This window comes from Drosophila guanche, unplaced genomic scaffold (genome assembly GCF_900245975.1).
Source record: "Drosophila guanche unplaced genomic scaffold, DGUA_6, whole genome shotgun sequence".
Lineage (NCBI taxonomy): Eukaryota > Metazoa > Arthropoda > Insecta > Diptera > Drosophilidae > Drosophila > Drosophila guanche.
Window position 1 is genome coordinate 1,594,435 of NW_022995745.1, and position 126,139 is coordinate 1,720,573.

The following is a 126,139-nucleotide window of genomic DNA, read 5'->3' on the forward strand; positions in this document are numbered from 1 at the left end:
GTGCATTTTTGTATAAATTATTTAATGCGCGCTGTTGCGCATGTTGCCCCGACCACAGACCGAACCAGACCTTCGAACCCCCTCCGACCCAGTGTAGTCTCTTTTTCTCTTCTCTTTGATTTGCTGATGACCCGTTACCCGGCTCTATTACAAGCTCCATCCTCACACACACACACACACACACACACACAAACAGCACACACAGAAATATTTAAGCGTTCGGCATTTTAGCACCTTGTTGTTTCTGTAGCTATAGCTGTTTCGGTTTCTGTTGCTGTTGCTGTTGGGGCAGGCCAGTCAGTCTCCCAGGTCTCTGAATGGAAATCAGAGTGATCATAATGAGGATGATTTGACGTGGTGTGTGCAAATACTTGGCCTGATCAATGGCCCATGCAATGGCCGGCTCCAGTCCAGTGCCGACGCTTGAGTCACCTTATGCAACAGCGATATTGGTTTACGATATGTCATAAAACACACAAATGTATGTACATATATTTAAATGTATAAATTTAAATGTTTTTTTTTTGACCGGAATTCCTAACGCTGATGATAAATCTGCACGTACATATGTATTTGTGCCACACAAATGTAAGCCAATCCGAATTCCAATCCAAATTTTAGCTTAGTGTTCATTCTCGAAAGGGTTTTTTCATAATTAATTGAATATTCTTGGAAAGGCGAAAGTTTGCCTAGGCCACAAATACCTACAATCTTACGCAAACTAATTCCACATATTATTAAACCTGTAGAGGGAAATGTTTCGACGCAAAGTTGGAAGCTACAAATATCTAGCAATAGAGTGCTAACAATACAGCTCAAGTCTTTAGCTTTCCAGTAGGTATGTAAATTATTTGTTTGACCAAATGGAAGTACAACGGAAACAGCGGGTTCGCACATGCTTCTTCCTATTCGTGACAAAAACAAGAACAAGTGCAAGAAAACAAGAAGCTGTCGTTGTCTTTCGTGTAACAAACCAATCGATCTAAATGGCTGCACTGGAGGACTGGAGGCTGGATTACTTTTGCGCTTGCAAGTCCTGTGGAAGCTCCCAAGCCAGTCTAGGTGCTTCTGCTGATCTCTTCCTATGGTGCGTTGCGTGCGGAATTCTTCTGCACTAAAGGACACAGAAATTCAAGCATTAGACATTAAAAGCATTGAAAATAAGAAGCCTCGCTTCTAATTTATGTAATTAATTAATCTAAAACTAATCTAAAATTAATCTAAAAATTAATGGCAAACTATGTCTGCCTTGACAAGAATTAATCGAATGTATTGTTGAATGTTGAATTGAAACACACATTTACGAATGTTAATTGATTCTGCTGGTGTCAAGTATCAAACTCGGCTTATTGATCATCATCAGCTAGTTCGACGTCACGGTTCGCCATACAGTAGGGACACTCGCGAAAGTCCATCAGGAACGCCTCCTATGGACACATGCGATGTTCGAAAAAAGCAACAGCAAGCAAACGCAGGCAATGACTCACCGCTGGATGCTTCTCGCATTTGGCGGCAATGCGTCCACGGAAGGACTGGTGGCAGCGGCCACACTCGAGGAGCTTCATTGGACGGTCGCATATGCATATCTTGACAATGGTTTTCTTGGTTTCCATATTCGGATTGATATTCTGCTGCTCGAATAACTCCACATTGTTGTTGACGTCCACCTCCACGTATTCCTTGACGGCATTCTTCAATCGCCTTTGAGCCAGGGACATGTTCTACGCCTTACGCACGTTGGTCACGTCACGCGGGGACGGTGAAGTTAGATTCCCGTAGCGAGCGTTCAGACGTGCGAAAATTGAATTCTGTTCAGTTCCCTCTGATTTTGGGATTGTAATTATATTATTATACACATTTCTCACGGCTCTCTTGTATGCAGAATTGTTTATTTACCCATTATGCTGTTGATTTACACGATTTTGTTGTTTTTAGTTGGTAAAACCGCGCCCAAGTGATAATTTATTGAAGTGCGTTCAGTTGCCACAATTATGCGCGGTGTACGCTTATTCAAAAGATGTCTAAATTGAAATATTAGCAAGAGCAATCCACAAATTGCGCCTTTGATTTTGTTTTACTTGTCCTGCCATTGTCATTTCAAGTAACGGTAATCACCAGTGCTGTGAAGCGCAGGATCCGTGAACGTATTAACTATCGAAAGCAATGTATCGCACTGAATAATTTGCAAAATTTAATAAAACTTCATTGAATTACACTTTTTTGTTCACAAGGGCACTGCAGCTGAATACAATTTAAACATGGTATTTGATATATCTAGAAATATTTTTAAATGCAAAAGGAACACAGGAATCGATTTCTGGACACCTGCAACACTAAAATGGTTTTTTGTTTGTTTTGCAAGCCTTCACACTATAGTCATCCCCTTCACACACGCGCTGCAAACATGGTACATGCACCGCAGAAGAGCACAGACATGGAGCCCAATGACTTAAAACCAATGAGAATGTGCGAAATGCACTACTCTTCTCACAACTGACACTATGGCGGAGTTCTCTGTTTTCTTTGCATCATGAAACACATGCTTATGTGTCTGTATATTTGCATGTACTTTCTGAAGCAGCAATTTCAACAATTTGTATGCACATGCTGCTTCATGGGTCAAACAAGGAGTTAAGTAAACATACTGTATTTGTAAGTATGTATGTAGGTATGTACATACATGTCCGTCTTGTTGAGCGCCTGGATCTCAGAGATCATAAAGGCTAGAGCCACAAAATGTTGCATTCAGAGTTAAGTTAAAAACCAATTTTTTCACTAGACAAATTATGAGGTTAATTGGAGTGATAAATTATTGTCATTCCTTTGGCCCTTGGATATGCGTAGGAGTTACTTCTGCCAAGCCTGGGAACATCTGTGAGTCAACATGCAAATTTCCGAATCGCCATTGTCCTAGCTAGAACCGTTCACGTAGCACATACATACATATATTTGTGCTTAAGCATTTTTAATGCATTGAAAAAAAGAGCATTACATATTTTTGTGGGCACTTATCAGGCTTTAAGCATATCAATATGTAAAATTATTTGTATACATTTTATGAACTTTGCCTGTCGAGTTGCCCGTGCAAATATATTCACCAATGGTTGTGTTTGTAGTTTTCGGCTAGCTACACATTCCATATATAGTCTCTATAGGAAAGTCACTCTTCTGTTGGAATGGGCCGGAATCTGGAAACGATTCGCAAGTGGACAGGCAAGTCCACTGAGCACGACGAGAATGTACCTCTTCCCGATCCCATATGGCCCGCAGGGCGTGTGGCCTACTGGCTCATTGTTTTCATCGTCGTTGGACTTTTGTATTATTGGTTTTATATTCTCCTCCATGCGGATTCTGGCGAGTGCAACGAGTACGACTTGCAGTGCGAACATTGAGGTGGTAAAAACTGTCTGATCGATACAATTTTAAACATTAAAACCATTAAACAAGAACGATGGGAGGGAGAGCTTGATCATACCGATGAGAACTTTATTATATAGCAAACAGATTTGGAGCAATTTTTGTGAGCTTTATAACAACATCTTAAAACCTTTGTTGAACTTTTGAAATTGGATAACTAAATGATATAATATGATTAAAGCATATATGCGGGTATCTGGTAATTGGAATAGACGCTGGAAAACTTGATGACCCAACCGACACCGTCGTAATTTACAGTCTTATGGAATCGGACGACAAGTTTGCTACTCTCGCTCTTGTAGACACGCGGGGCGTCATCGCCGCAGAATCGTCGCATCTCTCGTTCCTCGCCACTGCCCGCTTGCTTCTCCAGGATCTGCAGATAGTCTGTGTGGCAGGTGCTTCTCGAACCCAGGTCGAAGGCTGGCCAAAGTAAAGGGCAAACGATAAGTTCGGAGGTAAGCTCAAAGGCCAAAAGGAAAAAGCTTGACTTACTCTCAAATAATAGGAGCACGCGGTTGTTGCTGGGCACTTGGATTGTCCAGCGACAGTCGGAGTTGTTGCGCACATTCTCCGGATAGAAGGGGTTGGTGAAGATGCCCTCGGTATTGTAGAGCTGGCCGCCGCAACCGGGTCCCGCCTCGACGGGGCTGGCCAGGAAGGTCAGGTCCAGTGTGCTTAGGTACGAGCCCGTCTTAATGTGCAGCCGCAGCTCGTTCGTCTGGCTAAAGAGACTCTTGCCCGCATCCACGTAGGAGCAGATGCGCATCAGCGACTGGTTGTTCCTGTCGAACACCTGCATGTTCTCCTGATCGCAGTCAAATGATCCGAACACCAGCTCCGCCTGGTACAAGCTGAGCGTGTAGTTGGCTGGCGCCCGTATATAGACGTCGCAGTCCGACGTTTCCGATAGCCGCACTCGTCCCTGCAGCCCACTGTAGTGGCGCTGACAGTCCGAATCCATAAACACACGGATCTGGAAGCCGGGTCGTGTCACCGCACCATTTGTGCGGAACTTTACATACACCTCGTGCGCATTCGCATAGTACGTGTCCGGCTTTCCGGCACCGCAGTACACATGCTCCGTGGCATAATTCATCATGTTGCTGCGGGATGTTTGACCGTTGACGATAAGCTCACTGCCATAGCCCTGCTCCACCATGAGGGCATCCTGCAAGTCAGAAGAAGAGAGAGAGAAGACCAGAGAGTGACTAAATTTCAGTAGGCAAAGCTGCACACTGAAGGCCAAAACGGTTCTTGCTTCTCTGCTGCTGCAGCAGCCGAGCTTTTGTGCATGGGCCACCCCCACGAAGTTGCTGCGCTGCCGCTGCAGCAGCCGAGCTTTTGTGCATGGGCCACCCCCACGAAGTTGCTGCGCTGCCGCTGCAGCAACCGAGCTTTTGTGCATTGGCAACACGAAGTTGCTGCCCTAAAAATCTTTTTCTATGCCACGTGACCGGACAAGGACTTCTTTTTAAAGTCAAAGGAAATTAAAAGAACCAATTTATCGTATAGTTACCTCACTGTTGTAGATTTTCAGATAGTCGGCCACACAGCTCCCATTGGCATCGGGCCCCTCCAAATCGAAGCTGATGAACTGAAGATTCAGAGCCGCATCGCCAACAATCTTCCAGAAGCAAGCGACACCGTTGTCGTAGTTGCCGCCGGATTCCGTGGAGGGAGAGCTGAGTGTGGTCTGCTTGAGACCGGCGGACTCCAGCTTGATCTCCGGACTGCCGCACAGCCGCGGCTTGCTGCTGACGGTCAGCTCGAAGCCGGAGTCATTGATGGCGGAATTTGTGAAGAAGCGCAGGAAGAGTGTGTGACGGGATGTGGTGATGGTTGGCGGCTGATCCTGGCCGCAGAACTTGCCAATGAGCTCCGAAAAGGGTCCGGCCCCGTCGCGCAGCTCAACAAAGTCCTTGCCGCAGTCGTCGCCCTGCTCCACATGGAAGGTGGGGAACTCCAAGCTGAGCTGCTGATCGGCCGGCGCATTGAACACAATGTTGCAGTCCAGGTTGTGCTCGTAGCCCTCCTGGCTATGGAACTTGCTGAACACATACCTGCTGGAGCCGTTCATCCGGATATGCTCGTCGCAGTTGCGCAGCACGCGCACCAGCGCACGGAATCCTCGCGAGGGATCACGTTCATCGGAGAAGCTGTGGATCAGAGCACGTTGGCTGCCAATGCTGATCGTGGGCAAATCTTCGGTGATGCGCCCACAGAAGCGTCCCGCACGCATCCTCTCATTCGGCACCGCCCCAGCAAAGACTTCCACGCCGTCGTAGGCGCAGTTGGAGTTCGCCTCAAAGTCGATGAGCTCAAACCGGATGGTGAACTTGTGGCCCTCCGGCGCTGTCAGATTCCAGTAGCAGTCGCTGCTCGGCGGCAACATGTTGTCCGTGTGCTGCCGGGGCGAGGCCACCGCTCCCGTCTCGCTGATGACGCCACCGCATAGTCGGGTGCTGTACACCAGCCGGAAGCCGCGACCGTTGTAGCTGCTGTCCGTGCGCAGTGTCAGATCGATGGACTGCTTGGCCCGGTACTCGTGATTGTGCTTCACACCGCATATGGTGGCCTGCTGCACGTGATCGCCACCATCTCGGGTGACCACGGTGACGTTGTCGAATGGACAGACATTTATGGGAGCCTGCTCCAGATCGAACTGCAGGAAGCTGACCAGAACGCCAGCGGCGTGCGGATCCAGCGGCACGAATGTCCAGCTGCACTTGAGGTTATGCTCATAGCCCGGGTAGCCGGGGCTCGTCAGCTCCTGTTCGGCGTCTGTGGCATAGAGAGTGCCGCCACAGTTGCGATCGAATTTGGCCACGAATCCGTCGCCAACCACATCGCCATCGGAGCGAAAGATGAGCCGCATAAAGGGCGTTGTGGTGTTGATCTGCTGCGGCGGTGCACGGCCACATATCCTCTGCAGATCGGTCCAATTGCCAGCGGAATCGTTGCGCTGTTGCACCAGCAGATAGTCCTTGGTGCAGCCGGTGCTGTCCTCGATGTAGAAGCGCGACTGGAAGGAGAGTCCAATGTGATAGCCCGGCGAAGATTCCACCTCCCACACGCACTCCACATTGTTCTTGTACTGCTCGCTGAATTCGACATGCCGATACGGATAGCTGAGCTTCCCGCCGCATCCCGAGCCGTACTTGATGGACACATTGAAGGTGGAGTTGGCCTCGTACCGATCCGCATGGTACTCCAGGAACAACCCACGCTCCACCACCAGATTCACGGCCGATGCCTGGTCACAGTACGTGCCCAGCGATGGGGAGTTCTGGTCCGGTCCGTTGTACACCTTCAGGAACTGCTTATGACAGGCGCCTGCGCCTCCAGCTCCAGCTGCATTTGGTAGATTCACTGTGAGCGACACCTCCAGCTGAATGTCCGACACCTGAAGCGATGGTCCATCCTCTCCGCTCGCATCCATGTCTGGTCCAATGGCCCAGGCACAGTCGATGGCCCCGGCCACATTACGCATGCCAAAGGGCTCGCGGATGGTCAGATTATCGCCCGGCTCCAGGGGCCAAATGCCGCCACACGACTGCATGCTGTAGCCAAGACGCAGCTGCCTCAGCTCGTTGCGTACGCTGGCCGAGACGGTCATCTGAATGGGGAAGGGCACGCGAACTGTGGGCAGATTGTCACCCGGGGCAATGCTCTCGAATCCGCAGAGAATGTGCGACAGCAGCGGCTCAGACTGCTCCAGGCGGGACAGCTTAAGGGGCGATAGCAGACCGCAGATGTGCTGGTTCCTCATGATCACGGAGCTGGTGTTATACTTCAGCACCTGGATGAGCAGTGTGGAGTTGGGCGGTGGCGTCAGGTTGTAGCTGCAGTGCACCAGGCTGGTCAGGTTCGGCCGCTCAAAGTTGAGCGTTTCCCAGGGCCCGCCCTCGAGCAGATTCAGGTGCCGGCACTCGCTCACTCCGTGGGCGCTGAAGCGCAGCTTGAAGCCGCGATGACGGCTAAAGGGCAGCAGGAAGGCATCGATGCCCATTGTGTTGTCCGAGGAGATTATCTCGGCAGGTGGGTCATTGGTGTATCGACCCAGAATGGACTGCATTTTGTGATCATTGGCAAAGGTGAGGCGACCCCGAAAGACGGGCGAACCGCGAGCCGTTGTCCCTCCGCCCGTATCAAAGTCGAGTATCTCGACGCGTACGCGCCGTCCCTTGGGCACCTCCAGGCGCCACACACAGTGCATCGGATGGGTGACGCCATCTGGATAGCCCGGCGACTGCAGCACTCCCTGCATGGCCTCGATCTTCTCGCCGCATCGCGAACCGACCGCCTTGTAGCGGAAACGGAAGCCCTCATTGTCCTTCAGATTGCCATCGATCAGTCGCAGTCGCACCACAATCTTGTTGGTCTCCACCAGCAGTCGTCTGTCGTGTGTGCCGCACACCAGCAATGTGTCAATGATGCGCTCCTCACCCTCCAAGCCGTACGCCTCGATCTCCTCCAGCCGCACGTGCGTATGCTGAGAGCAATTGCCAGCCACCTGGGCCGGCAGCTGCAGCCGCTCGCTCTCCAGCTCAATGGTGTTGCCCTTCTCCACCTCGATGGTGTATACGCACTCCTCCAAGGTCATGCCCTGATCCGTGTGCAGCTGCAGCTGCTCCGGCGTCGGCGAACTGAACTCTCCCTCGGGACTGAAGTAGCTGCCGCCGCAGCGGGCAATGCTGAGGCGAGCCTGGAAGCCGTGCAGCGGCTCGGGCACCTCCGTGTAGTAGCGTATCCTTAGCTGGCTGCCCGAGGAGTATATCGTATTCGGTTTGCGATTGCCACAGAAACGTCCCAGCTCAGGCTTCAGCTCCGTGCTGCCATCGTTCATTTGGATGAACTCGCGATCGCATTGGGCAGCATCGCCCGCTGCCCCCGTGGCTGCCGTCAGATCGAAGTTGCCAAAGAACTGCACAGAGATCCTGTGCTGTGGCGGCGCAGAGATTAGCCACACGCACTCCGAGTGCGGATTGGGCAGATTGGGATAGTTGGGCGAGGTGATGACCTGCTGCTCGCCAGCGGCGGGACCCAGCACAATGCGGCCGGAGCAGGCATGGCCCAGCTCCTCGAAGCGGAAGGTGACCCTGAAGCGGGGATATCCCTGATAGCGGAACTTGACGTACGCCCTATTCGATGTGGTCTCCAGCACATCGGTGTTGCCGCTGTCGCAATACTTGCCCCTGCCCAGGAAGGGTGAGTCTGCCGCATCGCCGTTCCGCACCATCAGGAAGGTGCCGCACAGCTGTCCGCTGCCAAAGGTTGGAGCCGGGGACACACCATTCGCATTGTCCAGCTGAAACTCGGGAAAGTCGATGCGAATGCGACGACCCTGACGCACGCGCAGCTTCCATACGCACTCCTGTGGCCTCAGGGGGCTGCCACGGACCGAATCGGTGATGTTTATCACGCCCCTGGAGGCGGACAGCTCTGAGCCGCATTCCGTGCGCACCAAACCATTGAAGCCCGTCTGATTGACGCTCGCATCCGTGATGAACTCCACCTTGAGGTAGGGATTGCCATGGAAGATACGCGTCGCTGTGTTGTTAGGCTCCGCGCAGAGTTTCGCCTGCTCCGTCCAGGTCTGCATGTCGGAGCTCTGCGAGATCTGCAAATAGTCGGCGATGCACTCACCAGAGCCAAAGACCTCCAGGTCGAGCTTGGCCAGCTGGAAGATGGCGTGCATGGCCGTATTGACCGGCACCAGAGTCCATGCACACTGCAAGCCATTCTCATAGCCGCCGGGATAGCCGGGCGAATTCAATGTGAACATTGTCTGGTTGAGGCTGAGCAGCTGCTGGCCACAGTGTCGTGTCTGCTCCTCGGCCGTGCGATTTGAGCGCAGTGACTCCTTGGACAGCTGCTGCCAGTTGAGCTTGAAGGGACCCCGACTGGCCGTGAAGTAAACCGTATTCGTGCTGGATCTAATCGGTGCATCGCCCACTTCAGTCTCCAGTCGAGCACCAATGTCCGAGTAGCCATCGTAGAAGCTCAAATGCGGCTGATCCAAGTCCCTGAGATGCTCTATGGTGATCATGACCACATAGTTCTTGTCCACGGTAATGCGCCAGCTGTACGGATCGGACGTTTGGAATTGACTCGGATATTGCGGTGAAGTTATCACTCCAGCGGTGCCATTCAGCTCGTTGTGTCGCTCTGAAAAATGCGCAGAAAGTTAGCCAAAAGACGGGGAACAAAGCAAGAGTCATACCATAATTGTAGGAGGCCATGAACCCCTCGCCCACGTTGTCATCGTCGCTCTTGAACTTCATCCAGATGGTGCCGCGTGAGTGTATGACACCGGGCACCTGATTGCCACAATAGACACCGATGAGTGGGCCGCGCTCGAACTTCTCGCGCACCTCCAGATAGTCCCGATTGCAGCCATCGGACTGCTCCAGATCCATCGACTCGATGGTGAGGCTCAGGGAGTTGCCCTCGCTGGCGGCCAGCACCCACACGCAATCGATATTGGGCGGATAACTGTCCGGGTAGTACGGTGTGCTGAAGCGGCCAGATATGGACGTGTACACGCTGCCACAGGCCGTGTCCATGGTCATGAAATGTCCCTCAAACTCCTCCACCAGCAGCAGCGGCAGACTGATGGTCAACGACTGGCCATGCGATATTATCGCCGGCGGATGCGAGCGACAGAACTGAAGACGCGGCGTGCCCGTTGCCTCGGGCCCGTCGTACACCTTAACGCCAACGGGCATGCAGTCACCCTCCTGGGGGTACGTACTGTCTACCTCCGGGCGCAGCTTAATGCTGGTGGCCGTGAAAATGATGTGCTTGCCGGGATCAGAGGCCTGCAGCACCCAGAGACAGGTCTCGTTGCGTGGCGCCTGTCGCTCCAAACTGAGATACTCAAAATCGGTGTCATCGATGGTAATCTGTTGGCCGCACGACTCATGGAAGTGCAGCCGGAAACCTGGTCGCGAAATGGAATCATCACTCACAAACCTCACAATGGCCGTGTTCGAGGCGGACATTCGTTTTTGACTGGCGCCGGTGTCGCAGAGCTTAAAGATTCGCTGACCCTCGGCGTCTTCGTCGCCGCCTATCGTGTCGTACGCCTCGAGGTAGTCCCAGGAGCAATCGTATCCAGACTCGATGTCCATGTCCTGCACATCAAAGACAATGCGATGATGCGGTGACACCTCCACCAGCCATTCGCAATGACTCTGCTCCGGATATGGCATGGGATAGTTGGGTGATTGGATGACACCATTACGAACGCTCAACTTGCCACCGCAGGCTGCAAGGTTAAAGAGGGGGAAACGTTATACACACAATGCAAATACAAATATATTGCATGAGAAGCAAATGCTTTTTCAATTATTTTTTAATCCATCCTTTGCCGCTTAACGTTGACCGCTGTGGGGAGGACCAATAACTTATTCACCACGCACACAGAGACAAGTGCTAGAAAGGGATAGAGATAGCGTCTCACCTGTGGTGAAGACGTCAACGCTGAAGTCATTCGCGCTGCACAGTGGGCGACGCAACAGAAAAGGAGTGACAAAAGTCGAAGAGTTGTTTGAGCTCTTCTCATATAATCAATAAACGCAACTAAAAGAGCATTTTCTAACGAATTTTCAAGATACAATTTAGTTTAAGAGATATGAGCATTCAAAGTGGAAAATTGTTGTCAGTGTGCAAACATTTATTGATTGCCCACTGTCACTGCCCACGAAGCATGGGCGAAAAGAGAATTGAGAACCTGTGCGCTCCCTCCCTCTCCCTCACGCGATAGAACAGCAGCCATTTTGGTATTGTTTTGTCTTTTCTTTCTACTCACTCGAGCGAACTGTGCGATAGGTGGCCTCAAAGCCGCGTCCATTGTGCTCGCCATCGGCGATGAATCGTATGTGCATGCGATGGCCGGCACTGGTGAGGATCAGCTGGCTGGTTGAGCCACAGTGGCGTTCGTGGGCAAACACCTCGTGCATATGATTGGACACCTGCAAGAACAGAGATTAGAGTAAGTCCGGGAGTGCATAATGGTACCCACCGTCAGTGCGTCCTTGGAGCAATTGACGCTCTCCTCGAGATCCAAATTGTTGACAGTCAGCTCAATGGTGTCGCCCATTTGCACGTTGATCAGCCAGTAGCATTCGAGATTGTTCGGGTACATGCCCGGATGGTTGGGTGATTGAAAGGAGCCGCTCTCGGCGCGAAACTCTTGCAGGCAGCCATCGATGCGATACTCCAGCTGGAAGTTGACATTGCTGTCATTGTGCACGACGGTCAGCACATCGCCGCTGGCATTGTGCGCGCCCGGCCCGAGCAGGGGCAACAGAGTGGCACCGTCAATGAGATAGACGCCGCCCGGTAGAGCTGTGGGCACACGCTCCTCGTGCCGCTCCATGTGCGAGACCTCCAGGCGAATGCGATTACCGCTGGGCGCACGTATCGTCCAGCTGCAATTGATGGGCACCTCATCCCAGTATGGCTCCATAAAGTTCAAGCTCTCGATGGTGCCGTAGGTGGCTGTCACATTGCGCCGACAGTTGGTCGTATAGGAGATGCGGAAGCCACGCATCGCATTGCTTACGTCAGAGTTGAAGGCGATCGTCACCTCGTTGTCATCGAGACGCACCACGCGTTGGCTCTCTTCTGGCAGGTCGCAGATTTTCAGGATGGGCTCATAGCCCGGATGGCGTGCACCCATAAAGATCTTCACATTATCGTACGAGCAGTCATCGGAGCTCTCCAGCTCCATGTCCTCGATGAGCAGCTGCACACCCGAGCCCGGATGGACGCGCACCTGCCACTCGCAGTGCGCATTGTGCGGATAGCTGCTGGGATAACGCGGTGAGGTTATCACGCCATCATTGGAGCTCAGGCGACCGCCACAGCCGCTGGCAAAGACGCGCCAACGCAGACGAAAGCCATGGCCACTGATGGCCGCATCCGTGTGGAAGTGCAGGCGCAGCTCATTGCTGAAGCTGGGAATGCGCGTGGGAATGCGTGAGCCGCAGAAGCGTCCGATGAGCGGCGAGGCCAGATCGCCGCCATTGCGCACCTCGAGATAGTCCCGGCTGCAGTTGGCGGAGCTCTCCAGATCGAATATCTCCAGCTGCACCTCCACCAGATGGCCAATGCCCACCGTCAGTTGCCAGTCGCAGTCGAGATCCGCGGAGTAGTTCATCGGATAACCGGGTGAGAGCAGCTCGCCGCTGGAGGCGTGTATGTGCCCGCCACAGCTGTCGGTGTCCACGAAGCTGTACTCCAGCTCGAAGCCATCATAGCCACTGCTGTAGTCCGACACAAACTTGATGGTCAGCAGGCGGGCCTGCGTGACAAAGTCCTCCGGCAAAGCCATAGAGCAGTAGCGCACCAGCGGCTTGGCATCCGGCTTGTAGGCATCCATGCTGTCGAAAATCTCCACACGATCGTACGAACAATCGCTGCTCAACTCCAGCTGAAAGCTCAGCCAGTGCAGCCGTATGACCTTGCGTGCCGGCGCCTGAATCACCCAATAGCAAGTGAGATCATTGTCATAGTGGCCGTCCTCTGACACGGGCAGACGGATGCGTCCCTCCTTGGTGTGTACACCGCCACAATGATCGCTGGCAGCGGCCACTGTCTGATACTCGAACTTGAAGCCACGCCCACGACTATTTCTGTCCGTTTGCAGCTGCAGAATCAAGTGGTTTGTGCGGCTAATAAACTCCTCATCCGGCAGATGCTTGCCACAGTAGGGTCCCAGTATCTGGCGGTTGATGCCAGCGTTGATCTGTCCGAGAAGCAAAAGAATCATCAAGAACATGGCAATCAAGGACCTTTGGCAGAGAGCCAAACTCACCCTCAAACTGGTGCCCAGACAGGCAGCGTCCTCGTCATCATCATCGCTTGTCTGTAGACCATCCTCCAGCTGAAAGTCAAGCCGATTCAGAACGATCAACTTATTGGGCGCCGTGCTGATTGTGTAGGTGCACAGCGTGTCGCTGGTCGTCAGATTGGGATAGCCAGGCGAGAGCACAGTGCCCGAGTCACTGTCGAATGTGTAGGAGCAGAGTGTCCGGTAGTGGAGCTCGAAGCGTCCGCGGACAGCGTACGCCTTGATGCGCACCCGATTGAACAGAGACCTGAAGTTGGGCGGAATGCCAGGCGTTTCGCCACAGTGCTTGGCCTGCAGCAGGCTGCTGCCAAGCTCGGTCACATCGTACAGCTCCAGGCAATCCTGGCGACCCATTTCGAAGGCGACAAAGTCAATGCCCACCGATTCGCCAATGGCCAGGCGTATCTCGTACTCGCAGGACATGGGCACATCGCTGGTCAGACTGCTGGAGCGTATGGAGCCCTCCTGGCTGGTGTAGGTGCCGCCACAGCCCGGCACACGTTCCTCAACTGAATAGTGCAGCTGGAAGCCCGAGTCGGTGCCGTCGGCATCCGAATGGAACTGAATGATGGCCTCGTGGGTGGGCAGCAGCAGTGGAGCGGGTTGGCCGCTGCTGCAAAACTTTGCCAGCTCTCGATTCGAAATGGAGTCCCTGATCTGTGGAGACAGCAATCAAAAGATGGAGTAGAGCTATGCCCAACCCTCACTCCTCAACTCCCATCCCGCTACTCACCTCGACATAGTCGAAATTGCAGTTGGTGTGCTGCTCCAGCTGCAGACTGAAGAACGTGAGCTTGATGCGTTTGCTGGTGGGTGCCACCAGGTGCCAGCGGCAGTCCCGATTCCTGGGATAATTGCCCGGCGATCCGGGCGAGGCCAAGGTGCCGTACGACTCGAATTCGAGGCGGCCACCGCACTGCGGCTCCATTGACACCCAGCTGAGATCGAAGCCCTCGCGGGAGGTGCTGTTATCCGAGCGGAACCACAGGTACAGCTGATTGCCCGACGAGATGATGTTGCCGCCATGCGGCAAATGGTTGCCACAGTAACGACCGATGATCTGTGCCGCCGCCGAGCGGCCATCGTTGACCTGCAGCCAGTCGAAGCGGCATTCGGTAGAGTCCTCCAGATCGAAGGTGCTGAATGTCACATTCAGCACCAGCGACTCGTTTGTGCGGATTACCCACGCACATTGGGCATTGTGCTCGTAGCCGATGCCCTCCGGCGGATACCTCAGTCGACCGCTCGCGGCGCTCAGCAGTGCATTGCAGCTGCTAAAGCGCGTGGCGCACAATCGATCCCGGTAGCCCGGCAGACACTGGCACACAAAACCATCTGCACTCGACAGTGTGGGATTGCAGCGTCCTCCATTCTTGCAGGGATGCGCCTCACACGGATTGGGCAGTGGCTCGCAGAGTGGCGGCCGGAATCCACGGTTGCACAGGCACGTAAAGTTCGCGGGTCCACCATCCAAGCAGATGCCATTGTTCTACACAGCATGGGAGAGCAATCATGCACATGCATTTATGTTGTTTTCGATCAAGACTCACCAGACATGGATTGGATTTGCAATTTAGAACCGTGCCATTGACACAGCCATTGGCACCATAGCCTGGGCCAACCATGCCGCTCGGACAGCTGCACACAACAGTGCCGGAGATCTCGAAACAGTTGGCCGCCGGATGGCAGAGACTGCCACGCTGCGCGCAGCTGCTGATGGTGGCCAACTCGGAGTTGCCGGGATTGCTGCTGCTGCCGCTGCCGCTGCTGGGACTGTTGCGCTCGCAGGTGCGCCCATCGCCCGTCCAGCCCACGGGGCACTCGCCACAGTGATGGGAGCCATAGGTGTTGAGGCAGTCCACGCGGGGATTGAGGCTGCAGCCACCGTTGTTGGTCTCGCACTCGTTTAGGTCGCGGCAACCTATGCCGTTGCCCGTGAGGCCGGCGGCACAGGGTGCGCACGTGAAGCTGCCCGGCAGATTGATGCACTTGGTCGAGCAGGGCGTGTGGGCAGCAGTGTCACTGCACTCGTCCACATCCTCACCGCAGACGGGCGTCAGCCCGTTGGTCTTCCAGCCCGGCGTGCATAGGCAACGGTAGCCAGCCTCATCGGAGCTGGGCACACAGGCGCCATGTCCACAGAGCTCCCAGGCGCTCGCCTGTGTGCAGTCACCCTTCCGCTGGGTGCAGTGCATTCCATGCCAGCCCGGCAAACACAAACAGCTGTAGGATCCAAACTGATTCAGGCACTGGGCTCCATTCTGGCAGGCCAAGTCAGTGCCCTCATACAGGGCGCACTCGTTCACATCAATCTCGCACTTGGCACCCTGAAACGCAAGAGAGATGATCAGAGAGACGCCCCCAAATACGCCCCACAAAACGCACCTCGAAGGACGGCCGGCACTGGCAGCGATAGCCACTGAAGGTATTGTAGCAGCTGCCGCCATTCTCGCAGGGTCCACTCTGGCAGCTGTTCAGCTCCAGCTGCGTCTCCAGTCGATTCACCTTGTTCTCCATGGCACGCAAACGGATTTGATAGCGTCGCAGCAAAACCCGTGAGCCGCGTGTTCTGCAGCGAAATCAAGCAGAGAGATGCAAATTCTAGAACTCCGAATTGAAGCTGGGAAGGGCTGGAGCAAAAGGGCAATCTCATACGACAAACAGAAAGCCGAGAGAGCGTGGGGAATAACAGCGGACAACTTCACCTTCCACGTAAATTCACTTTAAGCTAGAGCAAGTCGTGCCCTTCACATCCCACTCACCTGTTTAGCTGCTGTTGCAGCATGCTCTTGAGTCCATTCGCACCAAAGGCACGCCGCTGAAAGTCTGTTAATTGATCTGCCAGCTTACGGATATCAACGAAATCCTCAGTCGAGCTCCATTCATCCTTGTTGCTGCCGTTGGGTCGCTTCTTTGATCCCCCGCTGGCCAGCAGCAGCTCGAGCACATCGTACTCCTCGTTGATGGTCAGACGAGAGTTGCCCGACAGGCGAAAGCTAATGTTGCGATTGGCACCCGATTCAAAGATCAAATTGCCATCTTTGCTGATGATTTTCGGTCTGAAAATCGAGCAGAATGAAGACCACGACGAGATCTGTTTGTTGAGCGACAGTCACTTACGAGTTGACAAAAGCCTGCACCGCTGGCCAAACAGAAGCCAGAAGTAGGATTAGGCATGGCCACAGCAGGAGTCTGCCACTTGCAGCAGCTCCTGGCATATTACCGAAGGAAACACTTTCCAATAAAAAACACACAACACACACACAACAACAAAAAGAGAGTCTTCCGCTGCGCTCGGCTAACGATGTGCGACTGTGAGGCTAAGCCAGAACGCTGCTGCTCAGATCGACTCGGATTAAGTGTGCTGCAAGTGTGGGGGCGGTACCCAAGAGTACGCCCATCAAACTAACATTCCTCGTGCACTCTAACCCAATCAGAATTAAAAATCGTTCATTTTGTTTAGTTTCGTAGACACACACAGATATATTTATATATTTTTATATATATTTTTTCTTTTTGTTTGTGAGCATTTTTCTCGAATCGATGGACGTGGGAGTACAGATACTGATCCCGAATCGGATTGCTCTCGGTTGCCTAGGCTTAGGTTGCTAATAATATCCATTATAATAGCACATAAATAATATCATTTAGCTTAGGGTTTTAGGTTTCTGTTTTCTCCTCTTTGCCTTTGCCCCCGGGCTCTTACATTTAGCTTGGTGCCATTTGTTGTTTCCATTTTTTTCTAATTACATCAATCTCTTTTTTGGTAATTTATAGAATAGACTCTGGTTGCGTGGTGTTAAGGGTTAAGTTCAGGCTATGCGCAGTTTAAGTTTCTGCTCGCTGTGCCAGTTGCCGGCCACTAAATGTCTAGTTTAAGTGTTTTTTTGTTCTGTATTAGTTACAAATGCACAAAGAGATTTTTATGATTATTATTATTATGAGCTACTGTCGCCATGTCGCTGGATAGGAACTAGAGAACGGAAGAGTGTGTCTTGGTTTGCTAACAGAGTTCCTCTCTAATGGTGTTTTGGCTGCTTCGACTGGTTGACTGGTTGGCTGAGTGGCAGTACCCTAAACCGTACTGAATAAAGGATTCAAAAGCCCAGGAAGCTCACATATTTACCGCCTTTGCTTTTAGGGCGTGTAAAAACAATTTTACACCTAATTTCCACTTTGTGTGTTGGTGTTTTTTGGTTCTTTCTGGGTTCAGTACAGTGTTCCATAAGTTGTCATAAATTCAAGATTTTACAATAATAATTGCTTTCATTTAATGTGCTTGGTTTGGTGGTTCTTCTATTTGGGTTCGCTCCGTGGTACAAGAAGTCTCGTGTCATTGGATGGGTATGGGTGGGTGGTGGCCACACACACACACACACACACACACACACACCTCTCTACATGGTACATATCTAGTCTTATACTTATGGCTTGCCGTGCAATATATATATTTACGTGTGTTTGAAACAATTTGAAGCGGGCAATCAAATACCATACACATTACGTTGGACGTTAGCCTGCCTGCCTCTACATAGACATTTATATATAGTTTACATAAGTGTAATTATGTTGTTCTTTTGTTTTTGTTTATGTATATTTAAGTGTATATGCATAACGCCTAATAAGTAACGTAAGTTGGTTGCTTTGTTTGTGTGTATAAAAAAAATCACAAAGATGAAATGACTTGCGTTAAGAGTCCAGAATAAGTATAAATAATAACAAGGCTGGCGGCACGCAGACAGTTCCACATCTGCTGTGACAACAACAACAACATCATAAAAAAAAAGAGATATTAATTAAGGCAATAATCGTAGAAATTAGAATAACTAAATTGTATAGGTGCCAGGGGGGACACGTGCGCTACACGGTAAATAAATATTAAAAATCTACACTCCGACAGTTACACTTTCTGCCTAGGTTTGGGGGCTGGGGCTTGGGCTTGGGCTTTTTCTCTCTAAAAACATTCCTCAAATCTTCCGTATTTTCTATGCTGTATTTTGCTCTCAATATACTTTAAAGATCCAGCTTTAGTTGGGGCTGCCTGCGGCATTCTTGGTCGTTTTCGATCTTCTTATGTGCTCCGATTTGTGATAGAAGAACTTGTAGCTGGATTGGTTTTCCGTGTACGCCAAAAGGGAATCTAGAAGAGAGTTGAATTTAATTGCAGTTTCAACCTAAATATCTCGTAATGTGACATACCAAAGGATACGTAGCCAATGTTGGCTGTGTCCAGCGCAAAGTAGAGCGCTTGGGCCTTTTGTTCGTTCAGCTTGCCACCCGCATGCCGCATCAGACGCACAAAGCTCTCCCTGCTTATTTTCTCACTCGATTCGCTATAGAGCTGCACAAGAGAAAAGGGTATCAATGGAGACACTAAATAATATCCACTGCAGCATGCATTACATTGACAAGTGCGCGTAGAAAGGTCGCTAGATCGGCGTTTTTCAATTTGCTAAAGAGCGAGCACAGGAGGAAACTTTTCAGCGAGACTGTGCCACGGCGACGCTAAACGAACAGAGATAGTTTATCATCAGTTAGAGCGAGATGGCTCATCGTCATAATACATACATGATCCAGCAGGGCAAACAATTTGTGCAAACTCGGATTCTTTAGATCCACCTGAAGCAGCTCCGCAAAGGTGATAATGTCCAGCTTGTCCGTGTTGGACAAACTCAGGTATAATTCGCACAGTTCCTTATCTCGTGTACTCTCCAACAGGCCCAGTTGCTCGATGGTGCGCTCAATCTCCACAATGTCACCGGGGAAGGGAATCTTCATGTCACGAGCGCGACTCATTATGATCACATCCTCGAAGGAATAGTCCGATGTGGGCACACCCAGAGCTCTGTGGGAAGTCAATTCAAGTGTTAGCAATGATTCCCAAGAGATCAACAGATTAAAGATCATTTCTCCCACACTTACTTGGCCATCACCTTGCGCACATTGTTTGCATAGAGATTTGCATCGGCCATTTCGGCTTCGTTTGGCTGATAGACGGGCAGATATTCCACCTCGCAGCGATTGTAGAACTGTGTCATGGTCAGCCAAAGCAAACGTAGCCTAATAAAAACGAACAGACAGACACACATCAGAATGTTACAAAATATAAACAACAAATGGAAGGTGAGACATACACGCCGGGTCCGTCCCAGGTCCAGGTGAAGGTGTCATATTTGTTTGGATATTTGAGCAGGACTGGCTGCACCGGCACACCCGGATAGAAGGCGCCCGGCTTGAACTTGATCAGTGCCGTGCGATTTGTGCAGGTGCCCTCGGCAAAGATGACAACCTGCGGCCAATCGTCCGTGGATCGCGCTCGATCGACAATGTCCTTTATGGTGTTTTGCCTGGAATTGGGATCCTCACGCTGCACATAGATCGGCTGGGCGTAGTTGATAATGCGACCCAGCAGCGGTATGTCGGCCGTCTCACGTTTGGCCACTATCGATGGCGGTCCGGTGGCCACCACCAGTATGGAGTCCACATAGGAGGAATGCGGTGCCACCACCAGTATGGGTGCCTGCTTTGGTGTCGCCCGTGTACCCTTCATATTTATGTAGTGAAATGATCCCGAAGTGTACAACATGCGCATGGCCTTCGCCGTCATGTATTGCATTTGCCTGTGAAGAGCAAGAGGAACAGGCGATAAGTTAGGCCACCGGGTATGTGTGTGTGGATATTCCAGCACTTACTTGCGCCAGCCGGTTAGCGGCCTTGCCTTGAGATCATCCAGCGTCATGCCATAGAGCCCAATGCAGGCGAACATCCACGCAGAGAGAAGGGAGAGCACACATCCAACCACACGAATGGGCAGCAACAAAACCGTCAACACATACACCTGCAACGGAGGCAAAGGCATGCGGATAATTAATTGAAATAATTAATTGAAATCTTAAAATAAATGACAAGGCACATGGCTGGTTGGTGTCTGTCTGGTGTGCATTATCTGCTATTCCTAATAGGAATATGCCATGCAGGCGCAACAGCTACAATTTATTGATTTTTCCCCCGTTGGCATTACGATTTTTGGCTAACATTTAGCCCCAAAGGGATAACTGTTTTTATCTTGATTGATCTTGTGTGGCAATGAGCTATTTCCATAAACCTTAGCCTTAGCTACACCAAACATATAATTCTGCACATAAATCCATTCAACTACAAAGATTTCAATGTTTGCATCTGCCGATAGCCAATTATGGGGTTGGCGACAAATCGCTGCTTATCATTCAAGTGCCGGCTACCGGGCCAAAAAGCGGACTTTGGATTCGGTTTCTGGCCGATCGCAAAATGTTCCAATGAACCCGAAGCATGGAAATAGTCAGTCAAACAAATGTTTGATTGCCCCTGCTCCACTGTCAAGCGTGAAGCAGAAAAGCAGAGCAAGCAATAAAGCGGCGATTCCCTCGGAATTTTGTGTGTGTTTGGGGAATGCTTTTATTGTAGAATAAATTTCAACGGATCAGCAACAAATTGGTGTGTATGTATGTGTTTATTTATGTATGCATGCAGGGTGGGCTTTTGGCTGCGACTGGGACTGGGAGAAGGAGAAGGAGAAGCAAACACAGCACGTAGAAGAGAATGCTATAATCGATATTCTGACCATGGGATTGATACCTTATCCGCTACTAAGACTTGCTGATCTATGTTTTGATCTAATTGATATTCAGCAGGCGTAAAACTTAACTAAAATTATATCACGGAATTGTGAAAAATACAATGTGGAATTCGAGTTCCAAGATGTTTTGCACAATTCTGAAACGATCAAGAGAAAGCTTTGCCCTTGTACCTTACGAATTTACATCCTCATACTGTACATACTTACTAATGTATGTGTGTGCATACATACATATGTAAATATCTAAAAGCGGATGAAGAGCGAAAAGCACAACGAAAAAGGAAGACAGCAGTGGAGTAGTCCAATGCCAATGCCGCCGCAGAGTACCTTGAACTTTCTGTGGCTATGAAGACGAGTGGAAACAGGTTTTTGCATCTCCTCCTCGCCCAACCTCAACACCCGCTCTGCCGCTGTTCAGCTGTGCTTTGGGGAGGGGGTTTTTATTTTATTTTTCGTTTTTAATGTTATTAGTGGGTCAATGGCTCCAGCCATATTGAAGCTTCCTCTTGTGATCTTCTTCCGCTGTGTGCTTTACCGTAGGTGCATCGGCACTCAGCTGTGTCCACAGCGCACTCTCTGTCTCGCCCTCTCTGTCCCCCTCTCTCTGTGTCTGTTATGTGAAGAGCTATTCAAAAACACAAAGCAAAAAGCGTTTCAAGAGTTCGCGATAACGATCATGCGATGGGGGCACGTCCTTGCTCTGCCACAATTGCTCCCATTGCTTCGAGTTGTATTCTTCGAAAACCGACACGCAGTTGCTTGTGTGTGTGCGATTGCTTAAACAAAATACACACCGTGTGCGTGACGAGTCTGCTCAAATCTTTAGGATACGGAAGCGCCCAGTATCGATAATATGGAGGAATATACATAGCTCCTAAAAAAAAAACAAACCTAAAATAAACATAACTTCAAGTTCTATAAATTTCGAATGTTTGTTTTACCGTAATTCCGATGTTAGCTTCAATTTTATTTCAAGAAACTGCACAAACGCCTCTCTACTTCTTATCAATCGAATCGCTGTGTTCTTTTTTTCCCAGCATGTTTCAATTTCAATTGAGACTTTGAGACTTGACTCAGCGATAGAGCCATTTGGGTGCGTCATTTAGATCAGCTGTCACACAACACAAAAGCATACACACATACACACAAATGTGCATATGTAAATAAACCCAATAAACGGACCGATCTAATCGATTTGCGAGTGCATTACCAGTATCGGGCTTGGGTGCTCAAGTTCTTAGTCAGTTTAGAAATAGTCGAACCGCACAAATGAATCAGAATTCATACCATAGTACATATGAAATAAGTATATGTACATGTTAATAGGATAGATATCGACCTATGTCAACTAATGAGGATCCAGAGAAATAAATGTGTATGTGTGTGTAACGGCACTGCTGTGGTCAGTCTTTTCTGTTACTCAATTACTCTCTTGATTGAGAAAGAGAGATTTCAAAGAGATATCTTCTCTTTAGCGAGTTTCCTCTGTGGTTAATGCCGAAACAAGGTTAAGCTCTGCCCCTAAACGTGTGGCGATGTTCTCAAATTAGATCCATTTGAGGGCTGCAAATCTCGCGCCATTTTTACGGTTTTGGTATTTGTTTTTGTTGAATACTTTGTTGTTACTGGCACACGGGCAAGCAATTAGAATGTGTGGGAAACTGTAAACGTTTTGCCGATTGCGCCATCTGATGAGAGTGAAGGGGCGGCCGAGCGAGTGTATTGTTCTTTGAAACGCACTGTAGGAAGGAGCGGAGGAGAAGAAAGAGGAGCAATACCAAAGAGGAACTACACACCAGCTAGGTGAGCGAGCAGCGGTGAACGGTGCATGGCGCGAAGGGGGTTATGGGGGAATGGAAAGGTAAGAGCACAACACATGCCATGCCAAAAGAACCGGCAACAACGTACGCAACAACAGCAACACACACACCAGCCGCAAGTGGAACAAGAAAATCATACGATTCTCGCTGCCCGCCTGCGAAACGCTGACGTAGGCAGAGTGAGGCGACAGCAGGCAGCAGCGGCAGATAAAAAAAAAGCTCATTGCAAAGGAGAAGAACAACAACGACGAACAATGAATGTAACGGCAAATACATGTCAAGTGCAATGCAAGGCGATGACAGAGCACAGCAGAGCATACCAGAAAGAGTGCAAGAGAAAGTAGCAGCGCACTTGAAATGCTGTGTGCCCAAGAGGAAGCAGCAAAACAGCGGTATCGACTCCATCATTAGCTTGGCGGCGGTCGCCCATGTGCTGCGTGCTCGCTCGCTCTGATTTGCATGAATCAATGGCACAGAGAAGAATGGCGAAAGGCAAATAACGTTTCCGTCTGCAAAATGAAATGTGGAATGCGACTCGCGACTCACCTTGGCCACCTCAATGTGACTGTCGATTTCGACGCGGTGCACGAAGGGATTGATGTAGTTGTATCCCTTGGATGCCCACGCATCCTCCTCGGAGTCCCGCTTCGACAGACTTCCGCTGGTGTGGATGGGACTATCATTGGCCATTACCACATCCGCATCCTCCCCGGGAACGGCATCACCGCTGGCGGGCGCCGTCTGCGACGATCGTCGGCATCGCTTCACTGTCGACGTTGTCATTGCACTCGCACACGCACGTTTTTGTTCCCCCGCGGTCACTGTATCCCTAGCGCACTTTCACAAGAAAAAACAGAAATAACCAAATAACCAAACACACCCTTGTATACTGAGTGTTTACTTGGATTTCGAACTGTTTTAAGCTACACTTTTTGTTCAGCAACAATAAAATCGTGGGAGTGTGTATGTGGGTTTGGTAGGCGTCAGTGTGACCGCGGAATTATCGATAAGAGATACCGTCAGGGCTTCGAAAATATACCGATATATACTTTTCCATTTTCAAAATATACCGGGAAATATACAGTGGAAATAATATTTATTAATTTAAATTAAAACGTATCAAAACCATATTATTTCTTTATGGGAGATCATTTCCTTTCTTTCTTTGTAGACCTTAGGAGAAAAAACATTATTTTCACTCTCGCCATCTTCAATTTCCCTTGGGTTTAGGACATTTTTCCAACCATTTTTCTCTCTTATATCTATATATAGGATTAGATACATTATTGGTCGTAAATAGATTTCTTAAGTTGATTTTTGTTCAATTCTCTTCAGAACATTGTCGCTCACGCAAAAGCGTTTGATAGGGCAATACAAGCTAATTTCACGAAACGGTAGGTAGTTGTCTAAAGCAGGAGCTATTACGTTCATTCGGCGCTTCTGACTTTGGCAGCTAAACTTTTTTCCTCGACAAACGAATCAACCTATAAAGTCCGCAGAAGATTGTAAAAAACGCGTCCTTGTGCTTTTGAGTGTCAGCGTGTTGTAAAATGTATGTAAATCGACTCATAATGTCGCTATTGAAAGCCATGAAATAAGTATCGATCCAATTTTGCTTCTGCATATTCAATTTTTGGTGTCTGGTAGAGCCTCCCCAGTCCCGTCAATAATTTTGGTTGAAATCTGTTTAAAATCTTCTGAAAAATGTGTTACCTTCTCAAATATACCGTAATATACCGAACAATTGTCGAAATATATCTATATATACCGATTACCGTCGACTCGATTTCAACGTCAAAATATACCAAAAAGTATAAAATATCACTCCGTTGTAGGGTTGTCAAATATATTTCAATATTTTTTCAAATTAAAAAAAATTTACATATCGCGATATTTTTTTGGCAATATATCAATGTATTGACATTTTTTGTGATATATTCTCATATTTTACGTTTGGTCACATAATTTCGAAAACCAACGGAAACGGCTCCTTAAAGCAATTTTTCGGCAAGGGTATATGCAATATATGTTAAGACTAAGCTTGATATTGCCAGTTAGGAGTCTCAGCGCTAAAACTTTAATTTTCTCAGATGTATCAATCAACTCTCCACAAGATTGTTTGGTTTTCACGACTTCCTTTTCTTGGAATGTTTCCAGAGTCTAAAACTAAAAAGTATTTTTCTATACCAACTACTAAAAACTAGCTCTAAATTTGTACTCCCTATTACGTTGGTCTGGCAGCACTGCCACTGGGCGCGCGTTTGAATTTAAACTTCACGCAATTTTGTTACTTTCACGTGCTCAGCATCGCACCACCACATGCGTGTCGCCCGATCTCCGGGTATACCTCTAATCTCGCTTCAGAGTTCACGGCCCTGCGATTCATGTGTTTGAAACGTGTTGTCGACATTAAAAGCGAATTTGTTTCCAAGGCAAGGCCATGCTCTAGCTTGAAGTCGTAGTACTACATATTCGTATTATCAGTGGTTTGGTTAGGCAATGTGGATCAACCAGTTTTTGGATTCCATTGTGTCGTCTTATCCGAGAGATAAACTGGTTTCTTCCCCCAGATCAGGAGCGTATTTTGTCGCGATGGGCTGGCGCGGGTGTGGCAAGGCTGAGACATTAACTGTTATACGGATTTGACCTTGCCAAAGTTTAATTTTGCGGCCCTGGAATTAACCGCCCTGCCACGCGACGCAATCCCCTTTTGTCTTTCCATTGACCTTGCTCAACGCTCCAGCTGACGAAATGAGAAAGAAAGATGGTCCAATATTTTTCCATTCAGAACCCAAAACCTAAAATCCCAGCCACTCAACTCACCACCCAACCACAATCCCTCGCCATTTCGCTCATCTAAGGCTGGGGCCTTTATGATTTGCTGCGTTTAAAAATGGATTTGGCATTTGTATTCTTGATTTTTTATGTGTGTTTTCCGCGTTTTTTCGAGCGTCCCGTGAAGTTTATTTACGGCTCTGCCACCATACAATAAGTATTATAATTAATGACTTTTCCTTATGATCGAAGGCCGGACAGTATCTCTCTCTCTCTCTCTCTCTCTTTCTCTGTCATCCTACCAAAGTGTTTGGATTTTCACAAATTTTCCACTCTCTGTCATTAGCCGCTGCCTCGCTGTCGCTGCATTGACCTCTGGACTGAGGCAGAGGCTGAGGGGGTCTGCGTTTCATCAGACGCTGCTTTGTCGACGTCATCATCATTGACGTCACGGCAGAAGTTGAGCGCGTGGTCTCTTCCCACACACACACACACTTGAAGAGCAGGCATATACATATATACATGTAACACGATAAAATACCGAAAAAAATCAATTATTTTGTATATACCAAACGGCAAGCGCAAAGCAACCCATCAAACTCATGCACATCAGTACCTATACATAAGTTTATGTATATACAGCGCACTACTTATGTTTGTATGTATGCATGTGGCTTTGTGTGTGACGGGGCGAGCCCCCAAAAACTGGATTCTCGAATACTCTCTGCACAGGCCGCTGCCACCAGCAGACAGCAGGCAGCCGGCAGCTACGTCGCCGTCGTCCGCGTATGACAGTTGAAGGTGACACAGGATATGCTCGTAGGACAGTTGTAAGCTGAAGCTTTTCTGACGAAATACTGAAGGCGTGGTTGTGGTGAGGAGGTATGGGCATTGGGATTCCTGGAACCCCTTATTTGTCTATGAGCTATGAGGGGGCGATTGGTGACTGCCTGTCCACCGTTCAATGTTCAGGCGTTGAAAGGGGCTGACTCATCATGCGATTGCACAGTCCCCAGGAGAACCTATTCTAGTTTTACTTATCTTTCGCATCGGTGTACCGCCAACACAAGGAATAATATAATATAATTATTTATTAACAATGTACTTGGAACACAAGTATACATCAGGTCTACATACGTACATATGTGCAGCGCACGAATTTCTGTTTAGTAGAACGCTCCCCCTCTTTCCAGACAGTCGAGCCCACCCACACACACCCCTCTCCACACGAGCAATTTCCGTCGCTGCCGATAAGAGGTTCCACCAAGAACAAAAAAGACCACTCCCCGTCTGGGGGTTTTGTTACCATTTTAATGTACACACACACAAAGAAATGTACTTTTTGAGTAACGAAACAATACAATTCTTGATAAGAAGTGTAATTTGCAACGGTGCCAACGGTGCCAATGTACTTTCTGGAAGGGTGTCATTATCATAGCATAATGAAAAAAGTAAAAAGATGCAACAATTTCGTGCACTTTCTGGCATCAACAATTTGGTGTAAACAAATAATTGTTTTGATGGCGAAATAATTCCGATGGACACGTGCAGCAGCCTCTGAAGGTGAATGGGAAGGGGGGAAAGTGGGTGAGTTGTAGTTGTTGGTCAAACGTCATCTCGCTCTCACGAGCTTAGTCAGAGGCATGAAGAAACTATAAGGAGGGCCCGCCGGCTCTCGAATGGGAAACGCAACAATGCTGTCAATAGGTGCTAGTGAAAGGGCGTGCAGAGAGAGAGAGAGAGAGCAACTGTACAAGAATAAGAGTACAAGCTGCTCATAATTGCGGCCCACCACAGTCGTGGCACTGAGCTGTAAGTGTGACTGAAACGACAATGGAGTATGCCGATTAACCTTTTGAATGCAATGTGAAAAAGCCGAGTTTTGTTTGTTTTAATTAATTTTGTTTTAATTTTTAATAATTTGCTACAATTTGTTTTTGATTTTGTATGTTAATTTTCTTATTAAGATTCTTAATTCTAAAATAAATTCGAATTTTAAAATAAAAAGTTGTTATATCTAAATTACAACCAATGCCTTCGGCAGCCACTAACCACCTTTTTTAAATCTCTAGTTACCTTAAATGTATCACTAACAGTTTTTAAAATATTATTTCTTGTTGTTTAATTATGTTTTTAAAATCTACCGACGGTTTGATGAGTCCGCCATGCGAAACTTCGTCGACATAAGTAAACGTATGCTTTTCGGACAATTTTTTAGCAATTTTGAGCTTCCTGATTACGTCCCTGCTAAATATTCGAGAGAGTCCTCCGTCAGCTCGTCCAATGCTACGCTGCTCTCATTGATTTCTTCGACCAACTCTTCATCGTCTGCCTCGATATTTTTGACTGATTTTGAACTTAAATCTAAATTCAACCACTCGTCGGTTCTGTCTTCGCCCACATTTTGAATAAAAACCAGAAGGGACGTGTGAGACGCTTCTTACGCGTCACAACTTTTATACCCGGCACTCAGTACTACTTCTGCACCCTAGCGGTGTTTTGTAATATTTAACATTTTTTCATTTTTTTTTTCAACACGCTCCTTTAGCTCGCACCCCTTCCCAAGACCAGAAGAGGCAGAGGCAGCGCCCGCACACAAAAAAAACAAATATAAGCTGCGGGAGGGGGTGGGTTAAGTCGGCAGAGGCCGAGTGAAGCAGAAGCAGAGTGTGAATGAGAGAATGTGAAAAGAATAACAAAAGCTGCGGGACAGGGTGGGTTTAGCCACTGGAAATTAGTTTCTTCATTGTGGCTATAATAATGATCCAATCGGATCCCAATTTAGTGATCTGATATAGATGGCCATTCCCTACGCAATGGCGTTTTTTGTTTTCTTTTATCTTCAAAATTTTAGGTTTGGGAGGTTTTCGCCCTTTTGCGGGGTCGGAAGGGGGCGGGGCTAAGACGGACGGACGGACAGACATGCATGATAATTAAACCGGAGTCGACATAGTGGCTCCGGACCAACTTTATCAGATGTGGAGTGTCAGAAAAAACGAATATTTTTACATTTTCATCCGCTGGATGGCTAAACCAGGTCTTTGCTAAAATGAAATGTTTTTATCATAGCTTATCCACTACTGGCATTTCTTCATTTTCCATGACATCTATCACGACATCTGGGGTACCTGCTCTAATTTGAACATCTGCCAACCATCTATTTAATGTTGACCGACTCGGCAACGGAAATCCTTTTCTGTATAGATGATTGTATGCACGAGGTCCCGCGGCATGAAAGCAAATAGCAGCAGACATGTCTCTTGCATTAAATACGGCTCTTTTGCCTCTGTTCTTTAAAATCTTTATTTGAGTCTCGGTGAAAATGGCTCTTAGACTGGTTTCCAATTGCTTATGGTCCTCAAGTTGCTGACGTAACGAATGCAATTCCGTCTGCATTTGACGGTTCTGTTTCCTCAGGCTCTCGTTCTCCACACGTAGTGCATGATTGCATGATATCACTTTGTCCCTACATTACAAACAATTAGTATTGGCATTTATGTAAATCTTTATTTGAGCATGTTTAGCTTACTCTGTTTGCGTACTCGCGTGGGAAAAGTCTAATTTAACAATTTCTTGTTGAGGCTCTGTCTCTTTTTGCGGAACAGCATCATCGTTCAGTCGCCTTCTTTTACATAACTGCCCTTTCCTAGTTAACGACATCCACTGTGAAGCATGGAAATGTGAATCGCAAATTTTCGAGTTTACAGTTAGGCTGCAGTCCAGAATTTGCTCCCACAATTTTCTTTGTTCTAAACGTTTCGGTACATGAACCAATCTCACACCATCGTCGACCTTGCGGCATAAACTGCACCACTTCATTTTTTGGCGCACATAGGGTTAAACTTGAAAAACAAATTTGTCCACGCACAACTTTCCTCGACAAGCAAACAAGCACTGACATCGGGGGGAATTTACCCGAGGACCGCTGCCGACGACAGGCCCTCCTTTATGGTTGCTTCATGGTAAGAGGAAGGCGTGTGTGAATGGGTTGTTGGTGTGTGTCAGGAGGCTTTTATAACAGTTATAAGGCCACAGGCGCACACGAACGTACACACGCACTCTCTTTTCCTCTACACATCCATTTGTACATGTGCATGTAAGTATTTAGTTGTTGTTGCATTAGTGACGAGCCTCTTGGGGGCTAATGCATAATGCACCACCTAGAAAACATGATGGGATGGGTGAATTGATAATATGCCACAGCTCGCACGAAATCCAAACGAATATATAATTTGTACCTATGTACATATGTGCATACACATGCTTATGTATGTATAAAAATCCAATAAGCAGTAAAACCAACAACAACAAAATTCCATTGAACTACATGAGTGCCGTGCCTGGGTGGAGAGAGGAAGAGACGACTGAACTCAGTCAAAGAGAGCCGCTCAGTTGTTGCGCTGGAGCAAGATTCTTGGCACGTACACATACAACAAAAATTCACTTGTTGGTTAAAGAGGGGGGTTGCGCAGACGGCCGGCCCTCGACAGAGTGCGAGACGAGCCCACGGACGAGAGTGGAAGCAAGAAGAAAATACCTACCCAAGGCGGAGGATGTTGACGTTTCCAAATTCCACCAGACTTTCCGTTGGCTCTGGCAGTTATGGGCAAGGGGTGTAGAGGGGTTGGCCACAGCTATGCAAACTTGTTCTCCCTAGATATGTATGTAGCTCTCTTTAACTGTTATACAACCCGCAACCAGCCACGGGCTGCCCAGAAGAGAGCATAAAAGCTTGTGTCTGAATGGAGGGATTGCTGGGACGGCTCAGCACGCAGCCAAAGAAAATCTTTCGACAACATGTTTATTTGAATGCCCTACAATGCTTATGCAACATCCAATTTGCAAGCGATACTGTGGATGGGCTGTTAAGATACCAGCCATAAGCGGGGCTTTAAATAGCTATCAAACTTACTTACTCATACTCACTGTATGCCTAAAACGCAGTGAAACTCGAAGCCAAACGTATGTAAATTCAGTACAACACACATGCGTTAGGGAACTTGCCGTTTTTGCTGACGACGACAATAGTAGGCTCTCTCGTGAGAGGGAGAGCAGTTCGTCCAGCTGTCTGCCTGCCGCCCCTTATTGAACTCGGTTTATGCGGCAGACGTACCTACCTACCGATATGGCACACTTAATTTTACTTTTTAATTTATTATTTCCATATCATATTAACAGTAAACTGCAATTATATCAGATTTGTAAATCTGAACTGGAGTGGCTCAAAAATTGCTCCAAAGTTCACGATGAAGCCACGCATGAACGTTAAAATTGACTCATTCATGTCGCGGCGGCGCATGTCGTGTACTCTGGCGCTTGCTCTCTCGCCCTCTCTCTTCCATTTCCCATATCGCTCTGTCTCCGATATGCGTATATACATTTGTATGTTCGTATGTATGTTTGTTGTACTTTTGCCATATCTCCAACTAGCCCGCCCCAATACTAATTTTCAGTTTTGACCTTCAAGGTTCCTTCACGACGCACACACACAGACACACTCTCTCACATACACACAACCAGATGCGACGCTTTTGTAACGCCAGCAGCGGCAGCGACAGCGGCAGCAGCAGCGTAAAGTGAGCAGCTAGCGGCCAGTGGATTTAACTGTTAACAAAGCTCTCACAGCAACCGGACGCGTGCAGCGGACAGAAATAAAACGGTGGAGAGATCGAGACTCGGAAAGCGGAACCATAAGCAACATAGAAAAAAGCTAAGGCAAACAAAACTAAAGCAAAGCAAAGCAAAGCAAAGGCAAACGAAACAAAAACTAGAAAAGTAACAGAAAATACAAAATAATTGCGTTGCATTCGCGAGTGTAAAATCGCAACGAATCGGTTTTGAGTGAATTTTTGTTGTAGTCCCCCGTGTGTCTCTTGCGCTGTTATTTTTTTGTTGGTGTGGGTGTGTAGTGAGACGACTGCCAGAACTGTCCGTTAGAGTGCCGAAAAGATGGACCAGGAGTTGAACGGGGCCATGCGGAGCGTGTCTATAAATAGCAATGGACTGGCGGCCACACCGCATCTGAACGGCCACAGCAAAGACGAGCCGGACAATGTGCGGCGGACGGCGGCGTCGGGGGGAGCATTGAGTGCATCTGCATCGGCCGCCGCCAGCGCCAGCGTTAGCAAAGCGACAAATGCATCGACAGCCGCTGCAGCGGCCAGAGCAATCCCAGCGGCGGCATCGTCCGCATCCACAGCCACAGAAGCAACATCGTTGTCGGGTCTAGCCGGGGCCAGTGAGGCGGAGAAAAAGAAAATGGTCTACGAGTTATGTCAGCAGCTTCTGCTCACAGACGAGCAGGTGCAGGAGCTGTGCTACCGCATCCTGCACGAGATTCGCCGCGGCCTGGCCAAGGACACGCACCCGAAGGCGAATGTCAAGTGCTTCGTGACCTACGTGCAGGACCTTCCCAATGGGAACGAGCGCGGCAAGTTCCTAGCCCTTGACCTCGGCGGCACCAACTTCCGGGTGCTGCTGATCCACCTGCAGGAAAACAACGACTTCCAGATGGAGTCGCGCATCTACGCGATACCCCAGCACATCATGACCGGCTCGGGCACACAGCTATTCGATCACATTGCCGAGTGCCTATCCAACTTCATGGCCGAGCACAACGTGTACGCGGAGCGACTGCCTCTCGGCTTCACCTTCTCGTTCCCGCTGCGCCAATTAGGCCTCACCCGTGGCCTGCTGGAGACATGGACCAAGGGCTTCAACTGCGCTGGAGTCGTGAACGAGGATGTGGTGCAGCTGCTGAAGGACGCGATTGCGCGGCGCGGCGACGTACAGATCGACGTTTGCGCCATCCTCAACGACACCACTGGCACCCTGATGAGCTGCGCCTGGAAGAACCACAACTGCAAAATCGGCCTTATCGTCGGCACCGGCTCGAACGCCTGCTACGTGGAGCGGGTCGAGGAGGCAGAGCTCTTCGATGTCGAGGGCAACCGCAAGCCCCATGTGCTCATCAACACCGAGTGGGGCGCATTCGGCGACAATGGCGCCCTCGACTTTGTTCGCACCGAGTTCGATCAGGATATCGACAGCCATAGCATTAATCCCGGCAAGCAAACCTTCGAGAAGATGATCTCCGGCATGTACATGGGCGAGCTGGTGCGCCTTGTTCTTGTCAAAATGACGCACGCCGGCATCTTGTTCAAGGGCCAGGACTCCGAGGTGCTCAACACGCGCGGCCTCTTCTTCACCAAGTACGTGAGCGAGATCGAGGCGGACGAGCCTGGAACCTTCACCAACTGCCGCCTGGTGCTCGAGGAGCTGGGCCTGACCAATGCCACCGACGGTGACTGTGCCAACGTGCGCTACATCTGCGAGTGCGTCTCGAAGCGAGCCGCTCATCTCGTCTCTGCCGGCATTGCAACGCTGATCAATAAGATGGACGAGCCCTTTGTGACGGTGGGCGTTGACGGCAGTGTGTACCGTTTCCATCCCAAGTTCCATAATCTGATGGTCGAGAAGATCACGAAGCTGATCAAGCCCGGCATCACCTTTGACCTCATGCTCTCGGAGGATGGCTCCGGACGTGGGGCAGCGCTCGTAGCGGCCGTCGCCTGCCGTGAGGACATACTCAACAGCAAGTAGACGAGACACCGGAGAAAGCGAGAGAGAGAAAGAGAGAGAAAGAGCAGCGGTCTATGCTCCCCAAACTGCTGCTTCCGCCGGCATCATTGGCATCCCAGACGTGTCCGGGTCGCCACATAACAAGTACAGAACAACAACAACAACAAGAGCCAACAGCAATTTCCGATTTGCAAATGAGAAAATAGTTTCCTTCGTTGCCCGACACAGGGCGCCCTGGGGTTGGGCTCTGGCCCGCCACTGCCGCCACGTGTCGGCCCCATCCCCCCCATGACCCAGGGCTGCGGTGCGCGCTTCTTTAGTATTTTTAATTAGGCGAAAAGAAAAGAGAAGAAAAGTTCGGGTTTTAAGCAAAAAAAAAACCGGAAAAAAAACATAAACCAAAACTAACTTGAGAATATCTTATAATGATAATGAATGCTTACGATTATGTTCGTTCTATCTCCTTCGCTCCAATTGGATCGATTTCCGATTTTTTTTGTTGAAAATTTGTTATATCTATTTTACAAACGAGAATATACACACACCCACATATATATATTTACATATATGTGAATAGTACAATTTGTTAAGAGAATTTCTTTTTCGATTTCGAGAAAACAAAAAAAAAAACATTTGGTAACCCCCCACCCATACACAGACACCCAGAGAGAAAGAGGAGAGGGCGTTACTTACGTGTAAGAGATGCTGAGAAGAGAACGAACCGTTATACCACTGTGCTACAAGCATATCTATCCTACGGCGCAAGCAGAATGGGACGAAAGAACAGGAGAGGATGGCAAAAACGAATGAGAAACTGTAAAATCGCACATTGTTAAAGCAAAAAGAAAACAAACAAAAAAAAAAGAGAAAAGAAAAGAAAACAACAACAAACAAGTAAGAACTAAGGGAGAGCAGCAAAAAAAGAAACAAATGCAAGTTCTGCGACATACAAAAAAATACTAAAAAAGAAGAGAAGAAAACACCCACGGAGGTGTCCTTCCCCTTGTAATTGTAAATGTTTATATAGAACCTATTATGAAGCGTTATATGATAATACTTGCATACACACACACATATACATAAATATATATATAAATATACCTATATTATTTAGCCACTATATGATTACGTTATTTTTTTTTTTTAATTATTGTCTTCGTTTAGAGAATTTCGTTTCTAAGATTTAAGGAGATAAAAACTAATCAAAACAATGTGGATTGTGTTTTTTGTTTCGTTCGATCTAGAAATGCACTTTGTTAGCTATTATTTATGTAATTGTACATTTGTGACCTAGTTTAGTGTTTAGTTCTTATCGTAGTTTCTAAATGTTGTCGAAAAAGTCCCGCAATAGCCTCCCAATTCTACCCACGGAACCCCTTAATTATACTTAATTATCGTTTGTAAACAATAGCGGGTGGATGCGAAATGAAACAGAGAAACGAAAGGCAAGTAAGCAGAAATATGAAAAGCAAATAAAATTTGTTCTTTATTCATACATTCTTTTTTTAAATAATATTTTGTTGGTACTTTGTTTGGTATTTTTAATTTTGTGTGTGGTATTTTCATGTATTTTGTTATGGTTTTCGCATTTTATGACTGTAACTAGCAGTTTTGGCGGCTGCTGGCCGGCATGCTCAGACAACAACACAAACAACAATTCGCAATCAAAGCAAAACAAAGACACGACACTTTTTTTGTCTATTTTTAATAAACAATGAAAAATACTATGAAAAACGTTGATAAAATGATATAAAAAAATCAGCAAACAATTGTTTATATTTTTCAACATGAGATTGTAAAAAAAACGTAGACCCTGTTAAAAAAAAATTAAAATCAATTTAAATTATGGTTATCAAAGGCGATTATACAAAAAAAAAAAATACTACGAAAATGCGTAATACAGACACATGCTTTGACACATGCTGCAATTGTTGCTGCAATGAACAGGAAAGCCGGAAGAAAGGAAACCGAACGGAACAACTTAGGAAATGATATTATTAACAAAAGGAATGTTTGTCAAAATAACAGAAACGGATTTCGAAGAGCAAGAAAATAAACACGATTGAACCAACAAAAACTGAAGAAAAACCAAGAAATTAAAAGGGAATATTTCTTTCAGGGGGGAGCGGAGAAAAAAAAATAATCTACAAAATTACTAAACACATTTTTTAATTTGAGTGTGGAATTTGATTCGGTGCTGTCTGCAGACAAGAAACAGGAATTATGCATCATCAGAGGCAATAACAATCAGTCTCTATTTTGTAATTTATATTTTATTACGCTGCCAATGCACTCCCACGAATACCCTGGGCTACTGGGCCAAAGCGCTTTGGTAAAAGTTTCGACAAGCTGATAAGATCTGCAGCTGGGGCAGGCTTCCAGGCTAAATATTTTCATTATGAAATTTGAAACAAAAATCTTTTGTTGAATTCATTTACAATTCATATAATTGTAGCTCAACAATATCCAGATGAATTTAAAATGTACTCTCTCCTCCATTGTAGGGTACCTGCAGGGTGGCATATCTTTGCTTGCGATTTTGCTTTGCTTTTGTAGTCCATTTTAAATTGAGTGATTTTCAGCTTAATTTTCGTTTGACGCATTTGAATTGCAAGTGGCGGGATACAAGCCCGAGACCAGACAAAGCTTGATTGAGCCATTCATTCAACGTAAATGACAGATCGAAATGAACAGAGAATTACAGAATTATTTAACAGCATATTTGTAGAATTTACGAAGAAAAATTAAATATATTTTAAAATATAATATAATGAGAAGCAGTCAATCATTCTGACAAGCGATATGTATATGAATTTGTTAAGAAACGACAGAAGTGACGAGTTCAGAATCAAACGTTTAGTGTTTCAGAGACGTTACTTGAGCTGTTCCAGCAAATGTCATATGGGCATGGGCCTGAGCAACCTGTTCAAGTTTCTTTGTAAATATGATATAGTATTTACATATCATATAAAGTACATATACAGTATTTGTGGTCAGAACGAGTGCAGGCAGCTGTATTTTGTTCAATTTTGCGATTGAAGCAAAAGCACGGCTCAAGTTCCGCGAAAGTTGTTTTTAGAAATTCAAATGAAAAATCTCCTTTGTGCGTACCCCTTTGCGCCGCACTACTACCTTCCCTCCACCACTCCAGTCTGTGTTTATTCAAATAGAATGCATTTTTATTGCAGAGAGAGACAGAGAGAGAGAGAGAGTAAGTGCGATAGCGTAATCTCAGCTATTTCTCGATCACGTTTTACTGACGCGGACAACAAAACCAATTTAAATATCTCGAATGCAAATTTCAATTTAAAATGCACAAGATACCCTACGAGTATTTATTTATTTGTATTTGTGTGGGTATTAGGGGGGAAACCCTAAATGGGAACTAAATTGGAGATACCCTATGGGGGTTTTTATAAACCAAACGGTCACTTGGAAAGTGTCTGAAATAATACAAGAAATACATGGAGAAACAAATTAATGAACCATAGAATCAGTAAATTCCCTCGGAGAACTCTTGCCCAGCAGCAACATCTGAGTCTTGTAACCTCGTATTATCTCAAACCGGGTTTTCTGAGCAAAGATAAATCTTCTATTGCAGTGTACAATCAAGTCCAATTGGCCCCTATTTGAATTCTTGGGTATTCTTTGGTAGCTCATGTAACGAGAACTTTCACTGGAAATGTGGGCACTGTTGTGGTGTGGGGAGTTTGCGTTATCACTGGATGATGCATTTAATGATTACATGCATGGCCGGCCGCACGAGCCACTCTGATAAGCCACGAGTGAGGCTGATACGACTGCAAAGGTTTAGCAGTTATTACAGGCTAATGCAAGTAAGTGTTAAGTGGTGCTAAGTGAGGTGAAGAGGGGTTAATGGAATCTGATGGCAAGTCAGATTAGTGATAAGATGTTCAAAATATTGAAAAATCTTGAATTTATGAAAACTATATCTGTATTTATCTTTATGTGTGTTTATTATACCACGCGTCTTTGTATCACTTTATAGGCGTGGTTCACGCCCCAGCAGTTTTCGCCCATAGTGCGTCAGTCGACGACCGGACTGCTATTTATCACAGAGAACAAAAACAAAGCCGCCAACAAAATTTTTTGAATTTTTTTTAAATCTTTGACAGATTGTTGTTGTCGGAATTTTCGCGTTAATTTTGCCTCAATTTTACAAAAAAATGCTTTGTATTTTTGTGTGAAACTAAAAATTGCTGAGAGTGTTTATTTTTAGTGTTTTTTATCCGCAAAAAGAAATGGCTGTATAAAAGGAGGGGAGGGTAGCCTGAGTAGCCTTATGCTATGAATCAAAAACAAAATACGCAATAACAACTCTGCAATAACAACAACATCAAACATATGCCAAACGAGAGAGGGTCGCCACATCGAAAGAGCAGCGTACGGAAGATTGGGTGAGGTGAAGGTGAGCGAGCCAGCATTGCGGTCGAGCGGAGTGCAGAAATTTACAGTTGACAGACAGTCAACAAATTTGCTCATTTGATCTTGTATCTCTCTTGCTCTCTGCTGCTCACCTTCGGCTGGCATGGGTACTCCACCCTATCACACTCTCACTAGCTTCTCTCTAGCAGACAGTGCATATGTATGGAAGCACGAGTTCAATCATAAGAAGGTAATGCAAATCCGCTCCACTCAGCTGGCATAATTCGGCCGTTCTCAAACAGCAAGAAGCGCCGCTTTGTGCTTTGCACTTTTCGTGCACACCCCACCACGGTGTGTGGGCAGTTATATACCTTGGACTCGAGTTCATTATATACCAACAAATTCTACCTGGTCCTGTTTTATCGGCCTCTGCTGCTGCTGCTTCGTATCCTCCTCGTATTCCGCTGCTGCGCCAACGGTTTTGTTGTTGTTGTTATGCAAATGCAAAACACTGTAAATAACATTTCAAACGACAGCAAAATGCATTTTGCGAAAGTGTGAAATGGAAATGCAAAAGCGTAAACGAAAATCATGTGAGGTGCCAAGAGCAGCAACAACGACAGCAGCAACAGCTGTGCTGTACTCTCCCTCTCCTCTCCACACCCAATCATATGCAAGAGCGTGTGGCTGTTCTATCTTTGCATGGGGGTTTTATGATTTTAGAAAGAGTACAAAAGTAGGAGACATCAACAGTCGCGCAATTGCGACTCCAGTTAACAGCTTCGGCTATGTTATGCCTTGTGGTTTGCCTTCGGAAGCTGTCCGCCCATAAAACTTTCACATGCGGATGCATGCAAGCACGAATCGAAAATAACAGCAATCCAGCAGACTTCAAACTAGTTTAAGCACATGCAGTGCAGAGCAGTGCAAAATACAATTGCAACATTAACAGCAAATTACAGGAAGAAGTGTTAAGCTGGGGGTTAGAAAGAGGCCGGGAATGTTAGCCTGCCCAGTGGACAATCTATGGGCAAAGACTAGGCTATATGAAGGATGTTTTTGTATTATTTTCTTTGATTTCAATCAGGTATTTGTATTCCAAAGCGTTACATGCGATCTGATAACGGAAATTTTGGTCAAAAACCTTTGACAATGTCCATGCCATGCAAGTATAACTTAATTAACATGAAACTGCTAACAATACGAGTAGTTAAGAGAGTGATTAGCAGAGGAGCCATAGAACTGGTATCCCATCGTTTTTCGCGACATCATCTTTCAAATATGATCCGTTATTAGCAGGTTCAAGTGTGACTGAACAAAAAATATGTCTGTAATCCAATCCCAATTTCAAGTTCAAGTTGGATTACGTTCTCAAGCTATCGGTAAATGTGTATGAACTGCCTTGAACCTGTGCATTAGATCTCTGTTATCAAAGCTTAACTTCGAGGCATTAGCATAGAACGTAGAACAATTGCGTGTTTTAGTGCAAAGATAAAACATATAAAGATTGCTGAATCTTTATCGGATCGGTCTATCTCTGTGTCTCTGATAAACTCTTGGCACCTGCAATTCAGGAAAACAACAGAATTTCATGGAAAAGGTGAGGAAAAAGGTGAAGTGTAGCTGCGCTGGCAGATATATAAGTAAATAAAAAGTAATCACTGATATGAAGAAAGTATTCTAGATATCGAAAGACAAAGATTTCGTAGGAATAAATCAACAAGTGCCGAGCGCAATGCAATTTATAATTCACCTGAAGGTGATTCAGAGACGAGGTACGACAGATGGTGCTAAGTACAACTGCTAAGCCACACTGGAAGCGCTGGCAATTGCTTCTTAATTGTTGCTTTCTGATAGGTATTTTTAGGTGGCTGTGAGATGTCTAGCTGCGCAGTAAATTTCCCATTGGGTCAATCATTTTGTAGCCAAAAAGCAGACAACCGCAAGCAGCAATCCACAATACTGCCGCCAATCAACTAAATCAACAAAAAAAACTAATCACATTCACAGATGGTTGCAGCCATTTCCTTCAGCGATCTCGTTTTTGGTTTGCTCCGTGGCTGCCTCTATTATGTTATGAAATGTTGTAGTTTTTTTTTGCTTTATTTCTGCACCAAAAACCACACTTTTTCGGACCATTTTTGTTGTTGTCTATTGTCAAATTATACTGGCCGAGTTTTTGCTGGCCAGCAGCTTTTTTTGTAGAGTTTTAATGTCCGCTTTGATCGTGTGGTGGCTTCGCCCTGGAGCTTTCAACAATAGAAGTTGTTGCGAAATTAGTTTAATTATATTTCAATTAAACCCCCAACAGAATTGAGCAATTAAAGCAAAGAGCATTGGCAAAGTAACAAACAAATTGTACAACAATTTGTCATGGAGATGATCTAATTGAAACGAAGATCAAAATCAAATTAAATAAAATACCTGAAGTCGGTTCTACAGTGGTTTGTGCTCTGTGCTCTGACTTCTATTTCGATTAATCTTGCGAGAGATTTGCAGTTCATTCATTATTAATTTTATGACAGGAAATTTTGAATTGGTTTTCTGGTGAAAATATGCCATGAACGTTATCGCCGCCAGCCCAAGGCATTCCATTCAAATCTCTTCGGCCAGCATTTGCTTTGTTCTCAAATTTCCAACGAATATCTAAGGAGTATTTGCCACTCGGTTTACGCGGATAATGTTTGTTCACTAAAGCGTTCCAGATTGTTAGTATTTGTGCCATCAAATGGAATGATTTGAATTTCACTTCGATCGCTGTTTGTTTCTTTAGGGTCTGAGGCTGAGGGTGGCACCAACACGAGTCAAATAAATAAACTAGAAAAGGTAAGACGCCACAGACTGAAATTTAAAACTTACATAAAGCCACAGATGAGATCCGCATCATTTACTCGAGTGAAGCCCAATAAACAATAATTAATTCTAATGAGATTTTCAAAATGAGAAAAAACAGACGATCATTTTGACAATAATTACGAACAATAATTAAAAGTGGGGATATGCCGGGAGCTGCTGCTACGAGGCCTGTGATTAATTACTAGAAAACTGGAGGAGGGCTTGCGCAATCAGCTTTGGAATCTGCTTCGGTTTGGGTTCGTTGATAGTCTCGTCTGGATGTCAAGGGCCCAGCTGCTTTCAAGGCTTGCCCCGACAGCTGACTACAGAGATCTTACAGCGGTCAGGGCCAGACCGCTCCGCTCAGACACTAAGTGAGCCAAATTGTTGTTATGTAAGCGAATGATTGAATTGAATTGGGAATGTGAATGTGAATGTGAATGTGTTTGTCTCGTTTCTAATCGCTTAACGAGACAAATGCAAAACAATTGAGCGGTACGAACCGCCGTAAACTGCTTTCTTTTGGTGCTCTCCGCTCAAGTCTCGAGTCTTTGCTCTTTCCCAATTAATGGGAAATGCTCTACTTGTAGGAATTGCCTGGCGACATACAAATTGATTAGAACAAACTGTCAGCCCAGTCAAAACATTTGAATCAATTGACAGACAGTCTTGAGACTTTAGTTACAATTTGTTTGGGTAACAAACTGATCATCGATGGCACGACAGGGTATACGGAAAGATACAGATTTATTCACAACTGAACTTTCATGTGACTGAGAAGAACAACATGATCTCTGTGGTCTGCTTATCAACACGTCCAAAAATAATCATAGGTCCGATTAAAAGTCTATTTTCTGTCTAGGTCTGCTGCAAGATTGGCTTTGGGATCAGTTTTCCATAATTAGAATTATAACCAGAATACAGAACTCATTGCCTGGGAAGGGAATTGATTGATTGCGACACTTGTTGTGGGGGTTGTATGTGGGGTATAGTCGTAAATTAAACACCTCTCTGTATGGCTATAAATAATAACAGCAACGAAAAACGAAAAACAAAACACAAAAACAATAACAAATAAGCAAACGTAAACAGCGAACAACAAGCACAACTGGAGACACACACTATGCGGCTGATAAACCATACAAAATGTCGGGCAGAGACAACATGGAAATAGATCACGTTTCTGCATTTCTCATATGGTGCACCCTACACCAGCACCCACTAAGCACATTTCTTGGGAGTATAAGACTGGGGCAAGCGCTGTTCGTGGTAGCTTCTGTTGCAACTCCAGCCACAGGGAGTTTGCGCCACAAAATGTTGCAAAACTCATATGAAATGGATGATCTGATGATGATGATGATGATGGTTGTAGACCACTTACAGCTCGCATTTACGTTTGCAAACAGTTTTAGAAACTTATTCACCTGCGGGGCAGGTGCTTCAGCAGTCGACCATGGCAGAACTTTTGAATTGCCGTCAGCGTCAGCCCACAGTGTCCACAGGTTGTCCATACAGACAACAGAGTCCATTCATTCGGCGAGAAACTGTGTGTCATTTAGCAACTATTCAACCATTGCCATATACGATAATTACCTGCAACGTAAACAGAAAAATAGAGAATAGAAACAAATGCAATGCGATCTCGATATGAGACTGTACTGCGTACTTTTCGTTGTCTTCCGCTTCTCAATTGCGCTGCCCCTGGCATTGCATAAGCACCGATGGTATGCAATCCAATGTATCGGATCGGATCGGATCGGATGGGATCTACTGGATAATTCTATACATTTGTGTGTCTCAATTTGTTCCAACCGCCTGAAACTGGAAGCCGCCACACTGCGCATAGCATTCGGGGACCCTTGGCTTGTTTTGAGCGGCAGATAAGCGAGAGCCTCTAGCTCGGGTCAAGTGCCAAGGCAATCTTCTATATACTAAATACTATGCACAGTCCTCATCATTTACAGTGAGCTACAGCTTCAGCCACCAGTCTTCACACCTTGAGGTGCTGTGACAGCTCCAACCAAGCTTAGTTTGTATACCCTAGCAGCGGGTACCATTCAATAATTGTTTAAAAAGTTTTCTAATCACCGATTTGAGAACGGTTCCTTGTTATAGTAACTTTAATATGTATGTAAGTCTTTCTCTACGTTTGCATTTTTCTATTAAAATTTGAAAAAGTTCTAAAAATCCTTTGAAGCTGGAAGCGAATAAAACAACGGAGATAAAAATGCGATAGTTTGGTTGGAAAACCTGACAATATTCTGGTTACTTTTTGAAGATTAACAGACGTTAGCGTTATCTAAATTTGTATAGTTTTATTGAAATTTCTAAAGAGTTTTACAGACTGGTGGAAAATTTCACTAGAATTTGTATCAAGCTGTCTCCAAGAGTATCAAAAACATCGGCAACTATATTTTGTTCGTTTCTTATTTTTCTATTTTTCCACACTTATTTATGGATGGGGCCATATAGCGCCGGGCATAAATTCGACAATGGAATATTTGCAAATGTTTTTTGGCCAGATTGCAAAGGGTTGGTGGTCTGGGGGGGATAAAATCATGGGGTGGTCGTTGCCATGTCAAGTGCTTAGAGGAGTAATTAGAATTGTTGCCGAAACTCAACTTGATAAGCACCAAATATCGAACCGAAGTGCGCAATTGCACAAAACTGAAGTGGGACTATGAAGAGGGTCCATAGGGATACTACAGCTAGGAGGTTTTTTTAGGGAATTATCAAAACAATAAGAAAACAATTAAGAAACTCTTTCATTCAGAGGCCTACTCAGCTGATAAGAGTATTTTATTGCCTTTGAATGGCACCGTATACTATATGGTTAATCCATATTAATTGATAGAGTTTCGGTACCTTTGAATGGCGGTACCTTAAATCAGCTTCGACGGCTACACTGGTACTTGGTACTGGTACTTCTATGATTAAACCCATAATCGATTGGTTATTCTTAACCATTAGGAGGTGATTCATGCAGAGTTAGGTGAAGAATAATGAAGATTATATACTCTATTCGTGATTTCTAGAGGATTGTTAATGGAAATTATCCAATCTGACTGAATTTTCTGAAAACAAGTCTTAACGAGAGTCCAAACCATTAAACACTTTCACTTTTATTGCAACTACTTATTGGGTAAATATTTTAGCTTATTTCAGCAGAATTCGTTGAACAGAACGATCAAGCGGATTGATTGAGTCAATCCACCCCAATCAGTTTGATTTCAATATGAACTTGATAAATGAAAGCAAAAGTGAAGCGATAATACGAGTGCCTCTGCCTCTGCCTCAACCAAAACTTCACCTGTGGGGATCGATCATTGATAAGCCCGGACGTGGGGTTACGTACATAAATGTATGCATACATATTTACGTAGTAAAAATACATTTACTGCCCTTTAGCAATTAATTCATGTTTTTCGGTACGTTAGAATCTCTTTTTCCCCCTTTCTCCCTCTCCCAACATTTGTGTTGCGATTGATTGGTCTGAATAAAAAAAGAAACGCATTCATTCAAGTGGTTCCTCCTGTGGTGCCTCTTATCAAATGGACTTTGGGAACTTGGCCGAGTGGGCGGACATCGGTCCGGTCGGTGGGGGGCAGCGTTTTATTGCCTGAATGACATAAATCCATCGATCGATTGTGGAGAAGGAATTTGGCTATGCCCACGATAAGACTGCCGGGAAAAGTTCATCTGGAAGCGGACCCCACCAGTGCAGTAAGTTGGGAATGCGATCGGTTTGGATGGATGGTCAAAGAGAGCCCTGGGTAACCTTGAAACTCAATTTTGTATCCCCATTTGCTGTAATGATGGGCCCAGGGGGTGACCTGACCGAATCCCACAATCGATATCCATAACCGTTAATGAATGGAATGTCTGCGCAAAGGAAGGAGAGCCAGAGAGAGAGAGAGAGAGCATGAGGAAAACGCGACCAGAGCAATTTTCTTCTGATGGATAATCAATGGGAATTGTTTAAATATTTAAGCAATACATAACACAGCAGTAGTTCAAGCTTAAACACGCCCACCCACGCTCGGTCAGCTTTTGCGGGGGTGGTGCACAGAGAGACAGAGAGAGAGAGAGAGAGTGAGGTGGAGAGGAGTTTAGTGCTAAACTGTGTCAGTCTGCTCCCGCACACACACACACACACTCATGCACGAAAACTGACACAGAGAATGGCGATAGTATGAAAGAAATGCTCATACCCTCTATTGGGCACACCTCGCAAAATCCTCTCCACTCTCGCAAAAGAAAAATAGAAACGTGGGAGTGACAGGAAAAACGGGACCGCCGCTCCGGAGGGTGCTGTGACGTGGGCGAAGCTCCTCGTCTGTTTAAGATTGTGTAATCTAATGGCAGAGAGTACCCAAAGAGCTTTCAAGTATGGGGCATGTGTAGAAACATACATACACATGTATGATATAGTATGGTAATCATTGGTACGTACCCACCTCAACGCCGGTGAACTTATCAAAGTCATGCGTATGAAATTGCTGTGCAAAGCTACGGCTGGGCTGCACTGGGGTTTGAGCTTCTCTAGCTTGCTCGTTCCGTATCTGAGTCGGGCCATGAATGCCCTTGAGTTTGTCCTTTTTGAGCAGCGGTTAGCGGCAGAGGCTGGCGCAGACGCCGCCACTTACACAGTGGTAGCAGCGACAACAGCTGTTATACGCTGCGCATGTTAACTGGTTTCGCTTTGCCGCCTGGTATAACAGTTTATCGAGAGCAGGCAGAAGCAGTGGCAGCGGGAGAGAGATAAAGAGCGACAGCGACGGCGACGAGCGTAGGAGGCTCGTCACCGGCTCGCGCATATCTAACCCAGCTATGTACATATTTATGCATGTATGTAAGAGCTTGGAAGTATCCGGGTATGTGCCTGTGTAGGCTGCACGTGCTTCCATTGAATGCCACCATGACCCACCCACCACGTGAACCAGTGGCCAGTTCGAATGATGATGCAAGCTTCTGCCTCAGTTGCGTCCTATTCTATTATTAGAGGTCCTTTTTAGACGCATGCGCCTCTTCGACCAGCGTGTCCTCTCAAAAGGTTAATTTAAGGTGAAACCACATGGCAGTCTGTCGCCACAGGTTGCTGGCCAAACAACTGTACATACACCTTATATGTAAATAAAAGCAACGGGAGTTGTGGCTGCTGGTGGAATATGCTGGAATGCATAAAAAAAGACGGTTTCATTCACAGGCTGCCACTACGTTAAAATAATGACTAGAAAGTTTGATGAAATGCTGCCATACTGTTGAAAAAAGATCAACCATTTCAGTGAATATTCAAGAAAATACTTTTATGGTATTTTTTGTTCAGAACATTTGGCATTCTACTTTTAGATACGAAATTGCATGTATAAATTAAAAAGAATTCAATAAATGTATATTCTTTGTAAAGTTTTTCTGGTAGTTTTTCTGTAACGGACCGTTTAGCAGTGGGCACGTAGTCACTTATTGGAAAAATACCAAGCGTATTGCCAACCAGGGCTGCTACTGATAAAACACAATGCGCACAAGCAGGCCGAAGCTTCTCGTCGAAATCGAAATTCACATATAAGATTTAGCGGCTAATCTTGTGGAGAATTGAATGGTGATTAGGGTAAAATGCCAGTTTTAATGCTGAGTGTCTTAACCAGCCAATAATAATACAAATAAGATCCAAATCTAGGAATAAGACTTAAGACTACGGTATATTTACGGTATATTTTTAAAAGGAGAAGGTATATTTCGGTATATTTCTGAGGGTCTGTCGGTATAATTCCGCGGTCACACTGCAGAAGTTTCTCGTCGAAATCCAACTTATAAGATTTTTAAGTCAGAAAGAAAAAAAACGTAAACAGCAACAGTCACAGCAGTGAATTTTTCGTGATAAACATCTTATTAAATTTGAAAGCAAACAACACAACTAAAACAAACAAAATGGTTCGCCGTGGACGTTCAGCCAGCCCCCCACCATCCGCCAGACGGTAAGTTTGTGAAGTGACGAAAATATTGGACAAAGAAACGCAACAATGTGCAACAAATTGGCCAAGGGAAGAGGAAGTGGCATGACATTGGCATTGAGTAGAATTTAGTTTCATAACCAGAGCTGATTCTGATCTTCTTCTTATCGCTAGTCGGCTTCTGGAACTTCCCTTGGACCAAAATGGGCCAATGGGTTACGTAACCTAAAAAAAGGAAAGGCACAAAGAAAATGAGACGTTTCCGTGCAAAGTCCACACACAATGAAATTAATGAATGTTTTCTTTTTATATCCTAATAGCGCTGCTCCGGCACCCGCTCGTGCTGCCGCCCCAGTGCCGGCACGTGCTGCCGCCCCACCACCGCCACCAGCACCGATGGCTGCTCCCCCCAGCGCCGTCGGTATGCCGGCGCCCCAGCAGCCCTCAATGTTCCAGCAAATGGCCGCCACCGCCGGCGGTGTTGCAATTGGTTCCGCCATCGGCCACACCGTGGGCCACGGCCTCACATCCATGTTCAGCGGCTCTGGCGACAAGGAAGCAGCGGCCCCAGCACCGGCTGCAGCAGCTCCCCAGCAACAGCAGCAGCCGTACTACGCTCAGCCCAACGAACCTCAGGGCACCTGTGCCTGGGAGCTCAAACAGTTCATCCAGTGCGCTCAGGGCCAGTCGGATCTGACGCTGTGCGAGGGATTCAATGAGGCGCTGAGGCAGTGCAAGACTGCAAATCATATGCAGTAGAGAAGCTGGAAGACAATACAACAACAAAAACATGCTCGAGAGAACATCCTCGGTACATACACACACAACCGTCACAACCGTCACCTTCCAACATCGACAGACGGCGTACAATGTTGAGCTAAAGTTGTTTGTAAATTATTTTTTTTCCGTTAGTTTTAATTGTTTAACTCCCCAAAGGATAAAAATTGTTTAACCGTAGTGCGAAATATTGTTCAATAGAAAACCCCATTGGCAGCAGCCCCATCGCTGTCAACTAAAAAAAAAAATACAACAATTTTGTTTTTCTTTTTTTTCTCTTTTGGATTATGAATGCTGCACATTTTGCACTAAATTGTGAAATGGGTCAACAACAAAAACAAAATGTGACAATGTTCTTCTAAAAATAGATTAGTTTACTAATTTCTTCTATTTATTTCCCCGGTTCCTTGTCACGTTTTGTTGAAATTCTCGATTGTTTTGTTGGGGAGACTTGCAACGATAATGATAAACATGTTTACGTGGCAGCCAAGTGGAAAGTATTTATACATTATAAATAGAGTACCCGATTCGTAGTAAAGAATGCCTTCGGACCACACTTGCTGTTGTCTTCCAAGGTAATGTGTATGTGTACACTGTACACTCATGCACATGTATGTCCATATGTGCATGTAAGTGCAGCGATGTAAACTTTTATTACAGTTATTTGTACGATTTCATTTTTTGGCATGATTAACAAGTAAACCCGCGTCTGTACTTACAAGCTTTTGCACCAATTTGGGAGCCACTATTTTAATACATACATTGCATGCACTTGTATAATGGACGAACGTAAGGAACGTCCGATATACTAGACCAGCGATCGTGTCAAGGCCCTATTCGGTGCATGTAGGAAAGTTTTCTTCTGCTTCGCTGTCGCTCACGTATGTATGTGTGTATAACATGCATAGCAGTTGCAGGCACCAATGCAGTTTTCAGTCTTGCATGCTGTCCAAGAACAGTACTAAAAGCTTTCGATTCCCGAGCTACTTTAACGGCATTTACAAAAATATAAAGACTTACATATGTACATAGGCATGTACATACATCCAGTTTCGAATATTAATTTCTGTTTTATTTGTTTCTTAGTACATTTTTGGCACCGCCAAGACCTTCATTTGACTGCAATGATCTGGTACATTCCTTTATTTTGCTGCAGCGAAAACTATTGCTTGGAGCTGGTGTACTTGGTGACGGCCTTGGTTCCCTCACTGACGGCATGCTTGGCCAGCTCTCCCGGCAGCAGCAGGCGCACCGCCGTTTGGATTTCCCGACTCGTGATGGTGCTCTTCTTGTTGTAGTGACCCAAGCGCGATGCTTCGGAGGCAATGCGCTCGAAAATATCATTTACGAAGCTGTTCATGATGCTCATTGCCTTTGAGGAGACACCAGTGTCCGGGTGGACTTGCTTTAGCACCTTGTAGATGTAAATGGCATAGCTCTCCTTCCGCACCTTGCGCCTCTTCTTCCTGTCCGTGGTGTTGATGCTCTTCTGTGCTTTTCCAGCCTTCTTGCTAGAACTGCCAGTTGGAGTTTTAGGCGCCATTTTTTACCGACGAAAGTTTCACAAAATGAATAACAACAAAAAGTTCACTCAATAGACGTAACACGTTTGCCGTGAGAAGTGAATCCAATTCACTTATTCTTATACTTTTTTTTCGAGCAATCTATTCAGGTTTAATGCACACTCCCCTGTGACACTCCCTTTCCCCGTGGTCCATGGTTACTCCTGCCGTTCGTGAAAAGAGTGGGATAAATAATAACAAGAAGACGAAAATATGAATTGTTTTTCTTATGATAGTCCAAAAGTCGGTTTCAGCTGGTACAAACTGTGTCTAAATGTTCAAAATAAAAATAACTGTTAAATGAAATCCATAGATCTGAATATTCTGATCTCATAAATAAGGAAAGGAAAATATAAAACTGCAATTCTAATAATTCGATTGGCCACCAAAGCTGTTAAGGGTCAAAGACAATATAATCTATGTATAATAATGATACTAAAATTATCATTATCCATTTAATGGCAGGACAACGCTTCATATTTGCGTGTTCGGTGTCGATTCTGTCCTGCATATTATCAGGCAAATATTTTCTCCCCTTTACCAAGCCTTTGCCTTTGTCCCCTTTATCAAGATCAGTCCTCTCTCACTACGTGTGTATGCTTAAAGCTCACTTCAACGTACGAAAGTCACTGAGGAACTGATGCAGTGAAGTTAAGCTCTGCTTCTATTTATAGAAGAGATAAACACGAGTGCGTACAAAGAGTTTTCTACCCGTCTCGCTCGCAGCATAAGCACAGGGCCGAGCCAAACTCTCTCTCTCTCTCTCTCTCTGTCTCTCTGTCTCTCTCCACACTCCACATATTGCACATGCAATAAATAGATCAGAAAATGCACTGACCACTTATTGTGTGTTCAGAAGTTTACGTGTTATGTGTGCTGTGAAAATGACCCGCACTAAGGCGACTGCTCGATTCTCGAACTTCGGTGAGAGGACAAGCGAAAAACCCACCTACAGGGCCGCACGAAAAAGTGTGCCGCCCGACGTTCGATCATTTTGGGGTACAGTTAAACTTGTCTCAATTTAAGGTGCACTTCTAATGGTTTTCTGTGTGTTTCTGCAGCCGCACAATACGAAGCGCGCATGTCTGCGCCTCCGTCACCAAATGCTGCTTCAAAGCAGTCCGAAGTTCCAGCCAAACATCCACCAACCCAGGAAATGGTGGACGCTGCTATTAAAAACTTGAACGAACGTGGAGGCTCTTCATTTCTGGCGATTAAAAAGTATATTACAGCCGAATACAAATGCGATGCCCAGAAGCGGGCGCCATTTATTAAAAAGAACTTAAAGGCAGCCGTCGCCAATGGAAAGCTAATCCAAACAACAGGTACAGGTGCAATTGGTTCGTTCAAAATTGCCGGGTCTGTGGAGAAAAAAGAGAAAGGTAAGAAGCCGGCGGCGGCAGTCAAAGCCAGTGACAAGAAGCCAAATGCAAAAAAAATATCAGACGCTGCTAAGAACACCGCAAGGCGAGGTTGATGAAGATTGAGAAGACAAGGGAAAGCAACGTTCCAGTGGAGCCCCAGCCGCCTGCAAAGACAAACGGCACAGCTCCAAGCAACAACTGCAGCGCCCAGCGTCTGCCAAGCCAAAGAAGGCAGCGAAAAAGAGCTGCCTGCGCTCGCCAATGTAAAGGAGAAGAGAAGCCAAAAGCAAAGACGACCAGACCGAAACTGTGAACGATACGTGGCCGTGGACACAATATTAGATGCGTAGTGCATCTGCAATTGACTTAAGTCCTTTTAAGGGCTACTAAACTTTAGCATAAGAGATGCAAATTATTTAACAAATGTACAAAAACCATACAAAAATATAAATAAATACAACAATTCTTACCCACAATGGGTATTGAACTCGGGCCTACCGGCTGGAGGCCAGTTAGGAATTGACGCCGAGATTTGCTGCTTAGCTGCGTTGAAAGCTCTGATTAAGCTCCGCTTTCATCGCGTGTGTGCGTAAGCCTTTAAAATTAAAAAAAAATTACTTGTCACTCTTTCAGCAAGCAAACACAACACACACGTGGCTGTAGATTACTATAAATTTATTCATTCACTGAGAGTACGGGCATTACTGTTTGGCTGCTGGTTGCTTTCCTATGACCATTGAGATCTTCACTGGATGAGCCTGTTTTCCGCAGTGGAGCAGACTTTTGTTCGAGCTCTCAACACTGCAGCTACCGTCACTGAAGCTGTCCTTGTTGTGGGTTTGCTCTCCGGAGAGTTAACCAAGCATCGATCTCAATTCATCGATCTCATATTGAAGCTATTTTAAAAGTTGTAATTCGAATTATGTACCTCTGACACCAACTTTCGCTTCAAGCGTGGTGGGAACAGACAACTTCAGTGAGAGTAGCTACAGTATGGCAAGGGAAGGTCTTATAATAATCTGCAAAACACAATGAAAAACCATTTATGGTATAAACAATGTCTTGAATAAATCTTTAATTGATCCTGCACATAGATTGAACACGTCATAGAATTGCTGGACACACTGGATTGACGTATATTGAAGTGTTGTGGAGGTTTTCGGCTTTTTCATCAATCGCAGCGCACGTCGTACGACTTGCAGCGCCCGCGATCTGATTTCAGCGTGAAGTACAGTACCAAGCATAAGGACAAAACAACAACGAAGACAACCAGCCAGTAGACAATGCGCCAGAATGGCCAATAGTGAACCTTTGGCTCAGGTGTCTGCACAGTAACGCCGCTATGCTGCGTGTCGCGTCTGTGTCTCAGTCTGTTGCTCATTTTGTTTACGTTTCCAAAATTCTATTTTCCAGCTAGATTTAGCTTCGAGCTGCTGTAGTTGATTAGCTGCTAAGCGCCAACTCGGTTCGTTTTGTTTGATTCTTTTCTTTGTTAATTATTAATTTCCTACCTACAAAACACAATTAAAAATTCCTCTTGTCAACCAATAAAAGCGTTTGGGGCTTTGGGCTTTACTTGCGCCTGTCAGCCTCAGCTACCATGGAACGGCGACGACGCTTGGCACAGTTCTCCTCGTTCTCCGTTGACTCGCTGCTGCTCGGCTGTGCCGCCTGACTGCGCGTCACATTGAGCTCCATCAGGGTGCGACGCTGCTCATTCCGCTTCTCACATTTGTGCAGAATGCGCTCCGCATTGCTGACTATCTCGTCAAAGTCGAGCTGCTCTGTCTGCGGTGGGAAGGACTCTGCCGCGGGGACTGGTGGCTCGGTCGGAGCTGGTTCGGGTGGCTGAAAATCGTAATACCACGATGACTGGAAGTAGCTCTTCATGGTGCGGGATCTGTAGACAATGGCTTTGGGCAGCTGCAGCTGCTCGTTGCGCAGCACAAACTGCAGCCGTTCCACGGCCAGCAGCTGCGTCAGGCCGAGATAGTCCGACTCGTGTTCGAGGCAGTGGATGGCCTGCAGGCAGATGGACTCTATCAGATCCTCCTGCTGGCTGAGCTGCACATATTCCAACAGCCACTGGCAAAAGTCCTCCTGCTTATCGTGGGGCAACCCAGGCATTTGCGGCATTGGCGGCAGCTTGGCCAGCTCCAGCAGCTGGTAGATGGGATAACGTTGCTCCGGTTGCTCCCATCCGGGCATAAAGTACTCCAGACAATTGCCTGGCAGCAGCTCTTGTGCCTGCAGGGGCTCCACGAACGGACGCAGGTCCTGGGGAAACTGCAGACAGTGCTGCAGATCCTCAACGACCACCAGCTGCAGGCGACGCACTGCCTCGTTGTACAGTTCAACGCAGAATTGCGGCGATGCGCGGCTCTTGCGGCATATGGTCTGATCCTCGTTTGCCGCATGCTTCAGGCGCCGAAACAGTTCGGGGCCCAGATTGTCAACGAGAAAGCCGCGCACCTCCGCCTGCCTGAGACATCCGTCGCGGCAGCGCTGCGGCTGCTGCGCCAGAAACTTGAGGGCCGACTGCAGCACCGACATCAGCTGAGTGCGCGGCCACGATGACTCTGTGCGCAGCCAGAAGATCTTGTAGGCCTGCAGGCCCAGCTGATTGAGCAGCAGCTTCCGCCACATTGGCCCCTCGTGTGCCGCCTCATGCGGCGGATGCTGCAGTATCAGCGCCACATGGATGCAACGACTCGCCTGGATGATGGTCCGCAGACGCTGGCAAATCTCCGACATATCCGCGTTGCTGGCGAAGCAAACGATGCCATCGGCATGGGCCCAGTGGGTAGGATCTTGGCCAGCGCGAGTCTTCAGCACACTGAGGGCCAGGCCATGGGCCACGCCACGTATATAGCTCTGGCCCGACTCGGGCTCCGCCTCTGCCTCACTCTCCGTTGCGTCTGTTGGCGGCCGCTGCAGCAGCTCGCGGTCCAGGCTGTACTCAAGCTTGAGTCCCGGGTCGCCCTCGGGCAGCGAGAGCAGCAGCTTGTAGAAGCGCCGCGCACCCGGCTGACCCTGCGGCAGATACTGGCCCAGCAGCTTCCAGAGATCCAGCTTCAGCGCGCAGCCACGATCCCCCATGCCGGTCAGCAGCTGAATGTAGTTGCACGCCTCGCCCTGCCGATAGCGACGTATGAGACGCAGCGAGTCATCCACTCTACGCTCGTTCAGCAGTCGCTCGGGATGCTCGGCGCCAAAGCTGAGCGGCAGCTGATTGAACAGCGTGTCCTTCTGCTGCTGCACGCGACGGAAGTCGCGCCAGCGGCGCCAGTAGATGCGCATCAGACTGAACTCGTAGATGGCCTTCTGGTGCTCGCGCTCCACCAGCTCAGCCGTGAGGCTGTCCACAAGCTGATCAAACAGCTGGCGTGCTCGCTGCTCCAGCTGCAGCTGATGGGCGCACACATTGTGCAGCGTCTCCTCGAACAGTTGCTCGTACAGGCGGATGGACTGTGCCTGCAGTCGCTGCTGGCGCTTATGCTGCTGCTCGCGTCGCCATCTGTTCTGCTGGTCGAGCGTCTCCTGCATTTCGCGCTCCATCTGCCGCCTGCGCTGCTCATCCGCCTCCTGTTCGTGCCGCAGACGCTGCAACTTTTCCTCCTGCTCCACGCGCAAGCGCTCCGCTTCGGCAGCCTTGACTGCCATCAGTTCGGCCTCGCGCTGCTTGGCCGCAGCTATGGCCTGCTGCAGCGCCACCATTCTGGCCTCCTCCTGTGCCCGCTGCGCCTGCTGCTGGCGCTGTTGCTCCGCCAGTGCCACAGCCGCTGCCTCCTGCATTTCGTGCATCTCCTGTGCCCGCGATTTGGGCAGCGAAAAGCTGAAGCCACCCGCCGAAGCCACAGCCGTGGCCGGCTGCATGGGCACCTTGAACAGATTGTCGCGCTGCAGCGGCACTGGCAGTTGCAGTGGCTCCTCCTCGGGCTCCTGATTGGGCATCTGATCCTTGGCCGACCAGGCGCTACGCTTCAGCATGTGCTGCGCATTGAAGCTGTTGTGCGGACGATGGCTGACGTAGAGGCTCTTGGGCGGCAATGGCTCCCCGCAGATGCACTCCCCCACGCTCTGATAACGCTTCGATTCCACCAACTAAAGCAAAAGCAAACGAATTAAAGAGCTGTGACGTTGCTCCTCAGACGTTAACTCACCTCCAGTTGCCGCTCGAGCTTGTATTCCACCTCGGGATTGTAAATTCTGGTGAGGGAAACGCGTTCGTCCTGGTTGATCTCCAGCCCATAATGTTGGACAAAGTTGGCGGCCTCCTGCTGGCTCTCGCAGGCCAGCATCTGGGCCACATAGGCGAGGGGCAGCGAGGAGACTTCGTTCTTGCGCGGCGCCCGATAGCCCTGAATGAGGCGATGCAGCGCCAGCACCCGCAATCGGGTGAAATAACGCACCAGAATGCAGGCACTGAGATAACTGGTCTCCGGATCGCGCAGCAGCTGAAAGAAGCGCACGAAATTGGTGTCCTGCAGCGAGAAGTAGAACTTGATGGCTCTGCGTATCTCCGGGCAGGTCTGTAGCTCGTCGGGCAGCTGGCCCACGTCCCACAGGAAGTTGGCATCGGCCAGATTCAGCAGCACAATGTAGCCCCGAAACTCCGCCTCCCGGGGGCACTGCACGCCCTTGAGGCGCAGATCATGGTACATGTACTTGAGCGTCTGCAGACATTTCGTGAGATTATCCGCATTGATTTTGCTGTCGAAGACGCTCGGATCCTCGGCCACCAGACGACCGGCACAATGGATGTGAAAGCGGGCGCACTGCTCCACCAGCTTGACGGCGCCCAGGGAGCAGAGCTCCTGCTGTGTTATCTCCTTGCGTATGGAGCGTGTGCGATCCCACACAAAGTGGAACCAATCGCCCAGCGGCTCACGATCAATGTCCATTATCTCGTGCATCAGGTAGCTCATGGTCATGTGCAGGGCGGGCTCGCCGCGCAATTCGTGCGGCAGTGGTGTCTCCTGGTCGGCACTGCTGCGCGAATATTGCTTGAGGGCCAGCTCGTGGGAGATCAGGCCGCCGGGCTGGCGCGACAGCGAGTCGGGCTGCAGCTCGAAGACGGACACCTGGCGCTGGAATTCGCGCAGCAGGCGCTCCTTCTCCGGACACATGTCCGGGCAGTAGCCCTGCGTGCTGCCCGATCGCTGCAGATCGAGCTGCCGATTTGACTGCTGGTTCAGGCGCAGCAGCTTGTCCCGTGCATCGAGCACGCGGTACTTTTCCTCGCTGGTGTGTGCCGGACGACACATGATAGCCTCCAGCTCCTGTGCATAGGCTTTGGAGTGTGCGGGCGGCAGCGGCTGCGGCTGCGGCGGCGGCGGTGGCCGCTCTCTACGTTCGCTGTGCTGGGATCTGGAGCCTGGATGTTCGGTGGCAGCAGATTTGCTCTGCTTTGTCGGCTGGTACTCGTTCGGCCAGCCGCCGCTTAGGGCATTCAGCTCGGCCTGCACTTCGGGATCCACCCACTGCTCGGTCTTTTGTGCCGGAGCCGTCTCATTCTCGGCATAGGTCATGTGAAACTCGTGGCCATTGTAGACGTTGCCCTCGTGCAGCGCCAGCTCAGCCTCCTCCTCGGTGGCGTAGCTCACGGTGCAGGTCATGCGACGCGGACGGAGCACAAAGTTTACCAAATTCCCGAAGCGCCCGAAATGTGTGCGCGCCACGAATTTGTCCAGGAATAATTCTGGTATATTGGTGCATCTGTGGGATAAATCAGCTTATCGGTTTGTTCTATCAAATGCCGCATGCAGAGGGACTTACAGCAGCGTTTTGTAGTTGTAGGCGCCTGGGCGAGTATCTTCCATGGGACTCTTTGTGTTTTTATTACAATTTTCACATTCACCCAGAAAACGCCGGGCAATAGCGATGACAGTTTTATATTCGCGGCAATTGTTTCACTACCTTCTGGCGTACCTATTACAAGAGTTTAATCAAATTATTTGGCCGCCCGCCTTTACAAGGTGGAAATCGCCACGTCAAGATATGTAATATGTTACAGTTTCACTCCAATTCTGTCGATGAACTCGATTAATGTTTGGTACGAGCTAATTTGTTTGTTCTTTTTCGAAGAATTGAAATATTATTATATTTCCTTAGCGATGGGTAGTTTTGCTGTGTTGTCATCGATAGTATCGCAAGTATCACAAATGTTACTTGCGACTACGTGCATTTTGGCAAGTGTGTGCCTATCAAATGCACTGCCACTAAGCAGTCTTTTAGTGTCAATATCTTTTAGCTTAATTCCTCTCTAGACTCTCTAGACGCCTGCTCAGGAAGCAGGCAATCCAATGTTCCTCCTGAAGGCGTAGGATCTGACCGGCAAAAGCTCATGCCTTGTAATATGTTCGTCCAGCTTTAACTTTATCAACCCCTCTATAGACTTAAACTTGCTTAAAGATGCTTATTAGGCAAATAGGCGTGTAGTTTTGGAAGGAAGCGGGGTCCGCATTCTTCTTGGGAATAGGTACCACCTTGATTCTACGCCAGACCTCTGGGACCTACGCCACTGAGCCATACCCTGTTAATAATTTCAAAGATGTTATGTTTTTTCCCCACAGGAAGTTGCTGCAGCATCCTGAACGATATGCCATGTGGGCCTCTCGCCGAATTTGGGTTCCTGGATTTCAGGAAGGACAGAAATTCCCCCATGTCCAAAGTTTCAGGGTCGGCTGGTCCAATCAGAGGTGAAATGTTCAAAATTTGCATTTAAATTTCTATTACATTTAAACTTATAAACTTAATACATTCCAAGAAAAGCAAGTAATGAATGCTAGAAAATCTTATTGATATTTATTTGAATTGTAACCGATTAAATTAGTATTTTTAAAACAGTTAGTACTAGTGGTATATTTGTAGATGTAAATGAAAAAGGTAATAAAGAGATGAGTTATGAGGAAACCTCGTATTGAAAACATCATTCTTATGCAGAATTAATTTTTCAATCGGATTAAATTATTTTTTTCAGTGTTAAAGGTCTTTGAAAGCTAGTAAAATCAAATAGAACATTAAAGTCGAGGAATATGATTTAAGCCTACCTTATATTTTGAAAATGAGAAGGTATATTTTGATATATACTTTATCGATAGTTCCGCTGGAAACTCGGGCTGGGAAAACATCGATAGTGGCCACCATCGATGGTGGAAATAGTATAGGTATCCTAGATTACCCTAGTAAAAGTAGCTATAGTTGAATATGGAAATAGTTCCTCATCTGTATTATTAACGCAGTATTAACGGCAGTGAAGATATTTAATATAAAGAGATACAGTAAAACTGTAATTCTCTGTAATAGTCAGGGCACCCTAATCAGAAAAGTTAAATTAAAAGTTCAGACGGATTGGAAAAATGAGTAAAAGGAAATATCAGAAACCAAAGCTATTTTTTTTTGCTTCAACTTATAATGAAATTCCTGTCAAACCATGGCACTGGGCTCTCGACTCGATTGAAAAAAACGTAAAGGTCATAAATAAATTAACAGAACCTATGAAAACGTTTTTTTGAACAAAATCAAAGCCAGATACACCAACAACAACACGACCACACTTTTAAACCATACCTCATATTAAGAACATTTCCAATGCAACACCTTGCATGCCCTCATCAACAACCATCGATAGCAACAAATATCGACAGAAACACCGAACATACGCTTGTCAAGAAAATATCGACAGCCCCATCATCGAACTGAAGTACCTGGTCAATGCGGATTAATCGTCGATTATTACAAAAAAACAATTCTCGCGCGATGTTTAACTGGCAGCGGCTCGTCAATTTTTGTTAGTTTTTTTTTTAAGTTTAAATAATACGTTAAGAAGGCAATAAGTGTGGAGCCAGCCCACTACGAAAAACAACGACAGCAACCGCAACGCTGACACGACAATGATCGAGCCGAATCTATGCGCCAAATCTTGGTAGCAGTTTGTGGCCAAAATACAACTAAAAGCCACGGCTAAAACAGCACAAAGGAGAACTGCAGCTCTGGCTGGGGGCCGCGGCAATCGACTAAAAAAGCAAATTATTGCAGAAATATACGTATATTTGTGTATACAGTAGTTGTTTTTTTTTTGTTGGTGTGACGCGCGTTTTGTTACGACGTTTCCGATGATCTTGGCCCGTTGTTGTTTGCCTTTCGTGTTGTTGTAACTCGTTTTGTGCGCGCGTGTGATTCATGCAACCCACAGAAACAGCAGCAACAACAACAGCGACAAAACAGTGAAATATGCTAAGTAAATGAATGGCAAGGCAAAGAGAGTCGTAGAAGCCACAAAATACTTCTTTGACGCGTGCATCCTTCAATTGAGAGCGCAAGGTAAAGCCATACACAAACACACAAACACACCACGATCGCACTCAGTGAGAGAGAGCGAGAAAGATATACGCAGAGAGAATAGAGGTGTGTTGTAGTTGTACAGCTGTCAAGTGCGGCGAAGTAGCGGCAGCGACGTCCAAGTCCTTTTTGGTTCGACTAGCAGGCCATCTCGCTCGCACGCTAGATCACTCTTCTCCTGTGCTGCAGCTGCCTCTCTAACAACCAAAAACCGAAAAACCACGAACCCGAAGCAGAGATAGGATGCCAACAACAAACTGCAGTAGCGGCAGCGGGCAGACAAGCATAAAGAAGAGGGAGCATTCCATTGGAAAGAAACGCGTGCATTATTATTAATATAATTAATAATTACTAAAACAACAACGAAATACATGTGCGTTCGTGTGAGTGAAATAGAAAGTGCATTAATAGCAAGAGCAGCACCAACAACAACAAAACTGTAAAGTGTAAAAATACCAATACTAAAGCAATACAAACGAAATGAAGGTTACCGTTTGCTTCGGCGATGTGCGCATTCTGGTGCCCTGCGGCCACGGAGAACTTCTCGTCAGCGAACTGGTAAAGGAGGCAACGCGGCGCTACATCAAGGCAGCCGGAAAGGTAAGAAGGCCCCCACCACCATTACCACCCCCTCCATTGCTCGTCAGCGGAAACGCTGCACTTGAGAAGGAGAGTAATTACATAAAAATATAACTAAAGGGAAGCCCGAATCGAAAGACCCGAAAGACACACACAAAAAAGGTTCTTCTTTAGAATGAAGGGGAGCCAGCCCCTCGGTCGGCGCTCTGCGGTGAGACAGAGACAAGAAACAAAGATGAGAGGGCAACAAACAGTAAGAGTGACAGAAGAAGAAGACGGTCCATGACGGTGTGTGTGTGTGTGTGTGTGTGTGTAGGTAAAATATTTGAATAATGATAAGACAGTGAGCAAGAGAGGGAGCGGGAGAAGATTGGAGGTAGAGTGAGTGAGCCATAAAAACAAACACCGAAAAAAGAGGAATTTGGAAGAGATGATAACAACAACAAACAAATCGAAAAGAAAGAAAGAGACGAAGAAAAGAAGATCCAAAATAAGCATGAGAATTATAATAATGTAAGAGAAAAAGGCAAGCAGCAATCTAAAGAACATTTTTGATATCTCTCTGAACCCATTTGAACCCCGCGTTACAGCCACAGTAACACTGGAGAGGTAGGTGTGTGGGAGAGAGGGAAAAAATAGAGCGCAGCGACAGGTAACCCGAAACAGCGTGTGGGAAAGGCTGGGGGCTTGGGGTGTGTAGATGAGATGCACTGCTGCTCTATGGTGCATGGGGCAGATCTGTAGATGTGGGAACCCTAATTAATGGGAAATTTGTCTGTGTTGGTGGGGTTTCGGTTCGGAGATCCTACGAGTAATATAATTAATCAAAAAAGGTTTTGCTTTTTCAGGGAACTCGAAATTTGAAATCAATTTTCGAATGGGGCGTGGTGGGAGAGCGCCCAGGGGATGCGATGCGATCTCTTATAATGATTTTGAGCTGTAGCTTTTCCCTTTTGATTAAGTCATTATGTGGCTGGGCTGGGATACTCATGTGCTCGCTCCAGTAGGGCTCCATTTCCGGTGCAACCTGTGTGAATTTTTGTCCATGCGGTTCGGCTTGCATCCATTGTCTGATTGTCGGATTGTCTGATTGTCGGATTGTCTGGCCGCAAAAGACGTGAAACTGTGTCAGCTGTAAAAAAATGCAGCGAAAATAAACTAAAGAAGACGCAAGAGATGAGACTGAGAGACGCTTTCCATTTCGTGATCACGTGTACGGCAGCAACGGAACCCCGAAGCCCGGACAATTCCAGACCAAAACAAAAAACGCCAAAATTCAAACACACACAAAGCAACCAACAAAATATCTACAAATATCTCCCTTACTGGCCGTACCCAAGCGTTTTATTCGCAAACTCAACAAAAATCAAATGTCTCTTCCAGCTTTTTGCATTTTGGAATTCTTCCCACCCGATCTCTTTCCCGTACATAAAAGATTTTATTATTATTATAGTATTTCTACAATTCCTCTTTCGCTGCCGTTTTGTTGCAGCTGCTGTGCTATATTTTCGGTTTTCATTTTTATTTGTTTCCCATTCGTCATGGTTTTTGTGGGGTTTTTTTTATTCCTTTGTTTTTGGTTTTTCTTATCTTTTGTTTCGAGCATGTGCCCCAGAGCACCGCGGAAGAAACAGATTGAAACCAATTTGCAATTGCATATTCCAGCTACGCGATACTACCAAGTATAGAGTTCTCAACAGCATTGAAAAATATGCTGTACGATTATATTTGGCTCCATTTCCAGCTGCTGTTGCTGTAGCTGCTGCTGCTGCCAGTGCCAAGTGCAGTCGTGGGATGTATCTGGCTGGCATCTTGTGGGGGTTCCATTTTGTACCCAGCATCTGTGGAATGCAAAGAGAGCTCTGGAAACTTTGGATATTTGAGATATAACATCCGAATTTTGAATGTTGCATTGCGGTCGATTTTATTAAGGAATTATTAGTGCACTCCAAAACGGGTTTCGAGGATTTAGGATTTTAAATTAAATTATTTATCTATGATTACCCCCTGATGTTCGCTGATTCATCTCCGATCTGTCCCTTCCCAGAGTTCCTTTGTTTGAGCGCAGCTTCAGTGGGCGTTTCGATGTTTCTTATCAAAAAAATTAAATATAAAAAACAGAAAACAAAAGCGGGACAGGGGGACTGGTAGAAACTGTCCTCCTCTTGCCGTCTCTTCATGCAATTTGCTCATTTGCTTACATACTGCGACTGGGGGGGAAATCTTAGCCGACTTAACACATACCCTTTAAGCTTAAGCAAAGGTGAAAATAAAGGCGAAAATCCGCATGCCTCCGTGTGACCAAAAAGGGTACAGAAAAAAGCAAAGCTTAACGACAAACGACAACGACAACAGAAACAGCAACAAAAAATTCATTGAGCATTTTTCTTGTCGCTGTTTCTGTTTCTGTGTGGGGCTGCCCGCTGAAATTCTTGGCATTAAGTGGCAACAGCCAGCAGCAGCAGCAGCAGCAAAAACCAGTTTCTGAACAATTTGTAAATTTTTGTTTTTGTTGTAGTCATAACAAGAAATATCCACCAGCAATGCTCTCTCTCTCTCTCTCTCTCGCTCTCTCTCGCTGTCTCTGTCTGTTTCATAGATGTATTTTTTGCACTTAATATTTCGTAGATTTTTCTACTCTCACGTCCACGGTTAATTGTTAGTGTATTTTGAGTGCGCTCTAATTGGTTTAAGCCAATAATTAGAATGAAAATATGGTAGCAGCTAGCACCTACAGCACGGCACCTCCTCCTCCGTCTCCTCCCATTCCCCACTGTTGGTGGAATGTGGAACGACAATAAGTAAAGCGCTGACGGGGGGAGGGAGCAGCGTGGTAAATAATCAATAAATCCAAGCAGCAAACACCTTGAGAAGTTTCTTTCTTTTTATGGGCAATGGAATTTCGCTTGGAATTTCGCTTGTGATTTTTGTTGTTGCTGGAGGAAGGAGAACGTTACATTTTTCGGGCAACTGAATCGATTTTATTTTACTTGAAAACTGAGAATAAATTACCAAAATAATCTAAGAAGGAAATAGCCACTGGTTCAGCCTTCGCCTTCATTTATCATCTACTTTTCTTCATGTTAAATATTATTGAAAAGGGAAAAGCCAAAATCCATGGACAAATGAAAGCCAATTATGGTGGCACACAAGAGACACTGACCACCAAGAACGAGTGGAAGAAGAGCCACCGAACCATGGAAGATATTTTACGACCTGCCTCACACACACTTCCCTTCCATATCGTATTCTATTCTTTCTGCTGCTATCTAATCTCTCCCCTCCCCCCCCCACTCTCTCTCTCTCTTTCTTCTTTCTTTGTCTCTGGTGGAAAGAGAAACAAAAATCAATTGAGTTTCAATGCTTTTCGCTTCACTAAAAACTAAAGTACAGTGCAGAGCCATGGATATAAAACTAATTGAATTCCGACATATTTCTTATGCAGGTCATGCAAGTACTTTAAAGCCACGAAATGGGTTGCGAATGCCAAGGAAATGCATGCAATTCTCTACTATTATTATTAATAATTAAAACAATTATTCCACCAATAATGCTCCATTTATAAAACGAAAACAAAAAAAATGAATCTGCTTTTCAAGTGTCGCTTCACAATGCCGCTGACACGCATCGGTCAGGGGGCCCCTACTCCTCCTCCCTTTGGCTACCCAGAGCCAGGTAGCACTGTACTACAGAACTCTGTGCACTGCTGGCCGGGCCCGCGTGCGAGTGTGTGTGTGCGAGGGTTGACTGCAGCCCATACGCGTCGTACTCGTAATAATAGTTTCTGTTGCTGTTTTGTCGGTTGTCATGGCAGCAACCTGAATATGTACATGTAATGTCTGGCCTAGCACAAATATCAGTTGACTGCTTCATGTTTTTCTACTAGTATTTATAGAGACATATATACAGATATGTATGTACATATGTGTAGCCACTAGATAATATTATTCTTATTATTATTGCATTGCATTGTGGGCTTTGCTGATTCATCGTATGGCTTTCTGCCTGTGTCTCTCTCTCTCTCTCTCGCTCTATCTCTCTCTGTGTGGCAATCGAGATACCAAATTAGGAGCGAGAAATTCAATTGAATTACGAGCGTACTCTGATGTTTTTTGTTTGTTTCAGTTTTATATTTAACCTTCTCTCCATTCTCCCGTACTTTTGTGTGTTCTGCTGGTAATTGAAAATAATTTCCACAGCGACACCCACTCGCAATCATCACAATAATAATATTCGAAGAGACGCCCACAGCCAATCTATCGATTAGTGGTAAAAAATGAAGCAAAATGAAATCCAGATGAATTGTAAACTTCTAGCAATAAATAAAATACATTTCAGAGAGGTTTTAAGGGCAAGACCCATTTCAGAACTCTGAAACTTTGAGCGACTCCTTAAGTATGTTTGAATACTCGTTAAAAATGGATGAGAAATATTCATCGATCCTTACCAGCTTTGATAAATTGTTGCAGTGCTTATAGGCTGCACTTGATCCTCTTTTCCCACTACTCCACCGCTCCCTACGATCTCTACGCTGTCCATTATCCATTTCCTTTTTGTTGTCGTGTCGTTTGGTCTCTTCTTTTGTGGAATGCAAGGCATTAAAGCAGAAGGAGAAGCAGACAAAGGATGAAGATGGAATTGGGCTATTATACAAAAATGTATTTGACTTCCATTTGTTGTCCATTTTCCTAGCACGATTGCACGATTTTTGTGGGAATTGAATTGGAAATGGGATGGCAACGACAGACATGCATAGATTGCTGCTGTTTATGTTCTGTCTGTTGCAGGAGCTGAGGCCACCGCATGCATATGCATATGCATATTGTTCCCTTCTAGAATTACAAAACGTTTTATTGCCACACTAATTGAGTATCTATTTTCGGTCACGCACGCACGTGTGTCTGCTTGTCTATCTATCCCTTACCGCTCCCATTGTCGTTCTTCTTCTCCACATACCCTATACAGGAATATCTGTAATTCTGCCAATGTTATTTTGTATACCCAGTCTTCGAAGTGTTTGAGGATACACATCTTAGTTTTGTCTACTGTATGTAGTAGTGAGGCGGAGTTAGACGCGTGCCACAACGTTCCTCGTCGTTTTTTGTGCATTCCCTTCTTCCTGAGTTCTGAGGGGTATTTTCTAGTCCTTAGAGTTGTCTATTCATTTTGTTTGTTTATTGCAATTGTTTGGTGGCATATTCCTGTGGTGTGGTGTGGTGCACGGTGGTTGGGTGTGGTTTGGTTTGGTGTGTGCCGTGTGCCGTGTGCCTGGTGCGTGTGCTCCAGATGGTTTTTGGTTTTTGGTTTTTGCTTCCGTTTTTGGAATGCATTTGAGACGATTTACCTTTTGGTAGCGATCCCCTGGCGCCTGATATTGACATAAGGGTGGCATTTCGGTGGTGGGACAGCTGCTGTTTTATTCTGGTTCTGTGGCATGCAACTTCCTGGCAACAAAAGGCAAACAACAAATTAATTTGTTAATTTCTGTTTAGCTATTGACGTTTCGTTAGCCCAAAGAGCGAAAACATGGAAAATATAAGCCCACTGACCCACCCCCACTGCCACTCCCACTCCCACACTCTCCTCCCCCTGCCTGTCTCCTCGTTGCCTCGTTGCACCCAATAATTTGAACCGAGTATCATTCGAATTAATTTGTTGAACCCCGTTCCAGGGGTTTCAGATTCAAGCAGTGCATGCCGTGCAGATGGGCGGGGGGCGGGTCTATGGGGCTCCAATGAAGGGTAACCCGGGGTCAAGTGCAGGTTTTTCCAACCTTCAAGCTTCATTAATTTCTACTAAGCTAAAGCAGTGGAGGTTTTTTTTTAATAATCATATTTGAAATTATCAGCCGATGAATGGTGAACTCTTAACCTTTACCTTTTTTACGGTGTACGATTACCAGATTACCAGAAACAGTTTTCGGCTGAAAACTCATATAAATTCACGTGTGCAACCGAATTTTGATGGTTTCTTTGCTCTTTTGGTAGGATTTCGGATTTAATTATAACCTAACATCAGTTTATATTCAAATTTTCTGTTAACAACTCAATTAATTTATTCGAAATTAATTCGTTTTGTTGTTGTTATTTTATTTGTATATTTATTTGCGCTGTGGACTAGAGCTATTAGTTTATATATTTTCATTTCAATTGAGCTTTGTTTAAAAACCAAGTTTTGTTTTTGTTGTGCCATCCGAACAAGCGGAAAACGCAAACAAAACAATGCAGCGATCTGTGGCGGGCAGTGACTAGAGTCGGGCAGAGCAGAGTCCGTTGTCCGAAGTGGGCGTGACAGTCAGCCAGCCAGCCAGCCAGCCAGCAGCTCCTGATCCCCCATGCCCAGTCCCCTGCCCTCATGCAACGGTGGCCCCATATTCTGCTGTGCAACAACGTGACGTTTTTGGGAAATGAGTAAGCGCAAAATAGGCACGGTCTCAGCATATAACCAGAAGCTTTAGGCCATTATGAGTGTACATATGCACATATATGCATGTAGCATGTAGCATATTATGTATGAATATACATCTGTATGTTTATCTGAACCCCATAAACCGTGTAACCGATCACACATGGCTGATATATAAACCATGTGTGGAAGAGTGTATGTCCAGTGTTTGCCAAAAGGGTTGGCGGTTGGCGGTTGGCTCTTGGGTCAACATACGATACCCATACCCCATGGCCAGTCATCGTCATAAAGCACTCTTGGTATAAAACGGTAACTTAACGTTGCTCAACATTTTCGCTCTGCACTTTATTTACTTCGTTCCTTTTCTCTCTCTCTCTCTCTCTGCTTTTACCATTCGATTCTTCCGTTGAATTCCAGACGATGGCAGCTCGCTCGCCAGCCGCGTAACCGAAAACCAAGAAAACTTCTGCTGATATTATTTTATTTCGTTTCTCGTCATAAAAACCAAAAATCGCAACAAAAATCTCAAACCCAGAACGTCGCTCACGTTTTGGTGATAAAAAATTACGATTAATGTGTACGTACAGATGCTTATGATATCCCAGTCGCGGCTCAGATTTAATTGTGGTTATGTCTGAACCGATTGAGAATCGATACTGAAAGCAAGAAATTTTAGCAACATATGTACAAAAATATATACACAGCAAAACGTGTGGCTTCAGTATCGAGTGCATTGAATTAACGGTTATTGGAATTAAGTAAAGCTTTACCGGCAGACGCAACAACAGCAGCTGAAACAGAAACAGCGAAGAGAGCGAACTACATAGGGAGAGTGGGAGAGGGAGAGGGAGCTTTGTGTAAGGTCAGGCACAAATATGCACTGTACATACAATTATGCGACTGCTGGAAAGTGGATAATTCTAGGAACAAAATTAAGTATTATTGAAGTCGAGCGAACAATCGGGATTCATTAATGTTAAAAAGATGGTGTGTTATTCACATAAATACATACGTCCATAAACATTTTGTCAGACCGCATAAGAGTGGCAGTCAGTTGCCGTGGAACAAAGTCATATTAACGTTGACTCACATTTCCAAATAAAAAAGAGTCGGATCGTATCGGGTCGCTGCTGTATTTCCTATTTATTTATCCAGGTGTTTCCCTCTAAGAAAAGCAAACATAGCAACAACAACGAAAAGCCATGCGAAACTTTAATAAATGAATCATCCGAAAGAGAGTAGGAGTGGTAAGAGACATGGAGAAAGAGAGAGGAAGAACGCAAGAATGCTGATGAAGGCCATCGGCAAAGGTTGCCCGATTCCAAGAGAGCGGAAGATGCCAAGAAGGAGGACGGAGAGGTGGAACTGTGGTGTGGCTTTGGTTTCTACATTCTTGTTGTTTGTGCTGCATACCCTGTAGTTGTGGCGTGTGAAAGAGTTTATCGATGCCGTAACTGGTGGAATTTCCCGTCTACAAACCTCCATGCATTTCTGATACATTAGATTAAATAATAGATACAAGAACTTGATTACAGGGTAGCCATTAGTCGAATGCCTGCTTACTTGGACATTTATCAGAAGATTTTCGTAGGCGCTGCACGTGCAAGCTTTTGAATGAGAAAAATGTATGAGAAACAACACAAGCAGAGGCACAACATAGAGAGAACCGCAGCGTTAATCCTCTCTCCCTCCCTCCCTGTCTCTCTCTCCAGCCCGCATGTGGGTGCCACGCCTAAGAAATTGCGCATTTTGCCGTGTGCTGCCTGCCTGCCTTCTTCTTATTCCCACTTCACACACCCCTCTGTGCGCTTAATTAATTAAATAATTTGCGGTGGGGGCGATGATCTCTCTATCTCGTTCTCTCTTTTTGCATTCCATGTTGTTCCAAATGGTCCCTCTCTCTCTCTCTCTCTCTCTCTGCTCTCACCGCAGTCTCTCTTGTGCTTACAAAAGACTGAGGCGACAAACTTGGCAAATGGCGGACGACGGTGTTCCAATTGAGCGCGTGTTTGATTTGTGTGCACCCACATGCCCTAACAACAGCAACAACAGCAATGGCTTTGGCCTTGAAATTTCAAAAACAACTACAACTAAATGCCCTTCTTTTGTCGAGGCATTTCTTGTGACATTTCTTTGAATGTTGAGAGAGCGTGCAAATTGGAACTTCTTATGGGTTCATCTGTAAATGGAAATTGGAATTTGTACACATACTTGGGAGACCAATTGGTTCAATCAATAAGAGAGATTTTTCAACCCGCAAGGCGCACGCTTTCGGTTCGCTTTGCGATTAGTTAACAAATTTGGTCAGACGTTCGGCCCACAGACAAACAATTTCCATAGTCCACTTTTTCTCTCTCTCTCTCTCTCTCTCTCTCTCTCTCTCTCTTTCTGTGTTTCTCTTGATGTTCAGGCATTATTTATTGCTTAAATGTCACCAAAGACTTTCCATTTATTTCATTTCCTCCGCTTCTCTGTTGTAACCATTTTTGGGCTTTTAATTTCACTTCCACGAACAATAAACAACAAACAATTTATTTCTGTTTAAAAACCAGCTTGTCATAGTTCTGTTGAGGCTTGTTTTCTTTGTTTATTATTTGGGTTGTATTTTATTTTCCTTTTTGCTTATTATTATTATTATTTCTTGATTTTGTTGCCGTGTTGTTTGTTTTAATTTAATGAACTACGACATCCCCAGGGTCATCGGTTTGCGGTTCAGGGTTTTAGGTGTCCAGGGTCTGTGTGTTTCAGGAAGTAACATAGAATTGTAAGCTTTTTCGAACTTTTTTCTAAAAAAAAAAAACGTACAGAAATTCTAAGACATTTTTCTGCACAAAATAGCGATTTCCTGTTTCCTGATTTTGCGGTTGGTTCTCTTGCGGGCAGCCGTAGCCACAGAGGAGAGGTCGCAAATCGTAATCCAGCCCATAAACGGCGGACATTTTATGATCCCAGGGTAGAGAAGATTTCCGTGCCCATGCCCATGAACTTCCCTGCCACTCTCGTAATTTCTTTTTAATGTGCTGTCGCCCGAGACATTGAAGGAATTTCCTAGAATTGGAAAATGTTGACCTGATGCAGGGCGGGGCATTCTCTTTCGGTATTGTTCGGAGCTCTCTCCCCCACGCGTCACTGTTCGACTGTAAAAGAGAGTGCTGGGATGCGGTGCGTTAGTGCGTACAAGGGAATATGATATGGAATATGGAATAGAAAGGGTTATTGTTGTGCGTGTGTTGTGTATTCTTTGTAGTACAGTACACTATAACACAGCAGTACTCCTCAAGTGTCATTTATCATGAAATCGCGAGATCCTTTTGTTTGTTGTTTTTGTCGTCTCTCTCTTTCTGAACTGCTCTTCTTGGCTCGTATCTTTGTTTTTCTTCATTTTGTGCAGATGAAAGGAAGCTTTCATTTAACGCTTTCTACTGAACTACAGTGGGACAAATATAGAATGGATGTGCAAGTGGAGAGCTGATAGTTGTTCGAATCTGATCTGTTCATCCAGATCTCTCTCTTAGCGAAAAACACAACTCTCTCTCTCTCTTTTTATTTGCAAATGTATATTGAATATGAGTTTCCACTGTACCCCTTCCATCCGATCACTGTTGCCGTGTGTTTGTGTGTGTGTGTGTCATGCGACATTCATGTAAATCTTCTGCCCCCCGCGAGTTCTTGATGTCGTCTTGGGTCTTTCAATTCCGCAAACAATAAATTATATTGTTTTGGATACCTGTGTGGCTGTCTCTCTGGCACACACACACACACACACACAAGCACGCCGTGCGTTGCCTTCTTCTTCTTATTCTTCTTGGATCTTTGCTTTTGGTTCTGCTGCTGCCCGTGGCTCTCTGCTTGGTTCTTGCTCTCCCCCACCAACAGCAGCAGCAAAGTAGGGATCACTGAGAGAGAAAAAGAGAGAGAGAGGAATTCCCCAAAAGGGGAATTCAGTTACCAATGCACCGTTTATTGTTGGGTTTTATCTCTTTGTTTGCTCGTTGGTCTTGAAGGGGGTTGGCATCCCACACAAAAAGAGTGACGGGGGGGAATGGCAGCTCACTTACTCACTTGATTGATTGATTGATTGATTGAGTGATGCTGCGCCTCCAGCTACAGCTACAACTATAGCTCTCAGCTTACAGCCGCAACTGTGGCTTGTTTGCCTTGAAAAGCACATCGCAATGCGTTTCCGTTATATTGTCATCTCTCGCTCTTGCCACCTCTCTCTCTCTCTCTCTATCTTTCTCTCTTTAGCTCTCTTCAATCTCGGTCGCGCGATGCTTTTGCATAACTCAATAATTGGTCAGCGGGAGAGTGAGGCGAAGGAGACGAAGCTTTTGTAATGAACTTTTGTTGACCTGCCGCGGCCTGACCCCCCTGCCCTTAGCTGTGGAAGCGGCATTGCGGAAATTCACACACATTAAAAAACAAAACAAAATAAAAACAAGAAAATGGCGCTTGCGCAATATCCGATTCGATTTTCGTTGTTTTGTTATTTCGTTTAACTTTTCATTCGTCGTGATTATGGGACACCCTTTAATTGTGGCCCTAGGTCTCTAGGTCTCCCAGTCTCTGCTTTTATCTACTATGGGATAACATAAAAATGCTGTATAAGGTGGATCTTCTAGGGAGGATTCCCTCGAAGACTAATCAGCTTGACCAATTGAGACATTTTGTAGTTGCGTAGCCGTAGAGTGGAGTGTGGCACGAGAGCGAGCTATTTGTTTCTTTGGAGTTTTTTTGTTTTTGTCTGTCTCTGGGTCACCTTTTTGGTCGGGTTTGTTACGTTGGCGCTAAATGACTTGCCCAAAAAGCGGCGAAAAACGAACGACGAATGAATGGGAATGAATGAAAATGAAAAGCGAAGTGAATGGCCGACAAATAGTGTCGAATCATTAGTGCCACAGGACATGAATGCCATCCAGGAATGTGGGCATGAAATCTGATTCTTGTCCCCAGGATCTTCTTCCCTCTGCGGCTGCTCCGCTGCTTTCCAGAATATGTATTAATATTCAGAGCAAGTCGATCCATAAATAACGCCAGAGACGACACATGACATTCCCTCTTAAATGTCAAGGGAGGGGTTTGGCTTTGGGTTGGGTTCTCCTCCCCTCCTTCGCCTTCGCCTTCTCCGCCGCACTTAAGCCCTCTAATCCAGGTCCTCCTTCTGCTGCAACTGGCAATTCCTCTCACGTTTCCCTTTGCGGACTGCGTGTCAAATCAAAGTGCCGTGCCCCAAGATTGCAACCGGGGTGGGGGAGATGCAACTCCCATGATTACTCCCCCACACGATGTCAGCAACAGCAACAACAGCAAGAAAAAGCGAGTCACGAGCCACCGACTTAAGCCGCTTGTAATTGATCGTGTCTTTGACATTAGAAAAACATTTTTCTTTCTTTTTTTTGTTGTCTCTCTTTCTGTTTCTGTGGCTGCCGCTTTTTGTGGCAAGACAAAAGACGAGCAGACCCCAGACATGACGCCAACTGGTGCACGGTGGCTAATAAAGCGCACGCAGTGGCAGTGGCAGTTGCAGTGGCAGCAACAGCCACAGCAAATCCACTTAAGAGAGGAGGAGCGACATAGGGAGAGAAGCCACACAAGGGGCGAGATTCAGCGAGTGTCAAATGAAATGAGACGTGGAAGAGAAGTCAGAGCATGATGTGGGGGAGAGAATTAAGGGGAATGCCTCATAGCAGGAACAGGAGAGCGAGAGCAGGGGAGGGTAATGCAACAAGTTGGTGTGGGGTAGGTGGTGTGTTGGGCAATGCTCCCAAGGCATGACGCTTGCATTTCCCTCACCTCCTGGCATGAAGTCCCAGAAATGTTTGCCAGCCAAAGCTTTATTTTTATTTGCAGTGGAGGAGCATCTAAGGGCAGGAGAACTATTTGAGAAACCATCGGCTAATATGTGCATATAAAGATTACACTTATTAGTTCTCGATTCCCGAATTTCCCTGCACAATATAATAATCAATATAAAGATTCACAAAACACACAAAATAAAGTAGAACAAATCTATTTTGTTATCTATACTGCAATACTTAACCTAGTTATTAATTTTATTTTTGTTTTACTAATATCAGACAGTATCGGCGAGTACTCATTTATTGATTGAAGCAAATTGGGTTACTTGCCGCGATATGTGGAGGGGTACACGTGTGCCTAGCACTTTTGCCCCAAGCCTACCCCAAAAATACGCAAAAACAACAACGAAATTCTTATCACAAACCACTAAAATGAATTTTTCTTTCCATTTTCCTTTTGCAGGTAAGCAACCACCAGAGATAAGAGCTAATTGAATGGAATGAAGGCAAGAGCGTGTACAAGGAAGCGATACTAGAACTAGAATTGGTTGTAAAAGAATGGGTGGGGTGAGTTAAGAAGGCATGCCACGGATGACCCAGTTGAACGACTGGGGGGGTGGAGAGGACAACGCTGACAACGACCACGACAACAACAATTGACAAATGAAATGCAAACCGAGAGCCGACACATGCCATGGGTGCAGTGGATCGTGATGTGGCTGTGGCTGTGGCAGTGGCTGTGGCAGTGGCAGTGGCACTGTGGCAAGCTGCTCAGAATGCAGAGATTCCAGTTTGAACCCAAAGAGGGCCGTGGTGGGGTGGGGTGGTGTGGAGAGACGCGGGATATGTTATCAATCGATGGGCTGTGCTGGTGTGTTGTGTTGCAACAAACGACAAAAATAGGGCGACCGACCGTAGGGCCACAAATGCTAAAAACTAATCAATTATTTATGTCGATGGCATATAAAAACAACAAAACAATAACAGCACCCCTCGCAGTTCCGCCCCACGCACGGAACAAAAACAAAAGATAAGCCGGGGAAATTTTTGAAGCAAGTGCCGCCATCTACACAATTTAAAACAAATACAAAACGGCACAACGACACTAGGTGGCTCTCTGAAGCTTACTAGCTTAGTTGTGCAGATGGCGCCAGCCACTGGTGGAAGAATTGCAATTGAGATTGAAAGAAAATCCGTTTTTTTTTCAGTAAGGGAAACTGTTAATGCTAGAGTTTAACAGTAATGAAATCAAAAGTTAAAAAATTTGCAATTTATGTCATACTGATACCAACATTAAGAAATTACAGTTTTAGATTCATTGAAATATGTAAAAACAGGAAATACAATCAACTGAAAACCTGAGCATAGCTAGCGTTCATCTACTTATCAACAGAGGGCGCTATTGTGTCATTGCCGCCGTACTTGCTAGATGGCGTCACAGACATGGAGTTTTTTTTTTTGGACTGGAGTTTAATTGGAGAGAAAGAAAGAGAGAGTTAGTTGGTTTATTGCAGAGAAGACAAAGAGAGCGAGAGATACCCAGGGAGTGATTTGCTGTGTTGTGACCTTGAGGTCAACGAAGCGCAAACGAACATGGCCCACGTGGTGGGTAATGCCAAACCAAGCGGAGCAAGTGCATCCTCCACCTGCCACGCCCCACCACCCCTACGTTTGAAGCGAACAAAGAAATTGCTTGAATCGAGAGGGAGGTGGAGACCGAGAGAGAGTGCACAAATGAGCAGAAGAGAACAGACAGATCACAGAAAAAACGGAACCGAACACACAAATCAAAACAAAAACCCATCGAAAATTAGGTGAAATGGTGAACGAACTTCACACCGATTCATTTACATGCATGTGTGTGTGTAAACATATGTCTAAGTGGGTGTGTGTGTGTGTGTCTTCTATTGTTTTAAGCTCAGCCTAACTAAAGAAAGAGAGCGAGAGAGGTGCGGAAACAATGGACCAGTCAAGCAGCTCTTGGACTTGGGACACGCAAGAATCTCGAAAAGTTGCAAACGTAATGCAAGACGAGACCAGCACCCTACTTAACAATTATTATTCCTGCTTCATATAGTTTCTGGAACACCTAAACCCACACTAGTGCTGCACGATTTTACAGGGTATTAACAAGGAGACCAGCTGTTGTGGCACTCCAGAGCTGGAGAGCAGAAGATACTTTAGATAATGAAGCGACGACAAAGAGCATTTTCAGTTGTTTTTTCTAATGGAATCAGGAGGAGGGTGGGAATGTTAAATGGGAATGGGAATAGGTGGCATGTACCCTCCTCCAACCCATCATGCATGCTCCCATCATGGGCTGCTGCTGCTCTGCCAATTGCTCATTAGTGGCGTGCTCTCCTTTTGGCCGATGACAAAGCGATTTTGGCTTTTGTTGCTAATGCCCCGACGGATGTATTTTGGTCGCTCTACAGTTGGAGAGCCATAGGAGAGGAACCGAAGAGAAAGAGAAGAATGACTGAACGAAACCAACAACTGAATGAATGGCGAGAAGAGCCGCAAAAGGTGAAGATTTAATTACAATTGGGGAAAAGCATCTTGATGGCTCAATTAAGTTAAGCTTTTGATTGATTTGAGACATGTGACTGAGTGTTTGAGTGCTTGAATTAAATTCTATTAGAATTCAAAAACAAATAAAACAGACAATCGCATTTAAAATCAGCTTGGACATTAATTTTTGCTTAGATAATTACCTTTGACATTCTTTGAGAAACATTCAAGATTATCAGCTTATGTTGTTAAGCATGGATGCCACTTACAAGTTCACGTATAAAAATAGAACCATACCATTAAAATGGTATGGGTAAAATGGGTAGAAAACTTCTGAAATGAGTCACTAAATCTTTCATGTTATTACCAATCACGAATCAAAAATTCGGAGCTGCAAATTTTGTGTAAAAATTATAAAAGTGCAAAAGGTAGCCAAATTGCGGGTTTTTAATTTTTTAAATTTGTTATTTTATTCTCACTATTTTATACTGCTGAAAAAAAATCTAAAGACTGCTCTGACACCCCCCTCCTAATGCTCCGTGTTGCTGCTCTCTCTCTCTCTTTCTTGCTCTCCGAGTAATCAACAAATACAATAAATAGAGTGCCACAACTATAGTCACAAAGTGTTGCATACTCTATTGTTGTTGTTGCTATTGTTGCTGGTTGGTTTTCTCTCATTAATTATGCTATGCCAGAGCATTGTGGAGTTTTACTTTGTATTTTCTTTTTTGCTCTGCTGCTGGAAAAGGAAGTGCTTTCCAGTTCGTTTAATTTCATTGCAGAGAATTTTCTGCGCGCACACAAAAAAAAACTGACCAATAAGCAACAACAACATCAACTATTGGGATAATGCACTAGGGAGGCCGGCCAATCCCATTGTTGGCAAAAAGGAAACTGTTAATGATGATGATTACCATCGTCATTATCATTAACATTATCAGCACCGTCTCCGCTTTGCGTCGTCGTCGTCAATCGTTCTTGGCATTTTTTACTAGCAAAATGCACTTCCAGCAACAATCAGCAAAAACAACCACAGCCCACAATAGCAACAACAAGAACAACAACAGAAACAAGCTACAACAATGGCAGCGACAACGTCCTGTCGTCGATTTTGCTATTCTTCTTCCTTCTTCAGCTCCTCCTTCTGTGCCACTCAAGATAAATTTGCATACTATGGTAGTGCAGAATGTGAAGGGTATACACAACATGTGATGCACTTTGTGCATGCAGGAAATGAACGGAAAAATATACAGGGCAGAAAAATATGTTCATACATTCGATTCCTTTTTGCTAAATAAATCCACAAAAATCAGATTTATCTGATGAATTTTCATTTATATTTCTTGGCAGTAGATAATTTTTATTTGCCATCGCTTTAGTAGAGAGGGTATCAATGTTTCGTGGCGCTTTAACGCTGTAGCTGTTTTCTGTTTGTTGTTGCAATTGTTTTTGCATTGGTTGCATCCCATGCCCATCCCCTTTTCCTGCTACTTCTGCCGCTTCTGCTGTTTTTTTTGCGCTTTTAAGTTTGCGTTCCGCTTGAAAAAGTTCTGTTTCTGCGCTGCCCATATGCTGTTGTTGTTGCTATCGTTTGTTGTTGGTCACTTGCACAGTTTGAGAGCCACTTGCCTGAGCCGGAGAGTAACTTCCTCGACTCTGCTGCTTGCTGCTTGTCTCTCTCTTTCACCCACCTGTCGACTGCGATCGTTGCGTTGTTGTAGCGCACATGATGCAATTATACAAGGTGGTCTCCGTCGCTTGCCGAATCGTCGGCCTTCGGTCCATTATTTTTTAGTGCGTTTCTGCTTGTTGACGGCGCAGGAAAATTGACTTTTCAATTTTTGCATCCAAAAAATTAGAAATTAACCTTTAAGTAATAACTTATTGAAATATCAAATTTAAAAGAAAAATTCGAATCTTTTGCTTGTAATGGGCAACTTTAAACCCCATGCAATCTAAGGGTTAATCGGCACACTCTATTGCCGTTTTACTCACACTTACTAGGCAGAACCCTTCACTCACGTTTATAAACAGCATTTATAGTTGACTACTTTTTGCCGACGAGACCACCTTATATTATTCCATAATGGTAGCGCGCTGGGGCGCTTGCTGGCTCGACTCTGCTCTCACTGTGTGGGATTTACAGTTCATTTCAAAAGCCCGCCATGCGACGTCGTCGGTCGGCCGCAGCGTCGCTTGTCCGTGTTCGTGGCCCGTTGCACGTTTATGCAATTCTTTGGTTTTAACGGTTGGATTTCTGAAATTCAAACTAAACGAATAAGCGAAAAAGAAAATACACAACTTATATCGAAATTTTCTGTTATGCCAAGAAAAGTGCGCGTTTCTTGTTGTCATTTGTTTGTTTGATAGTATGTACAAATGTGCATCGTATGTTGTTTTTTTTTTTGTTGGTGCCAAGAATGTGTTTTTTTGTTGTGTGATTTCGTTTTTGGCTGTCAAGGCTGGTGCCGCTGTGGTCAAGGAAATGCATTGCTTTAACAGTTTAATGGTCACTCTTCTCAATGAAAGAACAAAAGAGAGTGCACACACGCACACGGGTAGTGGTGGTGTGCGTGTTCTATGCAGATTAAATTGCAGATAACGCCAGGGCCAATTTTTATTTGTTTGTATTTGCATGTGAGAGGCAAACACTTGTTGCTGCTCTTCTCTCTGCCTCTGCCTGTATTTTTCATTGTTTTTGTTAGGGGTGATTCTTTGCGCTGTTGCTTCTTTTTGTTTTGCTGCGTTTGCTGCTCAGTTTCCCATGACGACGCCGACGCGGACCTGCTCTTGCTGCAGGAAATGTCTTGACAGGCACACACACTCACACAGGCGGAGAGGGAGAGACAGACTTATTCCCACAGCTCAGGAAAAGAGGGAAGAATTAGGAATAGAGTCGAAGAAGGAGAAGGAGTAACCCACAAGAAGTAGAAGAAGAATTGTTGTTGCATTTATATCTGACTTATCTTCTGGTGCCTGTCTCTGTCGCTTCTAATTAAGAGACGCAGCCCTGCAGCTAATAAATCCATTTGGGTTTCCTGTTACCATGGACGGGGACGGGAACCTAGATAAGAAGGGAGGGGCTATGTATGTATGTATCTGCCATGGCTGGGAAATCGGAAGGGGAAGTGATTGATTGGAATATTTCTCTGCCTAGACAAAGTGATTATTTTTTTAACTTTGATCTTCGCGGTGAATCTAAGAGAAGAATTTGAAAGCTATCTTACCCTTCGTTCGATCTCCGCTGTAATTTGCATGTCCTATTTATTTGTAGGTGCGAGCTTTGTAGTTATCCCCATGTTCTCAATGTACTCAATTCTTAAGCCTCCTCCGTCATGTCAGCCTTGATTCTGCTGTCGACGTCTGCGACTTTCACTTGAAAGGAATGCAACATGCAACACGCAAGCCAGCACCCCCTGAACCAGAAACAGAACCAGAACCATAACCAGAACCAGAGGGGGCTGCTCTACCAGTTGCACCTGAAGCTGTTCAGCTGAAGTGGAAGCAGTCTTTTTGTCGCGGTTCTTGTTCTGGCATTTGCTGCTCTCTGCGCTCTCTCTACGCTGTTGTTGGCCTTCACTCGCAGATTTAGCCATCGATCTGTGGCTCGCTCTTGCTCTCTGTTGCTCGCTGTGACCTAGTGGGGTGTCCTAAGGTTCCTTTTCTCTCATTCTTGCTGAGATTTCTCTCTGCTCTGTGCTCGGTTCTCTGTTTATTTTCGCTCGTCGCCCGTTGTTGACTTTAATCTTATCGTCCTTTGCAGATAAAATAGCTTTCTGGTTACGGTTGCGGTCTGCGGTCTGCGGCTACGGTTACGCTTTGTTTGTGTCTAAATTTGATAAAATATTTGCACCAGCAGTCAGCCAGGCACGAGTATGTTTTTAGTATGTATTTTGTTTTTGTTATTGCTTTGATTGGTATTTGTGGGTGGGGTGGGGCGTTTTCGCTTGTGGTTTTTCCTCCCTATCTGAAGGCCGCAATCGGTAAAGCTGTTTAGGTTTAATTTCCTGCGAATGTGATATGAATACTAACTGAATAAATGTGGGTACACTGCTTACTAAGAAAACTAAAATAAAAACAAATAATATTCAGAAAAAATGTGAAAATTAAACACAGAAAAATGAAGTGGCAACTGCAAAAATATAGAAAAACTAAGCAACTCGAGAGATAGAGTCGCAGAGAGAAATAGAGGGAAACAAAGCATAAATACCAATAAATCCATGGTAAAACCAATACCTAAATAAAAACAGAAACGAAACAAATACAGAAAAAACGAAACGAAATGAACAGTTAAATGCCGGCTTGTCTCAAACGAAGATTCTGCTTCCCTTTTTGTGTCTCTCTCAGTCTGTTGCTCTCCTAAGTCGTCGGTTAAACAACCGCAATCTCGTGTACATCAAAGTGTCACCAAAGTAGCCAGCCCTCCCCCCAACCCGCACATCAACCTGCTGTTGCTGCTGTAAACTTGTTTTCCGCACACAGACGGCAAAGACCAGACAAGACAGACAGTGCCAGCGGACAGTGGGGGGCAGTGCTGGACAGTGAGTGAAAGTGACAGTGAACTCAATTGACCTGAAACGAATGCGAATGCGAATGCGAATACGAAACGAATGCGTTGAGGCACCGCACGTGTTGTAAGCTTTTGAAATCTTCACCTCCCACCTGACCCATACAGATTGGTACATCAAAGTACCCTCGAGATCTCTGTTAGTTCCAAAACATTAACCCACAAGAGCAGCTCCCATTTGGCGCTGTCTCTGGCTTTTACTTTTTCACCTAAACTTCTGCAAGGCATCTCCCACTCTCTCTCTCTCTCTCCCTCTCTCTCTTTCGCTGTCTCCCTGCACGCATTTCACGTGCAATTAAGCTCAATGGCCGTTTAAATCAATTAAAAATCTGTGTTACTCAATCACCACAACTCATTCACCGAAAAAAAGCCTGCCTCTGCCCGTGCCCTGCGTACCCTCCCCGTGCATCGCGGCTTTGATTGAGGTTCAATCAACTTTTTGGCTGTCAAGAAGCAAACCGGTTTAGTTTTTGGGCTTTCCGGCATGCGGCCTCCCCTGTCCTCCTCCTTTTGTTGCTTTTTTTTTTTGTTTGGCAATTACGAAAGAAAAAACGGAAACGAATGCTCTGGCAGCCGAAACTTGCAGATACTCTTGCAGAGATGCAGAGATCTTTCGTTTTGGCAGGATCTTTGATTCATTGGAAATAGTTGATTCTATGATTACTGCATTGCCGGAGAAACATTTTGCTCAAATAAGATTGTAGCATCCATTTGAAGGCTCAAGAAATTACACAAAAATATTTGTAAAACTCAAATCGTTGGCTTTCCTCCGTCTGTGATATTGTCTTTGGCAGGGTATAAGTAGATATATAATCAGCTTGTAATGAGTAGAGTACTCAGAGTGTATTCATTCATTGCTTGATTCATTGTATTCACTTTGCGTGCGCCACAGTGGGCTCTGTACAGTGTACACACAATAAGTGCAGTTTATGAGCTCTCCACCACTCTACGCTGATCGGGGGAAACGATGAGAAAGTTTTTCCCCCCTCTGGCGGCAGCAATTAATTTTTGGAATACGTAACAAACGCAGAAGGAAAAGCAAAAGCCAACAGACATTAAGTAAACAATGGAAAAGAGTCGAGCGAGTAGAGGGGGAGAGAGCAAGTACAAATGTCAGCAAAAAGTTTGCCCTGCCTGCCCTCGTTTCCCCATAACTTGTCAAGCTTACAGATCTGGCTAAAGAGCAGGCTAAAAAAAGTTAATAATATAGGGTAAATATAATAAAATAGATAAGATATATTACGGGAACTCAGATATACGAAAGAGCATTAGCTGAGTTGAATTATTGTCTTCAATTTCTGCAGCTTCAAACTGTTCAAACTCCCAATTCCCACAAAACTGTTTGCCCTGATCTCCAATGCTTCCCAAACTCTGTTGCTTTGTGCGTAATTACACCTCGAAGAGAACTACTCTGAGTAGAACAACCGTACGATAATTAGCCAAAAAGTCAGAGGAAAAACAAAGCCAGATTGCAGGCAGAACAAAAAACAAAAGCAAAAGTTGATGAGCCGCAAGTAGAGCTGCGGTGTGGCGGCGAGGTGGCACGGTGGCGTTTGTTGTTGCTTGGTTTGGGTGGCAAGTTCGTTTCATTTGCTGCCTTTGATGGGTGTTAAAGGTCTACATGAAAGCGGTGTGTTTTGTGTAATTATCTGGGTAGGGCTTTCTTTGGCCATCAACCTGGAATGGAACTACGATTATTGCAGCAGTTGACAGGCACAGGCACAGGCACAGGGACAGGGGCAGGGGCAGGGGCACGGTGCAGTGAGTCGCTTAGGCGCTTTTTATTGGATTTTCTCTTTTTGTGAAATATTTGTTCAGACAGTCTTTGCGAGTCCCATTGTTCAGTGCCCCCATCCACACATATGGGAAACTTCTCTAATGACATTTACCTACACGAAAAGCTCTAATTCCCCCCCGCCCATATCTATGCCATAGATATCGGCTTCGAACCCCTATCCATCGCATTGATAATAATTAAAGTGCTTAATGTGATTGTTGTGGGAGTGGGGAAGGAGGCTAAAAGCCAACAGGCACACACAGCTAGACACTCGGATGATGACACGAAACACTCGTCGATTATTGGACATTAGAAAGCGTTCCAATTGACATTAATAGCCTTAAATGGCTCTGCATCTGTGACTGCATTTTCACTTTGGTTTTCCACACTGACATTCTGCTGCGGCTGCCGGCTGTCGGCTGTCGGTTGTTTTCTTTTTTCTCTATCTCTTGTTGACCATCTGGTTGCCCTTTGCTTCTGTCCTCCCCCCACGCACACTCAACGTGTTTTTTGCAGCTGATTCCACAGACAAAGATCAACATTTCATTGGCCAAAAACAGACATTATCAGTGGTTGTTGTTCCTGCTGCTGCTACTGCTGCTGTTGTTTGCTCAATTAGTTGCTAATTATTTGTGTAAATTGCTGGCATGCTCTTATTTTCCACCTTCTTTGCGTTAACGTTAATCACATGCAAAAAAAAGCAACTGCCACGGGGATAGGGAAAAAGAGCAAGGAGGGGCGGGTATAGATTTTTCGAATGCCGAATGCCGAATGCCTCTCTCCTTTCACCTCTCACGGTTGCTCTCAGACGCGTGTCTACCGATAGAGAAAGAGCGGTACAACGGACTGACATATGTATGCTGTGCACACGCAAGTTTCGTGGATACAAATTTGATTAACCTTTTTTTTTGCAGTTTATGTTTTACAGTCTACGGACATTGTGCGGGTTTTTCAGCAGGGATTCAGCAGCAGATGTTGCTTTAAGTGCAAAAAAAATCCAAGAACTTGCTCCGAACTTAAACGACTTTTTTGTTGAGTAATTCTTCTTTGAAAAGTAATTTTTAGTTACGTTTTTGGCGATGGGCCGTTTGCTTATGGGAACTTAGTAAGCGAAATCATAGTTCCATTCAGCTGCGAACCTGTCCTTGAACTAGTTCCGCGAATACAGCTCTGCAAAATAATTGTATTTTCCTTTATTTTGAATTCCTTAGAATTTTGTACGTTAGCCGCGCAGGCGCGCACGGCCATCTTTTGTGCTTGTTGCCGTCTGACAATAATGTTTTTCAAATCAACAATGTAGCACGCCTCCTCCCCCACCCCACTAGCCCAACAACGGAGAGCGGAGATTGTTGCACATTGTAGGCGGCTCCGTCCGTGGCATGCAACATGTAATTTGGCCTTTCTTTCCACCATGCCACCCTGCGCATGCTGTATGCACATTTCTGTGGCACGTTTGTGGCACTAGTCGCATTCCTCGCTCCCTTTCTCTCTGTCTCTCTTCCCCTCCTATAGGAACCGCACGGCATCTCGTGGGTTGTTAAAGGCCGCCTGATTGCAAATTATGGCCCACCTCCGCTGTGTGTCGGAAAGCGGGGAAAAGCTGCTCCCAGGGCACACCACAAAGGAATCTCCCAACTACATCTCCTCCTTCTACTCGTACTCCTAGGTCTGGCAGCATCGTTTTGGGGGGCGTGTCTCTTGAAAAACTCTTTCCATATGGGATCCCATTTTATGCTAATTTACGAGCACTTTTCCTCCGCAGTGTGTGTCTCTGTGTGTGGCTGTTTTTTAATTAATTTTTGTCCAAAAAGGCTGGGGCTGGGGCTGGGGCTGGCTCCTCCTCACATTAAATACGATTAATATGCGTGCGATAAGCTGCTTGGATTCAGATTTAGTTACGGTTTCAGTAGGGTAATTTCAATGCAAGGGAGCATTTGTAATTTATCATTTGAAATTATTGAAAATATTCCACAATTATTGCCACAAAGGAATTCCATTGAACCTCCCTGTATACGCCACTAATTAGTGTTATAAGTGAATGAATGAATGAATGAATGAATGAATCAGTCAATCAATTAATTAATGACTCTTGCCGTTGCACTTTTTTCCACTCTCTCTCCATCGCTCTACACCGTTTTTCGCTCTCGTTTGTCTTTGGATTGACCTTCAAAATGTGCGGATTCTATCATTTCCATGTTTATTCAATTATTCCTGAAATCCACTTGTTTCCACCTAGAAATTAACTTCGTTCCATATGTGAATGTTATTTTCGACTTAAACAAATATTGAATTGCCCTTAAAAATTGTTGATTTTTGTTTTATTTGCACCATTTTTTGGGGTGTACATTTTCTCCTGTCGTTTTGTTTTCGTTGCTGCTATCTTGTGGGAGAGTCTTGAATTTCTAGTAAATAAATCGCATTCGCTTTTCGTCTCTCCGTCAGTGCCTGTCTGTGTGGCTCTGGAGGGGATTTGGATGGCGTTCGGGATGGTCGATGCTCGTCCGCTTGCTCTCTCCCTCGCTCCCTCGCTGACAGCTTGCTCTGTCGCTTGTTGTCATGCCTCAGCGGTTTGATGGCGCTTCAAAATCGTCTGCCTATTGTTGTTGCCTCGAAACCACTCCACCAGCCACCTCCCCTGAACGTTGTGTATTTATTACAGGTGTATCTACAGGCACTGTAGCTCTGTGCACTGCTCACACGGGCAGGCGTCGTCGTCGCTCAGGTGCATAATCAAATGAAAACTTTTTGTGCGAAATGAGTTCAGCTTTGTTGCCTGCCTGGCTGCCTGCCTGCCTGCCACTTGTGCTGCTGTTACTGCCTTTCTGTGTACGTTTGTCAGTTGATTTACATCTGTGTACACTCGTACCACTCGCACACTCTACTCCATCAAGCATATTTCGTTTTAAGTTTATAAAAATCAACTTGAGAGTTAGTTTTGGAGGCAACAACGAAGTGGCTATACGCTGCAACAGCAAAAGTTATTCGTTTATACATTGCTTTCTGTTTGTTTTTTTTTTGTAATAGTTTACTTTATTTTGGAACATTCTTGCGCATTCTCTTTCTGCAGCATTCGCTTGTGCGTCTCGAGCCAAGGAAGCGAGGGCATGTCCCGTAGTCATATTCACACTCCTTCTGTAAGGGTGGGTACATGCCAACATATGCCACATGCCACCGACATATCTCATGTAATTTTATGCAAACAAAAAAAATAAAATAAAATAAAAATGCAATAAAAATATTGTACATACATTTTAGTTTTGTGGCCATGCAACGAACGTGTAGCAAGCCGGAAAAATCGCATGTAAAAGTCCAGTTGCTGCTTTGTGTGTTTGTGGCTTATGGAGTGCTAAAGGTTCTAGAACCACTGAACCGGTTTCCTATTCACACCGAGATTATGAAAATAATGCACCAAACATCGCTCTGCATGTTGATTACGCTGGGCTTGACGCCACAGATCAGACCATTCACTTGTTGCTGCAAGTATTTGTGCTAAAGAAATCACTTGTCTTGTCTATTGGGCTTAAGAGAACTTAATCAGAATATACTTCACATACTCTTCCCAGCGATTCTTTAACTATCTTCCTAGTTTTGTTGGTTTTCTATGGTTCTTGCTTATTCTAGGGCGTTCTCTTTGGCAAAATTCGCTTGTGCGTGTCGAGTAAATTCGGTTAAAATGCTGTTGCAGCGAACGGCGAATATGCCTTAGTTTAGCAATGAGAATACGATTTGGTTCTTCTTATTGTGCTCAAGGAAAAAAGATGAAGAGAGAAATGATCTCGATATCTAGTCCCCCGCAGCAACTGCGAGTGGAATTCAAACAATGCAAGAGAAAAAACAGACTGAGAGACATAATGTGCTGATACGAGTGCTTTTGCTGACTGACATCCCAATGCCGTGTTCTTGGTGGCAGAAATTTCCGTATGGTTGATAACGAGTGTGCGACTGCATTTGCCTTGGAGCGGGCAGAGCGGAGCGGGCGGTGTAAACAGTCGAAATTGATAGGCGACTCTCTTGGCATTGCATCATCGATAAGAAAAAGTCAACAACAAACGATAAGCGACACAAAAGAGTGACTAAAAAGAAAGATAGAGACAGAGACAGAGACAGAGAGAGTGAGAGTGAGTGATTCATAACGAAGTTTGTTCGAAACCTTTGCAGGGAAACCCAACGGTGAAAAGTTCCTCTTTCAATGCAACCCAAATCATTCATCCTACAACGTCATGACATCAGTAGAAACGAACCAATTGTGAGACTCGAACGTGAATTTGTGACAAAAACTAAAACAATAACAAAAACTAACCAAAAGCGATTAGGAAACAACAAAAATAAACAATTAAAAGTGTGCTAAAACCAAAATTCGAAACAAAAACGAGCAAAAGTAAACCAAAGATAAACTAAAGATCGAAGCGAAGCAAATCGAATCGAAACGGAGTGCAAGTGGCAGTGGACATTGGAGACTTGAAGCATGTTTGACGTTCCGCCCAAGTGCCCGGCGTTGGCCAACAAATTGGGCGGACTCTTTGGCTGGCGACACACCTACAAGGTGGCGGCCAAGCACGAGGGCATACCGCACGGTCACCTGCACAAGTCCTACTCCCTCACCCTGCCCAAGCGACCACCATCGCCGTCGGCCTATTCGTGTGTGAAGGTAAAGATAACATGTCTCCCGTCCCCTCCTCTCTCTCTCTCTCTCTCTCCATATCAAATATGTATCTGATGATGATGATCAGATCATAATTTCCAGCTGCAGATCCGTCGCGCCGCGTCGCATCGCGTCCCACACGCTTGAGTGGAGGGGCGACGGCGGCAGTGTCACTTGTTAGCCATGCCACGCCCACATTATTGTTTCAATCTTTCGTCTGACATATGAGAACTTGATGATTGTCTGGCTATCTGTCTGTCCTCTTACGGTGTGATCATTGGCGCATAATTTTTAGTGACAAGAAATATAATCAGGGCGCGCGGATGTTAGTGGCAGTGGGACCCATTGGCTAAGAAAGTGATTAAAAAAAGCGACGAACAATATAAGTGATGATTGAGATGGAAACAAGGATGATGTGCAGCTAAGATTAGTTCGAATTACGGCTGGAATTTCTTTGAGATAAGTCTTGGGAATCTAAAGAAAAGTCATACCAAAATATACCCCAAGAAGCTCATAAGCCCTGCTGCACGTTAGAGACTTTATTTATTTTTTAAATGAAAGCTTATTGTACGATTTTATTAATATATTTAATTATAATTATTCGTAACACTTTCTGTTCTCTTTTTTGCAAACTCTGTGAAGTAATTCTCTTTCATATTTGAACACGAAATTGCACTGCTTTTTCGATTGATTTTGGCTAAAAAAAAAACAGTTTCTGCTTGATTCTATCACCAAAATGTGATCCCTTTTTTGACTCACTGTAGCGCAGGCATTTGCAAACTGCACTCGATAGAATGTTCGAGCGCGCTCTTTGACCCACAAAACAAGCAACCAGCAACCAGCAACCAGCAACCGACCAACAAAAACCCAAAAGAAGAACAATTAAAACAGAAACGCGAAATGCGAAAAATAATAAAAACTAAAAGTAAAAAGAGAGAGAGAGAGAGAGAGCGCGAAACAATAAAAACAATAGAAATAGCTTCAAATGATTGCGCCAAGTTGACGTTCCAGTTCTTCAGTTTAGCGCAGGGTGGTTGGGAGAAGGAGGAGGAGGAGACGCTCTACCGCTGCTCTAGCGCTGCTCTACCGCTGCCCTGCTTGCTGCCAGAGAGCCAGAGCCACAGCTAGAGCCCCCACAGAACCGCCAGTCTCTCCGCCTCTCTGTTCTCCACCAACGCTTTTGACTGGTTTCCATGGCATGATGCAATTGTTTTTGTTTCTGTTTTTGTTTCTGCTTTTTTCGGCATTCGGCATTCGGCATTTGGCATTTGTTGTGGCATCCATTGGAATGCCTAAAGCGAGCTGCACACGAACCACGCACACGTCGGTATCGAATGGAATGGAATGGAACACAGTGCCGCAGAATGCAATTTGGGCCGTGGAGGTCGTCCCGTTTCGAGTGTCGCTTTAGGGAGTTCAAGTTGAAACCGCGTGGGCCGCTGGAACAGATCTCAGTCTGTTGATGCGGAAACGCATGGAATGAATGGAATGAATGCAAGATGGTCTCTGTCTCCATGTTGGGCAACCTGCTGCTTGCTCTCTGATCTTGATGGGGAAATGGATTACAACAGCTGAAACGAAACGAAACGAACCGAAGCGAAGCGAAGCAGCAGCTCTGAGCTGAGCCTATGCCATGGGTTGCCTTTCATTCCCTTCGATTACTAGCCAAAGCATTACAGATGCTGCTCCGAAGTTGTTCGTCCAAGAACTCGAATCTAAACTAATTCCAAAATGCTTTTTTTTTTGCTTTACAGCCGGACTCCTGGGTGACGGTGACGCATCTGCAGACACAATCGGGCATACTGGATCCGGATGATTGTGTGCGTGATGTGGCCGATGATCGGGAACAGATCCTCGCACACTTTGAGGATCCCGGACCAGATCCGGGTGTGGCGCAGGGCGGCGGCGACGGTGCCTCGGGCAGCTCATCGGTGGGCACCGGCTCGCCGGACATCTTTCGCGATCCCACAAACACAGAGGCACCCACACGGGACCTGTCCACGCCCCACATTGAGGTGACGAGCACCACCTCGGGCCCGATGGCCGGCCTGGGCGTTGGCCTGATGGTGCGCCGCAGCAGCGATCCCAATCTGCTGGCCTCGCTCAAGGCGGAGGGCAGCAACAAGCGCTGGTCGGCGGCGGCTCCACACTACGCGGGCGGCGACTCGCCCGAGCGTCTGCTGATCGACAAGGCCGGTGGGCAGCTGTCGCCGCAGTGGGAGGAGGAGGATGATGTCGCCAGCCAGCAGCAGCTCAAGGAGCAGCTCTTGCTGCAGCAGCAGCAGCCGCCAGCGGCCGCTCATCAGCCATTCGCTCGGTCTGGGCGCCTCTCCATGCAGTTCCTGGGCGATGGCAACGGCTACAAGTGGATGGAGGCGGCCGAGAAGCTGCAGCATCAGAACCAGCATCAAAATCAGAATCAGAATCAGAATCACCATTCCAGCCATCGTTCCGAGCTGAACTCGGGCCAGTCCTCGCTGCAGTCGTCGCTGCCGAACAGCGCCTACTCGAGCAAGTCCCTGCCGCGGGAGAGCAAGCGGAAGGAGCCGCTGGGGCAGGCGTACGAGTCGATACGCGAGAAAGACGGCGAGATGCTGCTGATCATCAACGAGTACGGCAGTCCGCTGGGCCTCACGGCCATGCCGGACAAGGAGCACGGCGGCGGACTCCTTGTCCAGCACGTGGAGCCCGGCAGTCGCGCCGAGCGTGGTCGACTGCGGCGAGAGGATCGCATCCTCGAGATCAACGGCATCAAGCTGATCGGCCTTAGCGAGTCGCAGGTCCAGGAGCACCTTCGACGTGCCCTCGAATGCTCCGAGCTGCGGGTGCGCGTCCTGCGCGGCGACCAGCAGCAGCGCCAGCAGCGTCGCGACTCCAAGGTGGCCGAAATGGTCGAAGTGGCCACCGTTTCGCCCACACGCAAGCCACACGCCGCACCCGTGGGCACCTCGCTGCAGGTGGCCAACACCCGCAAGCTGGGCCGCAAAATCGAAATTCTACTCAAGAAGGGACCCAACGGCCTGGGCTTCTCGGTGACGACGCGCGACAATCCCGCCGGCGGCCACTGTCCCATTTACATCAAGAATATACTGCCACGCGGTGCGGCCATCGAGGATGGTCGCCTCAAGCCCGGCGATCGGCTGCTCGAGGTCGATGGCACACCGATGACGGGCAAGACCCAAACCGATGTGGTGGCCATACTCAGGGGCATGCAGGCGGGCGCCACTGTCCGCATTGTTGTCTCGCGTCAGCAGGAGTTGGCCGAGCAGACAGATCAGGCAGCAGCAGCAGCAGCAGCAGCGGCAGCGGCAGCGGCAGCGGCACAGGCAGAAAAGGCTCCCGCTTTGGTCTCTGTGGCAGCTACCGCGGCACCTGCGGCTTCCATTCAGGTGCAGAAATCAAGCAGCGCCCGTTCGCTGTTCCAACAGCAGCAACTGCAGCAGCAGCAGCTCCTCAACGAATCTCAGCATTTCATCGATGCGGGCAGCGAGTCGGCAGCCTCAAATGTATGTTGAAAATTCCATTTACAATTCCCATTCCGATGCTGATTGCTGTTTTTTTGCACCCCACAGGATAGCCTGCCGCCGAGCAGCAACAGCTGGAATACACGCGAGGAGCTCACGCTGCACATTCCCGTGCATGACACAGAGAAGGCTGGCCTGGGGGTCAGCGTTAAGGGCAAGACATGCTCCAATCTGAATGCCTCCAGCTCGAGTGGCAGCGGCAGTGGCAGTGGCAGTGGCAGCGGCAGCGGCACTGGACTGATGAAACATGACGGAGATTTGGGCATATTCGTGAAGAGCGTCATCCATGGCGGTGCTGCGTCACGTGATGGACGTCTGCGGATGAACGATCAGCTGCTGAGCGTTAATGGAGTGTCGCTGCGCGGCCAGAACAATGCCGAGGCCATGGAGACGCTGCGGCGTGCAATGGTGAATACGCCGGGCAAGCATCCGGGCACCATAACGCTGCTTGTGGGCAGAAAGATACAGCGCTCGGCCAGCTCCAGCGACATACTGGACCAGGGACAGAGCCAAAGTCACAATCACAGCCATAGCAATAGCAGCGGCAGCGGCAGCAACAGCAACAGCAACAGCGGCGGTCACAACAACAGCAGCTCCAATGCCAGCGACAATTCGGGTGCCACAGTCATTTATTTGAGTCCCGAGAAGCGGGAACAGCGCTGCAATGGCAATGGAGTTGCAATGGGAGTGGGAGGAGGCGCAGCCAGCAATGAAATGAACAGGTGAGACATGGCAGTGGGAGATCCTTCAAGGAAAACCCTTTAATGATTCTGTTTTTATTGTGTAGATGGAGCAATCCCGTTTTGGATCGTCTAACCGGTGGCATTTGCTCCACAAACACGTCACAGCAGCAGCAGCAGCCCACACAGCAGTCGCAGCATTCGCAGCATTCGCAGCAGCTGCAGCAGCAACAGCAACGTCGCCTGCCCCCAACACCAATCTGCAGCAATGCGGCACTGCGCAACGAGAGCTACTACATGGCCACCAATGACAATTGGTCGCCGGCACAGCTGCATTTGCTCACGGGACATGGCGGCAATACGGCGCTGCTCATCGAGGACGATGCCGAGCCAATGTCACCGTAAGTCAACGATAGAAAACTTCCTCCTCAGAGCCAATGACTGATTCCTTTTATGCAATTGTAGAACCCTGCCGGCGCGTCCTCATGAGGGGCAACACTGCATTCCGAGCAGCGTCAACGCAGCGCAGACAAAGGCCGCAGTGCCAGTGGCCGTGGCAGTCACCGTGCCGGGCACACCATCGAGCAGCAGCACCTTCGATGCCACCTACTCGTCTCAGCTCAGTTTGGAGACAAACTCGGGCGTGGAGCACTTCTCGCGCGACGCCCTGGGACGTCGCAGCATCTCGGAGAAGCATCATGCGGCGCTGGATGCCCGCGAGACGGGCACATATCAGCGCAACAAGAAGCTGCGCGAGGAGCGGGAGCGTGAGCGTCGCATTCAGCTGACCAAATCGGCCGTCTTTGGTGGCTCCATTGAGTCGCTGACGACGCGCATTGCCAATGCCAATGCACAGCTGGCGGGCTACAGGCACGCCAAGACCGCATCGAGCATTGAGCAGCGCGAATCGATGCAGCAGCAGCTGGCAGCGGCCGAGGCCGAGGCCCGGGATCAGCTGGGGGATCTGGGACCCTCGTTGGGCATGAAGAAGTCCTCGTCGCTGGAGTCGCTCCAGACCATGGTGCAGGAGCTGCAAATGTCCGATGAGCCGCGTGGCCATCAGGCGCTGCGTGCCCCGCGCGGTCGTGGCCGGGAGGACAGTCTGCGGGCGGCTGTGGTCCACGAGCCAGACGCAAACAGTGAGTGGCCAAACGTTCGTCGTGAGTCTCAACTAAATCTTTGTACTACTTTTCGTAGAGCCCCGCAAGACATGGCTGCTGGAGGATGGCGACCACGAGGGTGGCTTTGCCTCGCAGCGGAATGGACCCTTCCAGAGCTCCCTGAACGATGGCAAGCACGGCAGCAAGTCGTCGCGGGCCAAGAAGCCGAGCATTCTGCGCGGCATTGGGCACATGTTCCGCTTTGGCAAGAACCGCAAGGATGGTGTGGTGCCCGTGGACACGTACAGTGCTGTGGCCATCTCACCGCCCTCCTCGGTGGTGTCTTCGTCGCCACAGCAGCAACAGCAGCAGCAGCTACAGCAGCAACAGCAGCAACAACAGCAGATACCTGCCGCTGCTTTGGCCGCCTTGGAGAGGAATGGAAAGCCACCAGCATACCAGCCACCGCCGCCACTGCCAGCCCCAAATGGTGTGGGTGTAGGTGGTGTCGGGGCAGGGATAGCAGGATCTGCAGCGAATGGTGGCATACATCAGAATGATATATTCAATCATCGCTATCAGCATTATGCCAACTATGAGGATCTGCATCAGCATCAACAGCAGCAACAGCAACTGCAGCAGCAGCAGCAGCAGCCACAGCTTCATCAAATAAGGTGAGAGATGTTTGTATATGTTAATCTCACCCCCACACACACATTAACCATTAAGCCATGACTAACTTTATTAACAAACAAATCTCAATCTTTGTGTCTTCTTGTCTTGTGTCTGTCTCTATCTTTCGCTCTCTCTCTCTCTGTCTATTTCACTGTCTAATCCGTGCATCAAACACTCACACACACACTTACAACACATCATCTAACAACACGCTTACCAACACTGGTTGTGGCCTGCAGCACAAGCCTACATGAAGCAGAAGCAACTGCAGAGACGCTGTCGGAGTCAACGCTCGAATGCATGCGACAGCAGGTGATACGTCAGCGGATTAAGGTGGAGGCGGAAAGGTAACACACAGACACACCCATGCACACCCATGCACACATACGCACATTATTTAAGGAACTAAATTGCCAAATTTGGCACTAACTTAATGTTTCGGTGGTTTCATTGTCTTTGGATCTTTGTAGATTTGTTTTTATTTATTTTATGGGCTCATTTTATCATATTGAAATGCTTTTCTTTGCTTTACCGCTGCAGTCGCCGCCATCAGCATTACCATTCGCAGCGCAGCGCCCGGTCGCAGGACATTAGCATGCACTCGAGCAGCTCCTCATCGCATCACCAGCATCCGCAGGGGCAGACGGGCCAGGGTCACACGAATGGCGGTGTCATTCGTCCACTGAGCAGCTACTACGAGTACGAGACGGTGCAGCAGCAGCGTGTGGGCAGCATAAAGCACAGCCACAACCACAGCAGTCACAATGGAGGAGGCAGCAGCAGTGCCAATGTCAGTGGATCCTCGGCGTCGCCCATCAATGTGCCGCACTGGAAGGCGGCCGCACTCAACGGCTACTCACCGGCCAGCCTGAACAGCAGCTCGCGTAGCCGTGGACCCTTTGTTACCCAAGTGACCATAAGGGAGCAGAGCGTTATGCCCTCCCAGCTGCAACAGCAGCAGCATCAGCAGCAGCAGCAGCAGCAGCAGCCCACCTACCAGACCGTGCAAAAGATGGGCGCACAGTCACAGTATGGCAGCAGTGCTGGCTCCCAGCCGCATGCCTCGAAAGTGTGACTATAGGTGCTGGCGCATGCGCGCGCCACACGGGATGTGCTCGTGGAGGATCATCAGCAGCAGCAACAACAGCAGCAGCCGCTGGAACTAAGCGAGGTCAGCGAGGTGGAGATCTTCTACTACGCCACCGAATGCTGAGAATGCAAATCCTACACTGAGCTGAGCATCTTGCCTTTTGCCTCGCTTCCGCATGGAAGTGACGCTTTGTGTGACGCTGGCAGCCGGCAACAAACAACAAAAATTAGAGATTTATTTTTTACGCAAAACGATTCAAGCTTAGATGGTTGGAATTTTTCGAAAAAATGTCCACATTTTGTACACAAAGACACACCCATACAAACGCATATAAAAACATGCCCACACACATGCATACATACATCTTGTATTAACTTTAATTTAAGTTCATTTATTAGCCATTTAAGAACGACATTTACGGCGACAAGTCGTTGCTCATTTGGAGAACAGAACTTTCGATTGTATTCATCTATTTCTAATGTCTAAGTCAAAATGCCTCTGTACATAATTAGGTTTATGCCAGAAGCCAACAACAAAAAAAGAAAAGCCCACACACGTTACGATTCCAAGTAACATTTCTCCTTCATTACTTAATTTAATATTATATATATATATTTTTTGTTTGTTTTTTCGTCTTTGTTGTATATAGAGAGAACTTTACTTTGTTTTCTTTTGTTAGCTTTAAAGCGGACGCCATTTTGTGTGCAAACAGTTAGGAATTTTGCAAAAGAGTTACAAGAAAAGTTAAACTTAAAGAAAACCCTCACCAACACACACACACACACACACACACCTACACATATAGCAGTACATATATTGTATACCATATCCATTTATATATAGAATATAATTTTTTTTTTTTTTCTCCATCTAAGAACAAAGCCGAAGCTTTGGCAAATTTTGTGCAGCCGACTTTCGGTTACCGGGGGTCCCTAAAAGACACGCAGCTTCATTTAGTTTATACGTAATAATTATAATAAAATATATACACTTGTAGTACATAGCAGTTAAGCGTATTATATGTATAAATTATAGAGCAGTAGCCTAGACATTTATTTTGTGTACTCTGTAAGTAATTTGTATATTTGCGGCACCGAATTGCGAATTAAAAGTTAACAATTTCCCATAAACAATAATCACACATTGAATGCTCGTTCTGAACGCTGAATGATTCTAGTCTTGATGTTTGGCACTGCCACGGGCCGTCGTGCTGGGTGCTTGCTGCTCTTGATGGGTCCCTCCTCCTCATCATCGTCGTCGTCTTCCTGCTTTGCTGGAGGTTGCGGTATTGGCGGGGCACGCTTCTTCTTGACTGTCTTGAGTTTGCGTTTCTTTTTGGGTGTTGGAGCTGCAACTGGCAGTGGTGCTGGCGGCTCCGTCTTCTTCACGACGGGCACAAGCACCGTAAAGTTTGTGAGTCGACTTGGATCGGGCGACTTGTCCCAGTGATCACTGAACGGATGGAAGATTAGTTGGGATGCATCAATGGGCACCATTACTCACTCGGGCATGCCACTGGGTGGCATCACCACGTCCAGGACATTGTCTATCAGTCGAGACTTGAGCGTGCGATCGTTTGGTGTGGTCGCGTGCATCGATGGCGAGCTGTTGATCTCAATCAGCCAGGGCTTCAGATTGCTGTCGATGATGATGTCATAGCCATAGACCTCAAAGCAGTGCCGATCGTTGGACATCACCGGGGCCACAGCGTCCAGCGAGTGCCGAATTGTCTCGCAGATGCGTTCCCAGAGAGTTGTAGAAACATTACCGCCCCTCAGGCTATCCAAGTAGAGCCAAAGATTCTGCACCGGCCACTTGCCGCCATGCGTTGAATTGTACACTTTCTGTGGGTGAAAAATGCACAATTGGTGACCCCGAATTTGCCTTTTGGTCATCATTTGGTGTCTTACGTTTGTCTTTTGTATGCTAACATTGGTCAGATGCATGAACACGTTGTTAATGTCCGAGTGGTCATACCTTTCTGTACAAAAGCGACAGAAACCCTCGTTGTAGAGGTAGGCCTTTAACGGATTGAACGTGGTCACCAGCACGAACAGCCGCAGATCGAACTTCTTGCCACCGATGAGCAGGGGATTATCGATGTACCTGGAGATGACACTTATGTTGCGGCTCAGCAGTGGATAGAAGTGTCGCGCCTCCTGGGCGTACTTCTTCAGCTTGGACAGTTTGTTGACCAGAAAAATGCCGTTGCCCTGCGACTTGCTGGAGGGCTTCACGATCCACGTGCTGGCCGGATTCTTGTGGAACTCCTCCACAAACAGATTGTAGTCGGTGGGCAGGACAAAGGTCATGGGTACAATATCCAGATGCAGGTAGCGTGTACCCCCAATGCCCAGCTCCACTGTCATCGCATGGGTCTGGGCCAATGGATCGCCTTTGCGCTCCAGATCCTTGCGATAGCGCTTTATGTTCTTGATCAGCAGATCCTTGCGCGAGAGCTCCATCGAGTTGGGAAAGTGATTAATGATTCTGTGTGGAGAACAGCCATGACGGCAGCTCAATGAGGTATTCGGGCTTCACTTACTGATCCGGTCGCATGCGATAGGGCTGATCGATGCCAAAGATGAAGCGACACGTTTGGGTGCAGGCCCAGTAAAAGTTCCAATTGCCTTTGATTGACGGCACCTGCTGCCAGCCACGTTTCTCAAAGTTGCACGTGAGTGTCGACTTGGCACCATCCGTGCTATAGAGCAAACATTTCTCCGGCTCCGGTGACTTCGAGCACTTTCTGCCGCGCGCCGAGGGCCTAGACACGCTGTGCTCCACGAACTGATCATCGTACTGGCGCTTGAGCTTCTTCATTGGAATCAGATGGAACTACCAAAGATACTATTTTGAATTTAGATATAACTACGAATTTGTAACAGTCGATTTGTGTTGAGTGTTTAGCTCTAGCCTGAGTGATCTCTACATTTGTTTGGGCAGGAGAACCAAAGATATTTCCCGGCTTTTCTTTACAGAATCAATTATGAGGCAGCTGAGTTCCGCTTTTGCAGGTTGTGGAACACCACAATCAAATGTCTTTTTGCCGCCAGATGATAATGATAATCTTCTAGAACTGTTTTACCCATTGGCATTGCACAAACGCTGATCATGCCACAACTTCCTTGGCGCATGTGAAATCGAAAGTGTTAATTCCCTTGAAGTTGCAATGTTGACACACACACAATAGTCTCATTCTGTGGATGATCGCATTTCGGGGTTTTTTAAGCCCATCTTCGGTGGGTTCTATGCGGAGGTGGAAACCTCACGGCGAACAACCGCAGCTGGGTAAATTGACTTTGACATAAATATATATTTGTGACAGCCTTCTGCCTGCCTAGGGCCTGACTCTTGGCCCATTGAGTAATTTCACACGTTGGTAATCGCTGCCCCAGAACAGTCGTTGACCATTGTCCAGCGGCCTGGCATGGCGCACTATAAATGCCCAGTGCCGGTCACCAGAGTTCAACAGTCAGCGAGTTGGTGGTGGTCAGTCGTGGTCATAGCAAATTTTGTGGATAAGCTCAGCAATCGCATCATCATGAAGTTCTACAGCGGCAGCAGCTCCAGCATTGTGCTCCTTGTGGTCTTGATGGTCACACTCCTCGCACCCGGAGAGGCAACCTTTGGCAAGCTGAATCTACTGCTGGGCGGCGCCAGTTCGGGCGTCGGCTCTGGTTATGGATACGGATCGGGATATGGCTCCGGCTATGGCTCCGGCTATGGTTATGGCTCCGGCTATGGCTATGGCGGCGGCGAGAACGTGGTCAAGGTGATCAAGGTGTCGGTGTTGCCAGGCGGTGGCGGCTATTCAGGAGGCTATGGCGGCGGTTACGGCGGAGGCTATGGCGGAGGTTATGGATCCGGCTATGGTGGCGGCTATAGCAGCGGCTTTGTTGGCGCCGCTCCGGCCATTTCCACATCTGCCGTGGTCACCCCAGTGGTCACCTCAGTGTCCACACCCGTGGCTAGTCCCATACTGACTGGAGGCGCTGGCTATGTCGGCGGCTATGGCGGCGGATTGAGCAGCTTTGGCGGTGGACTGGGCGGCTTTGGAGCTGGACTGGGTGGCCTCGGAGGTGGTCTTGGCGGTGGGCTTGGCGGCGGTCTGGGCGGTGGTGGCCTGCCCGCCTCTTATGGCTTTGGCAGCGGCTATGGCGCTGGCGGTGGCTTTGGCCTGGGCTTTGGTGCCCCACCACCACCCCTCGGCCTGGCATCGGGCCTGTGCTAGACTCAAAAACGAACGAATTTCAGTTAACTTCGCTTCTCTTCCTTTTTTTTTTTTGTCCATATATCTAATAAAAAATGTTTAATTAATGAATAAAATGTTAAAATATATTGAAAAAAGATTATTTTATATTTTTTACAGCATCCAACCATAATTCTTGGCAGTTCCTTGGCTGTTCTTAAAGGTTTTCAGACGCCCAAAAGCGTGCTACAGCTGCAGTTCCATGTGGCAGCTGGTTGTGGCAGTTGACACACACACAAAAAAACCCATTCTCTCGTTGTGTAATATTTGTATGTTGCAATTCAACGCTTTGACAATTACCAAATGAAAATTTCGCACCTAATTGAAGACCCAACGCCCATAGAATGGTTGACCTTCATGTGGGGGTTTCTGAATGAAATCGAGAGTTAAGTTGAGTTGAGTTGAGTTGAGTTTAGTGCTGGGCCCGGCATTCAGTTGCCTGTTTACGCATTCAGTTAGCTCTCTGTCACTCTCTGCTCCTCCCACTCTGCTTCTCACTCTGCTCCTCTCTAAGCTGTCTCTCTCTCTCTCTCTCTCTCTCTCTCTCTCTCTCTCTGCGGTGTAGATCGTGTGGCTAGCCGAACAATATCTACTGTTAATGGTAATCAAGTGCCAAAAACCAAAAGCAAAGGCAAAGCCAAAGTCAAAGTCACAAAAGCCAAGCCCAAAAAAAACGTATCGGCCAAGAATGCTGTACGAGCCTTGGGTGTAAATTGATTTGGCTGGACCAGCTCCAGCTCCAGCTTCAGCACCAGCATCAGCATCACAATCGATGCCACCAGCCGCAGACAGAAATGCGAAACCGAAAAGTACAAACATAAAAATGTAGGCAGAAAATCTGTAGCTTTGAGTCGATGGTTTTAATACCCTAACACATGGGCTGAGAGTTTTGATAATAAACAGAAAGTTGTGCATCGAACTGAGGGCTTTAGCTTGTATATAAAGTAAGGGATAAATGCGAGAATCTGTTGAGATCGGGACTATATTCTGTGTGCCGCACACACATCTGCTCCAAATCAAAATACCCCACTGTATGGTGAGAGAGAAAAAAAAACCCACACAAATCTGTAAATGGGAATGTGTAAATTGGCTATGATTTAATATTTGCCATGTTTAGCCAATAAGAGCTAAAGGAGGAGAGGCAGCGGCAGCGGCAGCAGCAGAGAACGTGGTGGAAAAGTAGAAAGAGAAATTAGTTACGGGGTACAGTACAGCTCAGAACTATTTTGGCAACAGACAACAAAAATTTGCCACAGAAAAAAGTGGCAAATATAAACCCTAGAATGCTCCCCCACCCACACATAAAAGTTTGACGTTAAAAAGGGAATTTGTATGATGCCACCACACCCCGCCCGGATCTACATGCGGACATATGCATAACCTGTTGCTGAATTATGGAAATGGCTTAGCACATTTGGCACACAATTCAGGAAAAGCTTTTGTGCTGTGTTCTGTGTGGCTGACCTTATTTGCATAACAGTCTGGATAAATAGCGAAGCAAAGGCATGATTTACATTTACATTTACATATGTAATATTTGATCTTAAATGGAAATAAACGTACCTGAGACGTGGCCAGCGTGGACAAGTTTTTGAGCGCCACACAGTGGGATGAAGCTCGGCTTGGCTCGGCTCGGCGCTTGGCTCGGATCGCATCTGTTCGTTGCGCTTCGGCTCGGCGCTCGGTGTACGGACTTAGGGTTGGGCGTGCTTTGGCGTAGCGTTGGCTAGGCAGTCGTTGTCCCCGTCTACCATCTCCCCCCCCAACCCCTTTGACTACGTGTAGCCATGCACAAGATTTCAGTGACTGAATGAGTGACAAAGACAATACAATGGCCACGCACATGGTCCAGCGAGTGCACTGAGAGAAATTGGGTAGCGGACATTGCAGTGTTGTCAGACTCAGAAAATCAAAGCTCAGCAATTATAACGTTAGGAATTTTATAGGTAAAAATAGCAAGGAAACATTTTACAATTAATACAAATTTGTATATAAATTTCTACTTAACATTCGAAGTTTACATTCCATACAAAAATATATGTTAGAAATGTACAAAATATTTTCTTGGTTTTTTGCATGTTCTTTAAAATATAGTCATGCTCTTTGTGATCCATTCTATTGATAAACAACACACAACCCCTTCTCTCAGTGTATTATTTTGTTTGGGGAATTACCTGCGCTTCTTGCGAATCCGTGCCGGCAACCAAGCGCCAAGAGTTGGCTGGCAGTTTTATTTTTGTTGCTGTTGTGTTTCTACGCTGAGATGCGAGCAAAATATCTCACTTGATGGTTAAGTAGTTGAGGTGACAGACAGTCGGACAGATGAACTGTGGGACAGGCAGGCACAGCCCAATGGATGGATGGATGGATGGATGGATGGATGGATGGATGGTGCCAGTGGCCAGTGGTGGTGGTGGCGGATATGTGTGCTGTGCTGCCCCGCCCATGTTTTTTGTTGGTCTCTGCTTGGCTGGGCTTATAAGTAACTATTTATGAATTAAGCAAACAGCTTGGTGAAGCTCCAAACTGTCGCTCGTTGGATCAAGCTCAGCGCAGCTCTGAGCCCTGCTTGTGGCATAGATTAGAACTGGACAAACACACGCACAGATACAGCTACAGCTACAGATACAGCTAGAGATACAGATACAGAGACTCAGCTACAGCTATGGATACAGCTAAGCCATTGATGGGCGAGGGAAGTGTTTGGGGAACGAGATGAAAGATCGAATGTTGGCGCTGCCTATAAATTAGTGCGTCTCCACGAATTGGGACATCAGTTGAGTTTTGCTTAAGGAGCCAGTAGCACCGCACCGCCGCACCACCAACCCAAACCCAAAACCAAACCCAATCCAGTCCAGTCCAGTCCTAAGCCCAAACCCAATCCATAATCCACATCATGAAGCTGTTCGTTTGCATAGCAGTTGCCCTGCTGGCCATTGCCGCACCCGCCCAGGCGCTGCTGGGCGCCAAGTTGGCGCTTCTCAAGGCCATTGGAGGCGGCCTCGGTGGCGGCATCGGTGGCGGCAGCTCTGGCGGCGGTGGCTACGGCGGCGGTGGCTATGGCAGCGGTGGATATTCCGGCGGATACAATCAAGGCTACTACAGCCAGCCCAGTCGTCCCGTTTACAATTCTGGATACGGCTCCAGCGGCGCTTCCAGCAGCGCTTCATCCAGCAGCTATGGAGGTGGCTATGGAGGTGGCTACGGAGGTGGCTATGGAGGCGGCTACGGAGGCGGCTATGGCGGCGAGCAGGTGGTGAAGATCATCAAGGTGGTGGAGCAGCCATCGTACTCCTCCTACGGACGTAACTCGGGCTATGGCGGCAACTATGGTGGCTACAGCCAGGGCTACTCCAGCGCCAGCTCAAGTGCCAGTGCCTCCAGCTCGGCTCAGGCACTGCCTGCTGTCAGCTACTCTGCACCAGCTCCCGCTGTGACCTACTCCGCTCCAGCTCCCGCTGTGACCTACTCCGCTCCAGCTCCCGCTGTGACCTACTCCGCTCCAGCTCCCGCTGTGACCTACTCCGCGCCAGCACCCTCCGTGACCTACTCCGCGCCAGCTCCCTCTGTGACCTACTCCGCGCCAGCTCCTTCTGTGACCTATTCGGCTCCTCGTGCGCCTGCTGTCACTTATGCCGCGCCTGCTCCCGCTCCAGTTACCTACTCGGTGCCCGCTCCCCAGCCCGTGGTGCGCTATCAAGCCGCTCCTGCTCCAGCTCAAGTCACGTACTCCGCCCCAGCACCTGTGGCCATCTCCCGCCCCGTCAGCTACGCTCCAGCTCCAGCTCCAGCTCCAGCACCCGTCAGCTATGCTCCAGCTCCCATCAGCTACGCCCCCGCCCGGCCACAGAGCCAACAGATTGTGAAGACCATCAAGGTGATTGTCGATGAGGATCAGTCTGGACGCGTGCCAGCGCCAGTCTATGGAGCACCAGCACCAGTGGCCAGCAGCTACTCGAGCGCATCCTCCAGTGCTTCTGCGGCTGACTACAACGACTACAACGGAGGCTACAACGGAGGCTACAACGGAGGCTACAACGGAGGCTACAACGGAGGCTACAACGGCGGATACAACGGTGGATACAATGGTGGCTACAACGGTGGCTCCTCCGCTGGTGGCTTCAACGGTGGCTGGAAGCGTGGTGGCATCTTTGAGAAGCTTGTCGGCTGCTAAGCGAAAGCGAACCACAGCCCAATCCCAACCGCACTCAACCTAAACCCTACCTAAACCTACTCAACTGTGTATCTATGTTTTTTTTTCCTAGTTCTAAATCGAATAATTACGAGTATACTTTTTGTGCATAATTTCGAGCCGATCGCTGTGTACATAAAATAAATCAACAAATCAAACCCCAAATTCGAACTTTATTATTCGCAGTCATTGTATTTACAACACTCTGATGGATCTCATAACACTCTCAAATTGCTTCGACCTCAGACTCACTGCGGACTTATGCAATCGCCAGAATAAGCCGTCCGTCCATCAAACGATTTCGTTTGTCTTCTATTTTTATTTGGGGTTTTTTTTCGGTTGGTCGTTCATGGTTCTCTCTACGTTTCTTCGTTTTTCCAGAGTTCATTGTGTTATTGATATTCTAACCGAAATTAGCACGCGGCTGCTAACTAACTTCGAATGATTCCGACTCGATTCCGGCTCTCAGAGGCTGGCAATGAACGCTCACCTGTGACTCCCAGACACTTGATCGATGGGCCTTTGGATGGGCATTTGCGAGGGCTGCTTAAGCCCTCCTAAGTTGAGTCTCCATCAAAAGCATTTGTAGTGCCTTCGTTTTCCTCTGACTGCTGTGATTCATCATTGCTTTATTAGCTCACTGGAATATCCACGCATTCAATCTAAGAGTTGGGTTTTTTTTACGTGTGCTACCCTTCGATTATGTCATTTTTGACAAGTGTTCGTGACAAATTTTCATGCATTCTTTGGATTAAAAGTAATTTCTATGCAGCACAGCGACAGCACTCGATCAGCAGCAAAGATCGATTGAATTGTATTCAAAATCGCTGGGTTTTCTACGCTTTCTACGCTCATGAAACTGGGACTTGTATGAAGGCCAACGTTGATTCAATTTCAACTGATTTTAAACTGATTTTTAAAAGCAAAAAACCCAGCGTAATAAATTCTTTTAATTACCAATTTTTGCACCCAAGATCTTGATCTTTATCGTCATATTGTCATGCAATAATTTATGTGCCAAGTTCGGCTGCAAAAAGTGTCAAAAGATCGTACCCCGATGGTCTTTCAGCCAAGACCAAGAACTTCCGTTCTTTGGTGGCTATAAGATGTGCTGTAAGTGCAGTCCCACAGCAAAATGTCAGCGTTTAAAGTAAAATTGTTTATTCTGCTGTTGGCAGTCGCCGTTGCACTGACAGCTGGCCATGCGGTGGAGCAGGAGCTGCCATCGACGCACGCTGTTCACGGTGCGTATGAGTAATACACACGTTCTGCGACACTTTTTTGTCACTTTTGTAATGCATTTTCTTAGCCTATGGTCCGGCAATACACATCAGCTCGGGTGTGCTGCAGCTGGCTGCCGATTCGGACACACAGCTGCTGCTGCTGCCCAACGTGCAGGCACCCTCGCCCCTAGCCCAGCCATGGCCGCACTTCTACGTTGAGGGCCTGACCTCACACTTGCCACACGCGGCCACGCTGCCCCAGCATGAGCCACGCATTGTGATCAGCGACAATTTGGACTTTTCCGAGCAGCCGTTGGTAAAGGCTCATGGCCCTTAGATGCTCCCTGAATCCTTTGATCCGACAGGATAATATTTTTGTGTGTTTTTTTAACTTAGATTTATTTCAAATATCGCTTCAAAAAATAACAAAAAAAAAAAACAGAAGGAATTGCGTCAAAGTTTGCCCATCGAAGTAATTGTTGAGGCTTTTTGCTATAATTTGGGTTGACTATCACAGGGTTTAGTAGTGATGCTCCAGATCCAGATGATGATCCAGCTGATGATCCAGACTCAGTTGGTGCTCGAGATGCTCCAGCTGATGCTCCTGCTCGTGCTCGACCTGCTGCTCGAGTGCCTGATGCTGCAGCTGGTGCAGCTCGTGCTCGTCGCGATCCTTGAACTCGTACAGGCTGCTGTAGCTGAAGGCGCCCTTGCCGTGATCGATGCCCGGCACCGGCTTGTGGTCCTCCTCGTAGTGGGAGTGCTGCTCACTGGCCTCGGCATACTCCTCGCCAGCATCGCTGCTGCTGCCGTAGTCGGCCGGGAAGCTGTCCTCGCTCAGATGATCGCCCAGCGCACCCAGCTGGTCGTGCTCCGACGAGGAGAACTCGTGCGAAAAGTCCAGCTTGGAGAGCGCCTCGCCGCCAGTGAGGCCGCCAGCATAGTTGCCCAGCAGGCCAGCCGAGTGGACGCCCGAGGCGTAGTCCTCGCCAATGGGGGAGCACAAAGCGCCAGCCAGCAGATGGCCCAGCAACAGCATCAGCTTTGAGCGGTACGTGAACATATTGTAATGGATTGTGTTTGGAATCTGAGTCTGTGATGATGTCTGGGGTGAAGGCTTAACCGACGCGGCGAAATGTTTCGAATCAACTAATTTCTTTTGGCAAACTCTGTTTCATTTTATATGCTCCGGGGCTGAGCACAAACACACTTGATGTGCACATGTGTACGTGCTGCATTTTCCTGCATTTTCCAACCACAAACTGCTTTTGTTTAGCTTGGCTTGGCTTGCTCCGTTTGGGCCATCGCCATCCACAATGTTGCAACGGACATCTGCCTGCCTGCCTGCCGCTCGGCCCGTTCGGCTGGAGCTGATAATTTGCTGCACTTACTCCGCATTACGTGTATGTGGACGCAGTGGCAGACATCGACGTAGCCATTGAGTGGCCTGTTGCAATGCCAGTGCGTATACGTAATATTCGAGCTTTGCCTTTGGGCCTCTTCGGCGGCTGTTCTCGGTGTAAGCTCGTTGCGTAATCCGAGAGCAACCCTACTGCCATGGCCTCTATGCCTCTCACAGTTGCGGATCTCCGGCGCCAATGCGGAAGCTACCAGCATTTTTTGGCACAACTCCGTCAATTGGCCAACTAATTGAGTTTATCAACAATAGAATGGCAGAGCGAGCCACACTGGGCCCCGGCCTCTGAGTCCAAACAATGCACTAAGAGATTTTCATTGTGCAAAATAATATTCCAAAAATTGCACTTGCCAATTGCTGGTACAACAAAACAGACGAACAACAAACAAATTAAGCTTAAATATAAATGGGGGGGGTGCAGGTATGTAGCTTGAACAGCCAAAAGAGCCAAGAGACAATGGATCTATGGGGAAGATGGCACAGCTTTTAGTTAGTAATAATATTTATGGAATTTGACTGCAGAAGTCCAACTTGCAGTTGCTGGAAAAACCAATAATAGAACCAAATATAACACCATCAGCAATCAGTTCTTAGGCTCGTGCCCAAAGAAAAGTAATTTTTGTACGAGAACATCCGTATCGTGCTTGGAATTTTCATCTATTTTTCGCACTAATAGTTCTACAGCTAAATAATGAACTTGTGGCATAACTTCGTTGCTGTGACTCAGAGCTAAAGTTCTTCAGGAATTTCAGCTTGTGAATTGATTGTTTCCAATCTACTTTTGCACTGACATCTTAGAATATGTATCTTTATTTACTGAAGTATTTTTGGATATAGAATAAATAAATAAGGCAAGGAAATAAATGTAACCTTTCCCCATGGAAACTTGTGTCTTTTGTCTAATTACAGATAACCCCATAAAAGATATGTGTGGCAGTCGGAATTGATTTCGTTTCCACGAGTCTACGAGTCTACCATTGACTGCAATTAAAAGCAATTCAGACGCAAGCCAACAGAGCGAACGAGTGCTCCTCGCTTGATCGCCAGCCTGCACCAAAGAGCCACCAACAGAGCTGACACACTCACCCAATCTACTAACCCAAACAATAACTGACGGACACGAGTATCTGGAAGACTTGCAATAGGTAAAAAGCGAAACAAAATAGCTAGAGTTACATGTGTACATCTGGCTGATTGTGGCTGCCGTCGAATAATTTTGCCAAACTGAAAACACAAATACACAAAATGCACACGAACTATGGGTGCTCTGTCCGAGTAGAAATATAATAAGAATAGCATAAACATATGCTCAAAATACGAGTACAAAACATGCAGCGATAATCACCTGAAGTGTGTTTTAGGAGTCGTTGCATTCATCCATTTGCCATGTGATATAACTGCAGCTTGGCATACACTTTGCGAAACATTTTAGCTGCGATAAATTATTGATAACTTACCAAAGGCAGCACAGCGCACACATGAACAATCATTTAGGGGAAGATTAAGCCGTGAATCGGTCTCGATCAAATGATCAGCCAGCCCCCTCCGAGCACTCTCTCACTCTCTCACTTTCACACTTTGCTCGTTCACTTGGCTCGCGTGACGGCGCATGGCGGCAACAGCAACAGCAACAGCAACAGCAACAGCACAGCAATTCCAGCACACAAAATTACCAATGTAATAGCCGCCCCATACAAACTCGTACGTATCTACACCCACTATAGTCTCAGTTGCAGCCTGTAATTCCCAGCGGTAGCAAAGTAGTTATTAATGTTGATTCGCATTTTGGGCAGCAGTAGCCAAAGCATTTCCTAACGCAAAATGTTTTTGTGGAAATTATGCGATTGGCAATGCTTTTGCCCCTCTCCACCCGCTGATACTCTTCCCCTTTTGAGTGGAAAAATCTACCTGGTTGGGCAAGCGGCAAATTCGCATTTGGCAGCTTTGGCACGTGCACCACTGATTGGAATGCAGAAGAATCCAAAGAATCCAGAACGTAGATGTCGTAGGTCTCCTAAATATTTGCCATGTCTATAAAAACGGTGGCCAAGGGCTGTCGTCTCCTCACACAACCATGACACCATTTATTTCGCTGCTGCTTCTGCTGGCTACTGGCCTGTTCGTGGCTTCTTCGATCGCTGAAATTGCAGCTGATTCGAGTGAAAATGAGATTCAGGAAGAAGTGGGAAAGCCGCGTGGCCCGTTTATAGGAAAGCTCGTTGCGCCCCTCATAGATCACACCTTCTCCAAGTTAAGTAAAGCCTGTACAACATTCATTCGCCGCGGTCTTATCCGTCCTAAGATTAGGCCGGACATGTCGCGTATGAGTTTCCTGCTGCGCACGGACGAGTGCCACAATGTCAGCATTCCGCTCACTGAGGCCGAGAGGCTGTGGGAGGCGCCGGGCTTCTACCAGGATCGGCCCACTGCCATCTTCGTTACGGGCTGGAAAACATCCATTACCGATTCGAATAGTGGTCCAGTCGCAAAGGCCTACAACTGTCGCAATGATACTAATTTTGTGGTAAGTCAGCTTGACTCGAATGTATCTCATATTCATCTTTGCTTCAACAGTTGCTGGATGCAGCCAACTTCATTGAAATCCTGTACGCGTCGTCCGCGCTGAACACGGAGCTCATTGGGCAGTATTTGGCCAAGGCCTTGCTGAAGCTAAACCGGAATTATGTGATTGATAATGTGCACTTGATTGGACACAGTCTGGGTGCACATATTGCTGGATCGGCAGGCCGGCACTTCAGGCAGTTGTCGGGAGGAGCGACTTTGGCGCGCGTGACTGGCCTGGATCCGGCGAAGCCTTGTTTCTACGATGATGCCAAGGGCATACGCAGCGGCAACGCTCGGTTCGTGGACATCATACACACCAATCCTGGTGTCCTGGGCACAGAGAAAGTCGTGGGCGATGCTGATTTCTTTGTCAATGGATTGAAGAAGGCCTACAGGAAGGGCTGTGGCCTCTTCAAGATCAACTCGTGCTCGCACAACCGCGCCGTCGACTACTTTGCCGAGACGGTGTACCCTACGAACACAAACAACTTCCTTGGCAAGCGATGCGATCGGCAAGAGGATCTCGAGCGAGTGCGCAACTGCCATGAATCCCGCACAGTCATGGGCCACAATGCCAGTTCCCGCGATCTGGGCATCTTCTATGTGGATTTTAATGCTCATGAGCCATACGGACCCAATGCAAACGAGAATTTCTTTACCTCTAGGAATAGCAAGTGCGGCGCCTGTTGGGCCTAAGCAAAGTCTCTCAAACTGAAAGAAAATAATAAAAGAGAACTTCCAGAATGATTTTCAAATATTTCTAGGCGCTTTCCTCATTTTAGTTGCGATATTTTTAACGATCGTCAATGGTTCGTTATTGTCGCAGTTGACAACGAAGATTGCCCATGACCTTGCCTGGTGCTCCTCTGTCAAGCAATTTGGAGCTGGCTGTAACACGAAACTAATAAGAGTCCGGATAGTGGATATCTTTAGGGCCATTATGATTATATATAATTGGAAAAATATTTGCTTGGCTTGTCCACAGGTGTATAAAAAGGTTCCTGTGGGCTATGGTATATACACCTCACACAACCATGACACCTTTCATTCCGTTGATCTTTCTGCTGGCTCTCGGCCTGGCCGTGGCTCCGTCAAGCGGCGACCAAGGAGCTGAGCTCGGTGGGAGTGAGACTCTGAAGATTCTAGGCTTGGGCGAGAGCCTGGAACAGCTGCAGGATAAGCTGAAGCAAGCAGTCATTGGGCAGCCGCTGAGCATCACCTTCGCAGTGCTCAGTCAGATATGCAGCAAAATCGTTGACCTGGGCCTTGTCCGTCCCAAGACCATACCGGACATGTCGCGTATGAATTTCCTGCTGCGCACTGACGAGTGCCACAATGTCAGCATTCCGCTCACTGAGGCCGAGAGGCTGTGGGAGGCGCCGGGCTTCTACCAGGATCGGCCCACGGTCATTTTCATTACGGGCTGGAGATCAACCATTTCCGAATCGAACAGTGCTCCAGTTGCAAAGGCCTACAACTGTCGCAATGATACTAATTTTGTGGTAAGTCAGCTTGACTCGAATGTATCTAAACTTCATCTGATGTTCCTCTGCTCCAACAGTTGCTGGATGCAGCCAACTTCATTGACACTTTGTACTCGTGGTCGGCGCTGAACACGGACGCCATCGGGGAGTATGTGGCCAAGGCCTTGCTGAAGCTGAACCGAAACTATGTCGTCGAGAATGTGTATGTGGTTGGACACAGTCTGGGTGCACAGATTGCTGGTTCGACAGGCCGCCACTTCAGGCAGTTGTCGGGAGGAGCGACTTTGGCGCGCGTGACTGGCCTGGATCCGGCAAATCCCTGCTTCTACGATGGCAACGATCTGGAGGGCGTGCGCAGTGGCGATGCCAGGTTCGTGGACATTATACACTCGAATCCCGGAATCCTGGGCACAGCGAAAGTCGTGGGCGATGCCGATTTCTTTGTCGAGGGACTGTTTGCCTTCAAGAGTGGCTGTGAGGGCCTGAATGACATCAGCTGCTCGCACAACCGTGCCGTCGAATACTTTGCCGAGACGGTGTTCCGCACGAACACAAACAACTTCCTGGGCAAGCGATGCGATCGCTATGCGAATCTCTGGTTTCGACGCAGTTGCTCTGACACCCGAACAGTCATGGGCTACGATGCCAGTGCCAGCGATTTGGGCATCTTCTATGTGGATGCCAATGCTGAAGAGCCATTCGGGCAAAATGCAAACAAGAATTCCTTCACCTCGAGCAATAGCCAGTGCGGCGCCTGTTAGGCCTGCCCGAGGTGTTGCAAATGGAACATTTCCTACTGGCCAGACAGATTTCAACAGATTTCTGTTTATGTTGCATCTATCTGTGTGAATAAATGTGTGTTTATTTCCCCAAATGTTCGACCAGTCCCCCATTTGGGGAAGCTCCTCTGTCCTCTGTCCTCTGTCCTCAGGGTTCGTGTTGGGAATCGCTGAGCGGGCAGACTTAATTTTCGGGTGACGTATTTTCGGTTTTGATAATTTGAAGGGGCATCCGTCAATAATTATCAAATGCACGTCGTCAGCATAACAATGGGCATGGGGATCGGGAATATTGAGTTGAGAATTGTGAGTCCGATGGCTCGGAAACGGGTTCGCATTAATATGGCAGTGTTGTCGTAACCGTAATCAGCAGCAGAAGCAGCAGCAGCAGCAGCAGCAGCGGCGGCGGCACTCACTTGCTTTACTTTTACGTGAGACTTTGCCTGTATTTTGATACACTCCCGGGAGAGCAGACCTTGCCAGCTGGATGAGGAAGTTTGTGGCCGTAGATGGAGCTTATAAATTACAAAACAATCTGGTTTAATCTCGCTAATCAGTTCGATGACGACCCTCGGTGCCGTTAGATCAGAGACCTGTGGGATCAGCAGGTGATCATAATAATTGTTGCTTGAAAGAGTGTTAACCGCATCGGGTGGGTCTGGGCCTTATGGTTTTGCTATCTGCGTCGATTTTGAGTTGGTGTTGAATTGAAATTTATGCAGATGAGGCATTGGGCATGCGACTGCAGGCTGCCTCCCCACTCCACACATTCGTATCACTCTATCTCTGTCTCCAGATCTGATTCTGATGGGGTGGAGCTCGGGCGTCTCTGACTGTGCGGCACTGTGGGCTTTCGAGCATACGATCGAGTGAGCGAGTGAGTGTGATCGAGAAATGGAAACTAATTAAGTGACAAGTGCACCTTATCTGATTGCTGTGATGTGGTGTAAATAAGTGTATATATAAGGAGATGCTAGGCACTAGGCATCACCCTCGGGCTATAAATACTTTTGTCGAGCAGTTTCCGGCACTCAGTCCGCGCTCAACTCCCGTCCAGGATGGGCAACTCAAGACGCATTCATGGCCAGGCCAAGCTTACGGGACGACTGCTGTTGATGGGACTGCTGGTGCTGCAGCTGGCCTCTCCCATTCGGTCCATTGAGTGGACCGTGCCGGATGTCCTAGAATCGATTGGCACCGTGGGCACGAGCATCATTGATCCCAGCCTGCTGCCCACGCCCCAGGGTCTGCTCGATGGCAGCAAACAGCTGATTGCCGGCTACCCCTTTGAGTTTGTCTCCAGCTCACTCAATTTCATCTGTGAGTAAACATCCACCACAGAGTGATATTCAAGTGCTAACTGAAGCGTGTTTTTGCAAATTGGCAGGCTCCCAGGCTCTGTCGTCGCATAAAATCAAGTCCAAGTTTACGCCGGACATCAATAAGATGCACTTCCAGCTGCAGACGACCTGCACCAAGGCAAACTTTCATCTGACCGATGCGCAAACCATGTGGAAGAGTCCGCTGTTTGATCCAAAGAAGAAGGTCGTCATATTGGCCACCGGCTGGACCACCACTGTGAATGGCTCCGACACCATAGATGTCATGTCCAAGGCCTATAATTGTCGCGGTGATGTTAACTTTGTGGTAAGTTTTTGGTTACGTTTAGCAGAGGGTTTATTGTTGGCAAATTATCAAGCAATCTTTCAGATAGAATAGATTGGATAGGAATTGGGCAACAAAGATAGAAGATTTAGCTTATTTTAAACATTCACTCACACATACCACCTCGCTTGAAGCTTTTTAGAGCAGTTGCCGGAGCAGCACTATATTGGTGCACACCACTGTAATGCATGTGTACGTGAGCGGCAGCGCAGCAGCAGAGCCTTTTCCTATGCACATTGAGATTTAAAGTAAAGTGAAGCGAGTAAGAAACTCGCATGCACAGATCTGCATGCAAAATTACGAGGGTGTGATAGAAGCATTTAGCCTAGCTTTGATTCATATTTGCTCACACAGAAATGTAGATTCACGGTCTCTTTGTTCCATAGCTCGCAAATAACTGTTAACAGTTTCGGGGTGTCTGCGACACATTGCGAAAAGGGACAGAGTTTTTTCCCGTTACAAGCTTACAACTACCAGCGCCGCTAGCAGGTAGCGGTGCATGGAGACGCTTCGTCGCTAGCAGGTAGCGGTGCATGGAGACCCTTCGCAAAGCTGAGAGAGAGTATATTAGGCGTTCTCTGAGAGAGTGTCAGAACTAGAGATGGAACTATTGTAAAGTTGCTGCCGTGAGCCTAACACAAGGGGGAAAGTAAATATTTGGGATAGTAGATTCTGTAGTATGAAATGATATTGTTAGCTGGTTCCAAGTAATCATATGTGTATGCTTAGGTTTCCACTCTTAGCAAGTCACTCTTCATGAGCAGAGTAATGTAACAGTGTAATAAACTGTGCCGATATATGCGCTACATCATTATTTATCATCTCTAATCAGTTATTGATTTATTTTAGGCTGTGGATGCGGCACGCTTCGTGGACACCCTTTACACATGGTCCGCCTTCAACACGGAGGAGATTGGCGAGAACATTGCCCATGGCCTGGTGCATTTGCTGGACATTGTGCCAGTGGATAATATTCATCTTATTGGCCACAGTCTGGGCGCACACATTGTCGGCGCGGCGGGTCGCCATCTGCAACGTTTGACGGGAAAAACGATTCCGCATATCACCGGTCTGGATCCGGCCAAGCCGTGCTTCAACGAGGGCGAAATTCTATCTGGTCTGCAGCGCGGCGATGCCGACTTCATCGATGTGATACACAGCAATCCGGGCGTGCTGGGCAAGAAGGATCCGGTGGGTGACGCGGACTTTTATCCGGGCGGCATAAATCCGCTGCCCGAGGGCTGCTACTCGGTGGTGTGTGCCCACGGCCGCTCCTGGCAGTACTACGCAGAGTCCATCCTACCCGGCAACGAGAACAACTTCATGGCCACGCGCTGCAACTCACTGAAGCGGCTGCGAGATCTCCGCTGTCCGGGCAACGAGGAGCCAATGGGCTACGGCGTGCCGCACAACATTCGTGGCAACTACTTCCTGGAGGTCAGCGGCACATCCCCCTACGGCAAGCACTCCAGCGCAGTGCGTGCGGCCAGCCACGAGCACTGCGGCAGCTGCCCCAATGCAACAGCGTCCGCGCCAGCTGCAACTTCCACGGCAACGCCCAAGAAGTCCTAAAACTATTCTCTAACACATAATCATATATACATAATAGTAGCTAGAGTAAGGCTTTGTTATTTCTCTGCTTTTTTTGTTTATTGTTGGCCTGGTCTCAGTCTGGACTGGCTCGTCTTGGCCTGGCCTGGCCTGGCCTGGTCTGGTCTGACCCGATTGCGATTACAATTTGCCTTCTAAGCGTTGACAATTCAATTAAACTCGTGTTTATTATTTTTTTGTGCTTATGCAAAGCACAACTTGTGTGTAGAAAGAGGCCGCAGTGTCGCCACAAATCTCTGTGCATGCAACGAGCTGCGAGATAATTGTTGACTCTGGCGTACAGTGGGATCGGCGAGCGGTGTCGCAAATTGGAATTGGATGTCATCTGGTTTGCATCCAGCTGATGCTTTATTGTCAGCTAAGGTCAATGGTGAATGTTGTCAGGGAGCTTGACTCCTCCAACCTCCAACTGGAGCGAGTGGCAGCTGGAAATGAGTTCCATTTGGCGCTTGTTTTAGTACCTTCTTAATGTTCTGGATATCCTACATGCTGGCTGGCATCTTTATGTGTCGAAAGTTGTTAGCTGAAATCGATTAACTACAATGTTGGCTTTCAATGTGCTCGATTGACATATGAACTGGGTTGCCATGAACTTTTGTTAATTATAACTGAAATAAGTTCAACATTTCAAGGGTTCCATCCTGTTTCAAAAGTCTCCGATTACTTGAAGTCTCACTTGATCCCGTTTAGCTGACAAGCAGGAAATGACAAGGGCTCGAGGTTGATCTGCTTTTTGGTTGATTTTTCCACTGTGCCGCTGCAGGCGGGCCCCTTCACCTGGTGTCTCTGTGCGAGTCTGTTTGGGCTTGTCTCTGTCCAGAATGACAAATGACTCACCCGACGCCAGCTTCTTCGCTGTGTGTCCGCCAGTCCGCCTGTCCGCTTGTCCGCGGCTTAAGCTTAAGCTTAAGCCTAAGCCCCAAGCCGAGCCGAGCCGAGTCGGAGGCAGTTTCCGCCACAATCGAGGCGAGGAAATGATCCATCAAGCGTGTGAATTATGTACGAAAAATGTTGCAACTTGGCCACATGGCTGGTTGAGTAGTTGGCTGGCTGCTTCTGCCTCTGTTTGGGAGAAGGTGTCAGCTGGTGTTGTGGCTGCTTGTAAACAAGTTGACCCTGGTCAAGAATCGGACGCTCAAAGTGGTTTAATAAACTGCAATTACCTCGACCGGCGTCGGTGTCTATTTCGCAGCTGGTTTCGGTTGTTTATCACCCGTCCAGGGCAACCAACCCAACGCAATAGCCCCCTCATCCTCATCCTCATCCCCAATCCTCATCCCATTGCATTCCCCTGCCACCCACCCAGCCAGTCGAGTGCGATTTATTTTGTGGATTCTCGACTTGACGCCCCAGACGAGATCTGTCTCTGGGCACTCAGTTTTGCGATAAATACCGAACGCTGTCCAAGCATCCGTATCATTCGAGTGCCACACTTCGAGACGCACACGCACAAGCAACCAACCAGGATCAGGATCCCCCAACAAGACAACACACAACTCCCAAGTAACATGAAGCTGTTCATTGTGCTCTGCGCTCTGGTTGCTGGCGCCACCGCCGGCCTCATCCGTACCTCATCCGCTGGCTGGGGCTCCAATCCTTGGGGCGGCAGCAGCAGCAGCAGTGGCTGGAACAACGGCTGGTCCTCCCAGCCGCAGATCATTAAAGTAATCAAGATCGGCGGTGGCGGAGGCGGTGGCAGCTGGGGCAACAGCGGCGGAGGCTGGGGCAACACTGGAGGCTGGGGTGGAAGCAGCGGAGGCTGGGGCAACACTGGAGGCTGGGGCGGCAGCAGCAACAACGCCTGGGGCGGCAACAGCGGCTGGGGCAATGGCTGGTCCGGCTCCAGCTCCGGCTCCAACAGCGGTTGGTGGTGAACAGCTCCCTCGAAAATCCATCCCTGCCAGCATCCTGCCAACTCCCTCCCCTCCCTCTCTCTCTCTGAATTTGTATCATAATATTTTATTGTAAAATTCGTATATTTTTTGTTTGTATTCTTATGACATATTTTTTTTTTAAACAAATACAAAAATTGCATTGTAAATTGATGCTCGCTGGTTTCCCCTCCACTTTTAAGACCCGAAAGTTGTTCAATTATGGGATAAATATTGAATGCACAGACCCAGACTCGACCTCAGCTGCTCGATCATCATCGCATATTCAGAAGAACTTTGAATCTTTGATCGTTAGCAATTAACATTCTAAACTTGAGAATCTTCGATTCTGTTTGGGGCAATAATTATTATTTTATGCATTTTTTAAATGATTGTGGAACATGGTTGTTGTTGTTGTTGTTGTTGTTATCGTTGGTTGTTTCCAAGGTGCAGATGCGAGTGTAGTTCAGTGGTGATCATCAATAGTCCAAAGAAGCAAGCAGCAGCAGCAGGCGGTACAGTGGGGCACTATCTACTTATTTGAGATACTTTAAATAGCTACAAAAAATAGTTTTTTATTGTAGTAATTATTTTATGGCTAACTATGCTGCAGGTCTATGTTTTCTTATAAACTTTGCAAGAAGTTTGGTTCCATCTCTATGTTGAAGTTTGCCCCATGGTGCGCAGCGCTATGTCGTGTGTTAGAGGTCGCCGCATGGACTTGGCTCTGGGTCATGTGTGCAGCATGCGTTACCAGCCAACTGGTGGTGCTGGTGGTGGAGACTGACGCTCTGGCGATGAAATTTATGGTAAGTAATGCACTTGAGCAATCATCTTGCTGTGTTTGCATGCAAATTGACATTGAACTACTGTCTGTCTGCCTGGCTGTACGTCTGCTGGGTGTATGGTAGTCGTGTTAAACACATTTAACTACTGACACTGCCACTACCACTGCTGCTGCTGCTGCTGCTGCTGCTGTTGCGGTTGGGGCAGCAGTGAAAATTGAGATTAATTGCCGCAAATATTGCCTGGGAACACCAAAAACGAAACGAAACAACAACAACAAATATGAACATAAAAATGAATTTGCAACGTCTGATGATGCACGTAACATGAATGCTCTGTGGATGCCATTTATGTTACCTAGAATGAAGCTGGTACCAAGTTGAGTAACGTGAGTCCGGGGTGATTGTCGCTCAGCTTCATTTGCAAATTGAAACTAAGATTCGTCCAGGGCCAAGGCTCTGATTTTTATTTATATTCTAAGTATTATGAGACTGTTCTTTGATCTGCAAATTGCTTTAATTTCTGCAAATATTCTTGGGTACCGTCTGCAGCATACAATCATTATACCCTCCCATATCCAGGGTACACTCAGAAGATGTTCGGAGCATAGAATAAATATTGTAAACTTTCAAGACAAATTGCTCTGGCTCTGGTGGCTAAATGTGTAAACTGTTTGCAATTAATGATGCAGCTATGGCTCAGCGATTTACAAGTGGTTCGACAACGACATTGCGTCGGTGGTTGTTGTGGTTGTTGTGGTTGTTGCGGCTGTAGCGGTGGCGTATACGCGATGTTCTGATGTCTCGAACATTGCGTATGCGCGTTGTGGGCCGTACTTGAACACACAGAACATTGTGCATTGTGTAGAATTGTTCGCTCGACTTCGAGTGCAGTTCTCAACCTTCCTTTGGGAGCGTTAGCAAAGGAATGGGCCACCAAATCGGGCGCTGGATGACTCAGCTGATGTGTGTGTGTGTGTGTGTGTTTTTGCCCATTTAGTTCCGTGGCAAGAGCTATAAAAACGCAGCTCTGGGCCCAGTTGGATCATCAGTGGAGCTAAGGTTCCAACAGCAGTCAGTCAGCGGCAGTTAATCAACCCCCATCCGAATCCAATTCGCATTCCAAGCCAAATCCAAGGACTCACAAAGCTCATCAAGATGCGTCACGCTCTACTCGTTGTCTTCCTTTGCGGCCTGCTCTTTGCATTTGCCTCGGCTGGATTGCTGGGTGGCGGAGGTGGCCATGGCGGCGGTGGCCAAGGAGGTTGGCAAAATAATGGTGGAGGACAGGGAGGCCATGGCGGCGGTGGCCAAGGAGGCTGGCAAAGCGGCGGCGGCGGCGGTGGAGGAGGAGGCCATGGAAGTGGCGGCCAAGGAGGCTGGCAAAATGGCGGCGGCGGTGGACAAGGAGGCTGGCAAAGCGGCGGCGGCGGTGGAGGAGGAGGCCATGGAAGTGGCGGCCAAGGAGGCTGGCAAAATGGCGGCGGCGGCAGCGGCGGTAGAGGTGGATATGGCGGCGGTAGCAGGTCTTTGGCTGGCAATCGTGGAAGTTCAGTCTCCTGGCAGGGAGGCAATGGAGGTGGCGGCGGCGGCGGTGGCAAGCACGGCGGAGGAGGCTGGTAAGCCACTCCAAACCCCAACACCAACACCAACAACAACACCAACACCAAACTACTCCAGCAGCTGACGCTGATATGTGTTCCATGGCATAGAGATAGAGACACCATAATAATTTTTTTTTGATCCAAAGCTTCTGCCCCAACTGTTTCTACTATTATTTCTATGTTTTTTTTTACTAATAAAGAAATTTAATGCATTTTATACGACACTTTTTTTTCCCCCAAATCCGAAGGGAAGACAATTTCTCTTCTTATATTTGTTCATAAGTGCACATTCCATTTCATGACACGAGCCATAGATAGCACTTCAGCATAAATGAATCAAATGTCCAAGAGCTGTCGCCTCTCCTCTGCTTCTTTTGACCACTTTGTACTTCAGTTCTTTTTAATGAACTAAATGTTGCAGAACATAAAGAATTGAAGTAACACTGCCTGGAGCTCATAATCCAAAATAAGAGCCAGACTATTGCTGTAGTAGGAGTAGGAGTAGCCAAATTTTCGCACATCGAGACAGCATTCCCGGCCGAGGCGCTTACAGAAGAAGTGCCACTCTCTGGGCATGTCAAGGTTGAGCAAGTGCCGTAAAAATATCTTTAAAAAAAATGTGTGTCAAGAATAAACAGTTTTTTTTGTAACAACAAAAAACCCTTTTAGTGAAAAACCCACGGCGCTAATGCCAATATGCAGTAAATAAATATGCTGTTAACTGACAGCAGAAATGAGCCAAAAGTGCCATCTCTAGCTTAAGGCATACTTCGCTCTCCCGCTTGACGCTCTCTCAGCGTCGCTGAGGGTCCCGCTACCTGCCAGATGTACAGTTAGTTTTGCAAGAACGAAACGAAATAAAAGGGAAGTTGAAAAGGTATTCTCATGCCTGTGCTTGCAGCTTACTGGAACATTATTGTCATCTTTGGCAATAATAGTTAATGCTATGGGTGCCATAGATTTACATATATGTATGTAAGTATGTATATATATGTATTTATGTATTAGAGATGTATTATCGCGTACTTCCACATTGTGTCAAATTATTACGCCATCAAAATGCGAGTAGCATTAATAATTCGTTGTAATCGGATAACTGCCACTATCGCCAGATAATACTCGTAATTAAATAGATTTCGCCTGTTTGCAAGAGTGCCCAATACATACATACATACATACGTACATACATACATAGTATGTAGACTCTTCCCCACAGCGCTTCTCTTTCAGCTGAAGCTTGACGAGAATTCGTTCAAGCTCTTTGGTCACTGCTTCTTTGCTCTCTTCTCCATATTCCTCTCTCACTCTCACAGAATTACAAGTGTTGTAACATTTATTGGCATATTAAGAAATGCAAAAAAAAAAAATTAATTCGGTTAAATTTAAGAAGAGAAATGTTATTTATGTACAAGTGGAGCAGTGTCTATTGTCGCCTCGTTGCCTGTTGCCATGTGGATCACGCATCTGTGCATTACCAGCTCCAGCCGCCGCCGCCGCCGCCGCCACTGCCGCCGGATGACCAGCCACTGCTGCTCTTGCTGGGCCAGGCTGAGGAGCTGCCGCCGCCCAAGGACCAGCCGCTGCCTCCACTGCCTCCGCCGCTCTTCCAGCCAGAGCCGCCGCCGCCTCCACCACTTGACCATCCTCCGCCTCCGCCGCTCTTCCAGCCGCTGCTTAGGCCTGACAAGGCCTGGGACTTCCATCCGGACAGGCCGGACAAGGCACTCGACCAGCCGGATCCACCGCCACCTCCACCAATCGAGCTCAGTTTCCAAGCAGAGCTACCGCCGCCTCCGCCGCTGGGCCAGCCCGAGGATCCACCGGAGGACCAACCGCCGCTTCCTCCGCTACTCGGCCAGCCACTGCCGCCTCCTCCGCCGCTTTTCCAGCCACTGCCTCCTCCTCCACCGCCACTCTGCCAGCCACTGCCTCCGCCGCTTTTCCATCCACCGCTGCTGCTGCCACCTCCTCCGCCGGAGGACCAACCACCGCTGGAGGGCCAGGCACTGATGCTGATCTTGTTGCCGCCCGAGGACCAGCCTCCACCGCCGCTGCCGCCGCCACCACCGCTGCTCCAACTGCCATGTGGCTTGGCAAAGGCGGTGACACCCAGAGCCACCAGGATACCGACTAGGGCCAAACGTCTCGTAGTCGAATGCATCTTTGCAGCTGCCGTGAACTAACTAATTTCCGACTGGGCCCACTCTCGGCTATTTATACCAGAGCTAAGCTCATCTAAAATTCTAGCCGGCCTCATCAGACTCAGCATCAGCCTCAGCAGCAGCAGCAGCTGCAGCAGCACCAGCACCAGCACCAGCAGCGGCTTCCAGCATCGGCAGCAGCTTCGTTGTCGTCGTCGGCTGAGTCGTATAATCAGATGTAATTGCCAAAACTGCCAAAGCCAAAGCCAAAGCCAAAGCCGCCTGCACTGGCTGCCGCTCGTCTTGGCTTGGGCCTCATTATGCCAACATCGACTTTCAATTTCGTACGCTTTGTTAGCGACCAGCAAGCCGTAGGTCCCAAACAGCAGCAGTCTGCCCGGCAACGCCTCCAGGTTCAGTTGCGAATGGGCACCTGACTGCACCGATATCGATCCATGGCAAGCCCGCATCATGATCACCGAACACCGAACATCGATCTATTGGCTCGCCATTTTTGTGTAACAGCCAGCCTTAGTCTACTTAATTGAGTTTGGCAGTGCCCCGAGGAGCCTTCAATCGATTCTTGATGGTCTGCCCATTACTCAGAACGATTTCTGGTTTGTCGAAGGTGCTGGTGCCACCAGCTGCGTGTTTGTCTTTTGGCTACCGTTTGCAATGATTGCACACAATTCGTGCTGTCTGACAAATAGGTTTGCAAAACAATCGATCAATCAATCAGTATCAGTTTTGGGTTAATTTTTCTGGTGCAACTTTATGTTCTCTATGAGTTGACACATAACTAAGGAATTCCCACACAGATCCCAAGGAAAATAGACCATGAACACGCAGAGAGTGGAGAATATGTTTTGGCTCGATGGACACTCCCCACAAATCTGTGGTCTTCTAAGAGTGCATCAACGCTTACGTAACACTTGTTGGCTTAAATAAACTCAAGCATCGGTAATTTATCTGCGGTGTGGCAAAAGTTACGAGCAGCTTCCATGCATTTTTCTTTCACAATGTGGCTGTGCAGTGCAGTGCGTACTTCTGTCTCTTTGTCTAACCAAATGTCAGGGTCAGCCGAAAGGTACACAATGTTGGATACAGCTAAAAGATTTTAGAAGCTAGAAGTTCAATTATGATTTAAATTATTTTGAAACTGATCTGCGCTCTATATTCAGTTTAGCTACCAAAAAAGAGAACGCTTCTGTTTATTCTGCCATTCACGGCGCTGACATAATGGTTTGGCCGCTTTGGAAAACCATTTAAACCTTTTGACTTTTTCACGTTGGTTTCATTTTCATGGGCGGCATAAAAATCAAATTTGGGTCTTTTGTGCGAACAACTGCAGCTATGGCTGACTGTCAGACTGAGATTGGTGATCAATCAATTGCCACAGACACAGATCAGCACAGATCACAATGGCAGTGCACTTTGGTTGCGCAATTTTGTGCACCAGGCCAAGTGCTAGACGGCCCAAATTGATTTGCCTTTGTGTTTGGTCTTCAATTGAGAGCTAACCTCACAGCCGCCTGCTGTCCCATTACCGACCAAATCGACTGACAGACAGGCTGACTTTGGCTGACTGATTTCCCTCCACTGATGACCTCAGGCATTGGGTCAAAGCAGGAAGCCGCAGAGCGGCAGAACCACAGAACCTCAACCGGTTCGCAGAGTATAAATAGAAACAATTAAAAATGGAAATTGATTTCTTGTAGATTTGATCAATTCTACCAAAGAGTATCTATTTTATATGTAAAAAAAACATGTGTACTAAAAAATAAAAAAAAAATTAATCTTAAGCCATTTTGGAACGTGTTTCCTTTGCTCCTTCTTCAGATGGCTTTTTGGTTGTCAGTTTGAACTTAGTTTGGATGGTTGGGTGGGGTGGGGCCAGGGAGGAGGGGTTTCAGGACTAGGGTGGATTGTTTACCAGCCCTTGTTCCAGCCACCAGACCGGCCGCCGGAGTAGCCACCAGACTGAGCTCCAGAGTAGCCACCGGAGTAGCCACCATGGCCGCCGGAGTAGCCACCAGACTGGGCACCAGAGTAGCCACCGGACTGGGCGCCAGAGTAGCCACCGGAGTGTCCCTCGTTGATGACCTTGACAATGATGACCTTCTCCACGGGCCTGGGAGCTGGGGCAGAGTATCCACCGCCGCCGGAGTAGCCACCGCCGCCGGAGTAGCCACCGCCGCCAGAGTATCCACCGCCACCAGAGTATCCACCACCGCCGGAGTATCCACCGCCGCCGCCAGAGTATCCACCGCCTTGTCCTCCTCCAAGTCCACCGCCAAGACCGCCCAGTTTGCTCTGCAGGAGCTGTGCAATGCCGCCAGCGCCGCCAGCGCCGCCGCCGCCACCGCCGCCGCCACCGCCGAGTAGACCGCCGATCGTGGCCTGGCCGATGGCCAGGATGCTGGCGAGGATCACAAGAATGCAGGCAAAGGGTTTCATCTCGAAGCTGTAGTGTTGACTGTTGACTGCTGACTGCTGACGAAGAGAAGCGGAAGCGTTGACTAATTCCAAAATCGGCAGACTCACGCACATTTATACCCCAAAATCGAAGCAATCGCAATCGGAATCGGAATTGAAGATGCTGCTGAACAGAAAGAGACGGAGAGAGAGCGCCTCACCTTACCCTGCCCAATTAGAAGCCATTGATGGACGCCGGCCGCACAGCAGCAGCAGCAGCAGCACGCTAACGATTTCATAATAACCCACATTTCCATTCCGAAACCGAACCGAACCGAACCGAAGCCGAGCAGCTGCCGAAGGTGCTTATGTCCGTGTGGCCATGTTTGGTGCTGGCTACGGATGCTCGGCTGCTCGGCTGCTCGGATGCTTTGATGCTTTCTTGATGCTTGGTTGCCGGCAGTTCTTTTGTTTGCTTATGCTAATCTCTGCGCATGCGCGACTTGGTCTACGACTTAAGATCTTCATCTTTTGATGTGTCTCAAGACTGCACAGTGGTTAAGAATTTTAATGAATGAATTTCAAAGACAATAAGCATCATGCTTAGAATTGAGCTTACGCTCTCAGAATTTATATTGAAATAAAGTAATCATATAAGCAGCAAATCGAAGTAATGAGTCGAGAAATGGCTTACAGCCTCTTGTTTATCAGTGATCGGATCTGCAAAACACCTGGAAACAGACGGGCATTGCTCGAGCAAGTCAATGATACACATTGAACGCAGTTAGAGACTCGAAAACACACACCTTTAAGGCTGTAGAGCACTTCTTTAATGCTGTTCATCTATTCCCTACACAAAGCAATTGGACTTCCGCTTTTAGATAGCGCAGGTACCACTGTGCCTATGCCCGAAAGTCAAACAAATTATCGGCATTTAATCAACGCAGCAAACGGCAAACGGCAAACAGCAAACAACAATCAACATACACATATCAATGTTTTGTCAGTTGGCCAGCAAAGAGAAGCAGAGACAAAGCAGAAGCGTCAAAAGCAGAAGCAACGTCAAGTGTCAAACTGATTAATGGCTCCAAATTGGAGGAGAGAACCAATCGAAGCTGCCCCAAGGCCTGCCCAAAGCCCACAAGAAAACAGGAAATCAGGAAGATAATTTACCCAGAACTAGGGTCCACTCAGCTTTACGGCCTAGTTAGGCATATATACTTAGATACTCATCTATTATCTATGTTTGTATATCTCAGCGTTGAGGCTTAGTTCACATCACCGCTTATTAATACATTGAACCGGTTGGCAAGCTCTGCCTGCCTGTGATGCTATTTCTATGGCTCGGATTGGCATATATTTGCATAGCCACTTGCTGGCTATGGTCAGACTTTGTAGGCCTGTGTATTCGCCCGCTCTCTAGTTGTCGGTACTAACTAAATATAAACAGTCTCACTTATTCTGTCGCCCGCCCACGAATGGCCACATGGGTTCAATGCACTTCTTCAGCACACGCGTTTGGAAATTTATGCGAAACGAAGAAACGAATTCAAACACACACAGAAAAAAGAGCAGAAGAGCGAAATATATTGAATTTCTGTATCGCATTTGGCATTTACATACTCGTTTTGCTGCCGTTGAATATTCATAATCGCATTATTCCTCATGATTATGGTTAAGCTGGAAGCTGCCGACCTAACGACAAATGGACAGATCGACAGATCAACTTTAGATCGCGCTCTTGAGTATTGAACAGACAGACAGATGTGGGTACATCTGTCAATTGAGACTGAAACGAGTTGGCAGACAAGTGGAAACTAATGCCATACGTGTGTCGAAAGATTGCCATTTAAAAGATGGAAGCTCGGATAAGAAAATGAATGAGAATTTTGGACTAACATTTGGCTAGCGATTCGATGGTTTCCTGATTGTAATAGACCACTCAATTTGTATACAAAAGAAACAATCAATGTTCAAGTGCTGACAGGATTGTCGCTAATGATAACGATATCTATTCTAACCAAAAGAAACAGAAGCAAAGCGCTTGCTCAGACATCAGAACGTTTTTGGTTTCCTCGTAACCCACTCTCAGTCTTAGACCAGACCAGTTCAGATCGGGCAGAGATCCAAGGCAATGATTTCGGCATTAACCCGTTTGCATCCCCATCCCCGCCCACTAAACCACATGTCTACCCTATTGTTAGTTCAAGATGCGAATATACATATACACAACACACTCGTTTGGCTTACAATGGAGTAAATTTACAGGCCAAACCGAAACCTACAATATTTCCCATCATTTTGCCTTCAAAGTGCTGAAGGCTTCCATTAAACCAACAGAATTAACATATTTAATTACGAGCTGTGTACCCAAATGAAATTACCAGTGCAATAGTAAACAGAAGTGCAAATAGCAGCCGAAACCGAACAAAATGATTGCTGAATGTTTGCCACAAAAGTGAATGAGACATCAGAAAGGGCCGTCGCATCGGTCTGTGGCAATGGTTGGACATTAAAACTGAAATTGATGATACTCATAAATCATTGCTGGATAATAAGTATCTAAGTTTAATAATTAAAATTTCAACCGTTTGGTCGTAGCATTAATTCTAATCCAAGCGAAAAGTTGCAAGTTTGCATGGGAAAATGCAAGTGCAATTCGCATTCGCATTCGCATTCGCATTCCCCTCTGATGGCAATTAGGCAAACACATAAATAATCTACTGCATATGTACGAGTTTATATTCCATTTACTAGCATTGTAGCCACACAGACACACAGCTAATTGATGGCAGTCCAGCTCATATAAATATAAACAAATTATACCGCACTGCCAGAACATCAGCGCTGGGGATTGGTCGTAAAGCATCGATTGGTAATTGCAGCTGAATCGATTGCATTATTCTAGCCAACACTGGCACACATCGTGAAAAACATAACTCCTGGGCAAATACATAGTGAGAAATTACTGAACAGCTTTGACATTGATGCACATAAGTAAAGGATCGTCGCTACAGTTGGTTTTTATATATTTTCTTGATAAAATAATTCAAATAAAATATAAATTAATGTAGTTTCGATATGCCAACAAAAATCAACCAAGTGTACTTTAACAGACAGAAATAATTGCTAAATCTGAATATTCTTCTCCCATAGTAAGCATATATGGAAGGAATTTGAAATTGTTCGATTAAAATTCTTTCTTTTCTGCATGTAGAATAACAAATGATGTCCTGGATTGTTTGCTTTTCATGTGCCCATTGATGAATACCCCAGAATGTAAGAACTATTTCCTCAAACGATTTGTTCAGTTCACCAATATCAAGTCCCCTTTATCAATGAAGTAGGGTAAAAACACATTTAAGTTTCAAATGCCGCCCATTCTGGCCCGCACACACGAATGCATAATTTGTTTAGACTCTTTTACATAAAACCGATTACCAATTTTGTGGAAGCAAACAAACAAAACGTAATTTAATTTGTGTCTGTCCGCGATTGCCGCCAAGGCAGAGCCAAACCCATGGAAATACACATGGCACATGGCAAATCGAACGAACTCGAGACAGAGCCCAGTCGAGACTCGTTGACGCCGCATGCGCGGCTGCTGACGATCGTAACTTCATCATTATCGAGTGCCGAATTAAAACGCACAAAGACAAAGGCAAACAAAGAAAAGCGATGAAATCCAAAGCCAAACAAAGACGGCCAGCGGAAGTAAAACAACAACAAAAGTCACCGAAAAAACAAAGAAATACAATCAAATGTTCCACTTCAGGTTTGTATTTGTTTTATGTATGCACATATGTACGTACAAATTTGTTAAAGGCGGAAAACAAAGTTTGCCTTGGGGTTTAGTGTCAAGGATTGGCTTGGCATTGTTTTGTCTTCCCTAAGCTGGACACTGACCTCGCTTCGCAGACTCCTTCTGACTCCTTTTTAAACTCTTTCGAGCTGCAACTTTCGCTTTCCGTCGCACTAGCATTGACCTTCAGCAAGGGCAGAGCTTAAAATGCACAGCGGAAAACGATTTTTTCCTCGGCAGCCAAGATACGAAAGACTTCGGCAACAAACTTTACAGCAGCGCCATCTGTCTGTGAAGCTGTGATGAGCTTCGCGAATAGCAGTTGGGCCTGCCTATGCCCGATAAATTCGTGGCTTGATAGGGCAGGCTTCGCTGTAGTTGGTGGTCGTGTGATGGAGTTTATATTGGAGAGTTTTACAAAAACAAAATTGAAGAAAAAAATGCGTCCTCGAAGTGTATGTACGAAGTTAGATGGAATCACCATAAAAATAAATAATTCATTTGTAAAATAGTCATTAGTAAGTCCGTTGGTAAGTGCTTAGTTAGTAAGTAAGTAATTAGCAGTTTTTACACTCATTTCCTACAGGCCAATTCAATTTGGTTTAAATTAAATTAGACCTTGAACGAATTGCAGACAGTTCGTGATGTTTCCCCCAATGAAACTAAATATAAGACGATAGTCTTTGAGAACTAACTAGAGCTTCAGTGAGATGCTCGATGATGTGATATAGAAAAGCTTAAGCTGCAGTAGCGTCTTTAAAAGCTTTGCTTTACTGCAAAAGCTTCAAAGGTGGTTTGAAGGCAGCGGCAGCGTCGTGTGCTGCAGCGCAGTCGTCACAGGCAGAGCGTTAAAGCTTCGTGTGGCTTCGTGTGGCTTCGGGCTATGCACAGAGAACCGCTGCAGCAGAGGAGAAGCAAGAAACGTTTTTGACTTTGTGTCTGTTTTCTGTGCACTAAAAAAGCACGTAAACTGTGCTTGTGACTGTAAGCCAAGCTCAGAACCAATAGACAATTAACATTTCTTGCCATCTGTCGATAAAGCTAGGCAGACAAATCTTCAGTTGAGCTTTTGCAGCAATCAAATCAAATATAAAACGAACTTTTTTTGCTGCATTGCATTGTTTATTTTTAGTTTATCGGGTTCAGATTCGGGATATCGTTACAGTGTTCAAAAGGTGATCTACTTATCGTTCCACCAGCCAGCACCGCCACGGGAGCCACCGCCTGAGCCACCACCACGAGCAGCACCACCATAGAGGCCGCCTCCAGAGCTGGAGACATGGTTAACGGTGTAATCGAACTCGGCGGGATTGCCCCAGGCATTGCCGCCAGCACCGCCGGCTCCCTGCCAGCCACCGCCAGAGCCTCCTGCGCCCTGCCAGCCGCCAGCGCCTCCAGCACCACCAGCTCCCTGCCAGCCGCTGGAACCGCGTCCTCCACCGGCTCCAGATCCTTGCCAGGCTGCACCGCGTCCTCCACCATAGCCGCCACCAGCGCCGCCTCCGTAGCCACCGCCAGCACCGCCTCCATAGGAGCCAGCTCCTGCACTGTAGCCAGCAGAGCCACCACCATGTCCTTGTCCCTGTCCTGCAATATGGACCTTGGTGTTTCCATGGGACTGCGAGACATGCGAGACGAGTCCAGCTCCATTTGCAGATCGGCCGCCAAAGCCACCGCCGCCTCCACGTCCACCGCCGGGAAGATAGCCACCGCCGGCACCACCCGCACCACCGCGGAAGCCGCCAGCACTAGCCAGTGCCAAGGAGGCCAACAAGCAGACGAATACCTGCGAAAAGAACACAAAGATTAGCCTGAACTCCAGATGGCTGGGTGGATCCTTCCAGCTGTGTGATTCTTGCCTTCATTCTGGAGATTCGGATTGCGATTCGAGATTTTTGAGATTTAGTTGAGATTGTTCTCAGAGCTGAGATCCAATGGTTTGTGATGTCTACCCAACGAGAGGCAACGCCATTTATAGTCCAAGTCTTGTGCTAATGATCTGCCCATGATGCCCGGACAACAGCAACAACAACAGCAAACAAAAATTAAATTTGAAAAGCCAAAAAAATGCGAAAAACCAAAACATTAATTTGCTCTGCTCAATCATTAGATTCTCCTCCTCTCTGGTACTACTCTTTGGCCAATAGTTTCGACCTGAACTCATATTTATGTTTATCTTTTGACGCTTTTGCAGTCTTGTTTCACGGTTCACGTTTCACGTTTCACGTTTCTCGTTTCTCGTTTTGTTTTCCTTGGCTTTAATTAAAAAGTCTCAAATTAATTGCAAAGCGGCAATTAGCCATCATCGATTATTGCCCGTGGGCTTCCGATTTGTGGCGCTTAAAAGGCGCCCCAAGTGGACGCTGTGCGTCCAGTTTATGCCCAGCCATGGCCACAATCAGTGGCCCAAATGCACTGCGTGGGGCACTACACCCACCTACTGCATGTCTTCCTTTTCACTGTTTTTTTTTACAGTTGTTTTGTGTTTTTTTTTTTTTTTTGAAAGTGAACAAATTTGTTTATGCAACCGAAAGTGCAGACATGCAACTCATGAACCGGACAAACATACCCGAATGGAAATCTCAACAAACACACAGCACAACGAGGGGGGGGAATGATTTTTACACAAATTTCGTATAACAAACACAGCGGAGAAAATCCAAGAGATTTCCCACGAAACTCCACGAGTTTGTCTAC

At 46.9% G+C, this 126,139-nt stretch overlaps 22 protein-coding genes and 1 long non-coding RNA gene across 36 annotated transcripts; 12 read left to right on the forward strand and 11 right to left on the reverse strand.

The window, feature by feature from the left end:
* Positions 1–1,331: 1,331 nt before the first annotated feature.
* Positions 1,332–2,060, reverse strand: LOC117581178. Its single transcript, XM_034268123.1, has 3 exons — positions 1,897–2,060; positions 1,488–1,822; positions 1,332–1,427 (listed from the first exon to the last, which is right to left on the reverse strand). The coding sequence occupies exons 2-3, from the start codon at positions 1,716–1,718 to the stop codon at positions 1,347–1,349; spliced, it is 312 nt and encodes a 103-aa protein (XP_034124014.1). The 5' UTR covers positions 1,719–1,822; positions 1,897–2,060; the 3' UTR covers positions 1,332–1,346.
* Positions 2,061–3,465: 1,405 nt separating this feature from the next.
* On the reverse strand, positions 3,466–16,580 carry LOC117580747 (cubilin homolog). Its single transcript, XM_034267433.1, has 12 exons — positions 16,400–16,580; positions 16,042–16,338; positions 15,665–15,848; positions 14,830–15,606; positions 14,013–14,768; positions 13,244–13,936; positions 11,447–13,174; positions 11,234–11,396; positions 9,644–10,690; positions 4,937–9,588; positions 3,913–4,588; positions 3,466–3,840 (listed from the first exon to the last, which is right to left on the reverse strand). The coding sequence occupies exons 1-12, from the start codon at positions 16,495–16,497 to the stop codon at positions 3,593–3,595; spliced, it is 11,319 nt and encodes a 3,772-aa protein (XP_034123324.1). The 5' UTR covers positions 16,498–16,580; the 3' UTR covers positions 3,466–3,592.
* A 1,274-nt stretch (positions 16,581–17,854) lies between these two features.
* On the reverse strand, positions 17,855–23,661 carry LOC117581067 (lysophosphatidylcholine acyltransferase). The gene is made up of 8 exons (XM_034267942.1): positions 23,261–23,661; positions 19,972–20,117; positions 19,414–19,899; positions 19,202–19,339; positions 18,848–19,124; positions 18,683–18,784; positions 18,479–18,620; positions 17,855–18,419 (listed from the first exon to the last, which is right to left on the reverse strand). Exons 1-8 carry the CDS (start codon positions 23,495–23,497, stop codon positions 18,307–18,309), a joined length of 1,641 nt encoding a protein of 546 aa, XP_034123833.1. The 5' UTR covers positions 23,498–23,661; the 3' UTR covers positions 17,855–18,306.
* A 5,088-nt stretch (positions 23,662–28,749) lies between these two features.
* LOC117580939 lies at positions 28,750–30,242 on the reverse strand. The gene is made up of 3 exons (XR_004573612.1): positions 30,031–30,242; positions 29,019–29,649; positions 28,750–28,955 (listed from the first exon to the last, which is right to left on the reverse strand). It is a non-coding gene; the product is annotated as an uncharacterized LOC117580939 (long non-coding RNA).
* An 840-nt stretch (positions 30,243–31,082) lies between these two features.
* Positions 31,083–33,469, forward strand: LOC117580767 (hexokinase type 2). The gene has a single exon (XM_034267461.1). The coding sequence runs from the start codon at positions 31,439–31,441 to the stop codon at positions 33,089–33,091; it is 1,653 nt and encodes a 550-aa protein (XP_034123352.1). The 5' UTR covers positions 31,083–31,438; the 3' UTR covers positions 33,092–33,469.
* A 12,642-nt stretch (positions 33,470–46,111) lies between these two features.
* LOC117581360 (coiled-coil-helix-coiled-coil-helix domain-containing protein 2) lies at positions 46,112–47,255 on the forward strand. The gene is made up of 2 exons (XM_034268492.1): positions 46,112–46,266; positions 46,563–47,255. The coding sequence occupies exons 1-2, from the start codon at positions 46,220–46,222 to the stop codon at positions 46,999–47,001; spliced, it is 486 nt and encodes a 161-aa protein (XP_034124383.1). The 5' UTR covers positions 46,112–46,219; the 3' UTR covers positions 47,002–47,255.
* Positions 47,256–48,164: 909 nt separating this feature from the next.
* On the reverse strand, positions 48,165–48,644 carry LOC117581361 (histone H2B-like). The gene has a single exon (XM_034268493.1). It carries the CDS (start codon positions 48,560–48,562, stop codon positions 48,182–48,184), a length of 381 nt encoding a protein of 126 aa, XP_034124384.1. The 5' UTR covers positions 48,563–48,644; the 3' UTR covers positions 48,165–48,181.
* Positions 48,645–49,416: 772 nt separating this feature from the next.
* Positions 49,417–50,368, forward strand: LOC117581358 (histone H1-like). The gene is made up of 2 exons (XM_034268490.1): positions 49,417–49,580; positions 49,643–50,368. The coding sequence occupies exons 1-2, from the start codon at positions 49,451–49,453 to the stop codon at positions 50,056–50,058; spliced, it is 546 nt and encodes a 181-aa protein (XP_034124381.1). The 5' UTR covers positions 49,417–49,450; the 3' UTR covers positions 50,059–50,368.
* Positions 50,369–50,603: 235 nt separating this feature from the next.
* Positions 50,604–51,349, reverse strand: LOC117581364. The gene has a single exon (XM_034268497.1). The coding sequence runs from the start codon at positions 51,324–51,326 to the stop codon at positions 51,117–51,119; it is 210 nt and encodes a 69-aa protein (XP_034124388.1). The 5' UTR covers positions 51,327–51,349; the 3' UTR covers positions 50,604–51,116.
* Positions 51,350–51,362: 13 nt separating this feature from the next.
* On the reverse strand, positions 51,363–56,030 carry LOC117581350 (protein xmas-2). Its single transcript, XM_034268482.1, has 3 exons — positions 55,724–56,030; positions 54,109–55,663; positions 51,363–54,049 (listed from the first exon to the last, which is right to left on the reverse strand). Exons 1-3 carry the CDS (start codon positions 55,765–55,767, stop codon positions 51,518–51,520), a joined length of 4,131 nt encoding a protein of 1,376 aa, XP_034124373.1. The 5' UTR covers positions 55,768–56,030; the 3' UTR covers positions 51,363–51,517.
* A 1,652-nt stretch (positions 56,031–57,682) lies between these two features.
* On the forward strand, positions 57,683–92,766 carry LOC117581349 (partitioning defective 3 homolog). Of its 6 annotated transcripts, none has more exons than XM_034268480.1 (8): positions 57,683–58,888; positions 86,322–88,073; positions 88,140–88,813; positions 88,879–89,172; positions 89,237–89,910; positions 89,969–90,506; positions 90,786–90,893; positions 91,087–92,766. In XM_034268480.1, the coding sequence occupies exons 1-8, from the start codon at positions 58,769–58,771 to the stop codon at positions 91,619–91,621; spliced, it is 4,695 nt and encodes a 1,564-aa protein (XP_034124371.1). In that variant the 5' UTR covers positions 57,683–58,768; the 3' UTR covers positions 91,622–92,766. The 6 variants fall into 6 exon arrangements, with proteins under 6 accessions (XP_034124371.1, XP_034124372.1, XP_034124370.1 ...); XM_034268479.1 differs by lacking the exon at positions 57,683–58,888 and adding an exon at positions 84,306–84,573; XM_034268477.1 differs by lacking the exons at positions 57,683–58,888; positions 90,786–90,893 and adding an exon at positions 84,308–84,573 and having other exon boundaries at positions 89,969–90,545; positions 91,087–91,531; positions 91,691–92,766.
* Positions 92,682–94,474, reverse strand: LOC117581351 (probable tubulin polyglutamylase TTLL1). Its single transcript, XM_034268483.1, has 4 exons — positions 94,182–94,474; positions 93,547–94,126; positions 93,140–93,480; positions 92,682–93,088 (listed from the first exon to the last, which is right to left on the reverse strand). Exons 1-4 carry the CDS (start codon positions 94,457–94,459, stop codon positions 92,773–92,775), a joined length of 1,515 nt encoding a protein of 504 aa, XP_034124374.1. The 5' UTR covers positions 94,460–94,474; the 3' UTR covers positions 92,682–92,772.
* Positions 94,475–95,120: 646 nt separating this feature from the next.
* On the forward strand, positions 95,121–95,944 carry LOC117581356 (glycine-rich cell wall structural protein 1.8). Its single transcript, XM_034268488.1, has one exon. The coding sequence runs from the start codon at positions 95,181–95,183 to the stop codon at positions 95,868–95,870; it is 690 nt and encodes a 229-aa protein (XP_034124379.1). The 5' UTR covers positions 95,121–95,180; the 3' UTR covers positions 95,871–95,944.
* Positions 95,945–98,655: 2,711 nt separating this feature from the next.
* Positions 98,656–100,245, forward strand: LOC117581352 (glycine, alanine and asparagine-rich protein). Of its 2 annotated transcripts, XM_034268485.1 has the most exons (3): positions 98,656–98,718; positions 98,759–99,373; positions 99,482–100,245. In XM_034268485.1, the coding sequence occupies exons 2-3, from the start codon at positions 98,785–98,787 to the stop codon at positions 100,060–100,062; spliced, it is 1,170 nt and encodes a 389-aa protein (XP_034124376.1). In that variant the 5' UTR covers positions 98,656–98,718; positions 98,759–98,784; the 3' UTR covers positions 100,063–100,245. The 2 variants fall into 2 exon arrangements, with proteins under 2 accessions (XP_034124376.1, XP_034124375.1); XM_034268484.1 differs by having other exon boundaries at positions 98,759–100,245.
* A 941-nt stretch (positions 100,246–101,186) lies between these two features.
* Positions 101,187–101,640, forward strand: LOC117580858. The gene is made up of 3 exons (XM_034267606.1): positions 101,187–101,193; positions 101,259–101,324; positions 101,390–101,640. Exons 1-3 carry the CDS (start codon positions 101,187–101,189, stop codon positions 101,638–101,640), a joined length of 324 nt encoding a protein of 107 aa, XP_034123497.1.
* A 108-nt stretch (positions 101,641–101,748) lies between these two features.
* On the reverse strand, positions 101,749–102,460 carry LOC117581359. Its single transcript, XM_034268491.1, has one exon. The coding sequence runs from the start codon at positions 102,364–102,366 to the stop codon at positions 101,824–101,826; it is 543 nt and encodes a 180-aa protein (XP_034124382.1). The 5' UTR covers positions 102,367–102,460; the 3' UTR covers positions 101,749–101,823.
* A 2,334-nt stretch (positions 102,461–104,794) lies between these two features.
* On the forward strand, positions 104,795–106,042 carry LOC117580859 (phospholipase A1-like). The gene is made up of 2 exons (XM_034267607.1): positions 104,795–105,244; positions 105,295–106,042. The coding sequence occupies exons 1-2, from the start codon at positions 104,795–104,797 to the stop codon at positions 105,979–105,981; spliced, it is 1,137 nt and encodes a 378-aa protein (XP_034123498.1). The 3' UTR covers positions 105,982–106,042.
* A 254-nt stretch (positions 106,043–106,296) lies between these two features.
* LOC117581355 (phospholipase A1-like) lies at positions 106,297–107,643 on the forward strand. Its single transcript, XM_034268487.1, has 2 exons — positions 106,297–106,787; positions 106,847–107,643. The coding sequence occupies exons 1-2, from the start codon at positions 106,320–106,322 to the stop codon at positions 107,528–107,530; spliced, it is 1,152 nt and encodes a 383-aa protein (XP_034124378.1). The 5' UTR covers positions 106,297–106,319; the 3' UTR covers positions 107,531–107,643.
* Positions 107,644–108,563: 920 nt separating this feature from the next.
* Positions 108,564–110,834, forward strand: LOC117581354 (vitellogenin-3). The gene is made up of 3 exons (XM_034268486.1): positions 108,564–108,868; positions 108,936–109,195; positions 110,063–110,834. The coding sequence occupies exons 1-3, from the start codon at positions 108,607–108,609 to the stop codon at positions 110,783–110,785; spliced, it is 1,245 nt and encodes a 414-aa protein (XP_034124377.1). The 5' UTR covers positions 108,564–108,606; the 3' UTR covers positions 110,786–110,834.
* Positions 110,835–112,227: 1,393 nt separating this feature from the next.
* On the forward strand, positions 112,228–112,778 carry LOC117581362 (heterogeneous nuclear ribonucleoprotein 87F). 3 transcript variants are annotated; one of them, XM_034268495.1, is made up of 2 exons: positions 112,228–112,456; positions 112,607–112,778. In XM_034268495.1, exons 1-2 carry the CDS (start codon positions 112,333–112,335, stop codon positions 112,696–112,698), a joined length of 216 nt encoding a protein of 71 aa, XP_034124386.1. In that variant the 5' UTR covers positions 112,228–112,332; the 3' UTR covers positions 112,699–112,778. The 3 variants fall into 3 exon arrangements, with proteins under 3 accessions (XP_034124386.1, XP_034124387.1, XP_034124385.1); XM_034268496.1 differs by having other exon boundaries at positions 112,230–112,456; positions 112,631–112,777; XM_034268494.1 differs by having other exon boundaries at positions 112,230–112,777.
* Positions 112,779–114,520: 1,742 nt separating this feature from the next.
* On the forward strand, positions 114,521–115,301 carry LOC117580813 (ctenidin-3-like). 2 transcript variants are annotated; one of them, XM_034267530.1, is made up of 2 exons: positions 114,521–114,715; positions 114,779–115,301. In XM_034267530.1, exons 1-2 carry the CDS (start codon positions 114,639–114,641, stop codon positions 115,101–115,103), a joined length of 402 nt encoding a protein of 133 aa, XP_034123421.1. In that variant the 5' UTR covers positions 114,521–114,638; the 3' UTR covers positions 115,104–115,301. The 2 variants fall into 2 exon arrangements, with proteins under 2 accessions (XP_034123421.1, XP_034123419.1); XM_034267528.1 differs by having other exon boundaries at positions 114,526–115,301.
* Positions 115,302–116,399: 1,098 nt separating this feature from the next.
* LOC117580736 (uncharacterized transmembrane protein DDB_G0289901) lies at positions 116,400–117,280 on the reverse strand. 5 transcript variants are annotated; one of them, XM_034267412.1, is made up of 3 exons: positions 117,050–117,280; positions 116,921–116,953; positions 116,400–116,755 (listed from the first exon to the last, which is right to left on the reverse strand). In XM_034267412.1, the coding sequence occupies exons 1-3, from the start codon at positions 117,243–117,245 to the stop codon at positions 116,556–116,558; spliced, it is 429 nt and encodes a 142-aa protein (XP_034123303.1). In that variant the 5' UTR covers positions 117,246–117,280; the 3' UTR covers positions 116,400–116,555. The 5 variants fall into 5 exon arrangements, with proteins under 5 accessions (XP_034123303.1, XP_034123301.1, XP_034123300.1 ...); XM_034267410.1 differs by having other exon boundaries at positions 116,400–116,953; XM_034267409.1 differs by having other exon boundaries at positions 116,400–116,983.
* Positions 117,281–118,929: 1,649 nt separating this feature from the next.
* LOC117580934 (ctenidin-1) lies at positions 118,930–119,735 on the reverse strand. The gene has a single exon (XM_034267715.1). It carries the CDS (start codon positions 119,680–119,682, stop codon positions 119,155–119,157), a length of 528 nt encoding a protein of 175 aa, XP_034123606.1. The 5' UTR covers positions 119,683–119,735; the 3' UTR covers positions 118,930–119,154.
* Between the last annotated feature and the right edge of the window lie 6,404 nt (positions 119,736–126,139).

What these genes read in the sequence shown, in the direction of transcription:
- LOC117581178 (XM_034268123.1), bottom strand. Translation starts at nt 1,718, where the DNA reads ATGTCCCTGGCTCAAAGGCGATTGAAGAATGCCGTCAAGGAATACGTG. An exon ending in AATGCGAGAAGCATCCAGCG is followed by an intron (nt 1,428 to 1,487) that starts GTGAGTCATTGC and finishes ATGTGTCCATAG; the next exon opens with GAGGCGTTCCTGATGGACTT.
- LOC117580747 (XM_034267433.1), bottom strand. Translation starts at nt 16,497, where the DNA reads ATGCCAGGAGCTGCTGCAAGTGGCAGACTCCTGCTGTGGCCATGCCTA. An exon ending in CTGCAACAGCAGCTAAACAG is followed by an intron (nt 15,849 to 16,041) that starts GTGAGTGGGATG and finishes ATTTCGCTGCAG; the next exon opens with AACACGCGGCTCACGGGTTT. An exon ending in GTCTGGGCACCAGTTTGAGG is followed by an intron (nt 13,175 to 13,243) that starts GTGAGTTTGGCT and finishes CTTCTCGGACAG; the next exon opens with ATCAACGCTGGCATCAACCG.
- LOC117581067 (XM_034267942.1), bottom strand. Translation starts at nt 23,497, where the DNA reads ATGACAACGTCGACAGTGAAGCGATGCCGACGATCGTCGCAGACGGCG. An exon ending in CCGCTAACCGGCTGGCGCAA is followed by an intron (nt 19,900 to 19,971) that starts GTAAGTGCTGGA and finishes TGCTCTTCACAG; the next exon opens with GCAAATGCAATACATGACGG. An exon ending in TTCTACGCGCACTTGTCAAT is followed by an intron (nt 18,621 to 18,682) that starts GTAATGCATGCT and finishes TCTCTTGTGCAG; the next exon opens with CTCTATAGCGAATCGAGTGA.
- LOC117580767 (XM_034267461.1), top strand. Translation starts at nt 31,439, where the DNA reads ATGGACCAGGAGTTGAACGGGGCCATGCGGAGCGTGTCTATAAATAGC.
- LOC117581360 (XM_034268492.1), top strand. Translation starts at nt 46,220, where the DNA reads ATGGTTCGCCGTGGACGTTCAGCCAGCCCCCCACCATCCGCCAGACG. An exon ending in CCCCCACCATCCGCCAGACG is followed by an intron (nt 46,267 to 46,562) that starts GTAAGTTTGTGA and finishes ATATCCTAATAG; the next exon opens with CGCTGCTCCGGCACCCGCTC.
- LOC117581361 (XM_034268493.1), bottom strand. Translation starts at nt 48,562, where the DNA reads ATGGCGCCTAAAACTCCAACTGGCAGTTCTAGCAAGAAGGCTGGAAAA.
- LOC117581358 (XM_034268490.1), top strand. Translation starts at nt 49,451, where the DNA reads ATGTGTGCTGTGAAAATGACCCGCACTAAGGCGACTGCTCGATTCTCG. An exon ending in CGACGTTCGATCATTTTGGG is followed by an intron (nt 49,581 to 49,642) that starts GTACAGTTAAAC and finishes GTGTTTCTGCAG; the next exon opens with CCGCACAATACGAAGCGCGC.
- LOC117581364 (XM_034268497.1), bottom strand. Translation starts at nt 51,326, where the DNA reads ATGAGCAACAGACTGAGACACAGACGCGACACGCAGCATAGCGGCGTT.
- LOC117581350 (XM_034268482.1), bottom strand. Translation starts at nt 55,767, where the DNA reads ATGGAAGATACTCGCCCAGGCGCCTACAACTACAAAACGCTGCT. An exon ending in TACAACTACAAAACGCTGCT is followed by an intron (nt 55,664 to 55,723) that starts GTAAGTCCCTCT and finishes TTTATCCCACAG; the next exon opens with ATGCACCAATATACCAGAAT. An exon ending in AGCTCGAGCGGCAACTGGAG is followed by an intron (nt 54,050 to 54,108) that starts GTGAGTTAACGT and finishes CTTTTGCTTTAG; the next exon opens with TTGGTGGAATCGAAGCGTTA.
- LOC117581349 (XM_034268479.1), top strand. Translation starts at nt 84,391, where the DNA reads ATGTTTGACGTTCCGCCCAAGTGCCCGGCGTTGGCCAACAAATTGGGC. An exon ending in GATGCCGAGCCAATGTCACC is followed by an intron (nt 89,173 to 89,236) that starts GTAAGTCAACGA and finishes ATGCAATTGTAG; the next exon opens with AACCCTGCCGGCGCGTCCTC. An exon ending in CCACGAGCCAGACGCAAACA is followed by an intron (nt 89,911 to 89,968) that starts GTGAGTGGCCAA and finishes TACTTTTCGTAG; the next exon opens with AGCCCCGCAAGACATGGCTG.
- LOC117581351 (XM_034268483.1), bottom strand. Translation starts at nt 94,459, where the DNA reads ATGAAGAAGCTCAAGCGCCAGTACGATGATCAGTTCGTGGAGCACAGC. An exon ending in TATCGCATGCGACCGGATCA is followed by an intron (nt 94,127 to 94,181) that starts GTAAGTGAAGCC and finishes TTCTCCACACAG; the next exon opens with AATCATTAATCACTTTCCCA. An exon ending in CCACCCAGTGGCATGCCCGA is followed by an intron (nt 93,089 to 93,139) that starts GTGAGTAATGGT and finishes CCATCCGTTCAG; the next exon opens with TGATCACTGGGACAAGTCGC.
- LOC117581356 (XM_034268488.1), top strand. Translation starts at nt 95,181, where the DNA reads ATGAAGTTCTACAGCGGCAGCAGCTCCAGCATTGTGCTCCTTGTGGTC.
- LOC117581352 (XM_034268484.1), top strand. Translation starts at nt 98,785, where the DNA reads ATGAAGCTGTTCGTTTGCATAGCAGTTGCCCTGCTGGCCATTGCCGCA.
- LOC117580858 (XM_034267606.1), top strand. An exon ending in ATCGACGCACGCTGTTCACG is followed by an intron (nt 101,325 to 101,389) that starts GTGCGTATGAGT and finishes GCATTTTCTTAG; the next exon opens with CCTATGGTCCGGCAATACAC.
- LOC117581359 (XM_034268491.1), bottom strand. Translation starts at nt 102,366, where the DNA reads ATGTTCACGTACCGCTCAAAGCTGATGCTGTTGCTGGGCCATCTGCTG.
- LOC117580859 (XM_034267607.1), top strand. Translation starts at nt 104,795, where the DNA reads ATGACACCATTTATTTCGCTGCTGCTTCTGCTGGCTACTGGCCTGTTC. An exon ending in GCAATGATACTAATTTTGTG is followed by an intron (nt 105,245 to 105,294) that starts GTAAGTCAGCTT and finishes TTGCTTCAACAG; the next exon opens with TTGCTGGATGCAGCCAACTT.
- LOC117581355 (XM_034268487.1), top strand. Translation starts at nt 106,320, where the DNA reads ATGACACCTTTCATTCCGTTGATCTTTCTGCTGGCTCTCGGCCTGGCC. An exon ending in GCAATGATACTAATTTTGTG is followed by an intron (nt 106,788 to 106,846) that starts GTAAGTCAGCTT and finishes CTGCTCCAACAG; the next exon opens with TTGCTGGATGCAGCCAACTT.
- LOC117581354 (XM_034268486.1), top strand. Translation starts at nt 108,607, where the DNA reads ATGGGCAACTCAAGACGCATTCATGGCCAGGCCAAGCTTACGGGACGA. An exon ending in CAGCTCACTCAATTTCATCT is followed by an intron (nt 108,869 to 108,935) that starts GTGAGTAAACAT and finishes GCAAATTGGCAG; the next exon opens with GCTCCCAGGCTCTGTCGTCG. An exon ending in GCGGTGATGTTAACTTTGTG is followed by an intron (nt 109,196 to 110,062) that starts GTAAGTTTTTGG and finishes GATTTATTTTAG; the next exon opens with GCTGTGGATGCGGCACGCTT.
- LOC117581362 (XM_034268494.1), top strand. Translation starts at nt 112,333, where the DNA reads ATGAAGCTGTTCATTGTGCTCTGCGCTCTGGTTGCTGGCGCCACCGCC.
- LOC117580813 (XM_034267528.1), top strand. Translation starts at nt 114,639, where the DNA reads ATGCGTCACGCTCTACTCGTTGTCTTCCTTTGCGGCCTGCTCTTTGCA.
- LOC117580736 (XM_034267408.1), bottom strand. Translation starts at nt 117,245, where the DNA reads ATGCATTCGACTACGAGACGTTTGGCCCTAGTCGGTATCCTGGTGGCT. An exon ending in GTCCTCCGGCGGAGGAGGTG is followed by an intron (nt 117,014 to 117,046) that starts GCAGCAGCAGCG and finishes AAAGCGGCGGAG; the next exon opens with GCAGTGGCTGGCAGAGTGGC.
- LOC117580934 (XM_034267715.1), bottom strand. Translation starts at nt 119,682, where the DNA reads ATGAAACCCTTTGCCTGCATTCTTGTGATCCTCGCCAGCATCCTGGCC.